The sequence below is a fragment of the Sander lucioperca genome, chromosome 8 (assembly GCF_008315115.2).
Source record: "Sander lucioperca isolate FBNREF2018 chromosome 8, SLUC_FBN_1.2, whole genome shotgun sequence".
Lineage (NCBI taxonomy): Eukaryota > Metazoa > Chordata > Actinopteri > Perciformes > Percidae > Sander > Sander lucioperca.
The window spans coordinates 5,691,254-5,833,279 of record NC_050180.1 but is presented as its reverse complement, the minus strand read 5'-3'; the positions used below and the strand labels follow the sequence as shown (position 1 = coordinate 5,833,279).

Below are 142,026 nucleotides of genomic sequence, written 5' to 3'. Positions count from 1 at the left end.
CACGAATGGACATTGTCAGCAGAATTCAGCAAGAAATGAAAAACAGAGATAGCTATGACAAGGTCTTCTCTCAGATCTGGAAAACTTCAGGTAACTGGACCTGTCTTGAAACCAAGTGTTTTGAAGTTGTACTTACTGTAATGGCGTTTTTCCATTACATGGTACCTGCTCGACTCTCCTCGACTCTACTCGCCTCGACTCGACACACTGTGCGTCCGTTTTCCATTGCATATTTTAGTACCGCCTCAGCGTGGCTGGTCGTCTTGCCGGCTCAACGCACACACCAGCGCACAAGTATACCATCAGGCCACTTGAGCTTGTTTTACAGTTCTGTGGAGGCTCCACGCAGAGCTTCACCGTAGCCTATGTAATATGTGGCCTGATGTATACATTTGTCAGCTGGTGTGTGCGTCGAGCCAGCATGTGTGTGTGTACGTAGGATGCGGCGAAAGCTCAGCCTGGAGCCTCCTCCGCAGAACTGTAAACAAGCGGCGCCGCAGTAAACTGCCGTGACCTAACGCGACACGAACGTTGAAGGTGTGTGTTGTTGCCAGAAGACACATTTTGTTTCTAAAGAAGCTGGAGGCAGCAAAAAAAAAAACAGCTGGCTAAACTGTTTAAAAATAGCGGGTTTGTTCAGGACACCCCCGTCTGTCGCTTTCACGTCACCTTTTCGGCTCGCCTCAGCTCACTTGGAACCTCGACTGAGGAGGTACTAAAAAAAGTACCTGTTAGCAGGTACCAGGTACTTTTTTTCGTAATGGAAAACCAAAAAAGGCGAGTAGAGTCGAGGCGAGTTGAGCAGGTACCATGTAATGGAAAAGCGCCATAAGTTGTAGAACTGGTCTGTGGACAACATTAAAGGCAAATCCATCAGGGAATCTACCAATGTTATTCTCTCTCTCTCCCTCTCTTCCTCAATCTTTTTTGCTCGTTCTTATAGGTGGATGGGCAGTGGTAACCTGTCCATGTGCCGTGGTGTACGCTGTAAAGTTCAATATCAAAGCTGAAAGTCCACAAGATTATACAGACATTCTGCTTTCCCTTAAACATTTTCCAAATGTCACACTCTACGATTTCACCCGTGGTTTGGCAACCCACGCCAACCACAGAGTGCCAGAAACTTTCCGGCCGCATGGTGGCAGGTTGCTTGAACCTACAGAGAGCAATATCTCACGGGCTAGCTCAGGTGAACTCAAAGTTACCTTGCCATGGCTACGTAACAAAAAGAAGGTGCCAGACAGTGATGGACACCCTCTCACTGGGTCATCAGATCGCTACGCTCTTTATGATCGTTTTCATGAAGATAACACAAAGGACGTGAGAGATGTCCTGCGAAAAGTAGAACTGGTTCCAGAGATCTGTGGCTGGGACAACAGCCAGTCTGCCGAACAGCTTTTCTCTGGGATGAGGCAGAATAACCATTTCCTGAACATGATGACCCCATCTTCACATGTTTTCTTAATGAGAAACATTTTGCACCATTATAACAACAACAAGAATGCTGTAACAATGGAAAACATTAAGAAGACACTTGGCCAGGGTGTAACTTTAAATTGTTATGGCCAAGCAGTGTTGGGTATGTATCACACAAATATTGACGTTAATATGTGAACAATATGGGGCATTCACCAAAAAGTCTAATATGCAATATCCTTGAGCATCAAAGCAGAAAGCTGAATAAGATGCTGGTTTTGGTGATTTTCTATTATTTTGTAATATAAAAGATCTATTTTTATCTTAAGGTCCATGTGACGGGGCGCATATCTGCCGTCACGGTAGTGATGAGCTACCTAGTTTAGCTCTCAAAGACGGACTGTAAATGTTGCCTGTTTATTGTGTTAGCGTGTCAATATGCTCTGTTTCAAATCGTCTGTTAAACTAGCCATTCATCAAATTCCCCATAGTAATCCCGTAGTGTTCTTGTGCACAAATTTAACATCTAATACTGCTGTGATTTATAGGCTATAGTCATATCCATCAATGCATCATTCTCTATTGTTTAAAACCATACCGTTTGTCACAAACATAACCATGTATAATAATCACACAACACTTAGGTCTTGGTTAACTGCATTGCTGTTTATTTAGTTTAAAAGGTAACAGTATAACATGTAGTCTTTGTGGCTTACCGGCGTCTGCTCTCTTTTGTTGATAAAGGAAAGTTTGCCGCGATCGGGGAGTTTAAATGACGTTGGTACATCCGGGGTAACAGGAAGTGACCGGAATTAGGAGTAATTATTTTATTGTCCGTCAAGTTATCTTGTGGCTTAATGCAATGTTTTTGTGAGTCAGGTAAATAATCTTAGTAAATAGTCTTAGTTTTGGTTGGTATGTTCCAATTCCAGGGGCGCGCTACAGGTCTTTATAGACTGGCAGTGTCAGGTGTTGAGGAAGCTAGAGGGGTGAGGACGTAAGTCTGTGGAAGGCTCAGGTGACTAGTTTGAAAAGTCAACTTAGATACAGCTGTATCTCTGAATCATTTATCAATTTTTGACTCTCATGTCAATTTATTTTATTTTTTGGTGAAAGTATTTTTTTTTTTCCTTTTTCTTTTTAATTTTGGTTTTGTTAATTGTTTGTTTTGCCTGTGGGCCTTAATTGGGACAATTATAATAAAAGCCCATCATTTAATTTTGAAGCAGTACATACTTCATACAGTTTTATGTATGAATCATTGGTGTTGTACCATGTTGTGTGTTGATAGCTGTCCAACTGTATAACATTGTGTTAATGTCTTTGTAAACTTATCTTAGGTACACAACCTCCAGACAACAGTAATGTGTCAACAGAGCATGGCCCAAGACCAGATGAAGAGTTGACCGATGTGGGTCCACAATCTACAGACTCCTCCACACTTGGGGACACCCTTGGAGCAGGTACATCTATGTGTTATTCTGGTTGAAGCAGTACATACTTGTTTCATGTATGAATCATTCATGTGTGTCGATAAATTAATAGCTGTCCAACTGTATAACATTGTACAGAAGCACTGGTTTTGTCCTTCATTAGTGTTCTCCCATTTTGTCTTTTGATATCACTTCAATGACAGGCCTGCCGTGTGGATCTCACTGTGCGCGTTTCACGAGTGCAGGCTCAATAGAGGCCAAGAGGTCGTGCTGGTCCTTCGATTTGCACCGTGATCAAGAACAAGTGGTACTGTGATTGTTCATGGTCATAAAAGAAGACTTAAGTGCTCCCTAAAGTTTTAACTAAAAAGTACTTTGTGTTTTACAGCTACGTTACGTCTTGGACCCCAAAAGACCGGGCCATGAACTTATAGTGCGCAACAACAATATCTGCCTGACCCGTTTAGACTTCTGCACACTTGGCCTGCATCAGCAGATAGAGTCAACCGTAAGTTGCTTGTGGCACATGGTGCTATGAAACTAATACCCAGGTGTCCGCATGTAATAATTAACTTTTTTTTTCATAGATTGGGAATGCCTGCTTTGACATGATCAAGAGGATTGCAGTATCCAAGGTGCCATATGCTCTGCATAACTGTTTGTATATCAAACTAAGTATCTGCTATGTGTTGAGTTACTTTGGCATTGTAGGTGTATACACTTGAAATTAAATTAAGATTGTGTTTCAATGCTTGATCAGGGAAAGAATGTCCACATTGTGGATCTTTATGTCGGCCCCACTTGGCTGCCACCTGTTAGCATGAACCCTATGGCAAGTATACCCGTAAGTATGGGCCTTATATGTTGGATATACGATACTACGCTGGAGTTGAGTATTGATATCAACATTGTCATTGTGATTCTCCTTTCTAAGAGCCAAGCCCATCAGATGGATGCGATTTTCATCCCTCTGTGGACACCTGGTCACTATCAGATCTGTGTGTGTATATTTCTTCAGTGTTTTTTGCCATGTCATTTGTAAATTATTCTCTGTTGTATTGAAGAAAGTGTGTCACAGAAATCATGTCTCTTATTTGCACATTGTCATTTCCTTCACAATTACTTGAAGTTGCAGCCAGGCTCCATGGGCACATGTACCTCCATGAGAAAACAGTTATTAGATGCATTTCACCATGATACTGGTACTTGCTTTACTAAAAACAAAGTCGCTCCTCTTTAGGTCATCAAGCCAGCTCTGAAACACATCCTCTTCCTGGACTCTCTTTATGCAAAGAGCAAGTCAGGATTTAGTGGGCAACAGTTCATTTCACTATTGAGGTTTTTTATATATATATATCTCTCTCAAAAAGTTGGACTTGGTCAAGTTCGAATGACCTTTTGTAAGTTTCATTTGGTCGTGTTGATATGACCGTTTAATTTTTATTTGGTCACGTTCCTTTGACCTTTTTAACCTTTTTATTATGTGGTCGCGTTCCTCCGACCCTTTTCATTTCAATTTAAGCAATTGTTTATTTGTTATTTTTTTGGTTTTCATCATTATCACAAATGTAATTGTCTCCCTCGGAAATCTGCAGGAATATTGCTCAAAACATTTATGCAGGTACTTGGGAGGAAATAACCGGCAAAGAGTTGCAGGTATTTCTATAGTTATTTGCATCACACTTAACGTGTGAGTGTGTTCAATTCATTAATGCTTGCCTGTCTTGATTCAGGGCTTCGCTAGCCAGCAATTCGGCATTGACTGTGGCATCTTCATCTTAATGGTGGGTCCTACTCTGTGATGCTAGTCAAAGCATGTTGATTATGTTAAATTTACATTTGCTGCATCAAGTTTTATTTCATACACCATGGATACCTCTGTCATACTGATACAGTATGCTGCACACATGCCTATATCAAACCTTGAAGCTGTAAACCTTGGAATATTTTTGGGTACAGGCCACCTTGTACATCGCCTTAGATGCTGAATTTGACTACTCTGTTGTAAGTATTTCTACTATGAAATTGTTATGGCCTGGTTCTGTCATTTTGCATTGTGTACTGAAGCAAACATTTTTTTTAATTTCAGCAAGACATGCCAGCCCTGTGGAGATGGTGGTGTCTGCTACTGCTGGAGAATTACTCCCTTGACAGGTATAACTAATTGTTGTAGATGACATGGCTCCATGACCGTTGGTAGGTTTTTTTCTCTATATTTGTCTAAATGAGTTCAATCAGTTTCACTGCTGCTTGCCTCTTACCCTATCAGGACACAGTGCAGATCAAATATGATAATTGCCCCTGATTCTGTAGGTAGTTGTAACTTTGTACAATGTAGGTCTTTGTTTTAATTGTACATTTTCATTTGAAGCCATGGTCAAGTCTTTGCACATTGGACAGCGGAGTGCCAGGAGCTGTTGAGTGGAAATTATTCCCCAGTGTTGAGGCTGAAGAGAAGGCGCGAGCAGGATCCTGAGGTTAGTTGTGAGGAAGAACCTTGATACACATAGTCTTGTCAAAACTCTTTTAAATTGTCCCCCTTTTGCACCTACCACCATCTCAGTCTCCATCTCACTGTCCCGCTTTTGCACCTGCCTCTATCTCACAGTGTCCACCCTCTGCACCTGCTACAATCTCACAGTCAAGACAGTGTCTTGCTGAACAAAAGGGCTTCTGTGTTTTCCAGTCATCAGCAAACTCTGGACAGAGGTGGGTTAAAAAGCAAAATGAATATTTTTTTTTTTTCAACTCTAACATCTGTTGTGTTTGTAGAGTCTTATACCCAAATGTTGAGCCAATGGAATGGCTGCAGTGTGAAACCTGCAATGAATGGCTACACAGACTGTGTGGGTCCAGTGCACCATCAGAGTTGGTCGTGCGGCTGTTCATGTAGCGCTGATGTCCAAAGGTGCTACTCCACTTATTACTGAAATATATGCTTATATCGTTTTGTATTTTTTTTTTTTTAAATAGTACAAAATGTGAACTTCTTAAGTAAAGGATAACATTCAACAAATGTTTCTCATCATGAATTGTCAGCCAAGTTGTCCTACTTACTGTTGTGTTGAGATTCTGACTCTTAAATGATTGGAGAATTAGTTTTGAGAGTCAGTATAGAAAACATTTTTTTTTTTACAGTTGTTGTTGTTGTTGGCGGTCCACTTTACAAAAAAATATATTTCCCTCTTGTCTACAGAATAATTGATACTGTTGAGAGAAGGGATTTTATCAATTTTCTTAAAGGTCCAAATAAAAGTAATTATTAAGACATATATTAGCCGTAACAAAATGAGAAGTGTTCTTATGTGTTCACACTTTCATTTCAGAGCTTATATGATGAGCTCATCTGTGGGAGCAGAAGGTCCAACAGGATGTTCCTATGGAATCATCCTGTATCCCTTTCTCTCAAACAGCACCTGAAGCAGAAGATGCTGCTTTTTAGTGAGAAGCGGGTAAGCAAAAATGTCAGTGATGTGTATGTGTGTACCCATGACTGCAATGCCTTACAGAGAGTGGTCAGAGTACCTCTCCCTAACCTGCAGGATACCTATAAGAAAAGAGTATGTTAAAGGGCCCAAAGTATTTTAACGGACTTTTCACATCCTGACCATGGACTTTTCAAACTACTGAGGTCAGACAGACGTCTCTGCTGCTACAAGACCAGGACAGAGAGACTGAGGAGGAGTTTCTTTCCTCAAACTTTACATTAGTATGTCTATGTATGTGACAAATAAAAGTCCTTGTATCCTTGTATTGCTTTGTCTCCATAGACCATTGAGATCTGGAAAATAACAGCGGAGGTGACTGGCTTGGGCTCATCCAGTAGGGAAATGGGAGCATATATGAGCGCTGACTTAGTGATGGATGTCATGTATCCAGAGGTAAGATGGTCACTTTTTCAAGGTAATGTTATGGTCCCCAAGACCCTCATGCTGCCTCCACTGTGCTTGACAGGTGGCATTAAGCATCAGTGTAACATCTTATGTGGTAAAATGGGAGATTTGTATAGAGTGAAAAGGGGTCTTGAAGAAAGAAGTCTTGCATACCCACGTTATGCAATACCCAGTGGACGGCACTTGATTGGGGGATGGGAAATGGAGGAAACTTGATATACGAACCCTGCACTCATCGCATGATATGATTGTTTGACTGTTTTCCAGATTCATCAAAATCCTGGAAGGCGACGGTCTGTCAAGACTTCAATCTGAGGTCCTGATGACCAGAGGAGGCATCGCATTTTAAATATCATTGACCTCACGTGCTCTGGTCGGTCAGCGTTTCCAGATCTTCTGCATCTGCACTCTCTGTCTCTGAATAAGCGTTTTTGGTCGTTGCTTATTGTCTGCATGACTTATTTCACCTGTATTTGTTTCACCTGTTAATAAAGCAAAATCGCCCCATTGTACATTTGGTTGTAATGGAGAATGAATTGTTATTGTTTCAAAATCGGAAATCAAATGAACGAAAAAGTACACAGGCCCAATTACAGTAAACTTCAGTAAACTTTACTGTTGTTGCATGAAATGTTGTTTGTGTTTAGCCTACATCATCAGTTTTATATCATCTAATGTGAAAACGAGGCTAATATCAGCTTTGCTACCAGGCTAGCTTCCAGGCTAGCTTCCGAGCATATGGGGAGGGCTAGCTTCCGAGCATATGGGGAGTGACGTAAGGTAAGCAAAAAAAAAATGGCTGACTTGGATGTGGGTGGGGCTAAAATGACTGACTTTGATGTGGGCGGGGTCAAAATGACTGACTTGGATGTGGGCGGGGCTTGATGTCAAGCCCCGCCTTCCCGCAGCCTGCAGCGAGATGTACTTGAAATATTTAGAAAATATTCAAATCCCCAAGGAAACCACGCCCACTGCAGTGGCTTCAAATCGCGCTGCACCGCAAGTTTCAGTCAACACCAGTAGCTAAATACTGACTACAGTGGAGCTGTTCGACTGTTACTGGATTAAAACACATTTTGGTCAGTATTTTGTATTATTGACTTATATCACAGAAATGTCTTAATATTTGTGTGTACTATAATGCCGTTGTTTTGTTTGACTCATATCTCCTTGTGTGTTTAACGTTAGTTTGACTCATCCTTCACAAACAATCTAGCTAGCTCACACACTGCAGCCGACATGTCATCTGAACAGGCCTCGCAGCACTAACTAGCTAAGTTAGCTAGGTCTCGCAATGCGAGACTGAACAGCAGTAGGCCTGTCACACTATAGCCACATGTAAGTAGTTTTCAATACTTTGGTGACATTACCGTATTTTATTAACCTAAATTATGTTGCTATATTAGCTTGCGAAGGAGCTATCCGTTGCTAACGCTAATTTATCTTAAAAAGCAGAAACGTTAGCTAACTACTGCCAAGATATGATTTCACTAGAGACCAGAGAGGTGTTGTAAGACTCATCAAGTGTTGTCATGTGTTTACACTGTCTTACAATGAAACCATATCTTGGCAGTAACATTAGTTAGCTACTGCTTTTTGACATAAATTAGCTAGCTAACGTTAGCGTTAGCAACGGATATCTACTTTGCAAGCCAATAAAATATAGCCTTGGCAAACAGAATAAAGGTTAATAAAACACGATAACTATGTAACCAATATTACAAACTTCTTACAAGTGGCTGGATTGTGACATTTTAGTTTTGTTCAGATGAATATGTTGGATGCATAGCTGGACTTTATCCATGCTGGGCTAATGTTAGATTGCTTGGGAAGGATGACGTTAGTCACACACGGAGATATGTAATTCAAACAACGGTATTGTGATTAACACAACTATTAAGACATGTCTGTAATACACCGGTCGGTCAATAATATAAAATACTGTAGATTAGTGCTTTCCAACCCTTCTGGTCTGAGTTTCCCCCCACAGCCCTGTCATATAAACTCACATTCCCCGCCCTATCAATTCCCAATGTGTTCACACTATGTATTTATCATATTAAAGTGAATATTCTTACATTTTCATGCAATTGAACTGTAAACATTTAGGTTGGTTTGGTCAGAAATTCTACTAACTAGACCTTTTACTTGAAGTGTGGTTAATGTTTCAAAAGTCACCCATTACTTTTAGCTAATCACTTCAACTGTTAGCTAAGTCAGTAGGCCACTTTTAGCTATTTTTTTCTACCATTCATTACTTCGCTATATGTTTTAACATATGTGTTGAGCTGTTTTAGCTGATATATTGTTTTAAATCAATCATAATTCAATTATTATTTTGATTAGTTAAGCTGCTCCACAATCTTTCCAAGCACCCACTGGCTACAGCAGAGATACCCCTTGCTGGGGCATCATGGCAGGTGTTGTGTCAAAGACTGTTTCCCTGTAGATGTGTTTCCTGCTACTTGCGATCTAATTGGAGACAAACAGCCAATCAGAATTGACCTTTTGTGCAGCGCGATTTGAAGCCACTGTAGTGGGCGTGGTTTCCTTGGGGATTTGAATATTTTCTAAATATTTAGCTTTACACTTGGCGACACATTTAGATTTAACATTTAACATTTAGATATATATTTAAGATTTAGATTTAGATATAATATTTAGATATATATTTAAGATTTAGATATAATATTTAGATATAAATGTAACATTTATATATATATATATATATATATATAAAAATATATAAATATATAAATATATATATATATATATATATATAAATGTTATTGTTGTTGTAAATGTTATTGTTGTTTGTTATAAAATATATATATATATATATATATATATATATAATGTGAGGAAAATGCGCTAAATGTGAGGAATGTGAGCTAAATGTTGAAAATTCACCAGCTAAAAAATTGTAACCGAACTTTTACATTCGGCACCCCATATTCTCCTCTCTGGTCGGGCATTTAATATGTTCCCTTTATTAAAGTCACCAAGGACAATAACTAAGTGGGAGGTTGGTCCGCTCCACGCACAGTATCTGGTCGGCGAGCATGCGCTGCGCGTCATGCACGTCGGCCTGCGGTGAGATGTAAACACCGAGCAGAATGAATGAATGGAACTCACGGGGTGAATAAAAAGGCTTACAGTTTATGATGAAATATTCCAGGTCAGGAAAACAGTGCTGGTGGATCACTGTCACGTCGTTGCAACAACCGCTGTTGATGGAGAAACAGATTCCTCCACCTATAGTTTTGCCGGAGAGGTCTGTGTCTCTGTCCGTTCTGAAAAGCTGGAAGCCTGCCAGCTGCAGCGCAGAGTCCGGTATTAATCCACAGCGCCACGTCTCCTTGAAGCACAAAACAGAAGATGAAGAAAGGTCGCTGTTTCTCACCAAAAGCAGTTGTAATTCCTACAGTTTGTTGGGCAGAGAGCGCACGTTAGAGAGGAATATTCCAGGTAACGGTGTGCGTAATCCTCGCTGGCGGAGACGCACAAGCGCACCGGCCCGTTTCCCTCTCCTCCGGCGTTTCGCTGCATTGACAAAGGTGAGCGCACCTTTGACCAGAATGTCCAACATTTCCAGTGAAGGGAGAAGAAAAGTGGGAAATAAGTCAGATGGTGTTGTTGGTCAGGGTACTAAAGTATAATCCGTTTTTCGTTTTAAACCAAAAATGAAAAAACGAAAAAACGGGTCGATGTTTCGTTTTTGGTTTCAAACCAAAATGGAAAAACCAAACTATGAGCTCCGTTTTCTCGTTTTTCCAATGTCCATACAAATTAAAAATTAACTGGAAAACTGCTCGTTTTTCAACTGTTGTTTTTTTGTTATTCATGTTTCCGTTTTAACCCAAGAGCGAGAATACGGGCTCATTTTTATAATGTGCATAATCATTGAAAATCTGATGGAACACAGGTCTCGTTTATAATGTTATTTTGGTCTTACGTGTTAAGTCAAAAGTTGACTAAAACCAATGCACTCTGGACAGGAAGTAACATTAACGTGTCAAAATAAAAGTATGAGAGCTGTAATAACTGCCAGAAGAACAATGTACTTTAGCTTTTGCCTGTAGCTTGTCAGATTAAGCTACAGTTAATTATTTAGGGTTATATAAAGTATTTAATTGAGCAACATTCATTAATAGCCACAAAGGGAGTAAGAATGGATATTGTTTTAAAATAGAAATAGGATTATAATAAGTTTTAAATCACATTTTAAATAAAATCTGTATTCCCCTACATTATGTGTGGCGTTATTGACTACTTTTACTCTAATCTACTCCAGCCAGTAAAAACAGACAGAAAATATAAGGGCTTTTTTAAATTGCTCTGCAGAATATTGTATGTGACATGGTTGACCACATTAGCTGCCAATGAACATGTCAATGTGATGAAGAACATAAATTAACAAGTTAAAGTGTACTGGAGAGTCTCTCATTCTGGTCTGGTCTCCTCAGGCCCTGCAGACTGGACCAGAGTTCATGGTGAGCATGGTAGACCTCCTCACTGCTGGGCCTGTGCCTGGATCACCCAGCTCATTAGATGTTCACTGCTCATACTAAGGCCTTGAAACAGTAGTTGGCCAATATTGGATAATAAAATATAATACATGATAGGTATTGTGGGGTTGAATTACAATAAGGACTGGTCAATGGTAAGCACTGTGGCCTCACAGCAAGAAGGTACTGGGTTGGAACCCTGGTAAGCAATATAAATATGTACTGCCATTGTATTGTTGGAGCAGCAGCAGATGGCACAGAATCATGCAAACGTTTAATGTTACAACCGAGATATCTCGCTCTCTCTCTCTCTCTCTCTCTCTCTCTCTCTCTCTCTCTCTCAGAACATACACTTTCACAAAGGCTGGTGCATGTTTATCATATATTGTATGGTGCTGTGGACTCAAGTGGCAAATCTGAATCAGAAAAGTGGCCTACTGTAATATTCTAGCAGTAAACCACAAGTGTGGTCCAGTCTGCAGGGCCTGAGGAGACCAGGATGAGAGAAGCTACATGGCAGCTTCCTCACTAATATGATGAGAGGTTTGCAATGTGGCCCAGTTGTATCTGCAGGAGTTCTTCATCACACTCAAAACTAATGGCAGTTAAGTTGGTCAACCATGTCACATGAATATTCTGCAGAGTTGCAATAAAAAGAAGCCTTTTCATTTAAGTGGTCAAGTGGTTTAGCCTTTGTGTTGTCTTATAAATGTTACTGGCATAACAAAATTGACCATTTCATAAAGCATGAAGTAATTTATCACTCAATTCTGGGTTACCCCTTTTATCCTGTAGTCCTATATTACTTCATTTCACTCATTAGTTTTACACTTATTTTTTGCATTCATGGTCAACAGACCTCATTTACATGAATTATATATAATAATTTCTAAGTAAAATGAGGATATACGATTAGTTGTTTTGGATTATAACAGACTGGTATATTCAAGTCAATTTTATTTATAGTATCAAATCATAACAAGAGTTATCTCAGGACACTTTACAGAGTAGGTCTAGACCACACTCTATAATTTACAAAGACCCAACAATTCCAGTGATTCCCCCAAGAGCAAGCATAAATGCGTAAATGTGACAGTGGTGAGGAAAAACTCCCTTTTTAGGAAGAAACCTCGGACAGATCCAGGCTCTTGGTAGGCGTGTGTGTGTGTGTGTGTGTGTGTGTGTGTGTGTGTGTGTGTGTGTGTGTGTCTGTCTGTCTATCTGTGTGTGTGTGTGTGTGTGTGTGTGTGTGTGTGTGTGTGTGTGTGTGTGTGTGTGTGTGTGTGTGCATGCACATACTTGTAAATATGCACGTGTGTCCTGTGTGTTTATCTTCTGTAAAGCTCAATAGTGCCCTGTTGCACTACCAGGTCAAAATTCGCCCAGAAAGACCATAACTGCTATAAAATTGAATAAAACACCCAAAATTTTATGAAAGTTGTGAATATTAATTTACTTGCGAAGAGCATGGAAGGGAACAATGCATGTTATTTTTGGTTAATTTGGTTGAAAGAAACCCATATTTTGGGCGCCTGGTTAGCTCACCTGGTAGAGCGGGCCCCCATGTATAGAGGTTTACTCCTCGACGCAGCGGCCGCGGGTTCGACTCCGACATGCGGCCCTTTGCTGCATGTCAGTCCCCCCTCTCTCTCTCCCCTTTCAAATCTAAGCTGTCCTATACAAATAAAGACCTAAAATGCCCCAAAAAAATCTTGCAACACATATTTCTTATAAGAAACTTTGAAAACACGACACATTTAACCCAAAGACAACACAAGTGTTAGATGCCTTTTTACTGGCTGGTGTAAGATTAGAGTAACTAGTCAATAACTGCCACACATAGGCTAATAATAGATGAATGTAGATTTCATGTGATTTTAAAATTATTATTAAATAATTAACTACTTTATATAACCCTATATAGCTAACTTTAGCCTAATCTGACAAGCTACAGGCAAACAATGTTTTCATAAAGTTCCTCGTTCTTCTGGCAGTTATTACAGCTCTCATACTTTTATTTTGACACGTTAATGTTACTTCCTGTCGAGAGCGCATTGGTTTTAGTCAACTTTTAACTTAACACGTAAGACCAAAATAACATTATAAACAGACCTGTGTTCCATCAGATTTTCAATGATTATGCACATTATAAAAATGAGCCCGTATTCTCGCTCTTGGGTTAAAACAGAAACATGAATAACAAAAAACAACAGTTGAAAAACGAGCAGTTTTCCAGTTAATTTTTTAATTTGTATGGACATTGGAAAAACGAGAAAACGGAGCTCATAGTTTTGTTTTTCCGTTTTTGGTTTGAAACCAAAAATGAAACATCGACCCGTTTTTTCGTTTTTGGTTTAAAACAAAAAACGGATTATACTTTAGTACCCTGACCGTTGTTCCCCTGAAGTTCACGAGCTCTTCACTGGTACTAAAGTATAATCCGTTTTTCGTTTTAAACCAAAAACGAAAAAAGGAAAAAACGGGTCGATGTTTCGTTTTTTGTTTCAAACCAAAAATGGAAAAACCAAACTATGAGCTCCGTTTTCTCGTTTTTCCAATGTCCATACAAATTAAAAATTAACTGGAAAACTGCTCGTTTTTCAACTGTTGTTTTTTTGTTATTCATGTTTCTGTTTTAACCCAAGAGCGAGAATACGGGCTCATTTTTATAATGTGCATAATCATTGAAAATCTGATGGAACACAGGTCTCGTTTATAATGTTATTTTGGTTTTACGTGTTAAGTCAAAAGTTGACTAAAACCAATGCGCTCTGGACAGGAAGTAACATTAACGTGTCAAAATAAAAGTATGAGCGCTGTAATAACTGCCAGAAGAACAATGTACTTTATGAAAACATTGTTTGCTTGTAGCTTGTCAGATTAGGCTAAAGTTAGCTATTTAGGGTTATATAAAGTATTTAATTATTTAATAATAATTTTAAAATCACATGGAATCTACATTAATCTATTATTAGCCTATGTGTGGCAGTTATTGACTAGTTACTCTAATCTTACATCAGCTAGTAAAAAGGCATCTAACACTCTTTCAACCAAATTAACCAAAAATAACATGCATTGTTCCCTTCCATGCTCTTCGCAAGTAAATTAATATTCACAACTTTCATAAAATTTTGGGTGTTTTATTCAATTTTATAGCAGTTATGGTCTTCCCGGGCAAATTTTGACCTGGTAGTGCAACAGGGCACTATTGAGTTTTACAGAAGATAAAAACACAGGACCTGTGCATATTTACAAGTATGTGCATGCACACACACACACACACACACACACACACACACACACACACACACACACACACACACACACACACACAGACAGACAGACAGACAGACAGAAAGACACACACACACACACACACACACACACACACACACATAAACACACACATACACAGACAGACAGACAGACACACACACACACACACACACACACACACACACACACACACACACACACACACACACACACACACACACACACACGCCTACCAAGAGCCTGGGTCTGTCCGAGGTTTCTTCCTAAAAGAAACTAAATGAAAAGGCTTATTTTTATTGCAACTCTGCAGAATATTCATGGTTGACCAACTTAACTGCCATTAATTTGAGCGTGATGAAAAACTCCTGCAGATACAACTGGGCCACATTGCAAATCTGTCATCATATTAGTGAGGAAGCTGCCATGTTGCTTCTCTCATCCTGGTCTCCTCAGGCTCTGCAGACTGGACCACACTTGTGGTTTACTGCTAGAATATTACAGTAGGCCACTTTTCTGATTCAGATTTGCCACTTGAGTCCACAGCACCATACAATATACAATAAACATGCACCAGCCTTTGTGGAAGTGTATGTTCTGAGAGAGAGAGAGAGAGAGAGAGAGAGAGAGAGAGAGAGAGAGAGAGAGAGATATCTCGGTTGTAACATTAAACATTTGCATGATTCTGTGCCATCTGCTGCTGCTCCAACAATACAATGGCAGTACATATTTATATTGCTTACCAGGGTTCCAACCCAGTACCTTCTTGCTGTGAAGCCACAGTGCTTACCATTGACCAGTCCTTATTGTAATTCAACCCCACAATACCTATCATGTATTATATTTTATTATCCAATATTGGCCAGCTACTGTTTCAAGGCCTTAGTATGAGCAGTGAACATCTAACGAGCTGGGAGATCCAGGCACAGGCCCAGCAGTGAGGAGGTCTACCATGCTCACCATGAACTCTGGTCCAGTCTGCAGGGCCTGAGGAGACCAGACCAGAATGAGAGACTCTCTAGTACACATTGACTTGTTAATTTATGTTCTTCATCACAGTGACATGTTCATTGGCAGGTAATGTGGTCTACCATGTCACATACAATATTCTGCAGAGCAATTTAAAAAAGCCCTTATATTTTCTGTCTGTTTTTACTGGCTGGAGTAGATTAGAGTAAAAGTAGTCAATAATGCCACACATAATGTAGGGGAATACAGATTTTATTTAAAATGTGATTTAAAACTTATTATAATCCTATTTCTATTTTAAAACAATATCCATTCTTACTCCCTTTGTGGCTATTAATGAATGTTGCTCAATTAAATACTTTATATAACCCTAAATAATTAACTGTAGCTTAATCTGACAAGCTACAGGCAAAAGCTAAAGTAGGCTACATTGTTCTTCTGGCAGTTATTACAGCTCTCATACTTTTATTTTGACACGTTAATGTTACTTCCTGTCCAGAGCGCATTGGTTTTAGTCAACTTTTGACTTAACACGTAAGACCAAAATAACATTATAAACGAGACCTGTGTTCCATCAGATTTTCAATGATTATGCACATTATAAAAATGAGCCCGTATTCTCGCTCTTGGGTTAAAACAGAAACATGAATAACAAAAAAACAACAGTTGAAAAACGAGCAGTTTTCCAGTTAATTTTTAATTTGTATGGACATTGGAAAAACGAGAAAACGGAGCTCATAGTTTGGTTTTTCCGTTTTTGGTTTGAAACCAAAAACGAAACATTGACCCGTTTTTTCCTTTTTTCATTTTTGGTTTAAAACAAAAAACGGATTATACTTTAGTACCCTGACCGAGATACGGGTACCATTGCAAGAAACAAAGTTAAAACACAAAACAAAACAAAACAGAGCGCACCAACACACCGTGTCGCCATTCTGCGGCGCCATCTTGAAGAAACTCACTTCCCTCAGTCCGCTTCTCCTAGTTCTGTCTTTCGATGGTCTGCAGAGTGACTCCCGTGTCTCTGTATCAGCACTGATAACGGGTAACACAATTCTGGGAAATAGTCTGCTATGTTAGGGAGAGAAGCCAAATCATAAAACAATGAGAAATACATATTGCTTTTTGCTTTTTTAAAAAAACAACTGATATCCTGAAATTCATATCAAAAGATTGCAATCAGGATCAAGGCAGTAGTATGCCACATACTGCAGAGCCTTAATGGGAAACAGCTGTTTAGATGCAGTTTTTATTACAATGTTCACTCACTTTGATTTGTATTTCTCTGGGACAACATGCATATGGAAATGCCTTGATTACAATTGTAACCTGTTTTAACACTCAAGAAAATCATGGGTGAAAATTAGGGGCTGACAATGTAAAAATGGAAAACATCACTTTAGCCATTCTCAACCCAGTCAAGCTAATGTACTCTTCCATTTGAAAGGGTCCCAGCAGGTCCCGGCCTATAATGACTTTAGATACCGTAGCTCTTTCCTCATAAAGGGTAAACCGACCAAAAGGAGCAACGCATACTCGGAAAGGTGTCCTACGGGAATCGGATTTGCTCACAAATGGAAGGCTTGAGCGTAGGTGTTTCCGCGATGGATGCTGTCCATCTCAGCCGTTGTGAGGATAATGGAACCTATGGGGGCCACAATCTGTTAATGTACTGGTGAAAGGAAATTAAGGCTCATCAGCGTAGTCTGTGGTGCTGTTAGAGTGTGCACTCAGTGAGCACAGGTGAGCCCATTTCCCATCCGACTGACAAAAGGACGAACCCAACTTCAAAATAACTTTCAAAACTTTGACTGCATTATCACCCGATTAAAAAAATCCTCTTGGAAAAAATACTGCTCATCAGAGCTGCTGCATTTGTTAAGCTAAGACTCAAATATAGTTAAAACAATTGACAGAAACATATGTCCTTCAAAATCAACGTCGCGCTGTCTTTCCAGTAAACAAACAGACTGAAAGCAGTTCCTCCTACCAAATGTCAAAGGGACTATTAACTTCACCACTAACTATTCACTTTGAAAACAGTTTATTTTTTAAAATATCTTAAACAAGACCAACTGCTGAGATTTCACACTGGACAGAAATCATTTTATGCATTACTGGGCCTCCACATACAAAGCCCTTCAACACAAAACTATAGAGAAATACATCCACTGTTTTACTAAACTGCTGTATATACTGTGAAATCAGTTTACAGGAGCTTAGCAAAAAAAGGAGGCACGCCCAGTCATAAAGAAGGTTTAAAAGTCTTATTTGAAATGTAAGAAGAAGGAAAAAAAAATAACAATTCCTACTTTGAAGTGGAATGTTACACCATTAAATAAAAAGATTTGTGCCATAATGTGTAATGTTGTAATTTATTTTTCTTTTATAAAATTGGTATATTGGTATATCGCTTAGGAACCAGTATCGAAGTCATGGTATTGGTAACAGTACCGGTACTGAATATTTTTTAACGTTACCCAGCCTTATGTACAATGCTGAAGTCAATTTAAAATGAGTATATTTATTTACTGACCACATGATGTGGTTCCCAGGGCTTGGGTGGAAGTCAAACTGTGTCTCATGTGCCAGGTAGGAGGTCTCTACGCTCAGGTGCTGACTGTGCTTGGCGTGTTTGGTGATCCAGCTCAGCAGCCAGTGGTAGCTCTTATCCCTGCTGGGGACTTCCAGAGTGATCATGTAGTTCCTGCGGAAGATCATTCCCACCTGGGCACCTTTCCTGGCCACGGCCAACGCTGTCCCAAGCCAGCCCCAAAGTATGGGTTGTCCTTCAGGCCGTCCAGAAAGTCTGACAGGGGCATGTTGCTGCTATCTGCACACTCACCAGTGGAATCAGACTATATAGTTGGAACACTTTGTAGGAGCAAAGACCTACAGACAAAGTGCAAACTCATTTGACCTGTGTGACAGTCCAGACTGTCCGATATACTGTTAGTATGATATCTGTCAGTAGCTGAAGACTTGCTGCCAAGCAGGGAATCTTAAAATGTAATTACAGTTAATGCTATTTTCTAATGATATATCCCGGACGGGGTAAATAATGAGCTAATATCCACCTGACTTGTCTTCAATGTCTCCATCTCATGCCGCTGTCTTGGAGGCTATCTGTTCCAGTGTACACCGTTGCTTTCTAAACAGCACTGTTCAACCAACTAAAATACTAATGCGTGCAATGTATGGATGTGTTGACGTGTGTGGCAGCGACCTCTACTACACTTCTTGTGTTTGACAAATATCATTCCGACTGTTCGCCTGCCCTCAAACATTCGTTCCTCTTCCCTGTTAGTGTTATCTTAGCATCATTTTTGCTCGCATGCAAAGATGACAAATAACTTAGATGAATATGTTGGTGGATAACATAGTTTGTGCATTTTACTGTAGACGGTGAAGGATGAGCTGTGTGAATAATATTTACTGGGTTTGTTGGTTGATACGTCAAACATCTGACAAATTTTAGTCAACAGATTGCTACTTTTTGGAACAATTTTATATCAAACACCATAAAAAATAATAAGAATCAACAAAACAAAAATAATGGAAGAAGATTAGCTACAGTAAGATCAGAATGAATAAAAATGCAATGAATTAACCATCATTTGTCTGTTATTTATCATTTTGAGTGAAAAACAAACCTCAGACCTCTAACTCAAATGCACAAACGCTTTCCTCAGGTCTCCCGTCCTGGTCGGCTACTGTGCACTAATACCATGGACCCTTTTTCAGGCTTTTTAAACTTTACACATTGTGATGTCACGAGAGGCTGTGTCCTGGAGGGACGTTACATTCCTGTGAAGTGGCTGCAATCACAAGCAGCTATGGCTCCATCTGCTGGTGCAGTCGGGAACTCCTCCACTCAAGACACTACATTCCCACACACAGCTGAGACTGATCAGATCCTGATGAGCAGAAGAGCTTTTTAAAGCCTAGAGACACACTCGTGTGGGTGTGTGAGTTTTGGAGAGACAACTACAAGCTGTGCTCGCTGCAGAGGAATAGGAAAGGTGGAGAATCATTACCAGACGTTGGAAGGACTTACAGCTCGGATTGAAGTAAGGCTGAAAAGATTGTTTTACCTGAGGGAAGGAAGATTATGATTTAACAACCAGAAGAGACATTATTTGAATGGATTAACTGGGTCCCACCTGTGAAGTTGGAGTGCTGTTTTTTTGTTAATTCCCTGGAACTGTAATAAAATCCTTATTTTGTTTGAACATTGTGTCCTCGCACTGCTTGAGCTGTCCCCCGGAGAGCGGTGTAGCCTCTCATGACGTCACATATGGTGGAGAATGTGGGTACTCAAGCATTAATAGTGCATGTCAGAGGAGGATACTGAAAGTTTGATCATCCAGTTTTCCAAGTTGGCCGTAGGCTCCCCGCCCGTTAAAATGGAGGAAGTTTTGAAAGCCCTCGTTGCTGGCCAGCAAGCCCAGCTGCAAGCCAACGCGGCTCTCTTGGAGGAGCAAAGGAGAGCCAACTTTCTGAAGGCAGAGGAATTACAGTTGCAGAGACGGATGGCTGACCAAAGTACCCGCCCAATAAAGGCAAGTGACTTTTTATCTAAGATGGGGGTCACCGATGACGTTGAGGCGTACCTACATGCCTTTGAAGCCACGGCCACTAGGGAAGCCTGGCCCAAGCAACAGTGGGTTGGCTTGTTAGCCCCCTTCCTAACCGGGGAGTCGCTGAACGCTGTCCGGGACCTGGGCCCCGACCAGGCAACCGATTATGATGCCCTGAAGTCTGAGATCCTCAGCAGGAATGGACTCACCAAATTTGGTATGGCCCAGCGCTTCCACAGCTGGACCTTCCAACCTGACCAGCCTCCTCGGGCGCAGATGCATGAACTTGTCTGGATCACGCAGAAATGGTTGGATCCGAAGAGGAATACGGCAGCGGCGGTGGTAGAGGCTATTGTGGTGGACCGTTACCTACGTGCCCTGCCCTATGACGCGAAACGATTCATCAGTCAACAGGCCTTGACCACGGCGGATCTGACTGTGGAAGCTGTGGAAAAGTACCAGGCCACGGCGGAGATGCTGTGTGCTTCCAGAAAAGACCCCAGGGGTGCGTCTCCACCACAGATGGGAGGGGCCCGTCCAAAGAACCCCAAGGTCTCGAGTCCAGCCATGTCAGGACCGAACCCGGCTCCAGGCGGAGTCAGAAACCAGGCAGGTCCAGGAAGAATACAGCGGGGGAGTGAAACCCGACAGTGTTACCGGTGTGGGGAGATGGGACATATCTCCTGGCAGTGTGGGAAGCCGGCGGATGAACCTATGCCCACTGCTGAGTCCTCCAGCCCACCACCCACACACCATTTTGCCTCGCTCCTGGGAGTCATAGATGGCGGCCCAGATCGACCCCCCACCTGCCCGGTGACTGTGAATCACCATGATGTGGAGGCCTTACTAGATTCAGGTAGCCTGGCCACCCTGGTGCGTAAGGATCTGGTGGGCCCATCGTGTCTGATCCCAGGGAAAGCCCTCCCGGTTTCCTGTGTCCATGGAGACACCAGAGACTACCCCGTCACTGAACTCACAATGACCACCACCCGGGGCACCATACTCACGACAGTGGGGGTGGTTGATTCCCTCCCCGTCCCTGTCCTAATTGGACGAGACTGCCCGGTCTTTTACCCACTCTGGAGAGAGACTCAGGAGAGGCGAACCCGAGTACCTCGGGAACAGAGAGGTAAGACTCACCCTGAGAAAGCTGAAGTGCAACCCTCTGCATCACTCACTCCCGTCTGTACTCTGACAGGGATGGCAGGTGCCCAGACAGACACAGAAGCTGGTCCAGATACAGGAGAAGAGAACGTGGCCCAGGACAGTGCTCCGATCTCCAGCGAGGAAGACGTCCAAGGCACCCCAGAGCTTCCCCCTCTCACAGGCCAGTATGGTACGGCTCAATTACAAGATCCTGGGAATAATCGAGGAGTCCCAAAGTGCCTGGGCAAGTCCCATTGTACTAGTTCCCAAACCAGACGGATCAGTACGATTTTGTAATGATTACCGGAAGTTGAATGAAGTGTCTGAATTTGATGCATACCCAATGCCTCGTGTCGATGATTTAATAGACTCCTTGGGGCATGCTCGCTTCCTAACCACTCTTGACCTCACAAAAGGCTATTGGCAGGTACCCCTGACCCCGGCGTCTAAGGAAAAGACAGCATTTGCCACCCCGGAGGGGCTCTACCAGTATACCCGGCTTCCGTTTGGTCTCCACGGGGCACCTGCCACGTTCCAACGCCTGATGGATCGTGTCCTGGCTCCCCACAAGAGGTACGCAGCGGCATATTTGGATGACGTGGTCATACAAAGTCCAGACTGGGCCAGCCACATACCTCGAGTACAAGCGGTGCTAGATTCGCTCAGGGAGGCAGGGCTCACAGCGAACCCAAAGAAGTGCAGGCTGGCCTTCAGTGAGACGAACTACCTGGGGTACACCATTGGGCGGGGGTTGGTCAAACCTCAGAAAGCCAAATTGCAGGCCATACAGGACTGGCCACGGCCCATCACCAAGAAGCAGGTGAGGTCATTTTTGGGCCTAGCCGGCTACTATAGACGTTTTATTACGGATTTTGCTACCAAAGCTAACCCTTTGACAGAGCTGACGACCAAACGCCACTCATGGATGGTGAAGTGGAACCCTGCAGCGGAGGCGGCCTTCGTCGAACTGAAGCAAGCACTCTGCTCCAGTCCGATCCTGGTGGCGCCGGACTTCAAGAGAGAATTCATCGTCCAGGCGGATGCTTCAGAGGTGGGTCTGGGTGCTGTCCTTGCCCAGGCACATGACGGTGAAGAACATCCAGTTCTCTACTTGAGTAGGAAGTTACTTCCGAGGGAGAGGAACTATTCGACGGTGGAAAAGGAGTGTCTCGCTGTAACCTGGGCCCTGGAGTCCCTGCGGTTCTATCTCCTGGGCCGACGTTTCACGGTGGTTTCTGATCATGCCCCTCTGCAGTGGATGGCCAAGAACAAAGAAACTAACAGTAGAGTTACCAGATGGTTTTTGAGCTTGCAAGCTTTTAACTTTTCTGTCGTCCATAGGGCTGGCAAGCGCCATGGCAACGCGGATGCCCTCTCCCGGCGTGATGCCTTCTTCTCGGCCTTTGCCCCGACGAGGACGTCGGTCTCGAGGGGGGGGATGTGTGATGTCACGAGAGGCTGTGTCCTGGAGGGACGTTACATTCCTGTGAAGTGGCTGCACTCACAAGCAGCTATGGCTCCATCTGCTGGTGCAGTCGGGAACTCCTCCACTCAAGACACTACATTCCCACACACAGCTGAGACTGATCAGATCCTGATGAGCAGAAGAGCTTTTTAAAGCCTAGAGACACACTCGTGTGGGTGTGTGAGTTTTGGAGAGACAACTACAAGCTGTGCTCGCTGCAGAGGAATAGGAAAGGTGGAGAATCATTACCAGACGTCGGAAGGACTTACAGCTCGGATTGAAGTAAGGCTGAAAAGATTGTTTTACCTGAGGGAATGAAGATTATGATTTAACAACCAGAAGAGACATTATTTGAAGTTTTGACCCTTGACGATTAACTGGGTCCCACCTGTGAAGTTGGAGTGCTGTTTTTTTGTTAATTCCCTGGAACTGTAATAAAATCCTTATTTTGTTTGAACAATGTGTCCTCGCACTGCTTGAGCTGTCCCCCGGAGAGCGGTGTAGCCTCTCATGACGTCACAACATACAGTATAGACTACAAACAATCAATCATACACACAATCACACACAATTGCTTTTGACTTATCGTTTTCAATTGGGCACTACTTTTATCAATTATCCTACTTTTACAGATTTAAATAGACTTACTTACGAGTTGAACGTTTACTCTGCAGTGTTTTGATAAAAACAGGTTTTCTGCTCACCTCTCAGTTGTCTGGGCCCATGTGAAATTTCAGCAAGTAACCATAACCCCGTCTTATGAATTTGTCTTTTCTCCTTTCGTCCTCCAAAAATCACGTCGGGGTCACCAATTGTTAAAAAAAATTTAAAAGACGACGACGTGATCGTTTGATTTCTGAGGAGGAAAGAGAAGGCTGGGTCCAATTGAAAATAAAGCAAAAGGTTTAATAAACAACATGGTGAAAACGACAAGACAAAAAGCAAATGTTATACTGCCAGCAGTGGACTGCAAGCATGCTTCCTTGTGGGGTCACAATTTTGCAGTCCAAACAATACAAAACAATACATCAATAAAACACTGTCAGCAGTGGACTGCAAAAACATGCCTCCCCTTCGGGAGACACATTCAAAACAGTCCTGAATCATTGTGAAGTTTCCAAATTTATCCTAAAGGATTTGAGGGTGGTTCCTCAAATGACATCTCTCCCAGGATTTAGGACACACCTCTGAATTCAGGTTTACTCTCAGGTCACAGACAAAGGTCATTTATCATGGTAGTGCCAATTCTATTCAAGTTTACAGAGATATGCATTTCCTTTGTTCTAATCAGTCTGGCCCAGCAGGGAGTGGCTCCCCAAAAGGCCCGAGGAGCAGTTACCTTTCCTGTGGGGACAATGAGTCTCTTCTAGTATGCAAATTGACAGTCATGACTTAATCAATCTTTAGAAGCTTGGGTTGGAATGAGGCATGTCAAATGTTGATTAAGGCTAGTCAGTTGATTCAATCTGGCTGTAGGGAACATTGTGTACATTTAAACCAAAAGAACATTGTTTTCATAACATTAAGCATGGTTTTAACTTTTTTTTTATCTTCACCATTAGCTAACGTTAATAACAGCGATGTTATTATCCCCTGCACTGAGCAAGGCTGCCAGTTCAGCAGCACAGACCGTCAGGCATATCAAACCCACTTGATGTCCACGCACTGTCTCACTCTCATTCCTTGCACCCTCCAGTCCTGCAGAGTGTCATTCCTCACACAGGGGGAGATGGAGAGACACTTGCAGGGCCACATGCCCTTCGGCTGCTTTCAATGTCAGTTTTTCACTCAAACTGTGAAAGACCAGAGTGTCCAACAGCCTCAGGTGTCCGGCAGGCCAAAAAGAAAACTGAAATCCAGCCCAGCTGATGCATCATCATTACCTGAAGACGGGAATGAGGAGCAGCCAGAGAGACAAAGGCACAATATTAAAAGAGTGAGAAAGGCAGTGGAAAGAGACAAACCTTCAGCAGTGGATGCTGCACCACTGTCATCCAAAGGTACGTACACCGTACCTCCGCTTGGTATGTTATATTGAGTAGTTGTCAAAGTTATGTAAAATAATAAAGCACAGAGAGGTGACAAAAACCTGAGTTGTTCCAGTGATATTAAAACAGACAAGTGATCCGCCTGGCTGCCAATTAGTAAAATGGGATTGATTGCTCCAGACACAAAGTCCAGTGGCAGTGTTCTTACGGTTCCATCCATCCATCCATCTTCGTCCGCTTATCCGGTCTCGGGTCACGGGGGTAGCAGCTCCAGCAGGGGACCCCAAACTTCCCTTTCCCGAGCCACATTAACCAGCTCCGACTGGGGGATCCCAAGGCGTTCCCAGGCCAGGTTGGAGATATAATCCCTCCACCTAGTCCTGGGTCTTCTCCGAGGCCTCCTCCCAGCTGGACGTGCCTGGAACACCTCCCTAGGGAGGCGCCCAGGGGGCATCCTTACCAGATGCCCGAACCACCTCAACTGGCTCCTTTCGACGCGAAGGAGCAGCGGCTCTACTCCGAGCTCCTCATGGATGACTGAGCTTCTCACCCTATTTCTAAGGGAGACACCAGCCACCCTCCTGAGGAAACGCATTTCGGCCACTTGTACCCTGGATCTCGTTCTTTCGGTCATGACCCAACCTTCATGACCATAGGTGAGGGTAGGAACAAAAACTGACCGGTAGATCGAGAGCTTTGCCTTCTGGCTCAGCTCTCTTTTCGTCACAACGGTGTGATAAATTGAATGTAATACCGCACCCGCTGCGCCGATTCTCCGACCAATCTCCCGCTCCATTGTTCCCTCACTCGCAAACAAGACTCCAAGGTACTTGAACTCCTTCACTTGGGGTAAGGACTCATTCCCTACCTGGAGAAGGCACTCCATCGGTTTCCTGCTGAGAACCATGGCCTCCGATTTAGAGGTGCTGATCCTCATCCCAGCCGCTTCACACTCGAACCGATCCAGTGAGTGCTGAAGGTCACAGGCCGATGATGCCATCAGGACCACATCATCTGCAAAAAGCAGCGATGAGATCCCCAGCCCACCAAACTGCAACCCCTCTCCACCCCGACTACGCTTCGATATCCTGTCCATAAATACTACAAACAGGATTGGTGACAAAGCGCAGCCCTGGCGGAGGCCAACTCTCACCTGAAACGAGTCCGACTTACTGCCGAGAACCCGGACACAGCTCTTGCTTTGGTTGTACAGAGATTGGATGGCCCTGAGAAGGGACCCCCTCACCCCATACTCCCGCAGCACCTCCCACAGTATCTCCCGGGGGACCCGGTCATAGGCCTTCTCCAGATCCACAAAGCACATGTAGACCGGTTGGGCATACTCCTAGGCTCCCTCCAGGATCCTTGCGAGAGTAAAGATCTGGTCCGTTGTTCCACGACCAGGACGGAATCTGCATTGTTCCTCTTCAACCTGAGGTTCGACTATCGACCGAACCCTCCTTTCCAGCACCTTGGAGAAGACTTTACCAGGGAGGCTGAGAAGTGTGATACCCCTATAATTGGCACACACCCTCTGGTCCCCCTTTTTGAAAAGGGGAACCACCACCCCGGTCTGCCACTCCTTAGGCACCGTCCCAGACTTCCACGCAATGTTGAAGAGGCATGTCAACCAAGACAACCCCTCCACACCCAGAGCTTTAAGCATTTCTGGACGGATCTCATCAATCCCTGGGGCTTTGCCACTGTGGAGTTGTTTAACTACCTCAGCAACTTCCACCAGGGAAATTGACGACAATCCCCCATCATCCTCCAGCTCTGCCTCTACCATAGAGGGCGTATTAGTCGGATTTAGGAGTTCCTCAAAGTGCTCCTTCCACCGCCCTATTACCTCCTCAGTTGAGGTCAACAGCGTCCCATCCTTACTGTACACAGCTTGGATGGTTCCCCGCTTCCCCCTCCTGAGGTGGCGAACGGTTTTCCAGAAGCACCTTGGTGCTTACGGTTGCAAGGGAAAATTTAGCAGGACAGAAATTAGATGAACTAATTGCCAATGGAGATTGCATGGCTCGATCTAATGCACCTTTTAGTAATGGATGTGGTTGAGGCAACTAAAGCCACTTTTATTAATTTAGAAGGAAATGTCCACATGCTTCTGGCCATATAGTATCTATTGCATATCTGCGTAAAACAGCTAAAATCGGTACATTTATCAATATATCAAATGACGATGTGAAAACAATGTGAAAGGGGTCATCCCCTCGTAGTGATGAAGCTACAGAGAATTATCACCTGAATCTGCAGCTTCCCTCGGTGTTACAGAGCTTTATAGTGAGTTTCAGCTCGTTGTTTAGCTGTCAGACCCACAACTTTACTGTTTGGTTCACTCTCACCATTCTCTTAGAATTGTTTCCGGCCGCAACAGGCAGCTGTTTTATGAGAAAAAGCCACTGTACACTACCTGCTCTGCGCCAAACAGCCAGACAGACTCAGTTCATAACTTGTTTCCGCGTCCCCGCAAGTGGCCCAAAAAATCCATTATTGCAGGTTTAAGTGAAAAAATATCAACATTATTGATTATTGCATAGATAAGCAACTATGAAAACATTTTTTTAAACAATACATTATGAAGATGATGCTCTTAAAAAAACTACAATAGAATGTAGTAAATACTTTATACACCAGCATAAATGGTAAAGTGCATTGAGACTAAAATAATCACAAAGTAAGGAGACAATGATGTTGCAGTAGAAAGTTAAATACCAAAATTGCCCTTGAGGAGAATGAAATGGGGTTGAGTATCTTGTCTTGGCAGATAGCAGTGTTAGCAGCTTAAAGGGGAACTACGCCCATTTTCAAAATTTGTACAAGTTATTCCTATGGCCAAAGACAGTCCAACAATATTACTCACCATGAAAAGCTCTCTCCCTAATCCAAAATCTAGAGTGCTAAAACTCCAATTTGTGATGTCATCAGGTATAAATGAACTGCTCCATAGACAATGAATTGGGAAAGATGTTATTAGATGACACTGATACAAGTTACATACAAGTTTGAGACTTACTTCTCTGGTTTCTGGCTTTGAGAGAGAGCGGCTCGTTCACAAATATTGATTGAACTTTCCTAGGCCATGGAAATAAGATGTTGGAATTCTTAATGTAGGTGGTAAAGGTCCCCTTTAAAATACTATTGTTAGGCCTGTCACGATAACAAATTTTGCTGGACGATAAATTGTCCCAGAAACGACTGCAATAAACGATAATATTGTCGTTCTGAGACCATTTTCATCTAATGGCATCATACTGATAATGGCATAATAATGCAGGAATTTTTTTCAAAGATCAATAAACTTTTATTTCTAAAGAATATTTAACACTGGAACTGGAAGACATTTGAAATATCCACAATAAATGAACAAAACAACCAAAAATAATAATAATAAATAAAAGTCTCTGTTAACAAAGATGCACTGGAATAAAAAACAAAAACAAACAAAAACAATAAATAAAATGGAAATTTTTCCGGCCGCGATAATTTCCATTTAAAAATTATCAAGCTAATTTTTATTTATCATGCGATTAATTGATTTATTGCATATTGTGACAGGCCTAACTATTGTTGGACTTGTGTAAAGAAACACCAGAGGAGAAAACAGTGTAACAAAGACAAAAGTATGATTTATCGTTGTTTTAAAGGAGAAATCCAGTGCAAAATGAACCTAGGGGTTAATAACACATTTGTACCGAGTCGACTGTTCTCTGGGATATGTTTTCATGCTAATCGAATGTGACCAGTTTTAGTGCAACCGGCTATTTAGCTCATAACGCTAGTCGTCGGGGCACTGGTAAAGTAAAAAGAAATCTCTATTTCTACACCACTAACAAGGCTCAAAATAGCACCACACTTCCACGGTAGCATAATGAGGGTCCCTACATGTAAACCAAAGCATTGAGAACTTTGTAAGTGTACAGACAGTTTATTAAAAAGACAGTTTAGAAAGACAGTACCATTCACGTATACAGGCGGGTGCCATCTTGGGAAAACAGTCATGACCAGTCGAACGACCAATGCCGTGCAACCAGTAACCAGTAACATAGCTCAAGCACGGAAATGTGTCACAGGAAAATATGCTTATTTTTATGACAAACATTGTCACTATGTTCAAAAGGAATTTCATATGTTCTACATTTCCCTGACCCGAGCCTCCAGTGTCCCACCTGCAAGCGTTACTTCACCAGCAAGCGCAAGCTGCGCATCCACAGACTCCGCGAGGCAGGGGAAAAGGTTCACCGCTGCCACCTGTGTGAATATTCCGCTGTGGAGCGGAACGCAATCCACCGCCACCTTGCCAGCGTGCATGCCGATGATATAAGAGCGTCTTCCTCCAGCACCAGCGGCACGGTCACCCAGGGAACGACAAGCTCCGCTGTGACTTTTGCTCCTTCATCACGTTTAACCCCGTGGAGTTTGAGCAGCACATTGGACATTTGCACGCCAACGAGAAGATCCATCGCTGCTCTCAGTGCAGCTACATGACCTCGCATAAACGGGGTTTGAAACGACACATGCTGATCCACAGTGGTGAGGAGGGAATGTATTTTTTTTTTTGTTATTAACAATTTTTTATATTTCATTTTCTTATTCATTTTCATTTCCCCCCCATCCCCACCCTCCATCATGACCACCCACCCAGACACAATAACTACAATATTCAAGACCATTCAACAAAATAGTAACAAAATAGACAATAAACCATAAACCAAATAAACATATATGTACACATGACAACACCATAAGCACATCATACATGTTTCTTCCCAACACAAAGCTTCTTAGGAGCCCTCTAGAAAGTTCAGGTACTTTCCCCATTTTCTAGTATAGACATCCAACCTGGCAATCTGGCCACCCTAGCCATCTCACAAGCCCCATACTGGATTGATGGCAGCCCTTCATTCTTCCATCCTTCCTGAATGGAACCTGGCTCCCCACAATCCCACATAGGTTATTATGTATCCCGGGAATGGATTTTTAATGTTGAACAAATGATTGAATGAATGAATGAATGAAGGCTTTATTTCGAACATGTTAAAAATAATACAATAAAAGCTAAAAGAACAGAAACAAAAACACAATATTAATTTAAAATGTCCGACAAGGAATAGGAAGAAGCAGAAGCTTATTTATGTCAGGGTCCCACCTTCACCAGCACTCACTCCTCCCATTCGTTCACATTCCCCATCACTCACTCCTCTCATCCGTTCACTATCTCCTCAATACTGATCACTCACACCAGGCCACTCATCAGTTCGCCACGTGCACCTCATTAGTCCACCATCTTTATATTCGGCACATGCTCATTCACTCTTTGTCTGGTCTCATCGCTACACATAGCTACAAGACACCTAGACTCTCTCCTGCTACTTACCTGTTGCCCTACCGAGAATCCTAACTGCTATCAACCTCCTGCCGTCTGCTGCTACCCAACTACCACAGCTAAGTTCTGCTTTATGTTTGGCCTGCTCACCATTCCTCCTGTTGGATTTTGTGAATAAAGCTTGTTTCACTTACCACCAGTCTGACTCCTGTGCTATCCGTGACAATTTAATCCTACCCTACTACTATATAATAATAAACATCATGAATGGCTTCATATTTATATCACATATCTTTAACACATCCTTTACAATTTCCTACATATGTATATACTTACACACTACAAAAAAGAACTCACATATTTACATACATATAAATATATTAATCATAGAAAATAAATAATGTGAGAACACCTTCCTTCTCCCTGTAACTTGTGAAAACCATATTTTTGTATTCCTTTTTGAACTGCGTCATGCTTGTGGAGCTTAATCCGTTCCACAGTTTCACTCAACATATACAAATACAAAAAGCTTTGAACGTTGTACGGACACCAAGATGTTTTCAAATGGACTCCCCCCTGAAATTATATCCCCCATCTCTATTTAAAAAAAACATTTTTAAATATTGCCAGGCAGTAGGCTGTTCAATGCTTTATACATTAATGGTTTCGTTTAAGAAAGTCTTTTGTATTTTGACCCAGAACTCAGAGACAGACACACTGACAACAGGGAAGCAGTTTAGATGTTTTATTTGAACCAACTTGGAATTATCAGAGAGGAATGGTGCAGGAGAAGCGGCTCCAGGCGGGGCGCAGCTGGAGGCAGGCGGGCAGGCAGGTGAGTGGCTAGACAGACTGAGCCTCGATGAAGGTAGCAGAGAGAGTCCGGTCTTGATTTATCCAAGTGTAGTACTGGGAACTGAGTGGCGAGGTAAACGGCGAGTAGAGCTGGTTGGAGAGGCGAGCAGGTGGCAGGAAAACAGGTGATGGCAGGCAAGCAGCAGGTCCAGAGACGGAATCTGAACAGAGAGTATACAAGTGAACCAAAGCACAAATAAATATAACACAGAGCTAAGCCGAGAAACTAGGAGTGGGATCACTAGTAAACTATTGGAGCCAAGTTACCACGTGAATGGTTGCAACGAACTGGCGCTGAAGAGGTGAACAGCCCGGGTTGATAACCGTATGGTAATTAGTGGAGATGTGCTGCAGCTGAGCTGGAAACAGAGCAGGAGAGAATGACCACGCCTCTTGACTTAGATTCACTAGGACCCTCCTCTCGCCAAAGCAGGTAGGACACGCCTCTCTCCACAGCAGGTGAAGAAAAAACACACAGACAACACACACAGGGAAAAAAGAGAGGAAAACAGGCAGGACAGGGAAAACTGACACCGACCCATGACACCAACTCAGTTTCAATTTCAATGTTTTTGATATTCTAATGGTTTTATCATCGGATTCTCACCTTACAGTTTCGTCAGTTTTTCACGTGTGCTGTTTGGGTAGCCCGTGTAAAGAGCTTCTACGTTTTGCACGACATCCCCTGATTTATTCCCCCCCCCCTCCCCCCCGTAATAGGTGAGAAGCCCCACAAGTGTAGCCTGTGTGACTTCAGGTGCCGAGATGAGTCCTACCTCTCCAAACATATGCTGACTCACTCCGACGACAAGAACTTTATGTGCGCTGAATGTGGATACGTCACTAAATGGAAACACTATATGAATGTCCATATGAGGAAACACGCTGGAGACCTCAGGTACATACTTTAGCCATTTCTCATACAACCATTGGTTATGTTTTCATCTTGGTACTGCACACGGCACACAATACCATCTTTTACTATACTTTCGCACACAGGGTTGCCAGTCTGCATATCTTATGTTCCTTTGGAGCGTATTGACGAGACGCACAAACAGTTAGTTAAGCCCACAAGCAGTAGGGGCAGCGGTATATATCCTGAACAAATGACTAAAACATTGGCGGACAGATTTGAAGAGAGGCAAATCCACTGTACGATGGAGCCACTGCCACTTTTCTTTCTATAATCTCAACTTTAGCAATATAGAAGCTTCCCTGAGTGTCACCGTGTTTAGTTATATTCATGTTGTACAATATTGGAAGTTCCGAAGGAAGATAATCCAGTTTTAGCAAGGGATAATTTTTTTTTTTTTTTTTTTTTTTTTTATTTGTAGAGTTTTTTATTGAGCATATATATATTATACAGTTTTCAGTCAACAATATAAGAGAGGCTCAAGTATTTTTGTATAAATGTACATATAAACCGAAACAAAACAGAGAGAAAGAAACAAAAACAGTGTGGGAGTAGAATACAATTTTGTAGCAAGAAGTAAAATAAGAGTTCATACAAATAGAATGAAAGAAGGTAAGTATTTATACAGATACTGATTGTAAGAAGTCTATGAAGGGTTGCCAAATATTATAAAAACCTGAGAGATTATCCTTCAACAAATATCAAATTTGTCCAAAAGTAAGGTATTGGACAGATCCCGGAGCCATATTTTGTCAGTGGGTATCGCCGGCCCTTTCCATAACTTCAGAAGTAACTTTTTTGCAGTAATAAGAGAGCAGGAGATGAACCGCTGCTGGGCTGAAGTCAATTTCTTAAATAACTGTGATGTGCCAAGGATAATCAACAATGGTTTCGGTGACAATATAGTCTTAAGAGTTCTTGACAGTACATCAAATACATCAGACCAATAATTGGCGACTTTAGGGCAAGAAAAAAAAGCATGAAAAAGTGTTGCATTGAGGGACTGACATTTATCACAGCTTGATAAAGCGTTCGGGAAAATGCTGTGGATCTTTAGTTTTGAAAAATGAAGCCTATGTATAATTTTGAACTGTATAAGACAATGTCTCGTATTACTGGAGCAGGAGTGTATGAATCCCAGAGATTCTTCCCAGATGTCATCAGGAATATGGATACCCATGTCCTTCTCCCAACTATCTTTATATTTATTGGACGAGGGGGAAGACATTGTTTGTAGTTTGTTATATATATTAAGAGATAAATTTATCTTTATATGGGGGTATAGTGAAACATTCATCTAGCATAGATTGCGGTAGTGTCTCGAAACTTGGCATGAGTTTTCGGATGTAGTCTCTGACCTGTAGATATCTAAAGAAATTATTGCTATGTAGTTTGAACTTTGTCTGTAGTTGTGCAAAGGAAGCAAATTTACCCTCCGTGTACAGGTCACGGATACAACATAATCCTAATTTCCTCCAATCAGAAGACGTCTGATCTAAATTAGAAGGGGCAAAGGATGGGTTTTTTGCAATTGGTAAAGAAAGGGGTAATGCTTTGTGGGTAAAGTGTGATTTAATTTGTTTCCATATACGAAATAAATTATGTATGATTGGGTATTGAACGTCCTTTGATTTGTCAAGCGGCGTTGGTGAAAGTACTAGTGCTGCAGGTAAATATGGATCACAGTCTTCCATTTCAATAGCTAACCAAGTGGGAAGTGTGTTATAAGTGATGTTGAAGGAGTTTATACTTTTAAAAGCGCACGCCCAATAATACATCATAAAATTTGGGAGGGATAGGACTCCGTTGGTTTTAGATTTGGTTAAATGTTTTTTGTTAATTCTTGGAGTCTTATAATCCCACAGAAAGGGTTGAATAATTGAATCAATTTTCTTGAAAAAGGATTTTGTTAAGAAAACAGGGATATTTTGAAACAAGTATAGTATTTGTGGTAGAAAGATCATCTTGATGGCATTTATCCTCCCAAGTAGTGATATTGGCAAGGTTTTCCAAAACTGAATTTTGTTTTTAAGTTGTTCCAGTAAGGGTGGAAAGTTAGATTGCATGAGAGAGGAAAGTTGCTTTGTAACCTCTATCCCTAAGTATGTAAATTTATCAGTGGTAACCTTAAAGGGGAATCTTGCCAACGTTGTTTGAGGGATGTCATGAACTGGCAAAACTCTTGGTCCAGTTTATCCGATATCCTGAAAATTTCCCAAACATTTCAATTTTTTTTAAGAATGGATGGTATAGAGAGGAGAGGTTTGGTCACATATAGTAAAATATCATCCGCATATAGCGAAATTTTATTTATTGTAGTCTTAGTCTGATAGCCATATATTTGGGGGTCTAGACGGATACTTTGCGCAAGTGGTTCAATAGCAAGAGCAAAAATTTGTGCTGACAGGGGACACCCTTGCCGTGTTCCTCTGAACAGATGAAATGAGGAAGATAAGTTGCGATTTGTATGAATTTGTGCCTTAGGATTTGTATATAAGAGTCTTATCCATTTTATGAACCTCTCACCTAGATTAAGTCGTTTAAGTACTTCAAACAGATATTCCCACTTTATCTGATCAAACACCTTTTCAGCGTTGAGCGTGAGTATGGCTAGATCGTTGTGAATTTTCCTGTCAGTGTATAGAATATCAAACAATCGTCGTAAATTAGAAATTGAGGATCTATTTGATATAAAGCCAGTTTGATCGTTGTGAACTATTGTATTCATTAGAGGAGTTAATCTGTTGGCCAGGATTTTTGCATATATTTTATAATCTATGTTTAATAGAGAAATTGGACGGTATGAGCCTACATTTAAATCGTCTTTACCTTTTTTATGAATAACAGTGATTGTGGCTTGAGTTAATGTTGATGGTAAGGTGCCATCTAGTTGGGCTTGGCTGTACATTCTGTGGAGAAATGGTGTAAGAATATTACTGAATTTTTTATAAAGTTCAACCGGTATGCCATCAGGGCCAGGTGATTTTCCGCTTTTAAGGGAGGCTATTGCCTTTTGTATTTCTGTGGAGTGAATATCTGTACCAAGCCTTTCCGAGTCTTCAGGTGAGATTCTTGATAAGTCACATTCGTCTAGAAATTTATTCATAGTATTGGGGTCAGCAAGGGATCATTTGACCCTGATTTTTATCTTCCAGGTACACACAAAGTACACAGGCAAGTATGTGAACAATGCCACTTATTAAAGTTAAATCAATTAACAAACATTAAAACAGGGACATGTATGAACTAACACAATTAAGATATAAAATAATATAGGCCTATACTAATTCACTCAGACTAAAAATAAGTCCGCACTTTAAGGCTATATTAGGCTATATTTAACTTTAAATTAACAGCTAACAAAGTATGCAGATTGCAGCTGTTTTCCTTTCATTTCTTTCAAAAGCAGACTTGTCAAGTCACCAATAGCTGGCAATTATTGCTAATGGGTTAGGGCTCAGGGTTTTCCGTTTTGATAGGTTTAAAAAGGTAATATGAAAATAAAGTTAATGTAATTGTTCTCTCATTTCTTTATGAGCTGGAAAAAAAGAATATGAACAAATTTTGCCCCACGCTTGCCCCTTCCTTAAGGCACGACTTATGACTGATGTACTTTTTGGTCTCTTTTTTTATTGCAAGACAAAACATTAACAGAGTACCAAAAACAGAACGAAACAAAAGCAGTGACTACATACTGTTACATGTAGGACAGAACAGACCCAAACAAAGAGCTCAGCAAAAGTTATTTTATTTAGGGGAAAAGGGGAAGCGAATGGGGAAGTGGGAAGGTGGATGCCAGGGACAGAAGCACGGGCGCGAGGACCGGAACAGGGAGCTCCGAGAGCACGGGGAGACCGGGGCTGGGAGAGCCGCACGGGAGGCACTGAAGCGCGGAGTGATGAGAGCTGAGGCAGGCTGGAGCAGGGAACCATGAGGGAGGGACTGGATGGAGGAGCCAGCTGACTGGAGACCGTGTTGCCGTTGGAGTTGGGCAATCCGGTGACGAAGTCCAGGGCGATGTGGGACCAGGGCCGACCGGGGACCGGGAGGGGCGGAGCAGACCGGCAGGCGGCTGATGGGATGCCTTGGCGCGGGCGCACACCTCGCAGGCTGCAACAAAGTCCCGGCAGTCTTTTTCCATGGAAGACCACCAAAACCTCTGTCGGAGCAGGAACAAGGTCCGGGCCATTCCTGGGTGGCAACTGAACTTGGAGTCGTGCGCCAACTGGAGGACCTGGGAGCGGACACTGGGGGGGACGTAGAGGCGATTGGGGGGACCGGTACCAGGATCTGGGTCCGAGGACTGGGCCCGGCCGACAGCGGACTCCACGTCCCAAACCAGGGACGCGACCAGGCAGGAACGGGGCAAGATGGTGTCAGGCTGGTTAACCGGGTCGTCAGTAGAATGAAGGCGGGACAAGGCGTCTGGCTTGGTGTTGCGGGATCCAGGGCGGTATGACAGGGTGAAGTTGAACCGGGTGAAGAACAGGGCCCACCTAGCCTGGCGGGAATTGAGTCTTTGGGCGTTCTGGATGTACGACAGGTTTTTGTGATCCGTCCAAACCAGGAAGGGGTGTTCAGAGACCTCTAGCCAATGCCTCCATTCTTCCAGGGCTAGCTTCACCGCTAGTAGTTCACGGTCTCCCACACTGTAGTTGCGCTCTGTAGGGGTCAGGCGGCAGGAGAAGAAAGCGCAGGGGTGGAGCTTGTTGTCAGCGGTGGAGCGCTGGGACAGGGTGGCGCCGACACCCACATCCGAGGCATCCACCTCCACCACGAACTGAAGAGAGGGGTCAGGATTGGTGAGGATGGGGGCGGAGGTGAACATGGTTTTCAGGAGGAAGAAGGCTGCAGCGGCCTCTGGAGACCAGACAAAGGGAGACAAATAAGAAATTGGCAAAGCCCAAAAAGCGCTGTAGCTGTTTGACAGACGTGGGAGTTGGCCAATCTACGACCGCCTGGATTTTGGCGGGGTCAGCGCGGAGCCGGCCGCTCTCAATGATAAATCCGAGAAACTGCACAGATGGAACGTGGAATTTGCATTTGTCGGCTTTCACAAAAAGGCAGTTCTCCAGAAGCCGCTGCAGAACTAGGCGGACGTGCTCTGTGTGTTGGACTGGGTCGGGGGAGAAAATCAGGATGTCATCTAAATAGACAAAAACGAACCGGTGCAAAAAGTCACGGAGGACATCATTAATGAGGGCTTGGAAAACGGCGGGGCCGTTGGGGAGGCCGAATGGCATTACCAAATACCCGTAGTGCCCTAGCGGAGTATTAAATGCCGTTTTCCATTCGTCCCCCTCCCGAATCCGCACAAGATGGTAAGCAAACAAAGAGCTCAGCAAAAGTTATTTTATTTAGGGAAAAAGGGGAAGCGAATGGGGAAGTGGGAAGGTGGATGCCAGGGACAGAAGCACGGGCGTGAGGACCGGAACAGGGAGCTCCGAGAGCACGGGGAGACCGGGGCTGGGAGAGCCGCAGGGGAGGCACTGAAGCGCGGAGTGATGAGAGCTGAGGCAGGCTGGAGCAGGGAACCGTGAGGGAGGGACTGGATGGAGGAGCCAGCTGACTGGAGGCAGAGTGACGGTGAAGGTGGTAACTGAAACGAGAAAAAGAAGACGGATTACAAAAAGTACAGGCAGGAAAACACACAGGATAATCTTCAGAAGCTTGAGTCATGTGTCACCGAGGAGACAGGAGCAACGATGAAGCGGAGATGGTGAGTCAATCCGGGGTTTAAATACTGAGCTTGATTGTAGTGATGACCGGCAGGTGTGTACGGCGGGAGGAGTGGTAGTGAGGAGGTGAGCAGGTGTGCGCAATCAGCTGGCTGTCACAGGCAGGAGGGGAGGGGGGAACACAGAGAGAGACAGAGAGGCAGAGCCAACACAAACTGACAGCAAAACATGAGAGAAAAAAAAAAAAAAGGAAAAACAAAAACTCACAGCCAGCCGGACTCCAACCATCACACATACCTGTCTGCAAACTATCTAAACTTTCTGCTTTCTAAGTAGATGTGGTAATACTTAGATTGAAAGCAAGATTGTATGAAAGATATTTTTATTGAAGTGTGCAGAAGTTAAAGCAACACTAGAGAACCTTTCCCACTTCTGTCCCCCTAGGTTGGAAGCGGAATTGTCCATTACATTATATTATGAAAGTTTGCCAGATCGGGTAGCGGATCTGTAGTTTGAATGAACTGGACAATGTAATGTAATGGACAATTCCGCTTCCAACCTGTAGGGGGACCGAAGCGGGAAAAGTTCTATAGTGTTGCTTTAAGTCTCTGCTCTGTATATGACGTGGTTAGTGGGTGCAGTGTTGTAAAGACGTTATTGTTGTTATGCCTGAACTTCCTGTCTCCTGTCCTAGGTATCAGTGTGACCAGTGCCCCTACCGCTGTCACCGCATGGACCAGCTAAATAGCCGCAAGTTACGACATCAGGCCAAATCACTCATGTGTGAGATCTGTGCGTATGCCTGCAAACACAAATACGAACTCCGCAATCACATGATGGCCAAACACTCTGGAGAGGAGAAGCCGCCGTCCGTCTATAAGTGCAAATACTGCACATACACTACCTGCTACAGACAAGCCCTTCAAAACCACGAGAACTGCAAACACACCCAGCTGAAAGAGTTCCGCTGTGCCCTCTGCTTCTATTCCTCTTTCAGTAGCATCAGCCTCTTCCTGCACAAGAGGAAAGCTCACGGCTACGTACCTGGGGATAAAGCATGGCTAGAGAACTACGCTGCCAAGGAGAAGGAGAGGAACTCATCTCAGTTCTTGCAGGAGTTTTACAATAAGCCCTCAACAGCTCATGAGCAGTCTGAACAATCCCCCTCTGAAGGACCTCCACCTTCTCAAAGAGAACAGTCTGATCTGCCTGAAAGTGAAGGATCTGTAGCTGGTTTACAAACTGTGGCTACTGTGGATGTTTTTGATATTGCTTCTCAAGAGGTTGTTAATGAAGGAGATTCAGACGACCCTCCATCTGCGAACAGTCCCGAGGAGTACTGTACTCTTGTTTTAACGGAACTATCGACCGCTGACTATCAGACCTCCTCGTTGCATAATCAGGAGGAGATTTGTGCAAACGATACTCCAAGCTCATCTAATTTAAATTGTATTGCCGCAGACATATCCCAAGAGAAGGCAGACTTCTCTACATCTCCATCAGAGGACGACAATGCGGCTGTGACAGAGGCAGAATGTGAACAAAGTGACGTAGATGATAACCAGTTGAACCTAGGGAGTGTCAGACTCAGACGCCTGCGGTGGAGAATGATGGTGCAACAATCAGTTCCACTTTTCCGTCTGAACAAAATCAGCTATTAGAATCTGACATCCGTCTGAAAGCTATGAAGAAGCACGACAAGGACCAAGCAGAAGCCATGGTGTTGGAGGGTCGGGTCAAGTTGCTCGTGGTGCCAACTAAAGACATTTATCGCTGCAACAAGTGCTCTTACGTAACCAGCAAGGAGACCACTCTGAAGTCCCACTGCCAGGCTTTGTGCCGTGGCAGGATAAAGGGACACAAGTGCCAGGCCTGTGGCGCGCAGTTCAAACAGAGGCGAGGCCTTGACAGCCACCTTTCTAAAGTGTCCAGCACTTCTGCGAAAAACAAGGACTTTTGTAGGCATTTCAAATACAGCAGAAGACTCTACTGTAGGTCGGGAAGGATCCAGACAACTGGATGAGGGAACAAATTCAATTCCAATCAGGCAGAGCTTCTTTCTTCACAAAATACGATTTCCACAGATTCAAACAATCAGGAATTCAATCGGCAAGAAGAGGGAGTATGTACATCTCATTTAACGAACTATAAAGGCTTTGTTCATAATGCTTTTACATCCAGTGAATCAGGACAGCAGCAAGGCAAAATTCAGGCAAAAACGCTTTTGAAAGTTAAACTTGCAAAAAAGCAATTGTTTCCTAGTAACAAACAAAGAAATGTACCACTGCAGAAGTCCCTTTATGTTAAAGAAGATGGTAAGTTCAAATGCAAGCTGTGCGATTTTTCATTAGTCAGACTTGCAACAGTTGAGCGGCACCTCTCAACCTGCAGAAGAATCTCAAGGAAAAGGGAGAACCCGATCACTCCAGAAGTGGAGGATGAGAGTGGTAGCTCAAAGGAAAAGAGGACTTGGTGGAAAAGTACAACGACAGAACTGGGAAAGTTCCTGAGAAACATCAGATCTTTTCTTGTCCAAGCTGTGCGTTTCAGTGCAATCAGAAAAGGGCGTTAGACAGCCATGAAAAGAGAGGCTGCTTGAAGCCAGATGAAGTCCAATGCACCATGTGTTCATTCGTAGCCAAATCCAAAATGTCTCTGACCCGTCACACCCTGTGTGCCCATACCAAAAAAAAGGTTGCCGTTGCTAACCGTTTGCATTGCCAGTGTGACAGCCCGCTGGGCTGCTTGTTTCATCTTGCCTGGTGCGGGTCATCCGGGGCTCGGTGTATGTTCCTGTGGTCAACGTGGGGATGACAGCTGTTCTTCTTTACCCACGGACCGGTCTGGGCAATCTCAGTACAGCGCAGGTTGTTAGTCTGCCGGCTGGTGTGACTGAGGATAGGATCACTCTGGCAACAGTTAACACTCAAACTGTTTCTTCCTCTGTGCCAGATAGGGTGCGGATCTGACTGCGTTGGTTGATCCAGATAAGGAAAAAGTAAGGTCCTTGTTGAAAAAGTATGATTCTGTCTTTGCCACTCATGAAAACGACTTGGGGTGTACTAATCTTCTTTCTCATGACATACCCTTGCTTGATGAGATCCCAGTCAGGCAGAGATATTGCCGCATTCCGCCTTCAGAGTATGAGGCAGTGAAGATGCATATCAATCAGCTGCTTGAGTCTCAGGTCATACGGGAGAGCTGTAGTCCTTACGCTTCACCAATTGTGTTAGTGCGGAAAAAGGATGGAAGTCTGCGCTTGTGTGTGGACTATCGCGTGCTAAACAGCAAGACTCGGAAGGATGCATTTCCTTTGCCGTGAATAGAGGAAAGCCTTGATGCGCTGTCAGGGGCCCGCTGGTTTTCAACTCTCGATCTTGCCAGTGGTTACAATTAGGTCCCTGTTACAGAGCAAGATAGGCCCAAAACAGCCTTTTGTACCCCCTTTGGCCTTTTTGAGTTCAATCGCATGCTGTTCGGCCTATGTAATGCGCCGGGCACCTTCCAGCAATTGATGCAGAGGATGTTTGGCGACCAGCAGGGTCAGTCTCTCTTGCTTTATCTTGATGACATCATCGTGTTTTCATCCTCTGTAGATCAACATCTGCAGCGTCTTGAGATGGTGCTCAGGCGCCTCCAGACCGAAGGCCCTGGTCTTTTATTTTGGTGTTCTGGCGACAGAAATCTACACCTACCGCAGTTGAACGGCGGCATCTTTCTAGACCAGCTTTGATGATGTTACGCCAGTGGGAGTGCCTGGTGGAGCGGGATGGGGTTTTGTTCCGCCGGGTCCTCCGCTCAGACGGTGGGGAAGAATTCCTCCAACTTTTGCTGCCTGCAGCTCTCAAGCGGGAAACCCTGAGTCTGCTTCATCAGCAACATGGCCATCAAGGTATCGAAAGGACCACAGAGTTGGTCCGGCAGCGTTGTTATTGGCCCGGGATGTCTGCTGACATCCGGAACTGGGTGCAGGAGTGCGAACGGTGCCAGGTCGCTAAGGACTCTGGACAGGTGCCACATAGTTTTATGGGCCATTTGCTTGCCTCTCGACCAAATGAGATATTGGCCATTGATTTTACACTGCTGGAGCCTTCTCGAAATGGGTTTGAAAATGTGTTGGTCATGACAGATGTGTTTAGCAAGTTCACAGTAGCTGTGCCTACACGTGATCAGACAGCCTCTACTGTGGCCCAGGTTCTTGTGGCTGAGTGGTTCTATAAGTTTGGTGTGCCAAGTCGCTTGCACTCCGATCAAGGGAGGAGTTTTGAAAGCACTTTGATCCAACAACTTTGCTTGATGTATGGGGTAACCAAATCTCGTACTACCCCTTACCATCCGGCCGGAAATGGGCAATGTGAGCACTTCAATCGTATGCTGCACAACCTTCTTCGAACATTGCCCTTGCCACAGAAGCGGGATTGGGCGTCTTGTCTACCTTATGTCCTCTTCTGTTATAATACAACACCTCAGGGTACTGGGGAGTCCCCCTGTTACTTGATGTTTGGTCAAGAACCAAGGCTTCTCATTGACTTCCTTTTGGGGCGTGCGGAAGAACCAAGGCCGGGTGAGGTGCAAGGATGGGTGGCGGAGCACCAGGAAAGGTTGAGGGTTGCCTTCGATTGTGCTCGTGAGCGGCTGCTCACAGCGGCAAGTCGGAAGGAAGGAGCGGCATGACAAACATGTAAGGGATGTGCCGCTGCTGGTGGGCCAGCCGATGTATGTGAGGGATCATGGCGCCAGGGGCCGTCATAAACTGCGGGACCTGTGGAGCTCGGAGGTTCATCAGGTGGTGAGCACTTCATCGGGAGGGGCAGTTTATGCGGTGGCACCGGTAAACGCACTGCACAAAGTAAGGAATGTCCATCGCGACATGCTGAAGGCTGTGGTACAGCCAGTTGAGGTTGACTCTCTTCCAACTAAATCCCCATCGCCATTGGGTGTGGCTCAGTTGGACGAGTCATCGACTCTTAGTGACTTGTGGCTATTGGTGTCCAGTACTACATCAAGTGCTCCAGCTCCTGATCTCTCGGAACCTTCCACAGCAACTAGGCCAGATCGGGGCCTGTTGCTTCCATCTTTTCAGTCGCAGTCGCAAGTGCCGTTGTCCTTGGCCTCGGAGCAGCCCAGTACGAGTGGGCAAGCTATGCGTCGGACCACTCGTCCCACTCGTCCCACTGCCGGTCATCATTCGAATGTTCATCGGCTTCCTCAGCCTGTGAGTAGTACGGCTAGTGGTCTGGTTGGGAGACCTCCAGACCCAACATTAAATCTTCAATATGTCCTTTTTCGGCCTTGGTCGTGACCTAAAAGGTTGTCTTTATCGTCGGGACGACGATACAAAAAAACGGCGGGTAGATGTGACAGGATGAGGTTTTCTGAAATATTCTGGATATAGCCTAGAGAGTGCTGGATGCAGAGCGTTCTGGACTGATTGGTGTTGGAGCGGATGTAGCTCTCCTGGAGTATAGGCTAAGGGTTGGAAAATTCAGATAACTGTACAAAAGGATTGTTTTAGATCAATGTTGTATATTAACTGTATCTCTTGCATGGTGTGATTTTGGTTCATTTTGTTTGGTTTTTCTTTCTTTTTCATTATGCATGGTGGTTTATTGGTTTGAATTGTTTTGTTTATTATTTTTCTAATATCATCACTTACCCTTTTAATAGAAAAGATATTGCTATTTCAAACATATTTAACTAAATAAAATTGTATATTTTTATAATTACTTTATTGTCTCTGACCCCTGATTTTGAGAACAAACCTGTGTGCTTTTAAAGGTCTTGGGCCTATCCCGAGTGGCGTTGTCGGACATTTTTTTTTAGCTTCTCGAGCGTCATAGGCCACTCGCGTACTGCCACACCAGCATTGCGCTTTCACCTGTAAACAAGAACGATGCATGGAGCAACACATTGCGCTCAAACACAAAGGTGCACGACCTCACCATTGTCGATATTGTCCTTTCAGCACCACAAGGCGCTATCGCCTCGAAGAGCACGAGTCTCTCCACACAGGAATCGGTCGCCACAGCTGAGATATGTGCGACAAGACCTTTGGTGCCGCGACCAAATTGCGTCAGCACAAGAAGCGCATCCACGACAGACGGCCCCCACACTTCTGCTCACTCTGCGACTTCAGCGGCTACACACTCGACGACGTAAGACGGCACAATCTCCGATGCCACACGGGGGAGTTGCACCACGCTTGCACTCGTGATGCTCAGTTTAGCTCCGAAGTTGCACTGAGAAACCACTGTGTGCACCAGCTCCAGGTCTGTTTCTCATGTAAGCAGTGTGACTACACATGTGGCAGCGAGGTCACTCTCAAGACCCACCAAGAGATCAAGCACCCTCAGGCACAGTGCAACACCTGCCAGGAGTCTTTTGAGACAAAGGAGAGCCTCGAGATTCATCGGAGAACCCACTCGGCACATCCGTGTCAGCTGTGCCCCTTTGCTTCCAAAACGCGGCAGACATTAGCGCAACACCTTCTGAACGAACACGAGGATGGACCTCCCAAGGACAAGCCTCTCAAGTGCAGCTCTTGTCAGTTTGCGTGTCGCCATCAGCTGGTGTTAGAGCAGCACCTGCGATCACACGGAGGCAAGCGTCTGTACAAATGCACAGACTGCGAGTTTTCAACCCGGAACAAGCAGAAGATCACGTGGCACATTCGCATACACACTGGAGAGAAGCCTTACAGCTGTGAGCAGTGCAGCTACACATGCATTGATCCGTCTAGGTTGAAGGTAAGCTCAAAGTTTATAGCATGTTGTTTGTAAGATAGAACCATAATCAAGGGATAATTATAAATTTTTTTAATTTATGTTGGTGTAAAAAGAAAAAAGAGATCTATACCACTATCCTATCTGTCCATTACATTATGCAGCCACAACCAGGAGATGGTTAGCTTAGCTTAGCATAAAGAATCTAAACGAGGAAACCGCTAACCTGGCTCTGTCCAATGGTAAAAGAATATCCACCTACCAACACATCTAAAGCTCGTTAATTAACACATTATGTTTGTTTAATCTGTAGAAAAACTGAAGGGTCATACCAACAAGTTATGGTTTTTAGTGGGTTGATGTGCCCAGCCAAGAAATTGTCTGGCACATTACCTCCCTAAAACCACAACATGCCGTTTGTACACATTAAACAAATGCAATGTAACGTGTTAAGTAGTGAGCTTTAGAGGTGCTGGTCATGGATGTATAATAAGAACTGGATACAGCGTTTGAGACAGAGCCCCGTTCATTCATTTGAGATTTGCTTAGTGGTGCATGAAGCCATCATGGAGCCAAAAAATGACCCGATGATGAGCACTGCTTTTGCACAGTACGTCCCATAGAGCAAGCACACTAGAGACTTCAGCTGACCGAGTTGGCTACTTCCGGTTTGACGCTCCATTAACTTGAATGGGGAAATTATTTAATTGTGCGGTTCTTCTAGACTTTCTAAATGTTTCGGACCGAATGGATTAAATCCTGATGGTGAAATCAGTCATTTCGCAGGGGGTTGAGACGCTCCAAAAATGTAGCCACTGATTTATAGACGTCTTTCTAAGTTTATGGGAAAAAGTCTTTTTAGGCCAGGGGGCATCATGTGACGGGCTGGGAATTGCAATTCCACCATTTGGCCACTTCGTTCAATTTGCTTCAAAGCCCGAGACCCTTCCTGAGGGCCTGGTGCTGGTAGGTGGACATTTTGTTACCTGTGGACAGAGCCAGGCTAGCTGTTTCCCCCTGTCTCCAGCCTTTATGCCAAGCTACGCTAACCAGCTGCTTGTGGTAGGGGACAGACAAGAGTGGTGTTGATCTTCTCATCAAATGTTCGGCAAGGGGTTTAATTTTATGTGTTATGTAAAATGTTCGAAATCAAAATGGAAATAGGATAAAGAGGTTTGGTCTTATTGTACAACTAAAATATTTTTTGTGATTTAGTGATTAAATGTTATTTTGTTATTGACAATTGTTCCGGACCTCAGACTTTGAATAAAACTCAGATGAAGACCATTGAGTAATAGGTTTGAGAACCCCTGTTATTTATAATCCCTATATTCTAATATGACATTAACTGTATTTCCTAAAATGAAAGCATATTGAAAATAATACCTTCTTTTTCTCTATGTTTTATAATAAATTGTGCCAAAGCTTCACATGAGGGTTCACCAAGAAGAGAAGAAGTACCTTTGTCCAGAGTGTGGCTACAAATGCAAGTGGGCGACTCAGCTGAAGTACCACATGACCAAGCACACAGGTATCAGCTGGACTAGTATAATACTTGGTCACTTTTAAAAGATTTGGGAACTACTTGAACAATGTGTTTTGCCTCATTGCCTCGGTCAGTTGTTAATCAATGTGAGGCAGGATTTTTCTGTAAATATTTATCAATGCTCAGCCAAACCTCCCAAAATTTCCAACACATCTTTTCAGGCAAACTTTTGTTGCATGATTTTCAAATGTAGGGCTGGGCAATATATCGATATTATATCGATATCGTGATGTGATACTAGATATCGTCTTAGATTTTGGATATTGTAATATCGTGATATGACATAAGTGTTGTCTTTTACTGGTTTTAAAAGCTGCATTACAGTAAAGTGATGTACTTTTCTGAACTTACCAGACTGTTCTAGCTGTTCTATTATTTGCCTTTACCCCACTTAGACATTATGTCCACATTACTGATGATTATTTATCTAAAATCTAAGTGTGAAGATATTTTGTTAAATACCAATTGTCAACCCTAGAATATCGCCGCAATATCGATATCGAGGTATTTGGTCAAGAATATCGTGATATCTGATTTTCTCCATATCGCCCAGCCCTATTCAAATGTCTGCAAGTTTTTCGAGCACTCATCTGAATTTTGTTTTGTAAGTATAGTTTACAGGTTCAGTGTTGAGTCATTCATACTGCTGGGAGACATAACATGTTATTTGTCCTCTGCAGGGGACAAGCCATATGCCTGTGAGGAGTGTGACTACCGCACTAACAGAGCCGACGCTCTGCGTTCCCACACTGCGACCTGTGCCCTTACGTCTGTGAGAAATGCGGCAAAGCCTTCAAGACTACTTTCATACTGAAGACCCACCAGCGGCAGCATAGTGACGATCGGCCATACATGTGCGGCTTATGCCACAAGGCCTTCCGGTGGCCGGCAGGTCTCAGACATCACTACCTCTCGCACACCAAGCAGCAACCCTTCTGCTGCCGCCACTGCTCCTACAAAGCCAAACAGAAGTTCCAGGTGGTCAAGCATTTGCGGAGGCACCATCCAGAGATGGCAGTGGACCAGGGGGTGGTGAGGGACTCTGGAGCCGTTAGCCTCACCCTGAAGGAAGCCCTGCTGGGGACACTGGATGGGACAGCAGCAGAAGTTGAGGAGGAGGAGGAAGAAGGAACGGCTAACGAGGCACAGGAAGTAGCTGAGGAGGTTGCGCAAAGAGAGGAAGACAACGAGACACAACGTTGAAGAGAGGGTGCAACAAATGCCGGGGTCAATTCAGATTGTAGATGGCTATCATTGCCAAAAGGAACAGTGGAGACTGTCCTCCCCCAATAATACGGCCACATAGTTCGTTGGTATAAGCAGCAATTACGACCTATGTTTACGTTTGTAGAGACGGCACCCTATAGCGGCCGTATTAGGTATGACAGGAGCAAAGCAGGAAGTAAAGTTACGAAGTTTAAGAGTGCCAAATGTCTGCGTAAGGGACGGTGGATGGGTCAAACAAATATAAGACTTTCACCCAGGAGATCGGGGTCTGTGTTTAAAAGTAAACTACAAGTTTTTTTTAACTTTATGGAACAAATGGTCAACCCATGGGACCACCACCTGTGGGAGGAACCGCTGGGGTCGGGTGCGCTGCCACATGGGTGGCAGTGAAGGTCAGGGGCCTCGACGGACCAGACCCGGGCAGCAGACGCTGGCTCTGGGGACGTGGAACGTCACCTCTCTGTGGGGGAAGGAGCCGGAACTTGTGCGGGAGGTGGAGCGCTACCAGTTGGATCTGGTGGGGCTTACCTCTACGCACAGTCTCGGTTCTGGAACCATACTCCTGGATAGGGGTTGGACTCTTTTCTTCTCCGGAGTTGCCCAGGGTGTGAGGCGCCGGGCGGGTGTGGGGATACTCACAAGCCCCCGGCTGAGCGCCGCTACGTTGGAGTTTACCCCGGTGGACGAGAGGGTCGCCTCCCTACGCCTGCGGGTTGTGGGGGGGAAAACTCTGACTGTTGTTTGTGCGTATGCACCAAACAAGAGCTCAGAGTATTCAGCCTTCTTGGAGACCTTGAATGGAGTCCTGTATGGGGCTCCAGTGGGGGACTCCATAGTTCTGCTGGGGGACTTCAACGCGCACGTGGGAAATGATGGAGACACATGGAGAGGCGTGATTGGGAGGAACGGCCTCCCTGATCTAAACCAGAGTGGTTGTTTGTTGTTGGACTTCTGTGCTAGCTTCTGTGCAGCCTCCCCGGTAAAGTCTACTCCAAGGTGCTGGAAAGGAGGGTTCGGTCGATAGTCGAACCTCAGGTTGAAGAGGAACAATGCGGATTCCGTCCTGGTCGTGGAACAACGGACCAGATCTTTACTCTCGCAAGGATCCTGGAGGGAGCCTGGGAGTATGCCCAACCGGTCTACATGTGCTTTGTGGATCTGGAGAAGGCGTATGACCAGGTCCCCTGGGAGATACTGTGGGAGGTGCTGCGGGAGTATGGGGTGAGGGGGTCCGTTATCAGGGCAATCCAATCTCTGTACGACCAAAGCGAGAGCTGTGTCCGGGTTCTCGGCAGTAAGTCGGACTCGTTTCCGGTGAGAGTTGGCCTCCGCCAGGGCTGCGCTTTGTCACCAATCCTGTTTGTAGTATTTATGGACAGGATATCGAGGCGTAGTCGGGGTGGAGAGGGGTTGCAGTTTGGTGAGCTGGGGATCTCATCGCTGCTTTTTGCGGATGATGTGGTCCTGATGGCATCGTCGGCCTGTGACCTTCAGCACTCACTGGATCGGTTCGCAGCCGTGTGTGAAGCGGCTGGGATGAGGATCAGCACCTCTAAATCTGAGGCCATGGTTCTCAGCAGGAAACCGATGGAGTGCCTTCTCCAGGTAGGGAATGAGTCTTTACCCCAAGTGAAGGAGTTCAAATACCTTGGGGTCTTGTTCGCGAGTGAGGGGACAATGGAGCGGGAGATTGGTCGGAGAATCGGCGCAGCGGGTGCGGTATTACACTCAATTTATCGCACCGTTGTGACGAAAAGAGAGCTGAGCCAGAAGGCAAAGCTCTCAATCTACCAGTCAGTTTTCGTTCCTACCCTCACCTATGGTCATGAAGGCTGGGTCATGACCGAAAGAACGAGATCCAGGGTACAAGCGGCCGAAATGGGTTTCCTCAGGAGGGTGGCTGGCGTCTCCCTTAGAGATAGGGTGAGAAGCTCAGTCATCCGTGAGGAGCTCGGAGTAGAGCCGCTGCTCCTTCGCGTCGAAAGGAGTCAGTTGAGGTGGTTCGGGCATCTGGTGAGGATGCCCCCTGGGCGCCTCCCTAGGGAGGTGTTCCAGGCACGTCCAGCTGGGAGGAGGCCTCGGGGAAGACCCAGGACTAGGTGGAGGGATTATATCTCCAACCTGGCCTGGGAACGCCTCGGGATCCCCCAGTCGGAGCTGGTTAATGTGGCTCGGGAAAGAGAAGTTTGGGGTCCCCTGCTGGAGCTGCTACCCCCGCGACCCGTTACCGGATAAGCGGAAGAAGATGGATGGATGGATGGATGGAACAAATGGTGCTACATCACGTTCCGCGTCATATGCGTAACCGGAAGTAAAGTAGCATTTGATTTTAACCTAAATCACAATCTTTTTTCTAAACTTAACTTGACTAGTGTTAGTGCCTAAACGCAACCAAGTACTTTTTGTGCCTATACCTAACCAAACGTTTCCCAAGTTAACGACATGTTTAAAACCGTTGTTATGACCCTGGGGTGTGTGGGGGGGGCGCACTTTATGTTGCGTCCGGTTTACCCCTAGACATCAGGTCGTAACACCGTGATCGTTACGTTCTCTGGGCCACGTTCAGTCCCAACAAAACATAGCAAACACTTTATTTAAACTGAAACGGGGGTGCGTTGAACACCCTGCTGTGTTCACAAGCGCTCTGCCTTTTTATTACGAGTTAACATACACGTCACTACTGATTGGGTATCACCTGTGACACAGCCTGAGGTAGGACCTGAACAAATCGGGTTACGTTACCATGCGTAAGCATGGACGCCTGGCCAATAGTAGTGTGTGAATGCTATTGAAGGGCGGGCCTTTCCTAGAAGTTGTGTGGGTTCCATAATAACGCGGCTAGAAAGGGATATACAGCGTTTAGCCGAGAAAAACAACAGTTAAGTTTAGGTACCAAAAAAACTAGTTTGGATAAAAACACTCCCAGAGAGTGAAAGTATTAAAATATATGATTTTGCAAAAATTTGCATAACTTCTAATCGTAGCTCTATCCTTTCTAGCCTCAACCTGGCCATTGCACACCATTCCGAGGAAACATGTCGTTCAACCCGGAAACCGTAGCAAAAACACTGCACACCGGGTTTAGATATAAGGTCATATTTTGTTTTGTGTCGTATAAGAGGGTAGGAATAAACGACCGATATCATCGTATGGATTGGAGAACTTGTTGGAACAGTGACATATTGACCACTTGGTTTGAATATATTGTAAAAGGCTAATAAAACACATGAGTACATGTTAAGTGAGAGAATGTGGATTGAAAGGAAGGTGTGCTCTGTGAAAAAGAAACCATGTTTTGTTTTATTTCAAGTCCTTTTTAATATTTGCTTGCGATAAAGAACTAAAGTATATAAAGTGAATTAACGAACTTGAACAATGAATGAGTCACGGATGTTGAACCATTCAGAAAATGTATTTACAGGCCTATATACAGTATACAAACATTTACGTTATACACAACATAACCTTGTGGAATTTGTACATTAAATAGACATAAGATTAGATGGTGATGGCGCAGTGGATGTAACACATGCCTTTGGCGTGGGAGACCGGGGTTCGATTCCCACTGTGATACATCAACCAATGTGTCCCTGAGCAAGACACTTAACCCCTAGTTGCTCCAGAGGTGTGCGATCTCTGACATATATATAGCAATTGTAAGTCGCTTTGGATAAAAGCGTCAGCTAAATGACATGTAATGTAATAATGTAACATGATGCAAAGTTCTGAGTCCTTTATGATATTAGGCAATGTTTGTTTTTTTTAACATTCTATTATTACACTTTCAGTTATTTTAGGTACTGCTGCTTCCGCATATACAGTACACTTAAAGGCAAACGGTATATTTAGACATTCTAGACATGCAGCAATCCTTCAAGTTCCTTCATTCTCAGTCAATGACAATTAAAAGTTTGCGGGCGATATTTACATACAAAGTTGAATTGATAATTGCACACAGACATAAGAACATAAATAAATACAGATATCTTTATTAAAAAAAATGCTTATGCTAATGCTACATGATATCTGTTGACCCTGTTTCTTAGTAGTTGTCTAATTTCTTGGTGAAGGAGATGCATCAACCCTATTTTAAAATGAGTCCCTTTATCTGATTCAATCTATTTGAATAGAGTACTCTACTGCAATCATCCAATATCTTGTTTTGAGTGAATAATGCTGAGAAACAAAGTCAGAGTTTTGATACGTTACCCAAGCATTGATATTTTAAAGGAGAATTCTGGCCAATTTTTACGTTAATCTTGATTGCTATAGCTACGCGAGTACTTTTGATAGAAAAAATCCTGACCCGAATCAGTGCAGGTAACACGGAGAAGCTGCAGCTACATGTACATGCGTTCCCTGAGCTAAAACGGCAGTGGTCGGGGCAAGTTTTAGAGTGCCTTTGTGCCTCTTAACAGACACAAAATGCAATTAATATGTCTGTGCCACATGAACAGGGCCCTTACATGTCAACAAGATGCGTTTTCAACTCAGACATTGTTTAAATTCACCTACCCTGGTCCTTGTATCGATCCTGCCGGTAGTTAGCTTGCCCTGCTAGCTGATAGCTGATAGCCGTTAGCTGCTAGCTGCCGTCCGGTGAGTGTATTCAGACAGGCTTCTGTGATAATCATCCCAATAACAATCCATGGAGCGGCGGTGGTGTGGCTATGTCCTCCAGAGGACAGGTCATGTCACGTCTTGAAGTTTATTCTCCCCTAAAAAAACAGTAGTGCGGTAGTAGCTGTTAGCTGCTAGCTGCCCTCCGGTGAGTGTGTACAGCCAGATAGCCGTTAGCCGTTAGCTGCTAGCTGCCATCCGGTGAGTGTATTCAGCCAGGCTTCTGTGATAATCATCCCATTAACAATCCACGGAGCGCCCGGTGGTCTAGTGGATGTCCTGGATAGGACAGATCATGCCTTCGCAGCGAAAGGTTTAGATTATTTCACTGCACTGTAGTGGTTATGACCACATCAGTGACTATGTAACTACATGGAAACAGATAAACGATGTCTGTGGCTTGCACAGTAATAGTGTTACTGAAGCTTAGCTGTAGCATTGCGCTGTCTCCTGGGAATTCAGTTGTAGCAGGAAAAGGTGAACAGTAGTGTGCAGATTGGAGCGTAGTGTGTGAAGAGCGGAGTTGTTTATAAGGGAAGAAGCTTGGAGTAACGTAACAATGGAGAATATAGCAGATATACAACACACGGGAGAGCCTTTTGAGTTTGATGGTCGTCCTTATTTATTCAAACCCGAGTATACAGACAAAGAACTTTTGTTGGAAAGAACAAGACAGACAGAGGGGAAACAGGCAGATGAACTTGCTGTTCCAAGCACAAACTAAAGCTAGCCTTCAGTAACTGGAGGACATAGCAACACCATCGCCGTTCTGTGGATTATTATTGGGATGATTATCACAAAAGCCTGGCTGAATACACTCTCCGGACGGCAGCTAACGGCTAACGGCTATCTGGCTGTACACACTCACCGGAGGGCAGCTAGCAGCTAAAAGCTACTACCGCACCACTGTTTATTTTAGGGGGGGATAAACTTCAAGACATGACATGACCTGTCCTCTGGAGGACATAGCCACACCACCGCCGCTCCGTGGATTGTTATTGGGATGATTATCACAGAAGCCTGTCTGAATACACTCACCGGACGGCAGCTAGCGGCTAACGGCTATCAGCTAGCAGGCCAAGCTAGCTATCGGCAGGATCGAGACAGGGACCAGGGTAGGTGAATTTAAACAATGTCTGAGTTGAAAACGCATCTTGTTGACACGTAAGGGCCCTGTTCATGTTGCACAGACATATTAATTGCATTTTGTGTCTGTTAAGAGGCACAAAGGCACTCTAAAACTTGCCCCGACCACTGCCATTTTAGCTCAGGGAACGCTTGTACATGTAGCTGCAGCTTCTCCGTGTTACCTGAACTGATTCGGGTCGGGGTTTTTTCTATCGAAAGTACTCACGTAGCTATAGCGATCAAGATTAACGTAAAAATTGGCCGGAATTCTCCTTTAAGTTGGCGGGAAAAAAAATTGTCTTTAGTCAGGCAAATGCCCAATATCTGATAAAAGTATTGGTGCATCATGTACGCATCCTTCATCAGCCCAATAAAGACACAGGAGCGCCTCTGGCTTCATATCCTCAGATATGACTTCTTCATGTGAGCTCTGAGATGCTGATGTTGACAAAGAGGGAGGCGGGAGGGATAGCTATTCCATCTTTGGAGAGGAGATGTATGTGACGATATCCTGAGAAGGGGAAAGGTGTTGAGAAGACTTTTTTATTCAGTTCTCCTGCATCTGGTATGTGATGCAACATATGATTGAATGTACATATTTAATAAATACTGCAGCGAGCTGTCTCTTTGCTCACCTGCTTGGATGCACGTAAACGGAAGAGTGAACTGTCCAATGAAGTCGTTCCTGGACGCCCTATCGTGGTCCTCCACCTCAAAGCGAACCAGGGCCAACTCGGGGGTGTGGATGTCAAAATGTAAAGTTTCATTCCACACTGGGTTAAAACCTGCAGGTAGAGGGCAGTAGAGCAGTGAGTACGACCAACTGGGATGGGACTTTTATTTGCACAATTATTTTTCAATTCATCTTGCAGGTTTCACACTTGCACTTTGTACTTTCATTTCAAGGACAAGGCATATTAACATTCAACACATTCACCATTTCTGTGAATGTGCCAGTGTTAGCCATCCGGCTGATTTTCAACTCCTTTGGCCAGATGTTTTGAGACCAGAGCAACAGGAAACGGCTAGACAATTTTATGGGTTAAAATGTACGGACAGACGACAACAAGACGCCATAAAGACAGCAACAGCAACAAAATAAGCCTCCTTGAGAAGACATGCAGAGCAACGGGAAGCAGCAAGACATTAGTACGTTAATACATCAACAGTATACACATGAGCAAGCAACAAAACAGCCAAGCAACACAGAATGATAGCCTCTTTTTTTTTTTTTTTTTTTTTTAAACATGCACATATGCAGAAGAGCAATAAGCAACAACAAGTACTTTTTACCTTATAACATCAAAACTATCTATATAAATGAAATACACATATCTGTACAGAGAAAACTCACCGTTGTTGTTAATGTAAGGGGTCTCTTTCACGCCCTGGTCCCCTGGCACTCCAAAGATCTGCACTCTGACCAGGGGGTCTACAATAGAGCCCTCTTTCTGATTCACCTTTGGTAGCTGCTGCCCACTTATCACCTGATGAACACACACACATATTTACCTATTAGATACAGACACCACTGTACTGTACTTGCACAGAAGAACAATTTGTGTCTTTTTTCTTTGTTATTCAGTGGTTTTCATGCTAGTTTTCTGCAACACCCTGCCTCAAATTCACACACTGACAAACAAACTACTGTTGTGCAGTTTTGAACCTGTATGGATAAGCGGAGGGGTTTGTAGCCTTGCCGCTCCTCGGGTTTGTCTGGACTGAACTGAGTGTTACTGTCTCTCATGAAGTCAGGCTTGAGGACGTAGCCGCAGCAGCCGTTCTGCCTGAACAGCCCATCATTCAGGTCCATTTCCAGACCAGCTGTCTGGAAGTTCAGAGCCACTTTGGGAAAGACGGAGAAGGAAAATAATGCAATTTACTGTGCTGTTTCTTGGCAGGCTGTATCCCATGATTTCCTAGACTCAGAGTATTCTATCTAGCTATCAAAGTTCATGTGACAAGTCCAGCCTTTCATCCAGAACAGACGGCATCGGTTTAGTCCTGATGACAGGAAACATCTGTCCTGTTAAACTGCTCCAGCTGCTCTGTGTCTGGCCCTTACAGAAGAGGATTAGGGCCACATGTCAAAAATTGTCACATGGTTATTTCCATGTTCAAATAGTGATATAAGCTACATACCATATTGCAATGTTCCTGGTTCAATTTTGGCTGGGGACCATGTTTGCTATCACTGTCTACTGTCAATTATGATTTATACATTATATTTATGCATTTCCCTGGAGTGTGTGCCTTTCTTTGGGTTAGGAAGATTCTGTGACAAGTTTGGCTTTTGAAACCAACAACCAAATCAAAAAGAGCCTTTATTTGTCCTTTCTTGATTTTGATTTTGCATTGGGAATATACAAGGTTTTCATCCAGCAGCGACAGCACTATCTTATGTTAAAGTTGTATGTTATGTTAAGTGCTACTCATATTTGGCAGATTAAACTGTAACCAAATGGCTCAGTTGACAGCACTGACCCTGTATACATCCATACCCTGAATCCTAAGTATCAAAAGCACAATTCAGTCTTTCTGATCCTGAAAGCACTTCAATACACGTGGCTGAAATAATACATGAAATTGCTTGTTTGTGGCCATCAGAACACTCATTAAGATTGGAAACAGGGGACATCGGGGATTTCAGAGGTAAGTAAGTTTATAAGTAAGTTTGGTGTAACCAGCAGAGGGGGACATCACCCTTCCCCTCACCTATCTGGCAGCCCACATTCCACATCTCCTGGGGGTTGTAGTTAGAAGAATTGGTCCTGAGGCCATCGGGGTAGATCCTGCTCAGCTGCCGAGTGTTGTACCGCACAAAATCTGTTCCTGAGGAGAGGTTTAAAGATAATAAAGCCACTCAATTTCTATAGCGTAAACACAGAGAAACGTGTTCCTCTACCCATTCTCAGGTACAGTTGTAAATAATATAATAATTTAACAAGAAAGAGCGCCGAAATCACTATAGCCAAACCCACCAGACTTGTTTAGTGTGTACAGATCTAGATCCAGCATATCTGCACATGGCTAGGGTGAATTAAGGGTTTATTTCAAACTAATTAGTGATTGTTGAAACTGTGGAAAGACAAACCAGTGCAACTTTTGATCGACTTTCTGTCGACTTTGAATGAAGTGTGTTTTATCATGATAAAATTATTATCATTATGTTTTTGTCCAAATGGAGTCTGGTGGGTTTGGCGATGTTGTACTGCACAAAATCTGTCCCTGAGGAGAGGTTTAAAGAGAATAAAGCCACTCTATTTCTATAGCACAGGGGTCTCCAACCGTACTTCATCTAAGGGCTACTGAAGTGGCCAAGAGCTACATGCATCACATCGCTCACATTTAATTACATAGCACACATAAGCTGAGTGAAGCTACTGTTTGTACACGTATGAAATTGCAATAACTAAAGCTTATGAAAAATCTTCACTTCACGTCAAGGTGCATGACTTATTTTACATTTCTTTTAGCCCACATAGTTAGCTACATCACTGAAAATATTCCCATCAGGGTCCAAGAAAACATTACCACATTTCACTTCTGTGGCCCACAAAGTTAGCTACCTCACTTTTAATATGATGGTCATTTTGTGTCTCAGTTTGTCAACCTATTGGCGAGCTACTGGAAAGCTACATGTTGGAGACCCCTGATACAGCATGAACACAGAGAAGCTACGTGTTCCTCTATCTATGACTCAGGGACAGTTATAAATAATATAAAAAATGTCAAAAGAAAGATACTACTTTGTAACACATGGATAACATTTTATAGTCATGAAACTGATATTATTTTATCTGAGGGATATGAAATGCACTTAAGATTTTAAAGTTGTCCACTGTTCCCTTCATGTTCATGTACCTTCGTCCTTAGCACGCGCCTGGGCCTTGTTCTCAGAGAACGAGGATATCTCATAGCATTTGGCGTTTGAACGAGCATGCTCAAAGTCACGGAAGTGCACACTCTTGCAGTAAACCACCAAGTCCGACAGCTCCTTGGACAGTTTGGACTTCTGCAAAATGGGCGAATAAAATGTAAAATTAATCAACAAAGAAATCCTATTGCCATCACTTTAAACATTAATAACATCTAGGGGTGAGCAGCTATGGGTCACCGTATCCCTGTAAATTAGAGGCTAGTGAGTCAATAATAATGACCTGGTAATTTATCCACAACCAACAAACTGCAACAAAAGTTCCGGAAAATACAGCAATAATTGCAAACTAATTTGTCCTTAATTTAAACAAAATAGCAAGTTACTAGACTAAAATAAGTTTGGTTTATTTATTTATTTTCCACAATATCAGAAATGTGGAACTTGTTTGGTGCAAAGTATTGCATCATTGTAAGGTAAGAGCTGCGTAATGAATGTCTGGGAATTTCCACGTAATTGCCAGGACATTATCATGATGTAACCACACCACAGAAACAACTACAGTAGTTATAAATGAGCATGCTTTTATTCAAATTAAAAACAGGAAAAAATGATGTTTCCTAACTATCTCATTCATAACTATCTGATGATGATATGAGTCTTGTATCAAGGGGTTTCCAATATCTTCTAATATTTGCATGAAAATTTGCAACTATTTTAAATAAGCAGCTTCCATCTGGTTTCATTCCTCTGATACGGACATATTCAAGTGTTGTCTTCACTCAATATCAGCAATTATTACACTATTATGTGGATATTATTATGCAGATATATATGCGGGTGGCAGTACCTCAGTCTGCAGGAAGTTGGGTTGAGAAGCGGAGGGTCACTGGTTCAAGTCCCCATACGGACCAAAGTACGGAGTATGGACTGTGTGTAATGTGTGTTCTAACAACAGAGTGAAACAATTCTAATAAAAGTATAAATTACTCGGCACTACATACTGTATCAGTTGTATATATTTGTATACAAATATTGAGCTAATTACTGAGTATTTATTAGTGATGTTAACATGCTTGTCGTTTATTTTCAAGGAAAATGTCCAATTTCTGTCAGCCACAGCTGTTTTATTTCAATTTGGGACACATTCCTAGGTACATATTACTTTATTGATGCATTTTTACATTTTATTTTAACAGTTTTTGTTTAGTTGTGGACTAAAAAACAGGTATCTGTTTTCTTACTTCCAACTTTTTTCACACTGTTACTTTGATTGTTTATGTGGATAAGTCATTTATTGGGGATTATTATTATTATTTAATAACTGGCCTATAAATTACAGCAATAACAACAAATCTTAAAGATGAATTTAGCTCAACCAAAGCTTTAATGCAGCTAATAAATCTCACCTCTGATTAAATTATTAAAGCCACAGATGCTTCCAGTTCATGTCTCGCTTCTCAGCAGCTGCACTGAGCATTTCACTTTTATAATTTAGATATTTTCTAATAGCTATTTCCTCAGAGGACACTGAGCTTTTTTCCCACAGCTAAGGCAACGGACATTGGATGCTGTTTTCTTTCTCCCATATCTGTCTTCTTTTAAATAAGTTTCCTGTTTCTTTTCACTATCTCCCTTCTTCTACTCCAGTCTTGCCTCGCTGTCTCTTATGTCCCAACCCAGCTTCCTGCCTCTCTCTACAATCAAGCTCCATACGCTTCTGTCTTGATTTACAATCACTTTTTATAGCATTCCCTGTCTTCTCTACTTCCACTATCTGTAAAGGAAAACATGTATATTTAAGAAGCATGGTCAAATCATGCTACAAGAAATAAAGTCGCTTTCTTGAATCCAACATTAAGGGAACTAAGATCTCATAAAGTATCAGGTTGATGTACCTTCCTAGCAGGTGGGTTCCCTGTAGACGGGCTCTCTGCATCTTCTGCTTCTTCGTCGCTTACTTCATCTGTCTGGGTTTCATCGAGACAGTCTTCTGGATTGTTAAGCTTCTTGGCTTTCAGCAAAATCTTGCCTTTCAATTCCTGGAATGAACACCAACACAGGCACAGATCGGTGAGAGCTGTTTGTCTGCATGCTGTACGTGATAATCAACTCTACTTTATTTGCAGTATTTGTCTGTTCATTTGAAAGTACAAATGAGTAGATTTACGAACTTCATTTAACCCAGTTAGATAAAGAAACCCATTCATTCATGTTAGTTCAATGGGCTGAGTACCCAGACTGCTCATGAAGGTGGTCCATCTTCCTGCACTTTGCTGTCTCCCAACTAAACGCAGCATTGCACCTATTTAATTGCCAAAATCCTCAATGGAATTCATCGCAGGATTGATCTGCCATTACTTCAAGTTAGCATTGATTGCCGTAAGTGCTCTAATGGAAGAGAGTTTGGAATTTATACTATGGTTATGCTTTCAGTGGTAGATGCAGAGCAGGCCACACACAAACCATTCATCTTTAAAATATCTATATTCTAAATTATACCTAAGTTTCATACAATACATTTAGTTGCTGCCCCTGTCCACAGCAGTATAATGCTTAGCTTGTGTCAGTACTCGTGCCTGCTTCTCTAAACTGGGGGTGTGCTGACCTCCATCTACTGTAGCTAACACACTGACTATGGAGAAGTAGCTCATACAACCCCACTTCAAAAAATCAGAACTATCCCTTTAATGCATGAATAAATGTAACATAACCATGAAACATGTAACTTAAAGTGCTCATATTATGCTCATTTTCTCTCATTCTCTCATTTCTTCAAATGTTCGTCCAGTTTCGTCACTTATTTACATGGAGTCTGGTGGGTTTGGCGATAGCGATTTCGGGGATGTTTCATGTTAAACAAAAAGGATCTTACCCTTTAACAAAACGGTCTATCTCTGTAGGGATCCTTTTCTGAATGTTGTCACTCAGACACAAAATTGAAGTTGCGCAATTGCCCATTAACGTAACATTATAGCTTGTTTTCGCCGCTGCCAACTGCAGTGGTCTTGCTTTATTCTTGACCAATTTCCCTTTGACACAAATACATTGGAAAGTAGGGTCCAGGGAGACCTCAAAATCACCAAAATGAGGTGTTCACATTAAAACTACAATATATAAACAGCATGTAAAAGCCACACTACACTATTTTAAGATGAAACAAGACTCTGTATGGCTCTTGTAGGAGCTACATATTGTATGTTGTTTATGGTCTCATTTATATTATTTATTGATTATTATATTGTGCACTTATATTGTAGGTGGTGGACGTTTTCATCGCGGTTTGAGCGGAAGTGATAATATATTTGTTTGATTCACCTGTTTTTTGGGCTTTGACAGAGAGGGGGTGAGCCTGGGAGCGAACACTTTCTGTCGACCGCCGCACTAACACACTTATTTCGACTCCCAAAGTAACTTTACATTTGGTAACTGCAGTGCTAGTTGTATTTCACGTGTGGAGGAATAAATCATTGCAATACAACCTGAGCGCGTCACAGTGTGTTTATGCATCTCCCAGAGTTTAGTCCCTCGCGGCAGCACTTTGTTGGACTGCTTACAGCCACAACAGCTCTACTTAGAAACAGCAGTGCTTTGAGCTAAATACTAACATAAGGCTTTCTTAGAATTTCACTGTTGTTAATGTGGTAATTTGCTTATTGTGATAAAAGTTCATTAATGGAACCACGTCTCCTGCCTATGCATTTGATGCATTTGAGTTGCTAGTCCTGGTAAACTGAGGTCTGAAGTAGACATTATTTCCTTGGGTGAAATTAGCAGGGTTGTGTTGTCAGCATCTTTGGGTAACACTGGTTAACAGGGCCCGCAACTTAACTGCCTGCCACAATTGGTTAAAAAAAATAAAAATGAATCCCTCGGTGCCTCGCCCTCTGAAGTGTATATATGAACAAAACCCAAACAGATTGTAACCTGTGGAGAAGGAAGCTGTTGAGGGACCTGCCCATCCAGAAGGGTGGTCAGTAGTGTGTCACCCAGGATTTTGCTAAGGTGCTGGGCCATGACTGTCTGCTGCTCCACACCACAGTGATTCTCAATAGACAGAATGACTGGGAAGTCCGATGCCTATCAAACAGGAAAGAAAAGACACAATACTGGCTTTTAAAGCTTATCTGTATTATTATTATTATTATTATTATTATTATTATGTCTTATAAGCATTCACAACCACAATGTTCTTCTACAATTCTCTTCATTTTTATACCTCAGTAGCCTTTTAACCCCTTCCACATTTCTCTATGTAGAAACCTCATTCAAACATTCAGCTAATTTAGGACATGTGTGCTATTACTTGTCATATTCATATCTTTCATACTTTCAGAAATATTCAATGTTTTCTAGGAAATTGTTCAAAATCTATACATTTGCACACTTTTTCATACTTTTTCATTGCATACCCATTCACAGAAATGGGAGTAAGTCACACATGGGCAAGTCACAAGTAAGTCTCAAGTCTTAACGTTCAAGTCTCAAGCAAGTCCAAGTCATTTTTGTGACAATCAAGCAAGTCAAGACATAGCTTTGGTCAAGCAAGTCAAGTCAAGTCAAGTCATACAAAAGTTTCCATTTTTAAACAAGCTAAAGACAGTGGTTATGAACTGCTGGAGTTTTATTTGCATTTTACCCTACTCAATATTCAAAAGGCATTGCCTCCAAGCCACATACATCTGAACAGTTTAAATTTATACAGATAAAAGCACAGCATACATATTTGTTCAATATGCCTCAAACATGACATCAAATCATGAAATTCATTCAAACAATTCAAGTATAATGGTTTCAAATAATATTCTTCAAACATGCCTCACTTTTATGGGACAGAAACACATCCTTTAACCTTTCCTTCTCTTAAAGAAAAAAACAACATTCTTTAAGAGTAGCTGAATCCCACCACCGTTGCGTAATTTGGAGAGAATGACTCAGTGTATGTATCACATGGAATGGATAGCATATGTTCATATTTGTCAGTGCATTTGTGAGTGAATGTGTGCGTGTGTGAGAGAGAGAGTGAGTGAAAGGTTATTAATATTGGTGAGTGAATGTGTGTATGTGCATGTGCGTGTGTGTGAGAGTGCAGTGATTAAATTTGACGTGGTGGTGGTTGACGTTGGAAATTGTTGTACTGCAGACAGTTTGGTTCTTCTTTGCCTGGTCAGATGTGTAATCCTTATAGCCAAACTTTATTATTTTCAGTGCAGAGGGATCCATGACGTTAAGTTACTAGCCGTAGCCAGTCTTGTTTAGTGCAGGTCTGCTGCCGCGTGCCGCGTCATCATATCAACGGGTTCCCGCGCATGCAATAGCACTAAAATCGTAAAGTTAACTCCTCCTCAATATCAGAGGGGAAAAAATATATATTTATTAAACAGAAAATCAATTCATTTCAAGTCATTTGACTCAAGTCTAAGTCAAGTCTTAAGTCATGAATACTGAGTCAAAGTCAAGTCGAGTCTTTTATGAATGTTTATCAAGCAAGTCTCAAGTCCTAAAATTTGCGTCATGTGACTCGAGTCCCCCATGTCTGCCCAAAAATGCTTTCAGCTAGAAACTCCATTCAAACTTTAAAATGTCTCACATCTTTTATACATTACGGGTATTATTCAACTTTCAAATCATATTAAAACTTAAAAAAATAATCCACCTTCTTTGAAGCTTAGTAAAAATGCCCTTCTCAAATTTTTTACATAAGTGTGTATTGGATGTAATGTTCAGAGCTAGAGAGGGCGATATCACAGCTAAAATGGAGAGGAGGAGAGGAGTTTTAAAAACTTCTACAAATAAGTCTTGCTCCTATTTCCACAATTTTCACTCTTCATACATACTTTTAAGTTAAAATGTAGGAACATTTGTGCAGGTCCCAGACATGTTACTATAGAAGCAATCAGACTTACACATTTGGCCATGTAAGCCTTGAGTGACAGGAACTCCAATCACCTGAGACCAGAAATTACTGGGAAAAAGTTTAATTTCTTTTAAAAATATTCTACTTTTTCTTTTCTTTTTTTTTTACATATGGCATTGGTATTATTCAACTTTTCAATGGCATTCATTCTAATTAAACCTATTAATTCCATAAATACCGTTAGGAGTAAGTGATGAAATATGTTTTCTTTGTTATTTGAGTAAGCCAACCCTTTATAAGCAAATAGTGCTAGTGCTGCTCACCTTGAAGGCGTATTCCTTCAGAGTTGAAATTACATCTCTAAAAAGAATCTTGGAAGTAAAAGTGTGACCATGGTACACAATGGGTTCACCATCACTGCCGTCCCAGCAGTCCACCTCTACACAACGGCAGCCTCTCTTCAGGGCCCTACACACACACACACACACACACACACACACACACACACACACACAGCTTTAATTTTAAGCTAAGTAAGTCAACCTTCTGTCAAGTTGGTCACTCAACTCTGATAAATACACTAAATTCACTTTACTGTGATTGCCTATCCTCTGTTTCAATTAAAAATCCCATATTGTAAAAAAAGTGAGATTGTCATGTCTTTTTCTAGTCTAAGCAGGTCGAGGTGCTATATAAATACTGTTAAAGTATCAAAATGCTCAATCCACAGACAAATGGACACATGCTGTATTTAGAAACTGTGCCTTTAGACAACCCGTCAGGACTTCTGCATGGTTGTGATGTCACAACTATACTATAAATATATAAATATATATATATAAAAAAAAATATATATATATATATATATATATATACATAGGTAGAAAGTGCTGCTACAGTGCTGTTACAGTCATTCCCCAGCTGCAATGACGGTGCAGAGACTCGGTAACACTGACCAATCACAGCAGACTGGGCTTTTTCGAGAGGGGGACTTAAAGAGACAGACGCTAAAACAGTGTTTCAGACAGATGATCAATACAGATTTATTTAGACAGACAGTATGAAAAAATATGTTTTTTGAACATTAAAGCATGTACGCATGTTCTAGTAGAAACCTAAAATACCTACCTAAAAGTATGAACCTTAAATTAGCATAAGATGGGACTTTAAAGCGCGTACTAAGAATAAAGGGTGTTGCATGCTGTGCGTGCAGCAGCCCTTACTTGATGTATGCCTCCAGGCTGCTCTGTCCTAGCAGCTGGTCCTCCAGGAGGTAGGTGTTGTGTGAGGAGGAGATGAAGTAGTGGCTAAGTGGCTGGCTCATGTCCTGGTGAAGATCCAGATGCTTAGGTTTAAATATGGAGCCCTCCTGTGAGCACAGGTAGCTCTGGAAGCCATCTAACGACATGATGTCTTGCCGCTTGGCTGCACAGAGGATATGATATGACTTTAGTAGTCACAGATCAAGAGGCAGCACAGGCAGAGGTGGAAGAGGTATTGAGATTCTTTACTTAAGTAAAAGTAATAATACCACACTGTAAAAATACTCTGTATCAAAGTAAAAGTCCTGCATTGAAAATGTTACTTACGTGAAAGTATGTAAGCATCATCAGGAAAATATACTTAAAGTATTGAAAGTAAAAGTACTCAATGCAAACAAACAAAAATCCTCACATTTTAGAAACTGGAAACGATCAAAACTGTTCTGTGCTTAATTGTCAAATCATTTCAGCTGGACTTAGACCGTTATATTGTTATTGAGTAGTTTAATTTATAATAAAACATCGTATTTTATACGTGGTGGTCACAACATTTACATCTTATAATGTATTTATTCCCTGTTATATATTGTTCTTATTCATAGCCAGTTAATATTTCATAGTCATAGTTAATATTTAATAATAATCTATTGCACTGTTCAATTTTGCACTACCACCATTGCACACACTCCATACCATAGCATCTTATCATGGTCATTGCATTTCTGTGAGTGTTTTTTTATTTTTATTTTTACTCTTGTTTATGTGTGATATATGTGTGTATGTGTTTGTTGTGTTATGGTTGTCTAAGCTACTGGATGCCTAAAATGTCCTTTGGGATAAATAAAGTATCTATCTATCTATCTATCTATCTATCTAAATGCACGTAGTTAAATTCCACCACTGAGCACAGGTCACATGGTATATATATTTGCTGAGTTGCTGGAGTTTAATAAATATATGTAGACTGGAAAGAAAGGAATCCACACACTCAGTGAATATTAAATATTTATGCACAATACATATTTAACATTAGCGCACGTTCCTATTATTGCATCAATCATGTGCGGCTGTATTTCAGGGCAGTAGTGCAACTGGGCAACTCCTAATGAGGTCCAGGCTTTCCACAGAAATCATGTGTGACATGAAGATGCACTGCTGTCAGTCACAGCCATCTCCAGTAGTGGAAGAAGTTTTAGTACTAATACCACACTGTAAAAACACTCTGTTACAAGTAAAAGTCCCGCATTGAAAATGTTACTTAAGTAAAAGTACTGTATGTAAGTATCATCAGGAAAATTTACTTAAAGTATTAAAAGTACTGTTCTGTCAATCAACTAAGTATTTAATCAGCTAATAATTTCAACTGTACTTGTAGGCCATTATATTGTTGGGTAGTTTAATTTATAATAAAACATCATATTTTATAAACTACATGTGTTTTGTGTGGAGAAATCTTAACTTAAAGTAAAGTAACTAGTAACTAAAGCTGTCAGATTAAAGTAGTGGAGTAAAAAGTACAATATTTCTCTCTGACATGTAGCGTAGGAGTAGAAGTAGAAAGTGGCATGAAAAGAAAAGACTCAAGTAAAGCACAAGTACCTCAAATTTGTTGTTAAGTACAGTACTTGAGTAAGTGAGTGCAGACATGTCAAAACACGAGCTACATTAGAGTTTGTGCAGACGGGGTGTATATTCAGGTTGGATATTTGCATGTAAATGAATGCTTTATAACCCAACTGACTATCTTTATGTTCGACTTGGGTTTAAAGCATCAATAATAGGCATGTTTCAGCTAGTTCACAAACCAGAGTATAGCCACTGGTGGAAGATGTATTCAGACCCTTTACTCAAGTAAAAGTACTAAAAGGCCTACCACACTGTAAAAATCGTCTATTGAAAATGTTACTTAACTAAAAGTATGTAAGTATCATCAGGAAAATGTATTTAAAGTATTAAATGTAAAAGAACTCAATGTCCTCACATTTTAATAAACTGGAAACGATGAAAACAGTTCTGTCAATCAACTAAGTGTTTAATGTAATAATCATTTCAGCAAGACTTGTAAGCCTATATATTGTTGGGAAGTTTAATTTGTAATAAAGAAATATTTTATAAACTACATGCACACTGTTTTGTGTGCAAAAATATTAACTTGTAACTAAAACTGTCAGATGAATGTTGTGGAGGAAAAAGTACAATATTTCTCTCTGAAAAACAACATCAATAATATCTGATGTGATAGGATGTCGAATTCCTACTGACCCGATTGTTTTGTTCCTTAATGACAACTCTAAATTACACCTGCTTGGGAGACAGAGTAAAATTTGGCTAGCCGGCTCAACTGCAACCAAGAAAATGATAGCTCAACGCTGGCTCCCCCCTTACTCGCTTTGTATAACAAAGCAGTGGTTGGCGTATTTTCTGGACATAGTTAAGCTTGAGCTCTCTACAGCAAGGATTAACAAAGCCAAATCATCAACTGTCAGCCTATGGGAAAGCGCAGCAGCACAAATGTCAGGCCTAATGATCTCAGCGCCACAAGAAATAGAGGAGAGTGACTAGGCAAGGTGTGATTTCTGTTTGTCTGTTTGTTTTGTTTTCCTCGAGACTGCAGAGGGTGGGGGGTGGGAGAGGGTTTTTGTTCTTGTTCAATTTGTGTTTATCTGTTCTGTGCACCATCTGCTATTACCTGTCACATGTTGTGAAATTTGTCTGAAGGTGCTAATAAAAAAAAAAGTATCACAAAAAATATTTCTCTCTGAAATGTAGTGGAGTAGAAGTAGAAAGTGGCATGAAAAGAAAAGTGCCTCAAATTTGTACTTAAATACATTACTTGAGTAAATGTACTTGGTTACATTCCACCACCGGCCATGTTTACCTGATTCAGATGGTTCGTAGCGGTCGATCAGCATCTTGGCGAGCTGGTAACTCTGCCCTCCCTCGTGCTGCTCCATGCTCAGGAAGGTCTCCAGCTCCTCCAACAGTAAATTCTCTCCATCTCCAGAGTAGTCCTGGAACACCTTCCACACTTCATCCCTCTGGGTCAGCATCTTATAGAAATGGACAAACTGCTCGATTTCCAAAGAGCCACTCTCAGACTTGTCAGCCCTCTGTGGAAATAAAGCATCAGCTTTCTTTGTTGCACTGTTTAAATATGTTTTTATTGTTTATTAAAAGGATCCCCATTAGCTGATGCCGTAGCAGTCAGCTACTTGTCCTGGGGTCCACACTAGACACACAATACATACCCATTATATAACAGACATCCAATTACAATAATATATGTAGAAATCACATCAATATGCAACACTTATCCACGCCCACATACATACACATGCATGTATACACCCACAAACATACACACACATACCCAAAAAAAACTAAAATAAATATAAATTTCTCACTCCACATCAATTTTATGAAAGATGTTTGAGAGAGAGATTAGGGCTGCATGATATGAGGAAAATATCTGATTGCAATTCTTTTGACTGACATTGCAATTGCGATACGATTTACGATACTGGAGGAAATGATCATTTTTGTATCATTATTCTCATTTTCCTTGAAAAATATTAAAATAAAAAAGATTATAGTGTGATTTTTGCCAGAATCTGTACCAAAAAAAGATTTTTAGGATGGGACATCTCTGCAGCATCACAATAATTAAATCAGAATGGTTTGACACATATTTTGCCTAACAAATATTGCAGCCCCATCCCTACAATTTGGATATCGCACTAGTCCATATCACGATTTCGATACAATTGCAATTCATTGTGCAGCCCTAAGACAGATGCACTGCAGCAACAAGTGAACTACCAATCTAAAGAGGTTCATAGCTCACCGTGAACAGATGCAAAGCATGGTCCTCATTCATTTCCACGTTCATCATCTTCAGCAGTGTCTGCACCTCTTTGAAATTCATCTTCCCATCTTTGTTTTTGTCAGCTTTCAGAAACCAGTCACGGACCCACCTGAGAGGATGCTGAGGGAAACGCCAGCTCAAGTGTTGTGGAACAACAATTCAAATAAAAATAAAAAACGTACAGTTACAATCAGCTGGAGAGTTCTATTAGAAAACCCCACGGATAAAATAATCTCATGGGTAGAGCAAAACTTTTTTTTCTTTTGTTGTTGTTGTTATCTGGTTAAGTAACATGAGCGAAAAAAAAGTTACCTAGCTTCCGCACCATACTGGACCAGGCTTGATTACACTCATTGACTGTTTTTCCAAGATCATCATATTCATTCATAAATAAAAAGGCATGGTCATCTCCATTCATGTTTTATTTCCATTACTTTCCATTTTTGTTTCATTGTTTATTAAAAGGATCCCCATTAGCTGATGCCGTAGCAGTCAGCAACTCTTCCTGGGGTCCACACTAGACACACAATACATACCCATTATATCACAGATATTCCATTACAATAATATATGTAAAATCACATCAATATGCAACACTTATCCATGCTCACATGGGCTACATATGCATGTGCAAACCTACACACACATCTACATTTCCCATAAACAAGAGATCAAACTAACAGTCACACTCAGTACGTCAAATTATAAATAACCACCAATCTAAAACCTGTTCGCACAGAACGATTTTTTTTCTATAGAAAAACAATGAACACAATTAAAGGAATATTTTTTAAAGTGTAAGAATCATACAGTGTATGTCACTCCAATTGTTTGGCTCTAGATCAAACTACATTTTTTGTAGGCTTATAAATAAACCTTCAATCCATTACCTGACATTTTTTCAGAATGATATGCACTTCACAAGACTTCTTGAAGCTTTGTGCAGAGAAAAGCCAGTGTTTGATATCAGCTAACAGCAGATTTAACACTTGTTTTTCATACCATGAACACAGTGCTACAGTAAAAGGATACTGGTCCTGCCTCTCCTTCTCATCCATCGTTTGAGCCTTGCGAATCAGCTTGCGCACTCCCTCGATCCAGGCTTTGGCTTCCTCGGGCGTCTTGGCCACAAGGTCCAGGTTGCCTTGGCGACCGTGAAAGACCAAGGTGAAGCAGAGCTCAGCGGGGAACTCCTCAGCGGTGCTCTGCAGGACCTCTGACTGGTGGCCCTCGCGCACAGCCTCCACGTCGCTAATTGAGACTGAGACATGATCAGTGGATGGTTAAAGTAAAGTTTAGAGCTAGCCTGGCTCTAGGACTGGGCAATATTTCCATATTGCAGTGCTCAGCATAAGTTAATACGCCCATGCTAAAGTTAACTAAAAAGTGGAATAAAAAAATCATCTTTTGGAAATTGATCTTAATGCCTTAATTTAAAAAAATGAGGAAAAATCCAACCTATAAGGACACCAATTTTCTTTGTGAATGAATAGTGTATTGTAAATAAATAAATGTTCTTCTTTAAAATACAGGGGGCATAAGTAAGTACACCCCTGTGCTAAATTCCCATAGAGGCAGGCAGATTTTTATTTTTAAAGGCCAGTTATTTCATGGATCCAGGATACTATGCATCCTGATAAAGTTCCCTTGGCTTTTGGAATTAAAATAGCCCCACATCATCACATACCCTTCACCATACCTAGAGATTGGCATGGGGTACTTTCCATAAAATCATCTCTCAATGCAAATTAAACTAGCTATTAGGCTAACTGAAATAAAACCATGCCAATCTCTAGGTCTGGAAGTCATGGAAGCATGACGTAGCAGGGCACTGCACGGTGTAGCAGGGCTAGTCCATACAGTCCATTTAAATTTATATTGTCTTAAATTATACAGTACAACGTGGTTTATTTATTCAGAGATTGACCAGGGAAGATCATTAGGAATAAAACAACAGTTTATATGTCATGCATGCAAACATGCGCACACGCTTTGGTACTCACAAGTGGAGTGGCCTTTCCCTGCCCATCTGGACTTGTACCAGATCGTCACGGCGTCCTCCAGAAGGCGGAAATGCCGCTGCTTCTTCCACGAACGGGACTTGACCTTTTTCAGAGTCGACCCTGCCATCATCACCTTGACATCTGGGTCATCTTCGATGTCTGCAGTCACATGTCAAAAGTCACGACATACCTGAGATACTACACCATCAGAACTGCAGGCCAGGGAGAGGATTGTTTTATTGGTTTTGCCATTACTGATTTAATTAGGATATATGGACTTAACGCTGAGCTTAACTTCCATTAAAGCGGAGATCTTCAGCAGGGGGTCCTTAGGGTTACTGCACGGGGCCCTAAGTTATGGTTTAAATGTTTAAATATATCTGAAAATATACATAAACACGAGTCCAACATAGTATTAGCTTAAATTTACACCGCATTAATGACATGCTACTGGCTTGTAGGAAAGGTAGACACTAAGGTAGCCATCCACAGATACAGAAGCTTCAAGGATTCACTGCTACATGTATGTTTAACATTAAAACATGATGTATACATATGAATGTCAATAATTATTTAAATAACTTAGTATTGTATGCACCACAAAAAGGTATGTGTAAAGGCTTTAGGCTGCCCTACACTTTATTGTCGGCCCAGCTTAATATGCAACTCAATTTTATACTAATATGTAGTGGGGGGGTCCCTGCGCCGTCTCTCTTTCAGCTAAGGGGTCCTTGGCCTAAAAAACGTTGAAACCCCCTGCATTAGATCATACATCTTCAAACAACTTGCAAAATCATCACAAATCTATATCATCAGTCGGAGGGAATAACATTTACTCACGTGAACCTCCAGGATCCATCGCTATTCTTGAATCATGCCAATGGAAATGCACCGATAAAAAGAAGCAGATGTCGGAAACTTGTTCCAGATGCTTTTGCCTGTTTCCAAACAAAATTTATTTAGTAAAAGCTTTTTTACAAAAAGTTTAAATCGATACAAAACCTCAGTACAGCTGCGTTAGTGCCTTATTGTAGGGAAGTTGTTGTTTAGGAAGGACATTACTAGTTCCATTTGCTTTGTCCATACAGTATACAGGACTTCTCTGCTGATCCATGTGAAACATTTTTCACCTCCAATAATCAGCTGTTCTGCTTTCCCTCACTAAATGACAATCAGCTGGGTAGTGGGATGTTGGCAAGTGACTGCTCTGCTGTAGTGTCTGCAAGGATGTAGTAGACTCAAGGCGCTAAATGCCAAGATATTTTCAGGGCGAGTCAGCATTTAAATCTTAATCCACTCATACCATCAGTCTTTACTCAACTCCTGTGCTGACTATGAAACATCACACACACCCAGCAGCCTGTGCTCGCCTCATCAGATAAAAATCAATACTAGACATACAGCAGTCACTCTAAGAATTTGATTTGGATCATTATGAAATGAAAACTCTACAAAATCTTGCAACAATTTGTTTTAGGCACGCTCATGCCTTGGCCCTTGGGATGGCAATCAGAGTTAAAAATTAGCACCATCCATACTAGCCAAATGCAGGTAAAATATACAAGTGGCTGGTAGATTGCTTCACTCACCAGCCAAAAAACCATGGTAATCTACCGAGTGGCTGGTAAAATTTGAACATTCAATGGCCGTTTGGCTGGTGGATGGAAAAGTTAATTTTGAACCCTGATGGCAATGTCTGTGTGTCGATCTGTCAGTGGGTCGGTCCTCTATTTTGGACCAGATTTATATATTTCCACATGAAATTTAATACAGACATTCATGGTTCCCATAGAGTCCTTTGGATGACCAAATACCTGCAAAACCATCAACATTCCCATCAGCCTCAGCTTGTGTTTAGTGCTAATTAGTAGAGGTGCAACGATGAATCGATTAGTTGTCAACTATTAAATTTATCGCCAACTATTTTGATAATCGATTAATCATTTGAGTCATTTTTTTATTAAAAAAAATAAGATTTCTCTGATTCCAGCTTCTTAAATGTGAATATCTTCTAGTTTCTTCTCTCCTCTGTGACAGTAAACTGAATATCTTTGAGTTTTGGACAAAACAAGACATTTGAGGACGTCATCTTAGGCTTTTTGGGGAACACTGATCCACATTTTTCACCATATTTTGACATTTTTATAGATCAAACAACTAATAAAAAAATAATCGTTAGTTGCAGCCCTACTAATTAGCAAATGTTAGCATGATAACACAGTACACTAACATGGTGAATATGATACCTGCTAAAGATCAGCATTGTCATTGTAAGAGGGGTAGGGCTGGCACCAGCCCCCCCCCCAAAATATGATTGTTTTTGATACTCTTCACAGTATTTGTGTAGCAATCTGACTGTTTCATAATTTAAAAAAAACTTTTTACAATATGGGGCCTTTAAAGTGTTGAAACGACTCTGTATCTACGGAGTTATACAAAACCATTGCTTTATAAAACATTTCAACTTTTTTTCTATAGCCCCAAATCATAAATCTGTCTCTTAAGTGTTTTGCAATCTTACCATCATACAACCCTTCTATCCTTGCACCCTCATAATGCGGCTCATTAAAAGTAGAGAGACCTAAATTAGCTTCAGACTTGCTGCTTATCAGTGAAAACAAATAGACTCCTGCTATCTCAACTGTTCACTGATAAATGTGGCTCAAACACTTCTGGAAGGGAAGGTTTTCTAAAGTCTGCATATCTGTATTCCTGCCTGACAGCTATCCTTTCCGTTCATTGTCTCCTGAAAAAATCCCATGTGCCATCCCCCTCTGGCAAGTTTAAGAAAAAAAAAAAAACTGAGTTCTCACCACAGTATGACTGACGTGATACAAGGAATGCATCCACAGTTGCTTCACAATTTAATATCACACTCCTACTGAAAAAAACAGACCGACCATGAAAGTGATGCTAATTTTCCACAGCTATTTGCTCCATAAACTGATGTGCGCTTTTATGTGTTGTGCTTTCACTGCAGAGCCATGTCAAAGACATTTTTATTTCCCATCCAAGTTTTTCAGATTCTCCACTATTCAAAGTTTAAACCCCTCTCCTTTATACTTAACATGCAGGTCTTTAAGCTGCAATTAGGTCACATTATGTTGTTTTATTTTTGGGCCAATGCTTCAGCGTTTTGGATTGGCGCCCTCCTTAGGCGAGATGAGTCACACAAGGCCACTTCTTTAGGGAGTTCACTGACCACACACACATATACATAAAGACATGACTAATGGGCATATCTAACAGGATAGACGTTGGGAATAAACAACTCAGACATAAAAACCAACAGCTTAAATCTATTTCATCTATCATAATGTACATTTCCCCTGTACAGTGAGATCTGTGTCCTGATATTTACTCCTGACTGCATTTTTCCTGCACACAAGTATGTGAAGAATTCAACAAACAAGTAAATAGGCCATGTCAGTCCAATGAAATCCATTTATAACTCCAAACTGTGGCAGGGAGGGAGGTGTGTGCACAGTAAATTAAAACCAGAGTCAGACATTTGAGACATCAAAGCATCACTTCAGCATAGCCTGCATGCAACAGCAGCTAAAGAAAGAAAGAGTGAGTCAGACAAACTATAAATTGCATTTTTCCTTGATAGGGAAAAAGAGTTATACTTACCAAAAGTACAGATCTCACCAGGGATATTATGAGTTCGACCTCCAGAGGTGCGTACTCTTAAGGAGACAGCTGGCCTCAGATATGGGTGGGTAGGACCCGGGATAAGGTTAAGGGAGCCGTGTATGTCACACTGGCCCTGTACGCTGAGATCCAGAAACAAGGAGAGTCCAGGGACTGTTAGCTAAGCTCAGGGCCTTTAAAGCCTGGGAGTGTCTGAAGGGAAATCTGGCTCAGCCTCCTCTCTCCTCCCCTCTCTCTCTCACTACTGTGTCTGAGAAACCTGATTCTCTGGTCACTGCTGCTGCACGCTGGTACGCTCTGCTCCCCCCTCCCCCCCCACCAAGCCTTCCTTCCTTCTCCTGCCACTCCCTCACTCCTCCATCCGCAGACCCCTCGCTGCATCTGGTGAGGCTCACTTCCCTCAGTCCGCTTCTCCTAGTTCTGTCTTTCGATGGTCTGCAGAGTGACTCCCGTGTCTCTGTATCAGCACTGATAATGGGTAACACAATTCTGGGAAATAGTCTGCTATGTTAGGGAGAGAAGCCAAATCATAAAACAATGAGAAATACATATTGCTTTTTGCTTTTTAAAAAAAACAACTGATATCCTGAAATTCATATCAAAAGATTGCAATCAGGATCAAGGCCGTAGTATGCCACATACTGCAGAGCCTTAATGGGAAACAGCTGTTTAGATGCAGTTTTTATTACAATGTTCACTCACTTTGATTTGTATTTCTCCGGGACAACATGCATATGGAAATGCCTTGATTACAATTGTAACCTGTTTTAACACTCAAGAAAATCATGGGTGAAAATTAGTGGCTGACAATGTAGACGTCCGAATCACAAATGGCAACATAAAAATGGAAAACATCACTTAAGCCATTCTCAACCCAGTCGAGCTAATGTACTCTTCCATTTGAAAGGGTCCCAGCAGGTCCCGGCCTATAATGACTTTAGATACCGTAGCTCTTTCCTCATAAAGGGTAAACCGACCAAAAGGAGCAACGCATACTCGGAAAGGTGTCCTACGGGAATCGGATTTGCTCACAAATGGAAGGCTTGAGCGTAGGTGTTTCCGCGATGGATGCTGTCCATCTCAGCCGTTGTGAAGATAATGGAACCTATGGGGGCCACAATCTGTTAATGTACTGGTGAAAGGAAATTAAGGCTCATCAGCGTAGTCTGTGGTGCTGTTAGAGTGTGCACTCAGTGAGCACAGGTGAGCCCATTTCCCATCCGACTGACAAAAGAACGAACCCAACTTCAAAATAACTTTCAAAACTTTGACTGCATTATCACCCGATTAAAAAAAAATCCTCTTGGAAAAAACTGCTTTTTTTCCCACAGCAACACTAATGACACCTTATCAAAATACTGCTCATCAGAGCTGCTGCATTTGTTAAGCTAAGACTCAAATATAGTTAAAACAGTTGACAGAAACATGTCCTTCAAAATCAACGTTGCGCTGTCTTTCCAGTAAACAAACAGACTGAAAGCAGTTCCTCCTACCAAATGTCAAAGGGACTATTAACTTCACTAACTATTCACTTTGAAAACAGTTTATTTTTTAAAATATCTTAAACAAGACCAACTGCTGAGATTTCACACTGGACAGAAATCATTTTATGCATTACTGGTCCTCCACATACAAAGCCCTTCAACACAAAACTATAGAGAAATACATCCACTGTTTTACTAAACTGCTGTATATACTGTGAAATCAATTTACAGGAGCTTAGCAAAAAAAGGAGGCACGCCCAGTCATAAAGAAGGTTTAAAAGTCTTATTTGAAATGTAAGGAGGAAAAAAAAATAACAATTCCTACTTTGAAGTGGAATGTTACAGGAAATTACAGTGAGAAACAGGAAAAGCTAGAGCTGACCGATATTTTGGAAGCACCGATATTAACAACCGTGACAGATATCCAGATAGACATTGCAGTGCTGTTAACTGCAGCAATACATGTTGTTGACCATTTTCTTATTTCAAGTTCATTGCATTTCTCTGTTCAAAAAGCACTTTTTTTGAATTGTTTTGATAGGGAAATATTTTGTTTCAAACTGTAAAATATCACACTGAAACAAACCTTTCATTTTGGATCTTGCCAAAAACATTAACGTCATAAACAAATACCAGCCAATATTTCATTATTGGATTAAATTATTGTCAAATATCAGTTATCAGTATCAGCTTTGAAAATCTTCGATCAGTCTGGCTCTTTAAAAAACAACTTTTTAGTTGTGAAGTCGGGACTTTGTTTGTGGAAGTGACATACTGGCAGTAAAACTGGTGTAAATGATGTATCCAAAAGCAAATCTTCCTCTATTATGTCCTCCACTTTGTAGACAGTCTCAGCACCGCATATGGCAAAATACAAAATCTAGGCGGTGATGAGAGAGTCTTTCTGCGTCAGCTGTAAACACACTCTGTCCTCATCACTGTGGAGCCAGTGGGATGCCTCTAGCATCGGTGACTTGGCCCTCCTGCAGGTTCTTGACCAACTGTGCCAGCCAGCGCTTGGTGGTGGTGTCGTCCTTTAGCACCTGGGCAAAGGTGCTGTCTTTCAGCTGGTCTGGCAGACACTGACGCAGGGCCTCTCTGGCTCTGAGGAAGGAAATACCACATGTCACAAACCAAATGTACTTTTGAGTCAACACAACAGCTTCTCGTGTTGGTGTCTCCAACTGTAAACCTGTAAAAGTCTGTACTTCTCTACCTACAGTATATCAAGATTACATACACGTGCTGCATGTGAAAGACTCATAAAGAGCTTATTCCTTAGATAAAGGCTGCTATTTATGGAAGGTTCTCCTGCTTATTATCATCAAAGACCAATCTATATTTCAAGTATTACTTCTTAACCTCTGCAATATGCTTTCTCGATATGCATTATTAATATTACTTAAAAGCATTGTCAGACCTATCTCTATCTCTTGTGAAACCTCTGCAGATTTCCCTGACTTTGACGGCTAATGAATAGGGGTGTAACGGTACGTGTATTCGTACCGGACCGTTTCAGTACAGGGCTTTCGGTACGGTGCACGTGTGGACCGAACGCAATCTTTTGTGTGCGCAACATAGGTCAATATTCGTGTTTCCACACAAACATATTAAGTGGCGGAAGTCTCCGCGTTCAGCGCAAATCCCGCCCTCCAGCTGATTCTAAAGTTTTCATTGGTCATGTCAATATGTCAATCACTGTACAGATTGCCTACACCAAACACTGATCTCTAAACCTACCCACCGTCACTGTAACCTAAACCAATGAAATCGACTGCAGGGCGGGATTTCCGCTGAAGTGGTTTGGGGAAAAAAATAAAAATCACACACCGGGTGCTGTACAACAACATACACGGCACGCTTTAGCCCAGCCTCTCGCTAGCTAGCGTCATGGCCAATGCAGACAAGCCCATTGACAGTACGGACAAACCGGAGCTTGAAGAGCCACCCATATCATTAAGGTCTCCTGTTTGGGAACGCTTCGGTTTCCCAGTGAAATACGTCAACGGACAAAGACTAGTCGATAAGACGAAAGCAGTGTGCCGACGTTGCTCAGGATTGCTCGGGTATGTTTCTGGCAACACTTCAAACTTGTTAACGCACTTGAAAAGTATATACTTTATAAAGTATTAAAAAAAAGTAACATGTTTCGCCTGTTAACTGGTGTTTTCTTAAAAGAATGGTACACATTTTACAAATTCTTTCAGGGTATACATGAGCACAACTGTAATCTTCAACAAAACATACATGGCTCCCCTACAGGAAATTGGTTAGCAGAGCCCTGTGCTGTGTCATACATGGTGGATTCATCCATAAGATGTTTTGGAGGAGCAGAGCTGCAGCTCTGTGCTCTTCTTCAAAATAACTTTTGATCAGAGGGTCATTGATTACAAACATTATAGACTTATAGCGCCCTACCATGTGCTAGTCTGACTATCTAAAAGGAAATGCATGATTGATTAGTTAGAGAGATCATGACACACCTCATCTTGTGATCAACTCAGTTACTAGATGACGGTCTAAACCAGGAGACAGCAACCTTAGGCATGCATGCCACCATTGGCATGCGGTAGCTCAAACAATAGCACACAAGCAATAAGTGTGCAAGAGTCATGCCAAATGACCTCTTCTACAGCCATTGGCAGGAGCATGGCTTGTTATTTACGGTAGTTTGATTGACTTTTTTCCCATCCGCATCAGCGAAGACCCGCCCTACTCTGCCTCGATTGGCTAGTACTTGTTGCCTTCTTCACAGAATACGCTGCAAAGGAAAAAACATAACACTGCCTGAGCGGGCTCGGTAGATTATTGCAGGCTTAATGCTGATATGGCACACTGATTAACAAGAACATTTTAATATGGCACTTAATTAAAAAGGTTGCCGACCCCTGGTCTAAAACATTCCCTCATTCATTAAATATGGGGGCTTTGCTTTGTGATAAGGGGTGGCTGCCGTTTTACCCTGAAGATTAATGTTAGATAATATAAAAAATGTAAATTTCTTTAGCAGGGATGGTCTTTATTTCAGTTAAAGTGGCATACTTCCACTAGTGGAAAATATCTGGTGCAATCTCTTAATGGAAAATAATAATGGAAAAGTTCAAAGAAATATTTAAAAATTGCTTCGAAAAGGAGAAAGAAAGCTCACTTTAGCATCTGTAAGGCTGTAACCACCAAACATTTAGAAATTCATTGGAAATCAATTATTATATTAAGCAGTAAATTAATTTTCGGATCATTACCTAACAAACAATTAGTGCAAGCATTCAGTTCTGACCACAGGCTGACAAGCCATTTAACTGACAGCCACCACAAACTGTTTTTGTGTAATGGCTCCTCCTAGTGGCAACTACTAATGATCAAATTCTTCAGTCATATTCTCTTCCCTGTTAAAAGTTGTACAGTCTCACACAAATCTAGCCTGGTCCTACCAGACTCGGGTCCATTTCATTTGTACAGAGAGTCTGGCCTCTCTCCATTGACAAGTGTTAACTTCCTTGAAGGCGGGTACTCTGTTGAAGTTTAAAACTATTGGATCTGCCCAGAGCCACTCTGGATCTGCCATAACCAATCGCTAACGTTTGGTCGGGACGTATGTTATGCGCGTGTGCAACAAGAGGGGAGACCGACAACTATCGGCTTATATTTAGCATTAGCATCGCTAGCGTTAGCCTTAGGCAACTCCTTCACCACTAACGGAGCGAGCTGGAAAATCAAACTTTTCCTGAACCCCGTGGGGAGGAGGGCCACAACATCATGGCCACCAACACAACTCAGCAAAGATTGTTCTTGCTCGGGCTTTAACTTCTGGATATTCGGCGGCGTTGTCACAACGGACCGAATGGCTTCGCTCGCATCTTTCTAGCGCACGTCCTCAACGTCATCGTTCTCAGCCACTCCCTCTGTTCGCTGATTGGACCGCCAAATATTTGGCCGGAGAAAACCCAAAAATGTACCGCGAACCCAGACGGAGTACTGAAGGGAAATGAAAATTGAGCGGAAGTACGTAGGAGGGCGGAGCCAGGCTAACCCAAATCACCACTCAATCAAGACCCAACGTTAAAAACGGGCTGCTCTACCTGAGATTGTCCGAGAGGCGAAGGTAGCAGCGAACAACATGCTTCAACAGGCGGGCTGATGGTTCTTTAGAGAGCTGGAGCACCATTTTGCCCTGCAAAGAAAAACATCAAAATTATATTGTGAAAGTCATTGCCGAGTGTCACACTGTGCAGATTCGGAAGGTGAACTCAATCAAATTCAAAGGTTTCTTAAGGAACACTTACAAGAATCATGGCCACATGGGAGAAACGTTCATACGTCTGACATATATAGGCCAGCCCTGTGTCATCCAGCAAGATCTTCTGCAGTATGAAAGTAGCAACCTTTCAAACAAAATGATGAGAATAGCGAGGTGTTAGCTGATGTTACAGTCATATTATGCACCAAAACTGCAAAAAAATAATATACAATGTATTTTTCTGTAACTTAAAAGTAAAACTACAGCAGTTTTACGGGCTCATAATTCTAAAAGACTAGCAGCAGCATGGGAGAAATTTTTTTTTTTTAAAAAGGAAACATTTTGGGCAGTTAAACAGTGTAGCTAAAAGGAGAAAATATAGTGGTTGGACACAGGTTCCAACCATCTATTACTGTATGCCAAAGGTCAAGTTAGGGAATCTGTATGTCAGTTAGAGGACTGTTTGAAAAGCAGCTGGAACAGTTCAGTACCGTCTTGGAGAGCTCACTCCCTGACTCCATGATGCGGAGACACAGCGGGATGATTTCAGTGGTGAGGAGGAAGTTAATCACTTCTTGTTCATCTGTTTTGACCAAGGCACCTGCAGTAAACACAGAATGACGCTTGAGGAGAGGGATGAAGACACAGTTTTGTGGACACAACCATCAATCTAGAAATAAAACAGGACTAAGCAGGAGTAAAGTTTACCTATGACTCCGAGGCTGGTAAGTCGCAGGTACTCAAACGGACGGGTTTTGCTCACAGTGTGCAGGAAAGGGTAAAGGAAAAGAGGGATGTGAGCAGCAAGAAAAGCTGACCTGGTAAGGAACAAAGACGTAAAAGCATTTTAATCACATGACCAGACATTCATACACAATCGGACGTAAGCTTCAAGGTCACCTTTATACCTTCATGGATCATACCGACAAGCCCCAGTTCTCCGATGCAAGACATATTCTTGCGTCAATACAAAAAGACAATTTTTTAAAAAGGAATCAGGTGTCATGTATGATAAAGATGTCAGTTCTGGGACATTACCGTTAAAGGGATAGTTCGGATATTTTAAAGTGGGGTTGTATGAGCTACTTCTCCATAGTCAGTGTGTTAGCTACAGTAGATGGAGGTCAGCACCCCCCCAGTTTGGAGAAGCAGGCAGGAGTACTGACACAAGCTAAGCATTGTAATGCTGTGGACGGGGGCAGCGGCAAAAATATATTTTAGCCACTTTAAAAAACACGATTATTGGTTTAGGTTAATGCTATATTTATAATCACCACTTCACCTTGCCGTCATACAGGCCTTTCTTTTCCACAAAAGTTTCCCCACTCTCTTTTCCCGCCTGCTCAGTCACACTGTGCAAAGGTTCTTCTGTATTCTTTGGCCTCTTTCGTCTCCAAAGTGATCGGCATTTCGTCGTTGCCGTCATAATCACTCATTTATATTTTCTTGTATTTGTTTATTCCATTAACCACTGAAAGACTGATCCAAACAGCTGATCTGCGGCGCAATACAGTGTGCAGCACAGTTGTGCTTATGCTTAGAAATACAGAAGTTCTACGGTTAGTGCCAAAGGAAAGGGCTGTCTGATAGCAAGATAAAGCAGCAAAAATATTCAGAATATAGCATACACTACCGGTCAAGAGTTTGGGGTCACTTTAGACATTTCCATTCCACTCCATTACAGACAGAATACCAGCTGAGATCAGTTGCATTGTTTTTTTAATCAGGGCAGCAGTTTTCAGATGACATTATGTGCTTACATAATTGCAAAAGGGTTCTCGACTGTTGTAGAAAGAAGTGGCTGATCTTTAATGCAATATCTACATTGCCCATGATCAGCAAACATTCATCCAATGTTCCAAAGGCACATTCTGTTTACTAATCTGATATCATTTTAAAAGGCCAACTGAGAAAACATTGGAGAACCCTTTTGCAATTATGTACATAATGTAATCTGTTAATTGTTCGCAATTTTATCGAAATCACAGGAATATTGAATATTTTTTAATGAAAATGAGAATAATGATACAAAAGTTATCATTCCGTCCAATATCGTTTATCATATCACAAATGCAATATCAATCAAACTAATCGCAATCAGATATTTTCCTCATATTGTGTAGCCCTAATTCAGAGAAAACTGGCAGATGTAGTGGAAAAATGCTTCTGCCGCCATCTATAAAGTACATTACGTAGTTGAAGTTTCGAAATACAGCCTGTCATCACAGGCTGAAAAAGAAAAAAATGGTTACAAAAACAACTGCAATCTTTTATTTAATGAACTCCCCATTACCGTGTCTCCGGGTGTGAGGCAACACACTGCAGAAGTGCCAGGGCATTGCACACTCTGTTAGATTGGTGAGCTGTAAGCGTAGGTGGATTTATAGATGGATAGATGTTCACTATTTCCTAATAAAGAGGAAGGAATGCAATAAGGAAAGAAATCAGTTAAACTTATAATCAAGGCCTTCCAACAACAGCAGATACATACATACATGCATATATGTACACGTGTGAGCAAATAGGTTCTATGTGCTACATCTAGGAGTGGGACATGGGTCATACCTGCAACAGGGCAGCAATAGTACCACAGGAGTGCCAGAGCATTGGTGCCAGGTCTGGCACAGACTCGCGTTTCTTGCTTAGCTCCAGCAAGGCATTTTCTCTGGTCTCTGGACTGGACAACTCATTGATCCATTGGTAGATCTTCTCCCGGTCTACCTGGGCCAGGGCTGTGACGTTAGTTACAGCCTGTAAAAGCAGGTGGCAAATAAACCTTGGATACAAACTGTAGCTATATCAATATGATGGAATGAGAAAAGTCATCAACAATTGTGCTTATCATAACAATGCAACATACATATCGTATGCATGTTACAACTAAACATCCACAATATGGTAGCCCATAGATATCAAGGTATTTCTGACTTTGTGGGAGCAAGTAGCTTTATTTTGGCATCACTGTAAATGAATTGGCAGTTTAACTGAAATCTCTTCAAATACTGTTATGTCTCTGACAAAATGTCAATTGTAAACTGTGCAGCCAAACATTGTTCAAAGCCACAAACCTTTATTTGAAGCTTCGTTGGAGATCCCTACGTTTCAAAAGATACCAAATATGTCAGGCTGAATTTGGGGAAATACGAATAAATTGATGCTGAAGACATCAACAAATATCCCCATTTGATGGAATGGTGTAACCATAAATTAACAGTGTTAAATGAGATGGTTTAATCGATGAAAGCAAATCAAAAATGGGAAATGTAGCTATGTTAAGACGGTTGATAACGTTACACTGATAGTAAAATACTCACTGCTCCCGTCGCCAGCATTCTCTGAAGCTCTTTGTGGTCCCAATGTGTTGTTAAAACTACTGTATCAGCTGAACTGGGGTGTAGTGGCAAACTTATGTGGCTGCAATAAAACAAACTTGGCGTAACTAACACACAGTGTGGGCAGCTAACGTTAGCCCAGCTAGCTGCTAGCGTTTTACGTATTGACAAATGGAATCCAGTAGTTACGCGCGAACGTTAACATTACAAGGAACGTAACTTCATTGCGATAACAAAACGTTAATATTTTCATTTATCTGTATCGACAACAGCCTCGAGAGCTTATAACTGAGCGCTATTGACCAGATAACATAGCTAATCCAGTGTCGAGTTTTTGTTGGTAATGGAGGCAACCTAAATACAGATGGCTAAAATATCGCGAGAGGAGGATCGGGCGCACTCTCGGTTATCATTTCCGTTGTAAATTTTCACATTCCCGCCATCATCGCGAAGCGTTGCGAGGCGTAGTGTGCGAGCCCACTGTCAACAACATACGCACCGGGGAGCAGGTGAATGCCGGCAAAACAAACTTTCTGCCCTCGGAGGACCTACGAAAACGATACTTTGGTTTAAAAGTTTCAAGACGAGCACATACCAACGACAGGTAAAGAACTGCGACGATGTAATCAAACCGTGACACTGTTTTCATCACCAAACTACAATCAGTCAAATTAGCCCGTTAGCTAGTTCCCGCTAGCCGACTTGCTAATGTCGGCCTTCCCCATCCATTCAGCGTCTGTAGATGAGGGGACGACATAATTATGGCAGACTTTCGGCTTTGCTGTTCTGTCACCCTAGCTGATTCTCTGTAACTTTGTAAGTTTTGCACATTTTTGTTTGTCTTGTCAGAATAACGTTGACCAAGCAAGACGTAATGAACGCTGGTCGTGTCGTGCATCTTCGCTGCCGCGATACAGATTGGCCATTGGGCTAGTTCGATGGCTAACGTTAATGCAAACCAGGCTAGCCAGCTAACATAAGTGGCGTTAGTTTCCCCACTTGACATTCACCACCGTCTTGTCAAGATTTAGCTGCGAGTGTATAGCTAGTCTATGTTAAATTAAGCCGTCAAACGTGTCTGTGCTGCTTAGCTGTTGTGCTACGTTGCTTGTGGTCGACTTCGAGTTTGTTGTGACTTTAAACAAGCGCTCGGTAGTTAAACGGCTAACGTTAGCTTAATTGCGTTATTAGTAGTTTTGTTTTAGCTGAGTAGCATTAAAACTTAGCAAATTACAAGGGGTTTTTTCAATTAGCCGTGTAATAGTATTGCTAATGATGTCTTTCAAGTTGGTTTATCGTTGAGCTCATTAGCTTATGCTTGTCATCTCTCTATAAAGCAATGGCAGTGAGAGCTGTAATTCAGTGGCACTGATATGGTTAAAGCATGTAATTTATAATCCACTCAGTACAGACTTGACATAGATGGTGGGTTATAAATGACACACTGGTTGTATTGACACAGTTGATTTAATTTCCCTCTTGTTTAGGATTTGTCTGAGCATAAGTCACAGCCTCCCAAGTGCACCAACTGGATGGTAAGCCATGTCAACCATAGTGCCCAAACTCTCCAGCGGTGGCGCTGTTAAGATTCGCATTACCAGCATCGACCTGGGTACCACCAGGTGGAAAGAGGGAACTTTTGAGATTCTGGAAAAGGACAACAAAGTTAACCTCTGTCTAAGATTCAACTGTGGCGGAGCTCCCAAAACTTTCCAGGTATTGTTCAGTTTGTTGTGTTTGTATTTATTCCATAATGGGTGCAACTGCTGAAATGATTTGGATTTGGAAGCAGTACCATTGTTACATTTCTCATTGTAATATTTTGAGATCTACCACATCATTTTGGAAAGCTCTGTCTCTTTGATGTTTCTCTATCATCATCATCATCATCATCATCTACATATCAGAAGCCTCAGGTAAAGCAGGTGATATGGTAGCTTGTTGATGCTTGTTCTTGCGCATACAATACAATTTCAATGGTTTCCGCAGCATTTGCAGCAGCAATACTGTGGAAAGTACAGAAATGGGAAGAAATAAGTTATGAACACACAACAGAGATGCTCCACATATTATAGCTACTTTCCACTAACATACACAATTTCTTTAGTCTTGACAGTTATGAAAGATGACCTGTGAATTTTACTGAATGGAGGACAGATGTTGTTAATAAAGTAAGCTCGAGTGATCAACGATGTGCAGTATTTGTTTTTTGCTGTCTTGACATTTATAAAGGAGTGCATATTTAACAACTGAGTAAAAACAAGTAGGTACCAAAACTTGACATAGCACCAAAATGGTTTGTCTGGCTACTTTATGCTGCAAACTGCAGAGAAAAACGTCATAATGTGTGTCCCCATCTTTAGTTTGAAGCAGTGCTCCACTTAAAAGGTATCAAACTACATTGTGGTGTTGAAAAGTGACTTTATAAAAAGTACTTCATTACCATTAATCTAAAAAGTCCTTATATCAAATATTGTAATATAGCAGGCGTGCTTTGTCGTTTTCCACATTGTCTGCAATGGCCTAATACAACAACAAAAAATAAAAGAACCCCCAAGAATTAGTCTTCTCTCACCTGCATGCACATACATGTGCTTCTACTAGCGCATGCTTGTAGAGCTTGAGAAACAAACTCAACAGAACACTAGGGGTTACAAAAAAACACAGGGCACTAGGGCTGTGCAATTAATTTGATTTTAATTGCGATTTTGATTTTGGCTTCTAACGATCACAATAAAAATGTAATCGAGAAACGATTATTTTGCACATTACGTTTGGCAAGTAAATTATTTTAAACTCTTCTGTTCTCAGTGAAAAGAAAAAAATGTTCAACGGGAAAAGTATTACGGGTAGTTTCACAGATCACTGTGTTTTCAATGTTGATTTGTTTAACTGTTTTTAAAATAACAAAAAAATGCAACATCTTTCCAAAAGTCAATGAGTAATTGTGTTAAATAATCGTGAATATTGACCAAAATAATCGTGATTATGATTTTTCCCATAATCGAGCAGCCCTACAGGGTACCTTTTTTAAAGGACCGCTTCCTTAGTGTAAACAGTTGTAGAATAATCTCACAGTAAACATTGGCATATCGCCCAAACCTAGTCCATAGCCATATAGTGGTTTACAATAGGTATTTTATTTCACGGTTTACATTTTAAGTCTCAGTAGGAAGAGTGAAGGTGTTAATAATCAAGTTAGTAGGTGTCGGGGGCGACCTCTACAATAGCTCACCCAGTAGAGTGTGCGCCCCATGTAGGCTGAGTCCTTTGCAGCGTCCCTGGTTTGATATTTTGGCAAAAATATAAGCATCTGGATTCTAAGCAAATGGGTGGACACTGGAGAGGTAGCTGCTGCTTGGAATATATCTTTGGGCATTCTGACGACTGCTGCCCTCCGGAAGGGACTGTAAACGTTGAAACCACCCTTAAGTCTGTAGAAACATGAATTATGTGGCAGCAGTGCATGATTTTAAAATAATAAACAATATGGGTGTGTATCAGAGGTGACTCATCAAATTGACTGTGATGACCTGGGTTTGAGTCTGGCACTAGGTTGATCAAGGATCCATTTCACAGGGGATTTCCCTCTATTCTTGTTCAAATTCACGAATGCGTCAAATGAAAAATATTATTCAATTAAGCAGAAATTGGTAAAAATGAGTGCATAATTTAAATTAGAGTAAGCTATTTTCAGCATAACACTTAAGGGCTACTAAAGTATGCAGTTGTAATTATTTATGGGAAAACAAATCTACAATCAATGAATTGATTTGATTACCTTGTATTGTCCTCAGTTGAACCAGAACTTGAAGAAAGTAAGTCCGACTGCGAGCCGAATCATGCTGACTTTAAAGGACAGCAGTGTCATCATCCTGGACAAGATACCCCAGACTTTGCATCAGAAGACTAAAGACTACCTTGAAAAGCTCAAGCTGGGAAAGCCAAGTAATTACACCGCTGCTCATTTTAAGAAATCTTTGTTGATGGTGATTCTTATTTGTGATGTTGACTATAATAATAGATTTTGCAAAATCATTATTTTTTGATTAAAGCTTTGCTTTAGTGGTATTTCTCAAGGTATTTTTTTGGTACTGAGGCGAGTATGTCCTGTTCCATCTGCTGCTGATAATGTGTAGTTACTTTGCATTTTGATACATAGTTTCTTGTGCACCGAGCCCCCCTCAGCAGATCTGGCACCAATTTCTCAGAACAGGCCTGAGGTTTCTTAATTTAAGTTGAGCAAATAATCATACATCACTATATCCCACACAGCATTTTTCATACATTGTTGGTTGACACAAACACAATGCTATGAACAACTTTTCAAGGTGAAATGATCACACAGTAAGTCAGGTCTAATGTCACTGGAGTAGCTACAGTTGTTCTAGCTTTAAACAAAATGAGTGTTTTAAGAGGGGAATTCACAACCAAGACTGAATTGTTTAAAGAATTGTGTCATTCCATTGTCCTGATTTCAAATTTTTGTTCTTAATTTAGCGGTTTTAAAATCCAATGGAAGTGCAAACTTCAGTGTGCTCGGGAACCGCTCTATGAAAAATGAGAGCAATCCATCAGGGGAGAGACAGGTGAGCGAGAACACAAACCCACATTTTTAACTTTGAATTTAGACAAGTGTACTCTTACATTTGACTTAAATATGCAGATTCCTAACCTCTTCCAGACAACACCCAGACGGCAGAGCGCAGAAGGCAGAGAGGACACAACACCACGAAAGCCTCTGGGCAGCCCGAGTAGAGCAGCCTCCACTCCCACTCGCACTGGACTCTCTGAGAATAGGTAGGATGGAAATTCATGTTGCAGTTGCTATGCTATTTGATCATTTTTAAACCTAAAAACAGCATTATTACAATAGAGCCCTCTGAAATTGGAAAACTGCTATAGTCAGTATTTGTTGTATGAAATATATCAAACAACAAATACTACTACTACTACTACTAATAATAATAAAAATAATGTATATAGTTTATATATATAATGTAAAATAATGTGTGTGTGTGTGTGTGTGTGTATGTATGTGTATATATATATGTATGTATATATATATATATATATATATATATATATATATATATATATATATATATATATATATATACACACACACACATTATTTTACATTATTATTACATAATTATATATATATATATTAATAATAATAATAATAATAATAATAATAATAATAATAATAATAATAAAAAAATTAAAAAAAAAAATCTAAATTCAACTAAAAAGAGAATTACTGTTAGTGTTCTTTCTCCCAATAACATGCCTGGCCTGTATCCCTTGTGATGATCTTCCTGAATGTGACTGGCATCCTAAAGGTTTTATGGTTTGGTCTGTCAAGGTCAGTTCAGGCTTGTGACATAAGTTGTTATGTGTTACTTTTTTTTCAGGAGCGAGAAGAGAAAGAGACTGCTTACCTCTGAAAGTGACCTGACTGAGGACTACCCCAAGGAAAATGACTCGTCTAGGTAAAAACAACGCGACTTACTGACCAGACTCGGTCTCTAGAGCCACTTTCACACATGCACTGCAAATCTGAAATCATTTAGACATTACCCGGCGTAGCTGGATGTGAGAACGCAAATGTCCGAATCAGTCAGATTGGACATGAAATGGCTAGTACGAAGTCCACGAGTCCAAAGTGTGAGAATTCACGTATGAGAGTTCACAGCAAGCAAGTTGGAATTGATGACGTTTCTTGCGGCTTGCGCAAAACTAGACAAACAAACACCCAAGGGTGAAGAATAAGAAGGGTGATTTGCACAAAGACGGCAACGAAAATTTCTAACTTGAGAGATTCGGGAACTTCTGTAGGTAAGGCCAGACAAACTAAGGAACGGCAAAAGACCAAATTACAAACAGCTTCGTGACTGATGTATTCCGCGTCAGGTCCTGCATCCTGCACGCTCTACCAGACGCCACCTCTCGTCTAAATCAGAGTATTTCCAGTAAGAACGCGTCTCACATGAACAATCTCCTGTTTGCTACATGTGTAAAAGGGCATCTCCAGACAGTAGCTATGTTTCCATCCACACGTTTTTATGCGAATTAAGTGATATAGAATAAAAATGGCTTATCGACTCAAAGTTTGTACGTTCGGTCTCATCGGATTTTCTCTTGATCGATATACAGCTTATGCGATAAACGCTGATGGAAACGCTATTTGCCGAATAAATAATGAATTGCGATAAAGTATTAGGTCATTTTATGGTTAAACAGACGCACCTGTACAGGTCAGAAGTGGTGAAGACTGCACGCCCAATGTGCACTACCGGGAGTGCCGACGCAAATGTGCCTTAAGACGCAACAACCGTCTACTACAGCCTGTAGTACCATTGATGGCCAGCCCTTTCTATTGACAAAATCCCTGCAGCCTTCAGCAGGGCGTCTAATCACGGTACGTGAGTCCTGTCTATTATGCCATACAATAGACATGCTGAGGCGTTGGATGGAAACACACTTCCACAAGCTTTATTCGCTTGAATTTTTTTAACCGAACTTCAGATAATTCGATTGACAAGTGGATGGAAACTAAGCTTATGTCAGGACCAAATTCCTCGGACATAGTCCGAGTTCATGAGGGATCGGCTTGTTTTTTCATATAATTTTTGTTTCCTCATCTGGTGGTCAGATGGATACCAAAATTTTAATATATACAGTAGTGAAAGTTGTTTTATATACATGTATAATGGCTGTCATTGTAAATGAAAACTTCTAGATTGTTATTCAAAGTGCATACAAGTGTTTTGGGTTTTCATAAATTCTGCCATAGTTTCCTCAGTGAGGTAAAAATCTATAAACATACATTTTCTTAGCAACAACAAGGCTACATTGGATCCATCCAGAAAGTTTCTACAGAGCTGCAAAGATAAGCTGAAGCAGGCAGAGGAGAACAGGAGCTCAGGTAAACTTCTGCATCCACAACTCAAACAGAACACTACCTATATACTGCTGCTTACTGCATGTCTTCAATTACTCTGTAAAAGTCATTTTGCATGTTAAATTTACCTTCATAACTTCTGTAGATTTCATAACTGTCCATTGCAATGTTTTGACTCAATAAGGGGATAGTATCGAACATTAACCTGTATATTCAGACTTAAAATTGACTTAGTTTTATCCCACTTTTTCCTTTACCCTCAGCGCCACTGGGTTCAACTCCCCTTCAGCCAACATCATTCTATGGCAGCCGATCTGGGACTAAAGACTACAGCCAGAGCCACTCTTTCCTGGACCGGTGAGTTTCTTTAGTTGTCAGCTAGCAGTGTTAAATACATTGGGTCAGCACACATCTACAAGTGATTTTTCAAAATTGAATTGAGAAATTTTAATCCCACTTAAATCTAATTGTCAAGTTGAAGCATCAAATCAATGTAAGGCATTATTATTTATTATTAAGATTAATTATCTTTACTAACCTCCCCCTGCCAGCCCATCCAGTACAGCACAGACCACTACAGCCAAGAGAAGCCTCATGTTGCCCAATCACTCAACTCCCTTCAAGAAGGTACGCCCCTCTATGGACTACAGTGGCTGGAACAAACAGAGGCCTTCCACTTTGACCCAGCCTCAGACCCCGCTGCAAGGGTAAGAATATGCCAGATGGGCTGTATCATGTCTCTGTAATTCCTGGCAAAGGCCCAGTGTTTTTTGTCATCCATTGTGTAAATTCTTTCATTCATGTTTTACAGATTCTCCAACCTGGGCAACACTTGCTACATGAATGCCATCCTGCAGTCCCTCTTCAGCCTCCCCTCTTTCTCCAATGACATGCTGAGGCAGAGCATCCCATGGAAGAAGGTGCCCATCAATGCATTGCTCAGGTACTACGTTAGGTGATGTCCTACAGATTGTCGAGCTACAGTTTGTAACAGACAGCTTCCTACTGTTGCTCCTAATGGCATAAAGAAAACAACTACTCCGAGCCAAGGAGTCTCTAATGCAATGTCAGTGATAATCTTTAGGCACGGTGGAAACTTGTGAATGCCAGAGGAACATGATTTTTTTTTTACACAGATTATCTGTCTTATGTACTACTGTCAGGATATAGTGACAGCTCAGCAAACATAACAAAGTTTTTTTTTTTTTTTTAAGTTACCAACTGAGCCCTTAAAGGAACTTCAACAAGTTTTTTTATTTTTAAAGGAACTTTTACCATCTGTGTAGAAAATCATTTGTTCATTCATGTGCTTTGCTAGCTGGCCTTAATAAAAATACTTAATTCTGTGTGATATCTTCACTGTCTGCAGGCGTTTTGCTCACCTTATGGTTAAGAAGGACGTGGGCTGTCCAGAAACAAAAAAGGACCTCTTGAGGAAAGTGAAAAGTGCCATCTCCTCAACAGCTGAGCGTTTCTCTGGCAACATGCAGAATGTAAGATTGTCCTCTAGAATCAACAGTTCAGAGCCGGTGTGTTTTACTGGTACTTGAAAGATTACCTGAATAGATACAATGTTGTGTAGCAGAAAAAAATATTTTGGATTGTAAGGCTTTTACCTTCTTGTCAAAAGTAATGGTAAATGGAAAACAAATATCTTAAAAATAATCTAAAGTGTATAAAAATATTTTAAAAAATCAACTGTATTCTATGTAGATATGTCTCTCAGCTTTTTGTATCAAAACACTGAAGTTGTACTGGGACATTTCATTGTTTTTTTCTTTTTAAGTTGTCACATACCTGTACATAACCTTCCTCTTAGGTTTATTCATTGTACTTAATTAAGTTCAAGCGTGTGACATTGTACTTAATTAAGTCCTATCGTGTGACATTGTTTACCAGGATGCTCATGAGTTTCTGAGCCAGTGCTTGGACCAGTTAAAGGACGATGTGGAGAAAATGAACAAGAGCTGGACAAATGAAGCTGCAGCACCCTCATCGTCCTCTGTGGTGTGTGAGAATGGCCAGGAGGCAGCGTCATCGGCATCCAAGGCAGAGCCTGGTGATGAGGCGGACACCTCCCGCATTTACACCTGCCCTGTGGCAGTCAACATGGAATTTGAGGTTCTGCACACCATCACCTGCAAAGGGTGAGGCCCCTCTCCTGCTCGATCATCTGGATTTATCCTTGCCGTGCATCTTTGTGATGTATTTGCCAAAACTGTTGTGACTCTGCAGAAAACAAATGGTGTGATAATACCTTTGTGTTCTTTTGCAGCTGTGGCGAAGTAGTGACCAAAAGAGAGCAGTTCAATGACATGTCCATCGACCTACCGCGGCGAAAGAAAACACTCCCACTTCGCTCTATCCAGGATTCTCTTGATCTCTTTTTTAGGGTGAGTCTTTTGCATAAACAGGTTATATAGCTCAATTGTATTTCTATGAAAGATTGACAGACATTCTTCAAGTCAAGCAGTGTTTTTGTTGTGTTTTTGTCAGTTGGTGTGCAGCTACTTCTAAGGATTCATTTTGGTCCCTAACTAACTATCCCCTAATGAAACAAACAGGCTTCAACTATATGCATTTGTGTGTGTAATGATAATATGTAATAACTTGTTTCTTCTGCAGATGGAGGAAATTGAGTACTCGTGTGAAAAGTGCAATGGGAAATCTGCTACTGTTGCGCATAAATTCAGCAAACTGCCCAGGTATCTACATACAGACTGTTGAGAGTGAAATGCACATGCACATTAAGAAGTTGTCAAACATATTGTTAAATGCTTGCAGTTGAACATATCTATCTATCTGTCTGTCTGTCGACTTCCTGAAAGCATCTGTTGATCACTAGTAGAATTAAAAAAAAAACAAACAAAAAAAACACTGGATAAACAAAGAAGCCAATAACTTTCTGATTTGTGATTGATCTATTCTCCCCACAGAGTGCTCATCCTACACCTGAAACGGTACAGCTTCAATGCTCAGCTGTCACTAAACAGCAAGCTTGGACAGCAGGTGGTGATTCCCCGATACCTGACCCTTCTGTCCCACTGCACTGAATCCACACGACCCCCTATTAGTCTCGGCTGGAGTTCCCAAGCCTCCATGTAAGACATGCTTAACACCCTCAAATAAAATGTATGAATAATAACGTTAAACCTTTTACTTTCTGGGTAATTACATCCTGAACAATTGAGTGATTCAGTAGGGTTTTAGGTAAAATCTTTGCCAATGACTTGCATATAATTCGGCTTCTTTGGCTGGGAGAAGATGGCAAATATTTAGGTTTCTAAACCTTTTCTTTGCTGTTCTCGAAGGTCCAGAACACTCAAAACGTCACAGTTGGTCAACTCCTCCACCGCACCTCTCCGGTAAGTACTGCTCGTTCTGCTAGACTTTCAAATAATGTTAAACGGAGAACCACAATGGCCACAACTTAAAGGTGAAGTCTGCGATTCTAATCCAATTCACTTTTTTTGTCAAATTCCGTGAATATCTCTTCATGGTCCACTAGCTGTCCGTTTTTGTGTGCGCTGAAGAAAAGAAAATTCATACACAGCATTGGGAGCAAAAGGGGCAATGATCAGAATGAGAGGGGTGTATTTGTTTGGGTGTCGAGTTCAAATATCAACAATCTTTCCCCAGAATCGCAGACTCCACCTTTGGTAAAGCTCTGAACTCCTAAGTGTGCTGCAACTTGTTTTGTACTTGGCCTCCTTGATAAAATGTGTGTATAGGAGTGCCTTGGTAGTAATAATGCCAATGAGATCATCTCAAAACAAAATGTGTGTGATCTGTCACATATTGCATGACTAGGAAAGGGACTTAAAGCTGTAGTGCATAGTTTCTGTCGCCCCCATAAGGAATTCTGAGTAATGACAGCAACACTGTCGTAGCCAAGGACACGAAAGGATTAAAAAAACATGATGGCCTCTTCAGAAGAGGTAATTATCTTCACTCAAGCTTCTGCACGGGAAAGTCACCGGAGGGCACAATCTTCTGCACATAGCCATACTGAGAAATACAGACAGAGTTGTGTGGAGCTGATTATAGACTGAGCTCATTGACGGTCTTAATTAGCTTTGTAGCAACTCATTTGGCAATGGCTTGAATGTAACGGACGTTCATTAATATGAAAAAGTTACACACTATAGCTTTAGGCTAAGTGTGCCAAGACTTGTTTCTACTTCTGCTTGTAAAACCAATCACTTAGCTTATGACTGTGTGTGTGTAGAAGGATTGGAGGGAAAGTGGTCAACTCTAGCTGCACATCTAACCTCTTGGACTCTGACTGTGAAGAAGAGCCTATCAGAAAGGGCACTGTGAGCCGCAAGCGACGCCTTAGCAGCTGTCTGCCTGATGATGATGACCGACCGGAAGAGGTAAGCATTTGCTGACTGACCATGCCAAATATTATTCAGCCTCTTTTTATTTCTGTTGCTGTTTTGACCCTGTTTTATGTGTCTTCAGCGAGGAGCATCAATAGAGTCAGCGGATTTCAGTGGCATAAATGACGATGAAATGCTGGCAGCTGTGCTGGAGATGAGTCGTCAAGAGGCCGGGCTCTCGGCTCCACCCCCCATGGAGGATGAGCCAACCAGCAGCCCAGACACAGGCTTTGGGGACACAGATGCCAATGACCTGGCCTATCATACAGATCTGCTGGAAACGGACAGCAAGCAGCCTGCAGGTAGTCCACCGACGTTCAGTAGATGGGGTTTATAAAAGGGGGCAGTACATTTTTGCTCTTGTCTTTTAAAATATAAACACAGTATAATAGAGGGATTGTAGAAATGTAGCATATTAAAATGTAATACAATGACTTGTCTTGATAGTTCACGCTGCTTGAAATCAGTGTGGCTTTCTGCATTTAAACAAAAACTCTGTTGGCTGAAATTAGGGCTTGGCGAAATGGAGAAAATTCAATATTGCAATATTTTTGTGGCTTTGGTGACTATCGGTGCTTTCACGAAAATATTACACAATAACATTTTGGATTAATAATAATCAGTAATGTGTAGGGCTGGGTACGGAACTCTGTACTTTTTTGTTGTTGTTGGGGATACCGAACGAATTACATCAGTACTACGGAGGACCGATTCATGTTAAATCAAACCGTGCCAAATTTCAGTACCTGAGAGCGTGTGAGCACAAGCTTATCGGTCCTCTCTGCATGTAGACAAAGAGCGGGGCTCCGACACACACACACACACGCGTGCCGAGGTGCGGACGGAGCAATTGAGCAAACTACGTCGGCTCTGCAGTTTTGTTGAAGTCACAGTGAGTCACGGCAATGCCGATAAAGTGGTTGCAAGTGTGGTTACAGTTTTTCAAAACTTGACGCAGACACGTTCGCTGCTACATGATTTTAATGGCGAAAGCTGTCCCCGTGCTGTTGACGTTACACTTCCTCTGAGACAAGCAGGCAAGCAACAGTGGTTTCTATGCCCTGGTGACTGACTGACTGACAGGCTGAGGTTGTAAGGCAAGGCAACTGCATTTCTATAGCACATTTAAGCAACAAGGCAATTCAAAGTGCTTTAAATAAATCATTATTCTAAAATAGAATAATATGCAAATACAAGAATAAAAGTTAGTGAGTAAGAAATGAATAATTATTTGATTTAATAGGTTGTATGGACAGGTTTGGGAGGGGAGAGGTGGAATTATTTTTACAACTGAAATTTATTTTTTTGTTATTACAAAGGGGAAAGTTCTGAAAAAGGTACCGATGGGTACCGGAAAAGAATTTCAGGTATCTGTACCGATTTAAAAATGTGAATGGTACCCAACCCTATTAATGTGGATATAATGACTAAGTTAGTAAAGGAAAATAATAGCTAGAACAGTCTGTTTAGAACAGTCCAGTAAGTTCAGAAAATGACACCACTGTACTGTAATGCGGCCTGTAAAACCAGAAAGAAGACCCAGAAAGAAAATATGACGCTTATGTCATGTCATTACGATATCCAAAATATAAGACGGTATCCAGTCTCATATCACAATATCAATATAATATCAATATATTGCCCAAGCCACAGATCAGTGTCACTTCTGCAATCATTTTACATTCATATCACCCAAATTATGTGTGCAATGTGCATCATATGGATGGGTGCACTGCATATGGTTAAAGCGTAACTCTCGCCAAAATGCAACCTCGGGTCTTTTTGTGAATGTACCAGAGTCAAACTTTCGTTTAAAAGCATATTTAGGACGGAAGCGTTTATGTTTATGCTAGCCGCCATTTTCCCAGTCCAAAATAGGCAATCTCCAAATGCGAATGAACGGACTCCATAGGAGGAAATGTCATTCTTATATGAGGCTCCTTTTTCAACTACAAGGTCAATATTGTGTTTCACTAATGACAAAACAACGAATTATCCGTGCATTTATATGGAACTAAGCTTTTGGAGCTTTCCATCTTTACTCTCCTCCCTCGACTATTTTTGACTGGCTCGATAGACGGCGACCGGAAGAACAACAGCTACAGTGAGTTGTTCAAAACCTTTTTTAGTAAACTCTGTGTACACAAACAAAGTTCTCAATGCTGAGTTCATGTGTAGAGCCCCTGGTGATACTTGGAGCAAAGTTTCATGTTGTGTCGAGCCTTCTTAGTGTTTTAAAAATAGCTTTTTATTTTGAGGCTAGCATAAAAGTGCCCCTAGCACTCCCATTCAAAAGGCCATTTGACCGAAAAACGAGAATACGGTAAATCTATAAAAGTGACGCTTCCGTCCTAAATATGCTTTTAAATGAAAGTTTGACTCGGGTACATTCACAAAAAGACCCTAGGTTGCATTTTGGCAAGAGTTACGCTTTAACCATATGCAGTGCACCCATCCATATGATGCACATTGCACACATAATTTGGGTGATATGAATGTAAAATGATTGCAGAAGTGACACTGATCTGTGTTTTTTGTTTTATTATTTTTTAAGAAATGGCAGACCAGATTCCGAAAACAAATCCAGTGTGGCAGGGTTTACATTTTTATGATGTAAGTTGAGGGAGCAAAAGCAGTATCGGCTCCAAGTATCAGCTCAAAAAAATCGGCAGCCCGTATCGGTCATTGGCTAAGGCTGATGAAAAAAAAAGTTGGTTTCGGCACTAAAAAAATCCATATTGGATCGATCCATAAAATTAATATGTCTTAGCAAAGTAACATTGTCATTATTAAACCTGAATATAAAGGTGTTTAAGTGGAGATAACGTCACTAGTATTTAAGTTAACTGACGTGTGTGTGTGTGTGTGTGTGTGTGTGTGTGTGTGTGTCGATGTCGTCGTGTAGATGTGCTGGATTCCCTGGACTTGACAATGGATGAGAACAAGGAGAACCAGACTCCAGAGAGTGTGCAGCAGCAGGGAGAGCTGGACTGGGTCCAGCAGTACAGTCTGGATCAGGAGAGGGAAGAACAGGAGCTACAACAGGCTCTGGCCCAGAGCCTTCAGGAGCATGTAAGATCAAAGGCCACATGGCCAAACCTTCAGGAATGGAACAATGGGGCTGCATCTTAATACTACTCTAGCACTATAATGCCATGAAACCATTACCTGTGTCAAATATGCAGACTTAAGATAGTTGTGGTGAGTGCCAAATAAAGAAACTAAAATAATAAAAAAATCATGTTGACTAGCCAGGCTGAGCTGGTGTTACTTACATTACAGTAGTGAAGAATGTACTTTATGAGCAAGCAGACATGACCAGAGTGAAAAAGCAATGTTCAAATTTCTTAGACTTAATGTCATTGTAATACCTTGTCTTTACCTCACCACCATATAGGAGGCCCAAGAGTTGAGAGAGGATGATGATCTGAAGAGGGCCACTGAGCTCAGTCTGCAAGGTATGAACCAAGACTTATTGAATGTTGAAATTACTCAGAGGCAAACACAGTTGGCAAAAGTAGTCCCAATTTAAGTGTTTTTTTTCTCATTTTTTTTCTGTTTGTCCTTTCCTTTTTACACAAACAAATAACCCTAGGCTGACATCAGTGCAAAACAACTGTAGCACTTATACTGTGTCGGTTACGGCATATGTGCTCAATTAAGTGCTCAGAGCACTTAATGACATTGTTTAATCAGACTCAGTGCTGTGAAAATGCCTGACCAGTATCAAATACCTCCTTTTCACCCAACAGAGTTTAACAACTCTCTTCCTGAGTTACTGTGCTCAGATGATGATTCTGGCAACGAGGACGTGCTGGACATGGAGTACTCTGAAGCAGAGACTGAGAACCTGAAGAGGAACGCTGAGGTACGTAACATCCTGCCGCCACACAACATCTGCCATAGGATTTTAAACAAGTAGATAGTCCAGATTAAGGATTTTTTATTTTTATTTTTTACTTACACAATGAACTACAAACAATGTAAAATCCTTCCCGCATAAAAGTAAAAGTAGTAGTCTGGCTATTTTTTCTAGCTGTACTAATAATATACAGTAAACATCAGATATACTGAGCTGCTTCCATTCATAGTAACCTGCTTCTAAACGTTCTAATCCACAGAGCGGAGACTTGGCCAACTCCTTTAGACTCATCAGTGTCGTCAGCCACATTGGAAGCAGCTCCTCCTCTGGTGAGCACTTGTGTGTATTTGTGCTTCTGTGTAGATACATTTTATATGAACATTTATGCAAATTACAGCAAAGGAGTTGTTTTACAGCTGCCGTTTTTCAAAAGAGATTTTAATGTTTGGTCTCAGTGATGTTTGCATATAGTGTAACAGAGTGACTTCCCTTGTTATGTCATATGTTGCATGATATTTACACCTTGGTACAACTTATCCTCAATAAGAAGCATTACCACAGTCTGTGACCTGATAGATTCAGGTGCCTGCACTCACCTGGTCAAGTCTTTGGTTGGAATGATGTCCTGCCTACCTTAAGCCGAGTTCAGAGCAAAGATTTGCAACAAGTTGAAGCGTGCAACTAGTGGTAGTTGCAATGTGCCGGTCTGCAACATTCTGAAACCTGCCTGTTTACACCAATTACGACTAGATGAGGTGGTGTATCATCTCCATAGCAGCGACTCTCTGTACTTAAAGGAACACGCCAACTTATTGGGACTTTGTCTTATTCACCATATCCCCCAGAGTTAGATAAGTCCATACATACCCTTCTCATCTCCGTGCGTGTTGTAACTCTGTCTGACGCCCCCACCGCTAGCCTAGCCTAGCTTAGCACAGATCCTGGAGGTAACCGACTCCATCTAGCCTACTGCTCCCAATAAGTGACAAAATAACACCACCTATATTCTCAGAAAGGCAAAGCACTGCTACTTGGGCAGAGTGATTTGCTCACAGAACTCCAGGTGAACTCTCTGCTCCTCACCACGGGGCTTCTCAGGTGCTGCAAGCAAATCACTCCGCCCAAGTAGCAGTGCTTCGCCTTTCTGAGAATATAGTTCCCAGTATGTGTATGGTTAGAAGATGGCTGTGTCTCATGTGATCTTGTTTTTTGTACACGCTGTGACTATACAAATCACAACATGTAAATAGGAAAATGTTGGTGTTATTTTGTCACTTATTGGGAGCAGTAGGCTAGTTGGAGCCGGTTACCTCCAGGATCTGGGCTAAACTGGGCTAGCGGTGGGTGTCAAAGCCCTGACACACCAACCTGATTATCGGCCGTCAGACAGTCTGGCGAGGTCAGTGACTCGAGTCTGTTGGTGTGTTCCGTGCCGTCATTTTTTGGGTGACAATAGAGATTAGCGCCGTCTGCTGTTATAGAGACGTATTACGTCTAGCGCACGCGCAGAACGTACGCTCAAGTCGGCGTCGCTTCAGTGTGTTCCAAGGCACTTTTTGGACCAACTTGGGGAGGCAGTCAGTCTGACTGCCTTTTCTGCCGAAGGTCGGCCGTCGGGTTGGTGTCAGAGCCTTCAGACAGAGTTACGACACGCACGGAGATGAGAAGGGTATGTTTGGACTTATCTAACTCTGGGGGATATGGTGAATAAGTCGGCGTGTTCCTTTAAGACTTTTCAGGCTATTTTTTAGCCGCATATAATTTGTAGCGTCTTCAAATATGATAGTGAGATACTTGCTATAGTTACATGTCTAGTAGTGATGAAATGGAAAAAAAGATCTCTCTCTCTCTCTCTCTCTCTCTCTCTCTCTCTCTCTCTCTCTCTCTCTCTCTCTCTCTCTCTCTCTCTCTCTCTCTCTCTCTCTCTCTCTAAACTTGTAGCTGACTTTGCTTCGCTAAGAGCTGATTGGCTCTTCTAACAGGTGACATGCCATGCGTTCTAAAAGCAACCACTGGCGACTTAACAAGTGGAGTCGCAGGGGACACGATCCGCTGGCTTGAGTCGAGCCAAAATGGGCCAGTTCAGACCCCAGAAACGTTGTATATTGGTTTTGTCTCATCACTAATCTTTGGTCTGAACTGGGCTTTGGGCATACCATGGCACGTCACTATTTGTTCTCACTTGAGTGTCCACAAATAAGCGTTCATTTTCCATCCTAGGCCATTACATCAGTGACGTGTATGACATGAAGAAGCAGTCGTGGCTGACCTACAACGACCTGGACGTGTCACGCACACAGGAAGCAGCTGTCCAGCGAGACCGGGACCGCAGCGGATACATCTTCTTCTACATGCACAAGTGGGGTGGCAGAGGGGTGTTTTGAAATGTTTAGTGTCTTATGTCAGCGTAGCATTTGTACTCGTAATGAAGCTGCTCCACCCTGACCAGCCTCTTTGACCCGTTTACGTACAGAAATAGTGCAGACTGCAGAGGCTTATGTTATAAATTGTGATTGCTTAAAATCTTTAGGCTGCATTGACCCCACAGGGGTAAATACTTTTGCAATGCAACAATATTTTGTAATTTCGGTGAGTCGCAGGTTTTACACCACAGCAGACACTAGTAAACACACACACACACACACACACACGCATACTGGACTATGTTTTGAGGTAGTACATGTTTGTGTGTTCCATTTCAAAGGGCATCGCATGACTTCGCTGTAAGGGGCTCTGACACGTTTTTATCTGGCGTTTCCTCAGGGACGTGTTTGAGCAGCTGTCTGAAATGGAGAGATCTGGAGCCAGCACGCCTTCAGAGGCTGGAAGGAATGTCCTGCAGCCCCTCTGAGCGCTACATCTCTGGACAGCCACACACACATCCACAGCTGAACCCTAGTAGATGGAGCTCTCCTCTGAACAGCCTGGAGTACTACTGATTGCAATCCTTCTTTGGTCGTCTTCAGACACTTCTTTCCCTCTACAAATCACTAAATGCTCTGCTAATTTTGCACCTGGAAATGCCAACACAGGTGCAAAACTGTCAAGACTCAAGAAATGCAGTTAGAAATGTTCAGTGGATCAAATTTTGCCTCCACTTTTTGGGGGCTGGAGTTTTTCTTTGCTATGATTTTTATCAAACTGTTTTGTAAAGGTTTTTTTCTTTGTTTGTTTCTTGATACACTTCTTTAACGCCGTTCATTCAGACTTTTCACTTAAAGCAACTATCAAACACCAGATGCCGCTGGTGCTCAATGGATTGTATGTTTTACAGACCCTTTATTTCCTATATTAACTAAATAAAGATGCTATTCTATGTTGGAGTATAAGCTATTTTAGAGTTAGGGGTGTTGTATTTAGCGGGTATATTTGGTGCAATATTTATGTTCTGGCACAAACTGGCCAATTTAAAATCGCTTTCTGTCAGAGTGTGTGGATGTTTTGTTACTTTTACTTTTTGTGCTCGACCTATGAACTAAACTGTGCGTGTCTGGTTGTCTCCATATTATAGATTTGGGAAAAAAAAACCAGTAAGCTCTAATAACAAAGCCTGTTTTTAACCAAGCTTTTCTTTCTAAAGCCTACTTTATTCTTTTGGGATTTTGACTTTGTGCCTCCCAAGAAAACTTTTTTATAAATGTGTATACAAGCTTTACTTTAAAGTTGCACAATCTTGTTTTTGAATTTGTTTGTCAAACATATGTCAGACAGATTTTCCTTTATAAAAAGCCAACAGATTTTCTATTTATTGCAACATAGGGTTGATTTATATTTAACCCATCCAGTTATGCCACGGCAAATAAGTCATTAATTCTAGACCCCCCCCAGGGAAGCTAGCTATAGTGTAATGTATTTAAATTCATCTTTAAGGCCAGTAAAGAGTACATGATGCCTAAGACCTCTGCTAACCCTGTTCATCTAGTTCTTATCAGGCGTGCTTGCTTATAGAATGGAACAAAAGTATTTTATTCCTGTACTGGTTTCAATACTAGACACTGGTTGTACAGCTTTTTCCACTGTAAAAATTAAAACACATTTCAGACCACACATTTCTTCACCTCCTCACAACAAAAGAAAATCTATAATATAGCATTGTAAAACATGGGTATGGACTAAATGATATTCTTAGTTATACCCAGGCATAGTACAGTATTCTGTTATACCATCAACGTATACCCGGTTATGAAAGCAGGCAAAAGTTACTCACAAATTGGTTCTGCTGTTTTTTTTTATGTCAGCCTTGGACTGACTTTCTTTACATTTCTGAAACCATTGTGCTTTCCTGAACATCCTGTCCCAGATGCAGTGTAAAGAGGGTGTAATGTATTTGTGAAGTACATATGAACAGCTTTTTCTACCCTTCATACACAACTCTTCCTAAAGCAGATTTTAATAAAATATTACAGTGAAAGTGCAAAGACTTTTTTTTTCATTTGATGTTTAAAACTGTAACAACACTCACATCCAGTGTTTGAAGATGATATCCACAATCAAACCGCTCTACGTCTGCCGGTTGATTAAAGTCCTTAAAAGCAGTAGTCGCAGATTGTGGAGAAGACAGTAAAAACAGTAGTCCACCTGGTCAAAAAGGTGGTGAAAAACAATAGCAAGCACCATAGTGAGAGTGTAAAGCTGGCAGGTTGGCAGTCATTGTCACCTGTCCTGACTGCATCTCTTCATCAGTGGCTCCAGATGTCTCCCTGTGAGTCTGTTGTACTCACTTAAAATGTAGTGTTCCCTCTGCAGCATCTGGAAACACATTTTTAAACTTAAATTTTGAACATATTACCCCCTCTATGGTGCTTTACAGTGTGAGAAAACACATTCTGACACATTGATTCCCATATTAACAAGGTTCCCAAATTCACTTTCAGTAGCGCCCAAAACAGCATAGAAACAAGCCATCAAATCATACAGATCTACAACAGTTATATGAGCAGAGTCCTATAAAAAGTGATAACAGTGTCTTCTGTGGATTAACAAGAGTAACAAGGAGAGCTTTCTGGTTAAGACGTTTCAGATAAATAGTTTAGATTACAATTTGCAGTGTTGAGTGCAAAAAGAAATCCCCTTCATCTCAACTGTATTGGAGGCAGAAATGTCACAAATACATTTGGACACAAAACCAAAACATAACATTGTAGATGTAGTTCGGTAGAACAGACTCTTTAAATGTGTTTTGCACTTAAACATTCTTTCACCAAGTAATCTCTACAAACCTCAGTCCACTCTTCCTCCGTCTCATGTCTGTAGCCCAACAGGTGACAGATACCATGTGCAGTGACAACCTAAAACATGAGGCAAAAGAGGAGCAGTTAATGTCAGCTAATGTCACTGCAAACACAGATAGGACGGTGGAAGTCATAGTTTAAAAGGTCCCATGACATGGTGCTCTTTGGCTGCTTTTATATAGGCCTTAGTGGTCCCCTAATACTGTATCTGAAGTCTCTTTTATATAGACCTTAGTGGTCCCCTAATACTGTATCTGAAGTCTCTTTTATATAGACCTTAGTGGTCCCCTAATACTGTATCTGAAGTCTCTTTTATATAGGCCTCAGTGGTCCCCTAATACTGTATCTGAAGTCTCTTTTATATAGACCTTAGTGGTCCCCTAATACTGTATCTGAAGTCTCTTTTATATAGGCCTCAGTGGTCCCCTAATACTGTATCTGAAGTCTCTTTTATATAGGCCTTAGTGGTCCCCTAATACTGTATCTGAAGTCTCTTTTATATAGACCTCAGTGGTCCCCTAATACTGTATCTGAAGTCTCTTTTATATAGACCTTAGTGGTCCCCTAATACTGTATCTGAAGTCTCTTTTATATAGACCTTAGTGGTCCCCTAATACTGTATCTGAAGTCTCTTTTATATAGACCTTAGTGGTCCCCTAATACTGTATCTGAAGTCTCTTTTATATAGGCCTCAGTGGTCCCCTAATACTGTATCTGAAGTCTCTTTTATATAGACCTTAGTGGTCCCCTAATACTGTATCTGAAGTCTCTTTTATATAGGCCTCAGTGGTCCCCTAATACTGTATCTGAAGTCTCTTTTATATAGGCCTTAGTGGTCCCCTAATACTGTATCTGAAGTCTCTTTTATATAGACCTCAGTGGTCCCCTAATACTGTATCTGAAGTCTCTTTTATATAGACCTTAGTGGTCCCCTAATACTGTATCTGAAGTCTCTTTCCTGAAATTCAGCCTTGGTGCAGAATTACAGCCACTAGAGCCAGTCCCACAATGAGCTTTCCTTAGGATGTGCCATTTCTGTGTCTGTAGCTATTGAGGAGGAGAGAGGGGGGCAAGGTGGAGGGGGGGGGTGTGGCCTTGACCAACTGCCACTTTGCTCATTTGAAAGCCATGATGTCTCTCTCTCTCTCATGGGTGGGTCAAATTCTCTGGGCGGGCAAAGCAGAGAAAGGGGAGGTAACCTTCCTCCTTATGACCTCATAAGGAGGAGATTCCAGATCAGCCCATCTGAGCTTTCATTTTCTCAAAGAGAGCAGGATACCCAGGGCTCGGTTTACACCTATCACCATTTCTAGCCACTGGGGGACCATAGGCAGGCTGGGGGAACTCACATTAATTTTAAAAAAGTGTAACACATGACAAAAGGTGGAATTCAACTAACACGGTTGAATATGAGACACAAGTTTGTGAAAACAATCAACAGCCTGCATTTCTAAGAGATTCCAGTTTATGGGTGCTACATGGTGTACAGTGTTGCAGTCTGTGCTGCAGCCAGCTACTTACAGTGAGGGTTCCATGCAGATCTAGGGCTTCCTCCTTACACTGCTTCATCACAAACTCCACACCCAAGAAAATGTCCCCAAGATTCAGCTCATCCCTGTGAAGGGGGGAAGGCAGTTTACCAGGCCTCAGGTCCTAAGAATAAGTTGAAGTACCATTACAAATGTGACTGTTTCAAGAAGTCCATACAATAACTAATAGACAATTCTTGGTCAACCATGGTGTCCACTTCCCACCACCACATTCTAGTCGGTTTCTCCTTCTTATTGAAGGGAAAGCATGTAGTACAGTTTACACTTTATCATGGGAGCTGGTGGCGGCACCAGGCTTACGGTCATATGTTGACATGTAGTCGTATTTACCTCGTAGAATGGAAATGAGAGGACATCAGTTGGCACATTTTTCTTTCTGTATATGTTATTAATTTGCTGAATCCTGTTGTTATCCACGCAAACGATGCCTAGGTCAAATTTGTGGATGCCCAGTATGTGCCTCAGTGTATCAACATCCTTGCGCAGTCTGGCGCGGCGAAGAGGCACCACCTTTTGGAGATTCCGCAGCACTACTCCCATTTTAAAATTCGGCGTAAAAAGAGAAAACGGTTATTTGACAATTCCTGAGACATAGGTAACGTTGAAACTGTCCTACTTCTGTGGCGGTACGAGAAGAGTGGGTCAGCTTTGCGTTAGCCAAAGAGCGGCAGGCAGAATTCAAGGTGACACGTCCCGGCGGCAGTAGCAACCAGGTAGCAACATGTAACGTTAGGTCCCCGAGACCGATTATGTACGCTTTCTCTGGGTTGTGTAGCTAGATAACAACATAGTAGAGAGACATTAAACATATCCTATCGTTTACGGGAAATGGTGCCTCGCCTGTTGAAAACCTATTCGACCAATGAATCGGTCACAATGTTGGCAGTAGCAGGGACATCCATAACGGGGACCTAAAAAATTGTCGGACCGGAACCGGATGTTGGAAAATATGTTTGAACTGAACAAAAAAAAATCAACATAGCAAACACAAACTGTGAAAGGTGAGAGTTTTTTTTCGTATCCAAAGTTGCATACTTTTTCTGCGTTTCCTCAGGACTTTTTGTTGTGTCAATATATATATATAACAACTTTTAAGGGCAACGGAACACATTTAGCTAAGCTAACTTACGGTAAACAATGTTTGTGGTGTTAGCTTATGCTAACGGCTTAACGTTATGTGTTGTTATTCCTTCGTGTCTTCATAGTGTTCTGTGGACTTTTACGTGATAGGGTGGTACATCGACAAACTTGAAAGACGGGAACAGTGTTCCAGATGTATACCGCTTAAATGCCTGGATGAGAAGCATTTATTTCAACAAATAACCAAGGATACTAAACCTCCGCTAATATTTGCGCCATGAATCCATCCAATCCGTTTGGCAGTCCACAAGGTGGAGCTTTCCAAGCCCCAAGCAACACTATGAAGACGGGTTTGTTCCAGTCATTTGGACAGCAAAATTCTAGCAATCAGCCCCAAACTATGGGTTTTTTTCAACCATCAGCGTTTGGACAACCATCTGTCTTAAATCAGCCCTCGCCTCATGGAAATAGCGTCTTCGGACAGACCCCTGCCTTTGGACAGTCGTCAGCACAGACCCCCTCGCTGCCAACAATAAGCCAAGCTCCAGCATTTGGACAGACATCAGTAGGAATGAGTAGCTCAGGCTTTGGTAATAGCACTGCACCAGCTTTTGGACAGACTAGTGGACCGAACCAGAGTTCAGTCTTTGGCCAGACCACTTCATTTGGGCAGACGTCTGCCTTTGGGCAGACTCCAGGATTTGGCCAGCAGGCCCCAGGGTTTGGCCAACAGCCCCCTGGGTTTGCAAGCACCCAGATGGATTCTGGCCCTACCACTGCCTTAGGGCAACCTCAGCCACTGGGTTTTGGACAGTCTGTGTTTGGACAGCCGTCATCTACCAGTGTCACCACTAATGTATTTGGCACACCCAAATACAGTTTCAAGCCGGCCAATGAGGCAATGTTCAAACCCATCTTCAGTGCTAGCCCTGAGCCTGCTAACCCTCAACCTACTGCAATGTCCAGCTCACCTTTTGGCAGCAGTGGGTCCCAGACAAGCTCCAGCACCATGGGCAGCAGCAGCAGCACCACCACCACCACTGGCTTCTCTCTGTCCACTGGGGCTCAGTCTGGCCAGCTGGGCTTCAGCTTCTCACAGCCGGCTGCAGCTCCCTCTGTCTCTGCTCAGGACAATCCACTAACAACCGGCAATAGGAGCACTTCTTCCAACACGCTGCAGTTCACCTTTTCTCAGCCAGCTGCTCCCTCCAGCTCCAGCCCTAAGGCACCAACCACCCAGCCCACCACCCCATCGACTTTTAGCTTTTCAGCCAAAGCCCTCCAACCCCAGGCAAAACCACTTTTTGGAGGAACCAGTTTTGGTCAGCCCTCAGTTGTAGTTGATATCAAAGCTAAAGCAGAGACTAGTACAGAGGAGAAAGGGAGCAACCTTGAGAGCCTAGGGGAAGCAAATATATTTTCGCGACTTGGCAAAGGCACCAAGCGCAAGGACGATCCAACAGTCGCCAGCACTGGCCCAGAGAAGCATGCCGTAGGAGAGGAGGAGGAGGATGTTCCAGCAGAAGCAGATTCACCAAGACACCCTTCAAAGAGGCCCCTAATGAGGTCCCGTGGCCCACCAGTAGGCTTATTCGGTAGGGCATTAAGTGGTATTCGTAGAGATGTCTCTAACCCAGTGAGGCGAGAGGCCGCAAAGGAGACTCAGCAACAAGCGCCAAAGTGGGAGGAGACAGAGAGGGAAGGCATCCAAGCCCAGGGTGACGACCTACCTACAACTACACCAGCCACAGTGCAAGTTCTGACCAGGGATGTGCTAGAAAAAGCTGAAGAGTCAGGTGAGATGTACAAATCATACATGCTGTGTATTACCTGCATTTTGTATCAAGTTGTGTTTACGCATTTCTAAAATCTGCACTAAAAAACACTCTTAAATGACTCTTGCATGTCTGAATAAATTGTCAAATGTACTTTTTTATTGACCAGGTTTTTATTTTAAATACTGGTGAGTTTTATCACCAAACAAATGTTCTCGTGTTGAAAGACTCCACACTGTAAAAGTAGTTGCAAGTCCTCCACATTAGTAAAGAAATCTTAGGATTTATAAATAGTAGGAGTAGATACATATTAGTGATATTTTTGAATTAAAGAAAAACTTAAAACTTGGGGGTGGGCAACATGAAATATGCATGGGTCCATTTTTTCCCCCTCAACCTCTGCTGTGAAATCACAAAACCCAGACAGAAATCTTCATCCTGCTGAAATTCAAGTACATGTCTTAAAAGAAATAAAAGAGTGGATTGCGTTGTTCGAATATACTCATCCTGTTGTCTACCTGTTACCCATCAACCCTCTCTAGACTCCGCAAAATCCCCCGACTCCAACCTCGGCATCACAACCCCTGCGAGATGTGGCGTACGCAGGGAGAGCTCGGAGAGCCTGAGCGGCATGTCTCCCACCGACTGCACCATCATCCGGTGCATGAATGTGCCTCCAGCCTACAACAGGAAGGACGTGATCGAGAAGCACTTTAGTCGTTTTGGCAAAGTCCGTAGAGTCTTCTGCCGGACCGGCAAGAACATGGTCATAGTACACTTTGATGATCATGTGAGTTAACTCTACGCTACTTACCCCATTAAAGCACGTTCACCTATACTGTAGCTATTTTGAGTTTTCTGGCTTTGATAACTGTTCTCCCACTCTGGTCCTCAACTATCTTAGTTTTTCAGCACACTTTTACCTGCTATTTCCCCATTTTACATGGCCAGAGTGGAGCACTGATTTTTACTGCTAGTTGTTGGACTTCTTTTTTTTTTTTCTTTTTTTTTTTTTTATTCCTTGCAGGTTTAGTCTTAGGCATCACTTCCCATTTCAACTGAGCTTGGTTTAACACTACGGATAACCCAAAAATGTAGCTAGCTAACCCACTAATCCTGCTCTGTGAGACAGGCCAAAGATGCTGATGTGTTTATTTGTTAATGAACTTTTTATTATTAAATTAGATAATTCATATATACCGTATTCTGCTGTATTTTATTTGTGTGTTCTTTTGCTTTCTGTCCCTTGACTCTCAGGCATCAGCGGCAAAGGCAAAGAAGAAAGGCAAACTCCTGCATAGACATGAACTCTCTCTCTTGTGGCAGAGAAAGAAGCAGAGTAAATGCAATATATTACTATGACATTTCAATTAATACAGAAATAAGTGCTAGCACCCAGCTGTATTGATATTACTGTCTAGAAGTACAAACAAAGTGACTATAAATCTGGACTTTGTTACGGATGTAAAGAGGCCTGAGCAGTTTATTTCATATTCCCTTTAATTCCTTGCAGTGAGTCACTACATTGCCTTTTTGTGCATTAGGTCCCGGGGACAAAGGGAGCAGACCTGCCGCAGCAAAGGAGGAGAGAGAAAGTCAGGAGGACACCGAGTCCAAGGCTGCTTCCTCGCCACTCAGAAAACCTGCACACAGAAGTTCTGCAGTCCCCAGCATGATGGCCTTCAGCCGCAGGTAACACTTGCACCTGTATATGAAAGGCAAGGCAAGTTTATTTGTGTTGCACAGTTCATACACAAGGCAACTCAAAGTGATTTACAGAAGCATAGAAACACATTGTAAACATAAGCAACAAAAGTACATTCAAGAGACATTTGCAAAAAGAGAAAAATAGTTAAAATTTGGAAACATAATAAAATAGATAGTAAAATCTATAAAAAATATGACATTAAAATCATTAAATTAAGCCAGTAGAAGAATTACAATAATGGATCGAATTTATGAGAAAGCTGCGGTAAACCGTAACGTTTTCAGCCCTGATTAAAATGAGCTAACAGTTTGAGCAGACCTCAGGTGTTCAGGTGTACACATGACTGTAGTGCTGTGACTGTCTTACACGCGTCTTTTCGTGTGCCAGTTCTCCGGCGAAGAAGTCGTCATCAGCCAAGTCTCTGCAGTTTGACGCTGAAGCCCAGAGAGAGAGCAGCACAGAGGCCCAGAGCTCTGAGTGCCCAGTCCCCTCCTCCCTCCTCCACCTCGTTGGCCAGGTGGCTGAGACCGCCGAGGACAAGTTCCGCCTCCTGGAGCAGAGAGACAAGATCCTGCGTCAAGGTGAAGCCACCTCTCTCACCAGTCTACCGCAGCCAATTAACGTGGCTTAAAAACATGAGAAGACATTCTCACTGTGTGCACGATATGTCCGCACAGGTCGGCCCAAGAGGACGGACCTGAACCTGTCGAAGGTGTTTGTGGGGACGTGTCCTGACATGTGTCCGGAGAAGGAGCGGTACATGAGGGAAACCCGGAAACAGCTGAGCGTATTCGAGATCCTCCCGGATACGGAGATGGTAACATCCTTAATGCTTATGTTCCGTATTCAGACTGAAGAATATAGCTGAGGCAGCACTGTGAGATGTTACATAATATGTGGTATTCTTTTTCGCCTTAGACACAAACTTTCTCTCTTGTGGCAGAGAAAGAAGCAGAGTAAATGCAATATATACTTGCTATACTCCCATTCCACGTAGGAATGCAAAGTAAAGAAGGATAAACATAAATGTTCTTTTTTTATTATTATCTAGTTCCATTTATTGGTTATTTTGGTCCATCTGCATATTAATACATTGATGGAATAAATATATGTTGTAGCTTAAAGGTGCTCTAAGCGATGTTGGGTGATGTCACTTCTCATTGACGTTCGAAGTATTGTCAAACAAAACGGAGGCTAGCTCGCCCCTCCCTCCTTCTCATCCCGTCCCCTCCCCCTCCCTTCCGCGCACTAACGGAACTTTGAAGACAGCGGGGACAAAAAAATGAAACCTCCTTTCCCTCTGACTAGGTGGACCACTCTGCAGCCATCAAGGAGTACAGCCGCTCATCAGCCGACCAGGAAGAGCCCCTGCCCCACGAGTTGCGCCCCCTGCCTGTGCTCAGCATGACCATGGACTATCTGGTGACTCAGATCATGGACCAGGGCCATGACAACTACCGGGACTGGTATGACTTTGTCTGGAACAGGACCCGCGGCATCCGCAAGGTAAAGGGTCTGCTTCAAATGTCAGCTGTATTCACGCGAAAACCTGGTGTTAAAAAACAACAAGTACTTTGTCAGCCCGCAGACAAATACATGCATGTGGATAATAAAACAAAACAGAGCCCAGCTGCCCTTAATACCCAGTTTAAAGGGGCCCTATGCAGTTTTGGCCATTTCTTCGCTGTTTTCTGGCTTTTTGCTGGCAGCTTTCTCTATAGACCTCCCCCTACAGCTTCAGAATAGATATTTGGCAGCTCCTATGTTTACTTGTGTCTGATTCCTCTCTCGGTCAGTCTGCAGTTTCCTCTTTCTCTGTTCCTCCGACGATGCTTTCCTAGCTTTCTGTTTCTTTTTTGCCGGCTCAGCCATGACGATAGTGTGAAAAACTCCATCGCTACCTTGTTAGCCGGTTCCTGGATGGGGGCGTGTATGTGTGCAGTGCCTAAAGCAATTTATTACATCGTGAGACCTAATATCACGGCATTCTTCCTGGAGCTGAGGCCGCGGCTCGCCGACCAGTGGTTTTTCCGCTCACAGGCGCTAGGGGGGAGCGAGACGACCACCATTCAACTCAAAAAAAGTCATATAACCATTCCACTGACTCCAAAGCTGTTCAGTTAAGGTTAATTAAGCTAACTGAACTAAAACTGCATAGTTCCCTTTAATAAAAGTGATTTGGTCACAATAGGTGTTCACCATAACAAGTGAAACCATCCTAGAGTTGTAACAATTCCAAATTGTGCTGTACAATTAATTGTCTCAGAAATAATTGCGGTTAACAATATAATTGTCTCTTTCTTTCTTTTTATGTATTACTTTTGAAAACAAATTCAGGTTTTGCATGAATTCCAGCGTACATATTTTGGTTATATATCACTGTCATGTGACCCAAATAATATAATGACACGAGTACACAGCCTATGAAGTAAACAACGGCTCTTTATTATCATAAAACATATTTTTCTAACTGTATCCCCCCCCTCGTCATTTCTGTTGCCATGAACGTGTATAGGGTCAAGTGCCGACAACTAACATTTGATATGATGATAAAAACTTATAGTCTGACCAATAATCGCTTAAATATTTACAATTTGGCATTTCTAAACAAAATCACCAATTACACTCATACGCCTTAAGACCTTAGCTGATGTTAGCAATTAATTGCGGTTAAACAAAGAAACTGGGATTATGTAAAAAATTGACAATCAAACAAACATGTAGTAATTGTTACAGGCCTAAACAATCTTTTACATTTACTCCCCACAGGACATTATCCAGCAGCACCTATGCTGCCCACACACGGTGTCGCTGATTGAGAAGTGCACACGCTTCCACGTACACTGCGCTCACCACCTCTGCGAGGAGCACATGTCGGCTTTTGACGCCAAGATCAACAACGAGAACATGACAAAGTGCCTGCAGAGTCTCAAAGAAATGTACCAGGACCTGGCCACGCGTCAGGTCTTCTGCCCCCTGGAGGCCGAGTTCCGCCAGTACAGCGTGCTGCTGAAGCTCAACGACGGCGACATCCTGCGGTCAGTCCATTGAAACACACGTACACAAATTAGGGGTGGGAATCCCCAGAGGCCATTACATTATCACCATACTTATGTCACAATACGATATGATTGCGATTTTAAACACATTGTGATATTCTGCAATATATATTGCAATTTATTATATTATTATATATTAATAAGCAATTGATTTTATTATTTTAGTACCAAAAAGAAAAATCCTTATGTGCAATTTAAATAATAAAAGATACTTGGCGTCCTTGTATCGATACAGTATTGACAGAGAAAATATCGCGATACTATGCTGTATCGACTTTTTCCCCCCACCCAAATGATGAAATATGTTGTTTGAAATGTCATTGAATGATGTGCAAAGCACCTGTTTTTGTTTCTGTCTTTGTCAAGAAATTAGCACATTGATATGACTTTATACATCTTCAGCTGTGACTTCACATCATTTTTAAGGATTTGTTTGTATGGATTCACTTCATTTTGTGCCTCGCTCTGTGCTGTAAAGAAGTACTTCCTCACACTCCATGTCCACACAGTGAAGTGCAGCAATTCCGCGACGAGGTGCGCAATTCCCCTGAGGTGAAGTTTGCCGTGCACGCGTTCACTGCAGTCAACAGCAACAACTTTGTGCGCTTCTTCAAGCTGGTGAAAGGAGCCTCCTACCTCGCCAGTTGCCTCCTACACAGATACTTCAATCAGGTCAGAAACGGTTTCCTTTTATTAATGAATCAGGCTTAGAAAACTGTGAACTTGTCTGAACCTTCCCAATAAGGCATGAGGAGAATCCAGGCAATAGCCAGTGTCCCGTTCCTATTTTCACATAACAAGACTATACCCGTTGTAGAGAAGGAGATACAAATAAATGAGTTAAGAGAAGGGGGACTGCTCTATTATATACAGTAAACTGCCATTTAATGCCTATTGCGTAATGCAGCATGGTGGCCCAAAGGTTAGCACTGTGGCCTCACAGCAAGAAGGTTCTGGGTTTGAATCCAGGTCGTTCCGGGCCTTTCTGTGTGGAGTTTGTATGTTCTCCCCATGTTTACGTGGTTCTCCAGTCAGTGTCCTTCATCAAGGCACTGGCTCAGATCTGGAGTTGGTCCCCGGGCGCTGTAAATGGCTGCCCACTGCTCCCCTTGAGAGATGTGCAGACAATGAATTTCGCTACATGTATGTGACAATAAAGTACTTTTACCTTTGCCTTAATTTTTATGTTCTTTCAAATTTGTGTGTGTGCGTGCATACAGGTCAGAGCTAAGGCCTTGAAGACCTTGAACTTGGCCCACACGGTGGGTCCACGGTCGACTGCGTTTCCAGTTGAGGACATAGTTCGGATGTTAATGTTCCGCAACGCTGATGAGGGAATTGACTTCATCCAGCAGTACGGCCTGACTGTCAACGATGGGTGAGTGTCTACTAGAAGTTAGAGAGGCTAAATCTGATAATAAAGCTTTGGAAAAAAAAAAAAAAAAGATTGCAGCCATAGAATTATATACCTATCCCAGAGAATGCTATACATCAGAGTTAAGTAGTTATGAGCAGAAATGTAAATGTGTCCATAGAGGGCCACATGACGGTGCTAGGGGCACTCTGTGCACGTTTCAATGATATATGTTTTTAGATACCCTGCTAACAAACAAATATTATAGCTCTAAAAATGTGCATTCATATATTTGATTAATATTGTTCACAGTGTGGTAGAGTTGAGTCGGGTAGCCTATCAGGAGCCAGAGCTGCCTCTGTCCCAGAAGAAGTCTGACGTCATCCTCGCAAAGAAAACGGTGTTGATTGGACAGGTGGTGCACGGAGGCCCCCTCCCCAGCCCTCTGCACCACACCCCCGTCTGCTGCTTCGACTCCCAGAACAGGTTCCGTGGAGAAGGCCCCCTGGCTGAGCCCGCTCCCAGCCAATTTAAAGGTATTCGCTCTTTTCCCCCTGATCTTATCCCTGGCAAATAGCTTTTAGTTCTCGATTAACAGTTCTCTCATTGGCTAAGGTAGCAATTTAAACTACCCTGAACAGCACTGTTTATATGCAGAGCTGGCAAATATGTTTTTTGTTATTTTCAGATCTTGAAGTTTCCCACACTACAATACATATCTGGTCCATGTAATGCTACATTTTACAGCTACTGGAATTTATTTTTGCGAGGAATAAAGCACTTCTGTAGCGACAGGGCCTGAATCATTTGAAAAGCATTCATCTTCAAATAAATTTAAAATAAGTAGGTGATCTTATCACATCTACTAGTACGCATAAGAATGTAAAGACTCGGTCTCATTGACAGCTGACATGTTTCTTAATTGTCTCAGGAATCGCTGCGAAGGTGGAGGTGAAGGCACCACCCAGCGTTGAGTTGCTGTCGCAGGGCGTTCCGGACATGCCCGCTGCGTTCAGGCTGCTTCCAGACGAGACGGGAGAGCCCAGTGAACCGTGTCCCAGCACGGCCCACCCAGCAGACGCCCAGCAGCTGTTCCAGCCCATATCTCAGCCTCAGCCTGTCAAACCGCTATCACCTCCACCCAAACCTCGGCCGGCGTACAGCAATGAGGTGGGCAAGATCTCTCGCCTCTTTATCTCCGACCAGGCTAGATGGGTCCCACTTGAAGCACTAATTTATCCTCACCACATTGTAGTTGTGATTTAAGCATTTTTCCAGTGCGTGGTTTTTTTTCGCAGCCACAGCCATGCAGTAACAGTACCTTTGCTCTGATCCTTGTAGTCCTTACTGATGGTGCCTTGTACATTTGGTTGTGTAGAAACATTTACTAGGTACATGAGGTACTTCAACTTGAGTATTTAATTTTTATGCTACTTTGTACTTCTACTCCTGTGCATTTCAGAGGAAAGTATGGCATTTTACTCCAGTACATTTTTCTGACAGCCGTAGTTACTTTGCAGAGCAGCGACAACACTAAAGTGCTTCTTACACAAATTAATCTGTATTAATAATCCAACAGTTTAACATAATATTACATAATATAAAAAAGCAGCCTTTCTAAAGAAATTTGCTGACTGGAATGCAGGGCTTTTACTAGTAATGGATTGGTTTTTACAGTGAGGTATTGTTACTTTTACTGAAGTACAAGATCCGAGTACTTCATCACCACTGTGTAGGGAGTTGTCTTTATTCTAAGCTGTTTTAAAGATAGTATTGGCTCTTAAAACATTAAAATCTGTTGCTTTCTTGAAAATTGGCGATCACAATATAATTAGAGTGGAAACAAATCTATTAGTATAGAATAGTATAATATACAGAATTATTTAGTCATATTGTATTACAAAAATGCCAAACATTCCCTGGTTCCAGCTTCTCAAATGTGAGGATTTGCTGCTCTTTTTTGTTTTATGTGATTGTAAAATAAATATTTGGGGGTTTTGAACAGTTGTATGGACAAAACCAGCAATCTGAAAACGGCACCTTGGACTGTAGTAGGAGTTGGCCATTTATAACAATTCTTTGACATTTCATAGACCAAAAAAGAATGCAATTAGTTGCAAAAGAAACAAACCAACAAAGAAAAAGGGCTGGGCCTGTATTAATTACAGCTCATTAAAGAAACCCTGAACTAGCTGTCCTTTTAGTTTTTCGTGTGTGCGTGACCGTAGCTGTGCTGTTTCTCTCCCCTCCTGCAGGACATCATGGCTGAACTGGACTGTGTGATTGAAGAGGTGTTGGAAGTAGCAGTGAGGCAGGTAGCAGACGCTGGCGCCAGCTATGCCACCGCAGCTCTTGCGTAAGTCCAAGTGATTTATCCATCCAGCTTTTCTTGTGCATGCTACATTCAAATCATGTGTTGCAGTTATCAATTCATTTCCTGTATGTTTTTTATTAAGATGACTAACTTGCTGTTCTATTGCCTTTGCTTCTGCAGGGAGAGCAGTGTGCAGGCAGAGTCTCTGGTGAGTGAGGTGCTGGGACAGATGCTGCAGGAGATGTCCTCCACCGAGATCAAGCTGGAGCAGGAGCGCATCGCTGAAGAGAAACGCAAGCTTGAAGAAGCCAGGTTGGTCTACTGATAACGTCACACTGTGTTTTATCACTAGACTTAAGGGTTAAGAAAGGGGACAGCATCCTCAACCTTGACCCAAAACACGGGACACAAAATAGTCTTTGTTAGCTGTTAGTATAATTTTATGCAGAGGTTAAAAAAAGTTGTATCCATTCCATTTATTCAAGCAGACATACAAACTGTTAAAACATTCTATGCAGATTGTGACATCCAGTGTCGGCCTTCACAATATTTTTATTTTACACAAAAAAAAAACAGTTCCCCCATGTGATCATCCCCATTTCCTTTTCCATGTCTGTCGGTGGCAGGAGGAGGCAGGAGCACGAGGCCTTCCTGGTTCAGTACAGCTTCTCTCTCTGCACAGAGCTCATGTACGAAGTTTTAAGCGAGACCATCAAGGAGACGGCAACCTCTGAGATCCAGTAAGGCTTTAAAACGCAACCATTTTCCAAAGTGGTTACATAATTAACAAAACAATTTAAAATGAGAATTAAGGTGATAGAATTAAAGAAAGGAGTGTCATGAAGTTTAATGTCTACGAGTGGCACACTTACTTTCGCAAATGAGTTTCACTGAATTTACTCTTTTCCCTTTTTCAGACAGGCAGAGAATGAGAAAGCAAACCGTGTAGCTAAATGCACAGAGCAGGTCTGTACCAGTCTAGTTGAGGAGACTTTGAATGCAGATATTGCTCTGTTGGTTGAAGAAATTCTTGAAGCTGAGCTGCAACGCATCCACAAATACATCAAAAGGTAAGAAACGATTTGAAAAAGACTTCAAAGACTTCTGCCTGGCTGAAATCAATCTGACGCACTGTCAGCATACCATTCAAACTCTGGCTGAATGTAGCTTTTAAACACCCTTTTACAATTTATTATCCGTTTCTTCTTTTTCTCCTCTCATGTGTTCAACCAGGTGGCGTGATGTGGTGGCAGTGCGTCGGCAGCTGAAGAGACAGATGAGAGGTTTCCCTGCAGCTCCCTGCTGCGTGGACCCTCGATTTAAACTGAAGGCACTGGCTCCCAGCGCACCTGCACAGCCCTGCATAGCAGATCTGGCCCGGGGTCTGGTCAACCTGGGAAACGCCGGCACACTGGCCCTCTCCAGCACCAGGTATGTTCATTGTTCATTTTCCAAGCGTGTTTTTGGAAAGCATCACCAATCCATTTTAACCGAATATGTTCTGGTCCAGCTCAGCTAAAAACACAACACAGAATCTGTCGGCACGTTAGCTTTGGCGTTCACTACCGAGCCTGTTTGTAACCGTTAGGCTACCGACAACTTCATCTTCACTTCACCTATTCAACTAACCCAAGCAGTTTCGATAACACACTCAACGTTCCTGCTGTTACAGACGTGAACTAACCACAGACCGTTGCCTCATTCATGGACTCACGGCGGTGCGTTGCTGCAGAATGAATATAGGAAAAACACTGGATTTTTGGCATAAAAAAAGTTTACACTGATTATTTTATAATTTACAATACATTATGTATGGTGTTTGTAGGGCTGGGCAATATATCGATATATGAGGCTAGATATCGTCTTACATTTTGGATATCATAATATCGTAATATGACTTCTCCTGGTTTTAAAGGCTACATTACAGTAAGGTGATGTACTTTTCTGGACTAACCAGACTGTTCTAGGCGTTTTATTATTGGCCTTTAAACATTTAAACAATATATCCACATTACTGATGATTATTCATCTAAAATCTCTAATTGAAAATATTTAGTAAAAGCACCAATTGTCAACCCTACAATATCGTCGCAATATCAACATTGAGATATTTGGTCAAGAATATCGTGATGTTTGATTTTCTCCATATCGCACAGCCCTAAGTGTTTGGATAGATTTTTTGCAGCATGGCTGAATCACTTTGTTATTAGTCTACTATCTTTGTCAACCTTGAAATAAATGTCACTTTGCTGCCCTATTGAGTATGAAACATGTTTTGTATTTTGTTCAGGTTGTTGAGAATGAGACAAGAAGCGATCCACCAGATGAGAGTTCACTACTACTATCAGCAGCTGCTGGAGTAAGTCCCGAGTCCCGTTTATTCAGTCAGTGGTGCATGTCACAAAGCAGCATCTTGACCTTTTTGGTGTTTCTCTCAGTGAGACAGTGTGGGCGCCACTCGACCTGCCAGCACTTGTGACAGAAAATATCCCCAACCCACCGGACCGAATCTTCTGGAAAGCTGTTCTCCTCCTACCAAGTGACCACGAGAGTGAAGCCAGCCTGGCAGACAGGTAAGCAGCTGCACTTCAATAAGACAAAAGGTCACCTGTTAAATTTCTTCTTATTCAAGGCACCCGGCATTGGTAGGGCTGTCCTGAAAACCATGGGAGTGTGTGTCACTTATATGGCTTATTTGTGTGACGTCATGCGTTGTTCTTTAACAATGTAGCACAAGTAGACTTTTCCCATCAGATCATTTATAGATCTTGATATTTGCGATCCCACTTGAAGGCAGCTTCATTTCACTTAGTTTTTTTAGTTTTTTTACCTTCATAGTGTTTTCAAACTTACTTGTGGCTGCGATGGAGGCAGTGATGTTTCCTGTTTACTGTACGGGACTCTCACACCGCCTCAAAGCAAACTGACTCTTCTGGTCACCGGTTACACGTTTGGACACTGCAGCGTGGTTGCAGTTCTCCAAAAGTTGAATCTGTCTCAACTATTAACTTTATTAACAGTACTGGAAAAAAAAAGAAGAAAAGAAAATTCAAATCCCAATATTGAAAATCGAATACCTACCCAACGAACGAATATCCGAATATTCGGATCCAGCCCTAGTGTTCACTGAGCCGTTCATTGAGTGTGTCCTCTCCTGTCTGTTTTCCTCAGGATCCTGTCAGACTGGCTGGAGGTGAAGCTTGGTGGCGGTAAGGACTCTGAGGTGAGGGAGGAGCAGCTAGATGGCACGCTGCAGACCCTCCATGTCACCAACACACTGCAGGATAATGGACAACGCACTCACAAAGTCCACATCAGCATCAAGGTAAGATCAGACTGCAGCTTATACAGATCACTGCAGTCTAATGCTGAGAAAAGAGATCAACAAGTGTGTACGTTTTTGAGGGCATGTGTAGTCAACATGGCTCTTTTAATCTGGGGTTATAAAATACAGTGTAGATACTGTAAGTGCTCATTCAAAGAACCCCTATTATACTCCTTTTCAGCATCATAGTTGTACTCTTGGGCTCTACTATCAGAATCAGAAAAGGTTTTATTGCCACACTAAGTACACTTATGTGGAATTTGCCTTGGTGAATGGTGCATACATAAACAAATATATTAAAAAATAATATAAAATAAACAAATACAGAAAAACAAATATGTACATACAGACATTTAAGTATTGTTTATTTGTCACGCCCCCGGTGTATAAAGGCCTTGAGGCTGAGCTAAAAGGCTTGTGTGTAATGAAGAGCAATAATTAGAATATGAGTATAAATAAGAATAAATAAAAAGAAGTAGGAAGGGAAGTGACACACTGTATTCACTATGCTTTGTTCACCTTGGACTGTGCTTTATGTCACGTACTGTGAAAATTAAAAATTTAAATAAAAAGAGTTGGAAAACAAGAAGTAGGTAAGGATAAAAAATACCACAGACTCAATATTAACTTTACAAAACATTATATATGCTTAACTATATATCAAGACTTATTAATAACCCACTTTGTTATCAACACATTAGTTTGTACTCTGTTTGTACTGTGCCCTAGTGTAACGTGTGTTTTCTGATCAGTCCTCTCGGTGGTGTCTCCTCAGGCGTCCCGAGGCCCTCTGACCGAAGACGGCCTGTCCAAAACCGAGAGGAGCGGTGAGCTCCAGGGGACGGGAGCCCTTATGATGTTGCTCCCCGCGATGCCCGTCATCATCGAGCCCGGGCACGACGAGCAGGATATACAACTGCTGTCCGCCCTGCTTCAGCTCAAACAGCTACAGCAAGCCAGCACCTGGCACCGCCCGCTGCCTCTGGCCATTCTGGTGCCAGGGCCCAAGTGTGGCACTGGGGATACACAGAAACTCCAAGAAGGTCATTAATAACAGTAATAAAGACATAATTACAAGATTAAAGTAATGGTCACTAGTATAAACACAATCTGGGATATTTAAATGAAGATAAAATGTAGGGGATTGCATTATATGCAATACTTTTATGAAGTTACATTGTAGGGATGTAACGATTACCGGTGTAACGGTAAACCACGATAAAAATGTTGACGATAACCATTACCGTTTTCATTTAAAATATCATAATCACGGTGGATTACCACAGCGTGGAAACCGTGTGTTTAATCCTTCCCAGCTTCATCCAAGGCTCCTGAAGTTGCCACGCAGGCGCACTGCGTAGCCTCCAACGTAGAGCTGAAGATCTTTGCCCGAACCCGACGGGACCCGACGGGTTCGGTCGGGTTCGGTCTTAATTTCTATCACGTTACACGGGCTCAGGCCGGGCTCGGGCTTGCGCTCCTGGTTGTGCAGTAAACGAGCGGTCAGGTGAAGCGTTTCGATTGGCGTGTAAATGGATGCTGAGGAGGTGAAACAGAGGCTGGCTTCTGGAGGACTTATTTTATTTCTTTGTTCCAACTTCCAACTGGCCGATAGCCTCCGTTAGTCATGAATAAATTATGTTAAAAAATGTATAAATTACTCATTCTTGACGGAAAACAGCTGTGTGCGTGCGGCGCAGTCTCTTTTTTCTTTCTCTCCCTTTTCCGCCGAGTGGTGCGTGTGCCCGCTTGCGGTGTGAAGAGCTATTTTCCGACATGCACTCTAATCACTGCTGATAGACGGCCTTTTGTACAGTCGGGCTGTAAACGGGTTCGGGCTTTTAAAAATCTGTCAATCAAAATGTACTGGTCGGGCTCGGGCCGAATTCTGTCGGGCTCGGGCCTTGTCGGGCCGAACTTTTAAGGCCCGATTATAGCTCTACTCCAACGTGCGTTTCTTGAAGTTGGAATCATGGTGGAAGGAGGAGATGACAGCGCTCAGGACATTTATCAGCCCTCTAAGAGGACTAAGTCTGAAGCATGGACATATTTTGGTTATTATAAGAATGCCAAAGGACAGTTGATTGAAGATAGTTATCCTGTCTGCAGAACGTGCGGGAAAAAAGTTGCTGCTAAAGGCAGCAATATGTCAAATCTCCTGAACCCTTGTTCCTTTTGATGTTAAAAGTTGCACTTTTGATAAGGTTTTGCTTATATTTTTGTAATATAATAAACACTGTTACACTTTTTTGAAACTATTTCAGCTTGTGCAGGCCTATCAGGACTTTCTGAACATATTGAACACACTTACCGCGATTATACCGAAAACGTGATAATTTTGGTCACTATAACCGTGAGGTTAAATTTTCATACCGTTGCATCCCTATTACATTGTACGTCGGGCAGTAGTTATGGAACAGTAGCTGAATTAATCTGGACAAAATGTGTAAACCCTGAACTTTTCCTCTCAGCCCTGATGCTGCACACACTGGTCCAGGAAGGCCTGATATCGGAGTTCACATTCCTCTTCATACCAGAGACCACAAGTGACATACAGGGATCCCAACAGGTATTACACATACACATGCATAGAAACTAACAAGCCTGATCTTTTATGTTTAATGGCTTTCACTTTCACAAGTCCAAATAAATGCTAATGTTACTCTTTAACTGCTGGATGTGTAAATAGGTTTGCTAACGAGTTTGCCATATTAACTTAAAAAGTGGTGATAGGTCCAAAAAAATCAAGTTATAACTTCTGTGAAAAGCTGTTGGCAACAGCAGGCTTTTTAACCTAAAGTTAACTTTTTTAACTTTTTAAAATGACTCTTTGGTGCTCACTGCTCACATTTTATGGTGCCATAAAGTTGTCATTGTGAGGTGTCCTTAGCCAAAAAAGTTTTGTTATCACTGATGTAGATTGATAGTTTTTAAACGTTTCTTCAAAGTCTTCTCCACCTTCTCTCCCGCCGTCCTGTTGTGTGTCTCTAGCTGTGCCAGGCTACACGTTGGCTGCTGGCCCGTGCTCCCCCACCCTTCCCACTCTCCTGTCAGACCCTGGTGCAGCTTGTAGAGGCCAGTTTGAGCCATGAGTTCAGTCCCAGAGTGTACGCCCATCGGCAGGAGCGGGCCGCGGCATGTCTTTCTCCCGAGGACCCTGGGCCCGTCATCAAGCTGTACAACGCTGTCCTGGCTCACATTGCTGACAAAGTGTCATCCCAGGATCTTAGTGGACTGTCGTGGCCGCCAGGCGAGTTCTGCCTGCCGGATACTCGTGACTTTGTCCCTCATTTGGGCTGGAACTGTCCCCAACACCTGGCCTGGTTACGCCAAGCCATCCTCAGCCTGCAGCTGCCACAGTGGGAGCAGCTCTCTGCTACAGGTCAGTGACTAACATGCCAATTTTGTGTGAAAGAAGGTTATTTATTACTGCAGAGTTTTTATTAATGGTTCCATCACTGTACAAAATCCTCTCAAGTACAAAGGAAACAGAAAGATGTGACCAATAATCCATGTGTTATACTTCCTTCTCTTTCCTCACTTTCCTTATTATGCCTCCCTCTCTCTTTCTCTCTCTAGACTCGTGGTCGGAGCTCTGCTCCTCTATCTTTCGCTACGCTGCTCAGATCCCCGTCTCCCGCCGCAGTCAGCCTCTCCTAATGTCACGGCTGGAAAACCTTCTGGAAAGGGTCAGGCTAAAGGGCCGGCGTACCCGAAACCCCAGATCCAAGGTAACCATGACTCACTGGGACGACGGAGACGAAATGGTGGGTCCAGCCTTCAGTCAGATTCCTTGGGACGACGTGTTGGTGATATGCATAGACCACAAGCTGAAAGACTGGCTGATCCCAGGACCACCTGTCTGTGAAGGTGAGGACATTCTTAGGCTATTCATTTTACTGTGATCTAGAATTAGAACCAATGCACATGTCCTATAGCCGTGTTTTTACCCAAAGGTCCATGGACTTTTTAGTTCTTGGAACTACTTCAGTGACTTTTCCGTAAAATCGATGATTTTCGTATCGTATGAATTGCATTACAGTATGTCATTATTTGTTTGTTTTGTTTGTTAAGATGCCGTTACCGATGATGGGGAGATCCTGGTCTACCTTCCCACAGAGTCATTAAAGGGTTTCCAGCCTCCGGAGGAATGGACCCAGACCATCAGACGAACCCACAGAGAGAAGCAGCACGAGAGGGAAGGGTAAGAATCGACGTTAACCTTAGAACTGCTGGATGCATGTCGTCCCCTCGAGGCAGTTCAGTGTATTGAAATCCTTTTTAAACCCAAAAGGGTTCAAGTTACTGATGCAACATGTATCATTTGAGGTTATCATAATGAGATTGAGTTGGCAGGTAACTGACCTCTGTAATTCCATTACATGTTACAAATGAATTCAAATTAAATATTGCTGTGACGATGGTTTAGCTTCCCGGGTCCTACTACTACTTCCTGTGGTTCCTGTAGTGGTCACTGCTGGTTAGGCAATTTATGACACAGAGTCGATGGTATAAAGGGCAATATACACCCATGTCTGCACATCCAGTATATGTGCAATGGGTGTCAAAATAAATCTATGCATTGTGGCTGGTGTGTCTCACCCAGAAGTCTCATGAAATGGTAGTTTTATTTATTTATTTCAAAAGTTGCATCTTGCATACCAACCTTGACTTAATTTCCCTGCCACTCAAGTTTTAAATAAGACATTACTGAAGGTGCTCATAGTTTTTAAAGAACATATCAGCAAGCACAAGTAACATTGTCACGTTCTTGCAGCTACACAATCACAGTTCTCCTTCTTTGCTCTCTGACTTTTTCCCTCCTTGACACTCTCTCCATCCTCTTCCATCCTCAGGGCGGGTGCGGCTGCTTGTGCCATGCCCAGCAGTCTGTCCCTCAGACAGAGGTTGTTCCACAGTGTGGCGGAGCCTCTCGAGGCCCCGACAGCCCCGCTGGACATCACGCACACTCCCACAGCACAAGAGCTACTGGCCCACACTGTCCTCCAGAGCTTGGAGAAGGAGAAGGCTGAAAGCAAACGGTACAGCTACAGCACTGCTCTTAAACCTTTTCGTTGCATTTAGAATTCCTGTTTATAGACTACGCTATTTTGAAAGAGATGTGTATGAATAAAAAATAAAAAACCTTATCAAAAATAGTTAAAAAGGCCTTTGGTTGTACTGTTTATTGATAAAGTATTTTTAAAAATACCTCAGATAAAGCTCACTGCCAATGTTTAGTTTATAGAGTAATTTTAAGCACATCTTCTTGTGACATTTGTAAGGTGGTGTTAATTAAATTTGACCAAATGAAAAAAGTTCTTGATACTCTATTGCAATTATTATTTGCCAAAAAGAATCTACAATATCTGTGCGTCATGTCTAACACACCCTTTCGTCTACAGGAGCATGGAGCAGCTTCAGCGTTGGCTGGATGGTGACCCCTTGGACCACTTGTCCACATCGCTTTTCATTCCATCGTCCACTCTGTTGTCCATGCCCAGCACAACCATAATGCATACACCCACAGCCCAGACTCGAGATGCCACTCTCACACAGGTATGACATGTCCCCTCCCCTCACTCACTTCTCTTAAGACAAGTTACTTCCAGCCATTCTTGGGGATAGAAATAATGTATGTGTCTTAGATAATGGCTGTAAATGATGAGAGATTCATCAGCAATGTTTTCTAAATGTTACAATCACGATTTGCAATAATCATGCATTTTCATTGTTTTGACTTTCCAGGAGCCAGAGCCCAATGATCTGTCGGACCAAGCAGACTGGCCAAAAACTCCTCCTGTGTCTATGGCGTTGCGATTGAAGGAACTCGAGCAACAGATCTTGGCAAGCCATGAGGACGAACTGGCCTGCAGACTGAGGCTGAGTAGTCTGCTGAGCATTGTTGATGATTGATGGACTATTGAAGGGAAATTAAAACAAAGGACTCTACGCCTATGCAAATATTTTAAAACTGAGAACTTCTGCCTGTAGCGAGAGACAACTTTGATTTTTTTTGTTTTGCTGAGCTCATGGCATTCTGTGGCACACTGAGTTCACTGTGTTGTGAATTTCTCATCTTTTCCTTTCATCTTTTGTCTGTTGAGGTCAGATTGCAAAATTGTGTGTGTGTGTGTCTGATCATTGTGTTGTTTTTTTGCGCAAACTCGATGATGTGCTTTTTCCTAAAGTGTGTTAAAATCTCTGGAAAAGCTGCTTTTCTTGTCTTTATTTAACACACATTGACTTACTTAGATTGCATCCAGCTACAATCCATTGAATGGCTTCTGTTGTTTAAACCAATTTTTGTATTGTTGAGTTATGAAATCGTCTAACAACTATATACTGAATAAAAGTGTTATTTTTTATGTAAACGTCCCATTTAGTCCAGTTGTCATTTATTAGTTTAACAGGCTGTGCTGGGGCACTGGGTCATCATAATCAATATGTGAGCACATGTGTAGTATTTGTCGTAGGAGCGCTCTGATTGGAGGACCTCGCAGCAGACCTGCCTATTTCTCCGCCCAACCGGTTTGTGATTGGACAGCTGAGTCTCTGCTCATGTCTCTCCATGTTGAGAACTCATCGGACGGCACCGCGATGTCCGCTGGGAAGTGTGAATTGCACTGAACGTTAACCTATACTTTCTCTAAAGCACTACAATTCCCATTAAAAGAGCAGAAGGGCCAGAGCTTTCAGAGCACCTGAAAAGAAATTCATATGTTCCAGCGGACGATTTAACTCAGTGTCTGTCACAAATATGACGGAGGGGACGTAAGTATTTATTTATTTTATTTAACGGATAATGTCGCCAAAACTAGTGGCTTTCAGCGTTTTTATCCGAAATGATGTGAAAGCGATAGGAGGTAATTACGTGGCTGTCAAAAGTTGGCTGACTAAATTGACAGTTCTGATAATTTGAGTCTTCTTGGGTGGGGAGTATGTATTCTAAATGGACTACTACAGTGTAACTGTGCTTTATAAAATAAGGTAGTTTGTTGGGTCATTGTGTCAAGTTAGCCGACTAACTATAAGTTTGACCGTTGAAGTGGAAACGCTAAGGGTACTCAGAGTGGACGACAAGTCGTATATGTCTTTTCTGTCAGTGCTATCATTCAATGCATATGCAAAAGTGGAAAATGGTACCTACATTTAGTGAGTGCTTCTAATTTATGCTACTTTAACCCCTTTCTTCACTCTATTTCAGAGGGATATATTTTTTATTAAAAACATGACAGCTGCAGTTGCTTTCAAAAAAGTAACTTTTTAAATTAAAATTCTACATAAAACCCATATGCTATGCATTTAATATAGATGATGCAATATGATCCATTGTTACAGGTGAAGCAGCCCAACGTATATCAAGTAGTAGCTCAACCAGCTAATGCATCAGTTATTATGATCAAATGTGCTATCAGGAGCCATTCTGCTAAATGAGTACTTTAACTTTACCATACATTTTGCTTTTACTGTAAATATTGTACTTTTTACATCATGGTATTGCTATTTTTACTTAAAAATTAAGATCCTGTTCCACCACTGTATACAGAGGCTTGCAAAATAACCCTTGAACTTTTCACCACAACCACAAACGTAAATGTATTTTATTGGGATTGTATGTGATAGACCAACACAAAGTGGCGCATAATTCAAGTGGAAGGAAAATGACACATGGTTTTAAAAAAACATTTTACAAATAAAAAACTGAAAAGTGTGGCGTGCAAAAGTATTCAGCCCCCTTTACTCTGATACCCTTAAATAAAATCCAGTACAACCAATTGCCTTCAGAAGTCACCTAATTAGTAAACAAAGTCCACCTGTGTGTAATCTAATCTCAGTATAATATATATATACTGTTCTGTGAAGGCCTCAGAGGTTTATTAGAGTTATTATTAGAGTGAACATTAGTGAACAAACAGCATCATGAAGCATTTTCCTTCCACTTCACAATCATGTGCTGCGTTGTGTTGGTCTATCACATAAAATCCCAACGAAATATACATTTACATTTGTGGTTTTAACGTGACAAAATGTGGAAAAGTTCAAGGGGTATGAATACTTTTGCAAGCTGTTTTGTAAGCTGTATGCTTACAATTAAGGCAATTATTGAACCAAGTTTAATAGCTTATTTTCCATTTGACAGAATCAAATTCCATAACTGTAGATATACCCCTATAACAGGTTTGACTATTGAAATGGTTTGTGGATGTCCCAATCAAATAATGCAAAACAAGATAACAAAAACACAAAATAATAATAAAAATGAATCAACACTTCAGACACAGCTAATACAGGTAGAACATACAAGGAACAATGTCAGTAGGTTTTAATTTATTGTATAGGTTTTCATGGTATTTCTGATCCCCTGTGAATGAACAGCCAAGTTCAAACTGATTTTGAAGGAGAGGAAAGTTACCTTTAAATATATATTTATATTCCCATATACACCTATAGACACTGTTTTGGATTGTGTATCAGGCATGAGTAGAGGGTTTTGAACACATAAAAATCACCTAACACCTGTATTCTCAACTGAATTATTGGTTTCACTGTTGTAAATAGTAAATATTTCTATTTGGTGAGACTCTATCACAGCTTGCATATGTACTACAAAATATATGTTAAGTTTAAGAATCCAGTAGTAAACTGGGTTCACATAAAAATACTTGCTGTTCTTGTAGGCAGCTGCGGAGGCGCGGGGGGCCTTACAAGACGGAGCCAGCCACAGACCTGAGCCGCTGGAGGCTGACTAATGTGGAGGGCAGGCAGACCTGGTGCTATGTGGAGGATCAGGACACCCCAGACAGAAAGCAGACAATGCTGGAAGCCCATTCTCTAGGCTTGGACACGGTAGGTTTAGAATCTTTTTTTATTTATTTATTCTTGTTTCAAATGACAAAACAAATGCTTGACTGTGTAATTCTCTCTGGACAGTTTGAACAACAGTATAAAACAGACAAAATAGCAGTATATAATGAGAATAAAGTATGTGAATAGTGAATGATATCAGATCTAGCCCCGTGGATGTCCTACATTATCAGGCTAGGAACTAATAGACTCCTTAGACTTACTTATTTTAATGTACGAAAATTAAAGAAAAATATGTTTTTAGCTGTTTCTGTTCGTGGTAACCAAAGTCCTGGCAGAGCCCTGAAATGTATGACATGTGTCTGGTGTTCATTTCTAATCACCCATTCTCTCCACAGAGTACGTTTGTGTCTGGCTCCCCAGCTGCCCACACAGCTGTAGATGCAGCTCTGAAGGGTATGCTCTTCTACAGCCACCTCCAGGCCGAGGACGGTCACTGGGCAGGGGACTACGGCGGACCTCTCTTCCTGCTCCCAGGTAAGCCAAATCCTCCTCCTCCATGTCCTTATATTTGACACCTGTAATGTGCAGCAGCTATGTTTTGTCCTTTGTGTAAAAGAAAAGTTTATTAAAGCCACTATGTGTAGAATTTGGCATTGTGATATTTTGTAAGACACCGTGGCAGACAGAAGTGCACACTGCTTTAATTACACCAGGGGACATGATTTCTAAAATGTACAGAGAACATTTTAACAAAATGACCTCTTTGTGGTATGTGATGAAAGATGATGGGGAAAAGAGGGAGTGCGGCACTAACCATTATTCAGCAGAAGATTTCATGACACCAGTGTTTGTGTGCATGGGCTTTTATGTCTGTCACTGTATGGGTGTCCATTTCTGTGCTTTAGGTCTCCTCATCACGTGCCATGTGGCTAAGATCCCTCTGGCTGAAGCCTGGAAGAAAGAGATGGTGAGGTATCTGCGCTCTGTGCAGCTGCCAGATGGAGGCTGGGGTCTGTAAGTCAACAGCACCATTTTTTTGTCTTATGATATGCTCACATGCCATATCACTAAAGTGCTTCTTCTGTAAGATGTGTAAGGTCACCGTAACAGCCAAGAGATGGTAGACGTATGCTTTACCCAGTATCGTTTATACCAAAGGTTAACTCAATAAAGTGAGAAAACGTCCATTCCAGAAATGATAGGGTCAGTGTTTATAGTGAGATGTAATGTTATGATGCAAGTAATTCCATATGACTGTTAAAGAATTGCTACAGGAAGACTGGTGTAGTACTTACTAAAAGTGTCCATTCATCCCCACCGTTACATAAGAATTACAGGACAAACGTCTAAAAACATACAGGCTCGGGCTGTCTGAAATATTGCTTATGGCAGCACGGTGGATGTGTTTGGTTTTTCTTCAGACATATTGAAGATAAGTCTACCGTCTTTGGCACAGCGCTGAGTTACATCTCATTAAGGATCCTGGGAGTAGAGCCCGATGATCCAGATATGGTTCGAGCCAGGAACAACCTGCACAGCAAAGGTGGGAAAGAAGAGGTTGAAATGTTCCCAAAAAATACAACAGAAGTTGTTGATTACTGATCACCTGTCTGTACTGATAACACACAGTTATAAAAACACACTGCCATCCCCAAAAATGTCCAGATGTGGGGAATATGTTACTGCTTTGTGATTAGTAAAGGCATATTATTTTAATGTGAGCTGTAGTCAATGCTGGGCTATAGTGTGAATGTAAATTATTTATGGTAGTAGCTTCAAACTGAAGCTGCCTGTTTTTTATTTTGTGTAGGTGGCGCTGTGGGGATTCCCTCATGGGGTAAATTCTGGTTGGCCATTTTAAATGTTTACAGTTGGGAGGGAATGAACACACTGCTACCAGAGATGTGGTAAGTTCTAACATCCCATATTATCAGCATCAGTCATGCTTTGAAGGTGCAATTGATGACATTAATAACATGGATAACATTCAGCCACTAGATGTCACACTCCCCCTTTCATTGCATTCACATCACAACAGGTGGTTACCTGGCAACTTCTAAGACCTACTAACACTTTTGGCTCACAAGCCTCGTCAGAAGCTGGAACCAAACTTCATCGAGATCTTACAGAGATTAACGAAACATTCATTTTGGACCCGCAATTTAAAAAAAAATGGTTATTTCACAATCATAATAACCACACCTTTCTAAAAGCTGATTTTCCAAAACAGTTTACTATTCACATAACAAAGGGCTGTAGCCAGTAAGTGATGTATATGTTTGCACACGTTTACAATTTGCAATCAATAGACGTTTTTAAATGAAAAACATGCGTCAAATATAAAATACTCATGAAAAGACACAATAACAAAAAGGTTGGTTGGATGTGCACACTATGATCCTTCTTAGCTTGTTCATGCTAAATGCCCAGTTTTTCTCTGTCTTCCTTTCAAGCTGCTGGTGGAAATGTAAATGCTATCATTGTCTTGTGCAACAGAGGATATTTCATAGCAAAGACCAGACAGTGTGTGTTCGATTAATACATTTAAAAAGAGAGAGAAAGAGAGAATTTTCTGAGTCCATGTCAAACATTTTTTTTTTCTGTATCAATTCCGGGATGACGGATGCATTTGATCTGTTCCAGGTTGTTCCCCACTTGGATGCCAGCACACCCCTCTACCCTGTGGTGTCACTGTCGCCAGGTCTACCTCCCCATGAGCTACTGTTACGCTGTCAGACTGTCTGCAGACGAAGACTCCCTGGTCCTCAGCCTCAGACAGGTGCTGGAACCATCTCATTCCACAAGGGGGGCGGGAAAACTCAGAATTTTAACACCGTTAGAAGAGAGGCTTTGTAGATGATATGTCCTAATAATATTACATAATTAAATATCAATATTAAAAGTCAGAGGTGCAACTTATTTTCATTATCAGTTAATATGTCATGTATTTCTTTGATCAGTTGATTAGCTGTTGATTCTTTGAAATGTCAGAGAAAAAGTAAAAATGCCCATCACAAGTTTATAGTCCAAAGTGAGCTTGCTTGTTTTGTCCAACAAGTAGCCCAATACCCAAAGATGCTTGACTGACAATTATATACCACAGAGAGGCAGCAAACTGTCATCCTTGAGAAGCTGGAAACAGAAAATGTTTGGCATTTTAGCACTATAGATGACTGAAATGTTTAAAACATTAGCAAAATTGTTGCCAATTTATTTCCTGTTGATTAAGTTATTCAATAATTTATTAACCAACTAATCGTTTCAGTGCAAATAACAGTGAATGTCAGCTTTTTGCTGTCGGATGCTTACAGTTACAGTGCAGGATTGATTATTGTCATAAGAGTTGAGTTAACATTTCAACTCTAAACATTTTTCTACTGGAAAAAAAACTTAGTTTGAAAGCAGCACATTTGGGTTTTTGAAAAGACATTATTGGCAAAAGTGGTAAAAAATGACAGTACTTTTGGAGAAAGTAGAAAACTATCAACATCACAGACTGATATTATACAGATGGATAACTAAAGAAAGGAAAAACAAACATAATGTGTCTTAGTAAGGTGCTGGGCCACCTCAAGCCTCCAGAACAGCTTTTATTCCTCATAGATTATTCAAGTCTGAGCTCTACTAGACATAGAGTTCCGGTTGCTCCAAAACCTCTCGTAGTTCTTCAACTTGGTTGAGATCTGGTGATTGTGAAGGTCAAGCATCTGCATTGGTTATATTCCCTTACTCATTTAGTTAGACCCCCCCTTACCTTTATATCAGTGTAGGAGTATGAAAGGGTAGAATCTTCCATTTCTGTGATCCACCTTTTAAACCACGCAGATGGAACAGCCCTATGCAGTTTATTTTTCTTTCTTTCTTTCTTTCTTTTATTTTTGGCAGTATTGAACTGAAATGATATATGAACCACTTCTTCTTTACATATAATATATAAACACACAGTATGTTTATACATATGCATAACCAATCCTGCTCTTTGTTTATTAGGAGCTTTATGTCCAGGACTATGCAACCATTAACTGGCCTGCTCAGAGGAACAATGTGGCAGCATGTGACATGTACACACCTCACAGCACACTGCTCACCGTCGCCTACAGTAAGCATGCACAGCACACTGGGCACCATGATAACAAACCACCTACAGAAGCATGTTGCTGCAAAACAGGCAGCACGCAATGATCGTTCACATGAAATTGATGAGGATGTAGTTAACACAGTTTGTGACTGTGATTTCCACACTTTCAAAGATAAAGGGGATGACACACAAATGGGTTGCACATTGCAGATTAGCAATGCACTCAATTGTGACAAACATATTAGGCGTATCCCTGGCAACAGGATGATTTTATCAATGATAAAGAAAAGTTGTTTTGCCTAAAAGTTTAACTCCCCTAACCTGGTGACTGTTCCTGTTGCCCTGCAGTGGTGTTGAATGTGTACGAAGCCCACCACAGCACCACGCTGAGAGGAAAGGCCGTCAAAGAACTGTATGAACACATCCAGGCTGACGACAGCTTCACTAAATGTATCAGCATTGGACCGGTAGTATATACACAGATAGAGAAAACACAGATATCAAAAAACAAAGGAAACTGATAAAAATAGAGTATTGGAAATATGTATGCTTGACACAAGATTAAAAAACTCACCCTATTTAAACTGACACTGTTAAAGAAATAGAGGGTGGGAACATGACGTATTGGACTTTCTCCTCAGATCTCCAAGACGATCAACATGCTGGTTCGCTGGTATGTGGATGGTCCCTCCTCTCCCGTCTTTCAGGAGCATGTGTCCAGGATCCCAGACTACCTCTGGTCAGTCAGCCGGTCTCTAACAACCTATTTTTGAAACAAAACAGACATCTGTTCTATCACTGACTATAACAAATTAGATGTTATATTCAATGTTCTTCGCTATATATAATGTGTAATGTTAAAAAAAAGTACATTCAGTTGTAATAGGTCCTTAACCAAAGATGTGCAAAAAAAATATATACAATTGATAAACTAACAATAAGTTCTCTGTGTTCCAGGTTGGGATTAGACGGCATGAAAATGCAGGTGAGAGTTTGTTGAGTGTGACAGTACACAGTTGTACAGATGATGTAGTAGTAGTAGTAGTAGTAGTAGTAGTAGTAGTTTTGTAGCTGTTAAATCATTATGGTGTCTCGCCCTTAAGGCTCACTTTTTTTTTCTCTCCTTTCCTTCTGGTGAGCCTCATCTAATCCAACATACTCAAAACCTACTCCCTCTCATATCTATATTTATAAGACAGTACCACGACTCACAACATTTCATACTATAATCACAAAAACACTCATCATACACACACGGACACGCCTATTCATGCACACACAAGCACCTCCCCCACCCCCATTGTGAACTGTCCCCTGTAGCATTTAGTCAAATACTGTCTTTATATGTTTTATGTTCTTTGTGTTCAAAAGCTCTGTTTATGTATGCCAAATAGTCTTTGTATACTGTATGTTACATGTCTCTTACACTCATTTGGGTTATGTAAGGTTTGTGGGTTTTTATAATAATTTGTATATCACCTATGGAAAAACTTAATAAAAGAAATAAAATAAAGGCTCACATTTAGGAGTGGTTAAGGAGCTCAGATATTCAGAAGGAGCTCTGAGTACAAATTTCTTTTGCAATGAAAGGAGTCAGTTATGTTGCAGATAAGCGGTGGAGAAATGGACACATGTTCTTAAAACTACCTTAAAACTAAATCAACTTTTCACCTTCCAATTACATTCTTTTAGCCAACTTGCTGGTTTCACACTTTGTCTTTTGTCCTGCAGTCAGAGTTTCAGCACTCTCAGTTAGTTCCATTTTAACTTAGTCGGAGTGTTTGACCACTTTGTCCTTTTTTGTTGTGCACAGGGGACCAATGGATCTCAACTCTGGGATACTTGTTTTGCTGTACAGGCTTTCCTTGAGGTAACGCAAAAAGAAAAAGAAAAAAAAAGGCTACTCAATGCAAGCGAGCAAGCAGGCATATATAATAAAGATCTAAGAGTAGAAGTATGCGTGTTGGCTTCAAATCTTGGTTAAATTGTATTATGTAGCGGTAGCTGATTATAATTAGTTGTTTGTTGGGGGCTTTCAGGCAGGAGCCCAAGATAATTCCAGACTAGCCGAGTGCCTCCGAGATGCCCATCAGTTTCTCACCATCACACAGGTACCACCAACATCTCAGTTACACACAGTTTTCATTACCCAGTAGGAATAAAATCTATATTTTGACATTCTACTGGTATAACGTGTTTGGCAGTGCTTCAGCTTCTGTTTTTTTTACTACCAAACGCATTCAGGTGTGCTAAAGATCAAACCTGTAATATGAACTGCTTTTAACAGTGATTTGTTTCTGCCTGATACTCTAACAGATACCTGAGAATCCTCCTAAGTATCAGAAGTACTACAGACAGATGAACAAGGTAAAACTAATATCACAAAAGAGCCACTTTTCAACACTTATTATAATAAAAAAAAAACTCAAATGCCTTTGAAAAGGAAGGCAAAAATAGCCTCTGAAAAAAACATTTCTTGGCCTGTTGACTTGTTTGTGTGTATGAATGCATTTTGTATCATTGCGTTCTTTTTTGTCAGGGAGGTTTCCCCTTCAGTACCCGCGACTGTGGTTGGATTGTGGCAGACTGCACGGCGGAGGGCCTGAAGTCAGTGATGCTGCTGCAGGAGCTGTGTCCCTCCATCGGCCAGCTGGTCCCCTCAGAGCGCCTGTATGATGCTGTCAATGTGGTGAGTCTGCACTCAATACATACCTGGAAGACTCCTCATACTACCATCAGTTAAAGTATTTTTTTGTTTTTGGTAAGCACATAAATATGCAACCATTGTCATGTTTCCCAAGTTCATCTTTTATGAAAAGCTCCAGAGGTTTTATTTTGATAACACTGGTTTAAAGGAATAGTGAAAAAAATGGACTGTAGTCTTTCAGTATTACAGCTCCTTCACTATGTGTCTGTTTTCTCCTTGTAGCTGCTGAGCATGAAGAACTCTGATGGAGGATTTGCCACATATGAAACTAAGAGAGGAGGGAGACTCCTGGAGCTACTCAACCCCTCTGAGGTGTTCGGTAGGTCTGTGGGGTGGGGGGGTGGGGGGGAGTCCATGGTCCTCAGTCCACGTAGAGTCTAAAGATACTATGTTACACAGGCTCTGTATTCTGCAGACCACTCTACCTCTGTCTCCTTTTAAAAACTCACTTGCCCCTCCCCTCCATGAAGTACAGCTGAGCTGACGGTGCGTACAAACTATATCCCATCATAGGGCCTACTGCACAACAAACTCCAAAAACCAGCTTTGAAAAAAGTAGGCCTATCTAAATATCTGTGTGAATGCGTGCATATAAACTAAAATGTTATTTACTGTATATAGTGCAACCAGTGTAAATTATATATTATTAGCAATACATGCATAATCAAAATGTCTGTTAAAACAAGGAGCGAGCTCCTTGTTTTAACAGACTTGTTAAACCGATCCTTGTTTGTTCCTCACCAGGATCAGTTTTCTAGATGACAATGTATGTTTATTTTAAAACAACCACAAGTAGATTAAGTGTTCATAAACTGCATATCGGCCAAAAAAAGGCCTAAGTGCCACAAAGTAACAGACTGTATGTGACAAATTCTGAAAAGTTACAGACTATTCCTTTCTTTATAATAGGCATACATAAATCACAATCATACTAGGGTAAATATAGGCTACCATTTGGGCCTGCACGGCAGCAGGAAAGAGACGCAGAGATGTAAGACACCGGATCTCTACCTTACGGTGGTTTCGGTACACCAAACGTAGATTCGCGCTCTGGAGTTTGGCTGATAAACTCTGCCATGAGACCCTGAATATCCAGTTCATCCAAAATGGCTTTGTGGAAGTGAAGCAGTGCCATGTGTGAAAGTCTACTCTGAGTGATAGTGCTACGGAGCCAGGTTTTCAGGCAGCGAAAAGCTGAGAAAGACCTTTTGTGAGCCAGCAGTAGACACTGGTAAACAGAGGCACAAGTGGATCAGCTTTTCCATCTCGGTGAAGAGCCCTCTTGTTTGTGGATGTAGAGCTGATACAAAGTGAGCAAGTTCTTTAAGAACACACTGAAGATAAATTAAATAATTTAAAAATTACTAAAAGTATCCTTGAATGAATGAATGAATGAATCCTTACCCCAAGTGAAGGAGTTCAAATACCTTGGTGTCGTGAGTGAGAGGACAATGGAGCGGGAGATTGGTCGGAGAATCGGCGCAGCGGGTGCGGTATTACATTCAATTTATCGCACCGTTGTGACGAAAAGAGAGCTGAGCCAGAAGGCAAAGCTCTCGATCTACCGGTCAATTTTCATTCCTACCCTCACCTATGGTCATGAAGGCTGGGTCATGACCGAAAGAACGAGATCCAGGGTACAAGCGGCCGAAATGGGTTTCCTCAGGAGAGTGGCTGGCGTCTCCCTTAGAGATAGGGTGAGAAGCTCAGTCATCCGTGAGGAGCTCGGAGTAGAGCCGCTGCTCCTTTGCGTCAAAAGGAGCCATTTGAGGTGGTTCGGGCATCTGGTAAGGATGCCCCCTGGGCGCCTCCCTAGTGAGTTGTTCCAGACACGTCCAGCTGGGAGGAGGCCTCGGGGAAGACCCAGGACTAGGTGGAGGGATTATATCTCCAACCTGGCCTGGGAAGGCCTCGGGATCCCCCAGTCGGAGCTGGTTAATGTGGCTCGGGAAAGGGAAGTTTGGGGTCCCCTGCTGGAGCTGCTGCCCCCGCAACCCGACCCCGGATAAGCGGACGAAGATGGATGGATGAAAAGTATCTCTCTCTTCATCCCACACCCCAAACATGACGTACAAAATGTTGTGGAACAGAAACAACAACCAGAGATATTTACAAGAAGAAATGTTATTGTCATCGCAGTTTTAAAGCTTTGCCACCAGGGGGTGCTGCAGGTGCACCCCCACTTTCCACACCTATGTTTAATGCACTTCACCGCCAGATATGTTTAGTCTTAAAACATTACTTTCAATCTACTGCATGTTATTACGCTTAATTGTGGAGATAGAAATTATAAATAAGTATAAGTCCATGGCTAAAGATTAACAAAAGGCCATGACATAAAAGGTCACTGAATTAATTTCTTGGAATCGTTGTCATAATGATAGCATGATACAAGTTGGTGCATGATTGGACTCAGAGCCACTCGGTTCACGCTGCCAGGACTGCCAGAGTTACTCAACCTGCAAATATGCAGATGGAAAAAAGGGAAACAAAGAGCCAAATATAAGCATGCCATTTCTGTCTCCTTTCAACTTTTTCAATTGGACTCTGGATATGTTGCAATATTATGGCCTTAAATATCAAAGGGCAAATATATTGTCATGTTCCCTGTTAAAAAGAGGATGCAGTGTGTGTTGTGAAATGTGATGTTTGTTAGTAACACTGTGTTCTCTCTCCCGCACACACACACACACACACACACACACACACACACACACACACACAGGGGACATCATTATAGATTATACCTATGTGGAGTGTACTTCAGCAGTAATGCAGGCTCTGAGGCACTTCCAGAAGGCCTATCCTGACCACCGTGCTCAGGAGATAAGGTATACTACACACATCTATTAGTTTTAATTACTGAATGGCACAGAAACTAATCTGATGAAACACGCATAAACCTTGACCAAGCTAATTCCAAACTAAGCTGGCTTTAAGCCACATGTGTTAAAATCATATTTTTTGCAATCTGGTATTTGTTTAAAAACTTGAAATTGTTTTAAAAAAAGAATAAATGGCAGAGAGAGCCATAAAAAAACACTGACACACACAGACACTTTTACCTAAATCATTTCTCAGTTCTTGATGATGTTCAGAAGAGAAGATGTGGAGGGTTTCTGTTAATGTTTGTTGGTCTCGTTTTAAGGTCCACTCTAAGAGAAGGACTGGAGTACTGCAGGAAGGTGCAGAGGCCTGACGGATCGTGGGAAGGGTGAGACTGCACTTTCTGTTGTACTACCGGATATGCTAATGCAGGTCATGTTTAATAGAAAATAATTATTTTGCTCTTGCTCAGGTCCTGGGGAGTGTGCTTCACATATGGAATATGGTTTGGCCTTGAAGCCTTTGCTTGTATGGGTCACATCTACCAGGAGGAGTAAGTGTTCCACTGATCACTGAAGCTTTATACTGAACCAAGCACACAGTGTAATCTTTAACTTGCCAAGCCACACAGGACACAGATAAACTCCTAGCTCACGTACCTAATTGCACTACTGTGCCTCTGTTAACAGGGATGTGTGCGTGGAGGTGCACAAAGCTTGTCAGTTCCTGCTGGACCGGCAGATGTCTGACGGAGGCTGGGGGGAGGACTTTGAGTCGTGCGAGCAGCGGCGCTACGTCCAGAGCAGCAGCGCTCAGATCCACAACACCTGCTGGGCTTTGTTAGGCCTCATGGCTGTCAGGTAAAGCTCAACTCAGAGGCTTGGTGTTTACACTGGATCACAATGCAACTGGATATGATGGGATCATCTGCAAAGATTGTGCTGTTGCCTTTAATTACATGCATGCTATACAGTTGATTCACCTGACTACCAAAGGGACTTGAAGTTGTTGATAGTCAATTAAATCCACTCAAATTATTTCAATCAAATCTCTTGTGTGCATAACCAGGCATCCTGACAGGCGGGCCATTGAGAGAGGGGTGAAGCTGCTGATTGACAACCAGCTGCCCAATGGAGACTGGCCACAGGTGAGTCTCTGAGGCCCATATATCTTATTAATTACAAGTCCTACACTGTAATTATATTTAGCTTACGCCGCAAGTAACTAAGAAACCAATGAATCTAATGATGGTATAAAATATAATGTGAGCTTTGATATGTGATGTCCTCTGCTTCCCCTCCTCAGGAGAATATTGCAGGTGTGTTTAACAAGAGCTGTGCCATCAGCTACACCTCCTACAGAAATGTCTTCACAGTCTGGACCCTCGGTCGCTTCTCAACGCTTTACCCCAGCAGTCCGTTGGCTGGGAAGGTCCAGCTGTGAAGACTTTTTAAAAAGGTGCATCAGACTTTGTGCCAGGATAACAAAACTGAATGTCAACAACAGCCACCAAGTTCAGACAATCAATGGAAAGTCTGTCTTTTTTGTTGGTGACATGAGCTGTCCTAATGGAGTCATGAGTCTTAATGAATCGCAGTCAGCCTACCAATGTCTACATGTAGCCCTTTATAGACATTTAAACACTTCAATTGTGTTTTCAGAGTTGAATCTATCAGATAAAGTAACACATTTAAAGGTGCTCTAAGCGATGTCACGTGTTTTTTAGGCTACAACATTTTTTGTCACATACAGCAAACATCTCCTCACCATCCGCAAACTGCCTGTCCCCTGAACACACTGTAAAAAAACGCAGTCTCTGTAGACAGCCCAGGCTCCACAACGGCAACAAAAACAAACTGCGCCAACCTGCACCACCAAACATAACAAACAGTATTCCAGCCAATAACCGACAAGAAGGATTTGGTTGAGCCATCACCGCAGCAGCGTTAGCACGTAGGCTACTTCCACAATGCACATTCATGAGGGGGAGAGGGAGAGGGAGGAGGAGGGGACGCGATGAGGAGGAGGGAGGGGCGAGCTTGTTTGACAATACTTCGAACGTCAACAAGAAGTAACGTCACCCAACATCGCTTAGAGCACATTTAATTCTCTGAATTACTTTCTGTGTTGACATTCCAGGACAGCTCATCCATCAGAGCTACTCCCTAAACACATGTGATAAAATGCTGCTTTCTGTGACGCCCAGTTAGTGTGCTCTGGTTCATAAAGTAAATTAAACACGTGTCCATGTTGCCTTATATCCCTGTCCCTCACTTCACTACCATTTTCCTTTAGAATAAATCATGGTTCTATGGTATTAACTTGACTGGATGTGTCTTCAGTGAATGTATTTGGCCATGAACTTTACCTGGCTTGCTTTATATTGGTTTCTGCTCAAATATTAAACACAGAGCACATACTGTATGGAAATATAAGTATGACATAAAAAGCAGTCTTTCTACCAAAACAGAGGCCTCACATATTGACTACATTTGAAACAGTGAACATGATGTTAAACATGATGTTTTAACCTTTTTTTAGAGCGGGAAGTTGGCAGAGCAGACACATTTTTCAGCAATGCCTTGCACCACCTCCTACTGCATCAGGATTAGTTTTCCTGTTAGCTTGAGTATTTCTTGAGTGTGCAGTCTGACAGTTGCTAGAGGGAAAGAAGCAGAGAGGATTCAAACCTGCAACCTTTAACCTGGCAAAAATATACAAACGTCATGGTTTGAAATCATGCATGGCACGGAAGGTTCCCCTGCTTAAACCAGCACATGTCAAGGCCCGTCTTAAGTTCGCCAATGACCATTTGGATGATCCAGAGGAGTCATGGGAGAAAGTCATGTGGTCAGATGAGACCAAAATAGAACTTTTTGGTCATAATTCCACTAACCGTGTTTGGAGGAAGAAGAATGATGAGTACCATCCCAAGAACACCATCCCTACTGTGAACAACAATATGAACAGCAGTCTTCATACAGCAATATAACAGTAACAATGACTGTCACATGAATAATTATAATTTAAAACTTTAAATAATAACAGTACTTAAATGAACAGCATTATGCACCTGTTGTATTTTAATCCAGGCTGATAACAATAGGGTAAAACCACTGCTGGGTGATCAGAAAAGGCTCCAGGATTAATAAATCCTGGCTGTTAGCCTGGTCGGGAGCAGGCTAGCTGCACAGAATAAATCTCCATGGTGATTTATGTGCCTCCACTTTCGTGAAACCGAGTCAAGGCTTAAATCATCCAGGATAACTGATAAATCCCGGCTTAATCCCTTATCTTGGTTTTGTGAAACAGGCCCCCGGTCATCCTCTCCTTAATACAGTGCAGTCGCCCTGTCCCATGTGCAGAAAAACACCCCCAAAGCATGATGCTACCACCCCCATGCTTCACAGTAGGGATGGTGTTCTTGGGATGGTACTCATCATTCTTCTTCCTCCAAACACGGTTAGTGGAATTATGACCAAAAAGTTCTATTTTGGTCTCATCTGACCACATGACTTTCTCCCATGACTCCTCTGGATCATCCAAATGGTCATTGGCAAACTTAAGACGGGCCTTGACATGTGCTGGTTTAAGCAGGGGAACCTTCCGTGCCATGCATGATTTCAAACCATGATGTCTTAGTGTATTACCAACAGTAACCTTGGAAACGGTGGTCCCAGCTCTTTTCAGGTCATTGACCAGCTCCTCCGTGTAGTTCTGGGCTGATTTCTCACCTTTCTTAGGATCATTGAGACCCCACGAGGTGAGATCTTGCATGGAGCCCCAGTCCGAGGGAGATTGACAGTCATGTTTAGCTTCTTCCATTTTCTAATGATTGCTCCAACAGTGGACCTTTTTTCACCAAGCTGCTTGGCAATTTCCCCGTAGCCCTTTCCAGCCTTGTGGAGGTGTACAATTTTGTCTCTAGTGTCTTTGGACAGCTCTTTGGTCTTGGCCATGTTAGTAGTTGGATTCTTACTGGTTGTATGGGGTGGACAGGTGTCTTTATGCAGCTAACGACCTCAAACAGGTGCATCTAATTGTCATCAATATTAACAAGGTTTAAAATGACCCATTTTTCAAATTTGGATATCGTTTCAAAATCGGAAATCAAATGAACGAAAAAGTACACAGGCTGTACAAAAGGCCGTCAATCAGGAGTGATTGTTGTGAGTACGTGTCGGAGAATAGCGCGGACACGCACCTCACACTGCGCGCACCACCCGGAGAAAAAAGTGAGAGAAAGAAAAAGGAGAGGTCGCAGTTCGGACGATGACTACCCGGTTGAGATTGTGTGTGTGTGTGTGTGTGTGTGTGTGTGTGTGTGTGTGTGTGTGTCCTCGAGATCTGACAACACACAAACACACGTAGCAGAGCTACCCACACCCATGTTTGTACTGTTGCTTAATTAAATAAAACATCAGAAGAGAGAAGTTGTCTCCGTCCGTGTTTTAAACAGACACACCTGGGGCGAAGTTGGAAACCAGAATCAGCTTTAAATACAGTCCTAATCTAGTCCTCACTAACACGGGCCCAATTATAGTAACTACATGAAAACTTCACTGTTGTTGCATGAAATGTGGTTTGTGTTTAGCCTACATCATCAGTTTCTATCATGTGAAATAAGAGGATAAGCCAGCCTGGTGGCCAAGCTGCAGACAGATGCTCCTCAACAGTGTGCTCCCCAGCAGTCAGCTCCCCCTGCTGTTCATAAGGGGCCTCTGCACCCCTTTCGTTTCAGACCCTCCCACCAGCCTTTGGGCCACGCCTCCTCATTTACATTGACATGTGTCA

The 142,026-nt window shown here is 42.1% G+C and overlaps 8 protein-coding genes and 1 pseudogene across 14 annotated transcripts in view; 6 read left to right on the top strand and 3 right to left on the bottom strand.

The window, feature by feature from the left end:
- LOC118495593 overlaps positions 1-1,685 on the top strand; it is a 2,483-nt gene extending 798 nt beyond the window's left edge. The window contains exons 3-4 of the mRNA XM_036004294.1: positions 1-90; positions 944-1,685. The exon at positions 1-90 is cut by the window's left edge and continues 52 nt beyond it. Of these exons, the coding sequence (XP_035860187.1) occupies positions 1-90; positions 944-1,614 (761 nt within the window). The 3' untranslated portion in view covers positions 1,615-1,685. The remainder of the gene's footprint in view (positions 91-943) is intronic.
- A 588-nt stretch (positions 1,686-2,273) lies between these two features.
- On the top strand, positions 2,274-7,215 carry LOC116036881. The gene is made up of 12 exons (XM_036004138.1): positions 2,274-2,295; positions 2,757-2,879; positions 3,053-3,156; positions 3,238-3,357; positions 3,437-3,484; positions 3,610-3,693; positions 3,784-3,849; positions 5,221-5,326; positions 5,458-5,757; positions 6,176-6,301; positions 6,620-6,730; positions 7,010-7,215. Exons 1-8 carry the CDS (start codon positions 2,274-2,276, stop codon positions 5,323-5,325), a joined length of 672 nt encoding a protein of 223 aa, XP_035860031.1. The 3' UTR covers position 5,326; positions 5,458-5,757; positions 6,176-6,301; positions 6,620-6,730; positions 7,010-7,215.
- Positions 7,216-24,412: 17,197 nt separating this feature from the next.
- On the top strand, positions 24,413-47,247 carry LOC116036880 (annotated as a pseudogene).
- A 5,740-nt stretch (positions 47,248-52,987) lies between these two features.
- Positions 52,988-74,748, bottom strand: LOC116053544 (1-phosphatidylinositol 4,5-bisphosphate phosphodiesterase delta-4-like). Its single transcript, XM_031304620.2, has 16 exons — positions 73,190-74,748; positions 70,397-70,494; positions 69,557-69,715; positions 68,586-68,814; positions 67,533-67,662; positions 66,567-66,798; positions 63,650-63,851; positions 62,750-62,894; positions 60,497-60,649; positions 58,468-58,611; positions 56,557-56,707; positions 55,408-55,524; positions 54,359-54,537; positions 54,047-54,179; positions 53,328-53,477; positions 52,988-53,203 (listed from the first exon to the last, which is right to left on the bottom strand). Exons 2-16 carry the CDS (start codon positions 70,413-70,415, stop codon positions 53,112-53,114), a joined length of 2,235 nt encoding a protein of 744 aa, XP_031160480.1. The 5' UTR covers positions 70,416-70,494; positions 73,190-74,748; the 3' UTR covers positions 52,988-53,111.
- Positions 74,749-74,963: 215 nt separating this feature from the next.
- cnot9 (CCR4-NOT transcription complex subunit 9) lies at positions 74,964-82,610 on the bottom strand. 2 transcript variants are annotated; one of them, XM_031304622.2, is made up of 9 exons: positions 82,246-82,610; positions 82,000-82,026; positions 81,497-81,682; positions 81,225-81,340; positions 79,640-79,749; positions 79,423-79,532; positions 78,978-79,076; positions 78,774-78,865; positions 74,964-75,798 (listed from the first exon to the last, which is right to left on the bottom strand). In XM_031304622.2, the coding sequence occupies exons 1-9, from the start codon at positions 82,261-82,263 to the stop codon at positions 75,630-75,632; spliced, it is 927 nt and encodes a 308-aa protein (XP_031160482.1). In that variant the 5' UTR covers positions 82,264-82,610; the 3' UTR covers positions 74,964-75,629. The 2 variants fall into 2 exon arrangements, with proteins under 2 accessions (XP_031160482.1, XP_031160483.1); XM_031304623.2 differs by lacking the exon at positions 82,000-82,026 and having other exon boundaries at positions 82,246-82,608.
- Positions 82,611-82,665: 55 nt separating this feature from the next.
- Positions 82,666-101,482, top strand: usp37 (ubiquitin specific peptidase 37). Of its 4 annotated transcripts, none has more exons than XM_036004290.1 (24): positions 82,666-82,867; positions 83,751-83,979; positions 86,061-86,211; positions 86,764-86,852; positions 86,930-87,063; positions 87,681-87,758; positions 89,106-89,194; positions 89,434-89,527; positions 89,722-89,877; positions 89,982-90,113; positions 90,540-90,663; positions 91,070-91,317; positions 91,446-91,563; positions 91,796-91,875; positions 92,107-92,271; positions 92,482-92,535; positions 93,402-93,546; positions 93,635-93,854; positions 96,458-96,624; positions 96,950-97,010; positions 97,305-97,420; positions 97,674-97,743; positions 99,635-99,773; positions 100,178-101,482. In XM_036004290.1, the coding sequence occupies exons 2-24, from the start codon at positions 83,806-83,808 to the stop codon at positions 100,263-100,265; spliced, it is 2,892 nt and encodes a 963-aa protein (XP_035860183.1). In that variant the 5' UTR covers positions 82,666-82,867; positions 83,751-83,805; the 3' UTR covers positions 100,266-101,482. The 4 variants fall into 4 exon arrangements, with proteins under 4 accessions (XP_035860183.1, XP_031160476.1, XP_031160479.1 ...); XM_031304616.2 differs by having other exon boundaries at positions 93,399-93,546; XM_031304619.2 differs by having other exon boundaries at positions 82,667-82,867; positions 86,948-87,063; positions 93,399-93,546.
- Positions 101,483-101,831: 349 nt separating this feature from the next.
- On the bottom strand, positions 101,832-104,798 carry ybey (ybeY metalloendoribonuclease). The gene is made up of 4 exons (XM_031304624.2): positions 104,526-104,798; positions 104,167-104,298; positions 102,634-102,702; positions 101,832-102,163 (listed from the first exon to the last, which is right to left on the bottom strand). Exons 1-4 carry the CDS (start codon positions 104,733-104,735, stop codon positions 102,068-102,070), a joined length of 507 nt encoding a protein of 168 aa, XP_031160484.1. The 5' UTR covers positions 104,736-104,798; the 3' UTR covers positions 101,832-102,067.
- A 261-nt stretch (positions 104,799-105,059) lies between these two features.
- Positions 105,060-124,794, top strand: LOC116053542 (minichromosome maintenance complex component 3 associated protein). Of its 3 annotated transcripts, XM_036004287.1 has the most exons (29): positions 105,060-105,196; positions 105,401-107,071; positions 107,593-107,840; positions 108,308-108,389; positions 108,595-108,742; positions 109,146-109,339; positions 109,436-109,575; positions 110,067-110,264; positions 111,528-111,796; positions 112,327-112,489; positions 113,038-113,195; positions 113,484-113,707; positions 114,097-114,341; positions 115,427-115,527; positions 115,666-115,797; positions 116,112-116,225; positions 116,403-116,555; positions 116,719-116,916; positions 117,776-117,844; positions 117,924-118,058; positions 118,657-118,810; positions 119,586-119,853; positions 121,282-121,379; positions 121,802-122,192; positions 122,390-122,680; positions 122,885-123,014; positions 123,667-123,852; positions 124,216-124,369; positions 124,559-124,794. In XM_036004287.1, exons 2-29 carry the CDS (start codon positions 105,553-105,555, stop codon positions 124,724-124,726), a joined length of 6,330 nt encoding a protein of 2,109 aa, XP_035860180.1. In that variant the 5' UTR covers positions 105,060-105,196; positions 105,401-105,552; the 3' UTR covers positions 124,727-124,794. The 3 variants fall into 3 exon arrangements, with proteins under 3 accessions (XP_035860180.1, XP_035860182.1, XP_035860181.1); XM_036004289.1 differs by having other exon boundaries at positions 105,128-107,071; positions 114,103-114,341; XM_036004288.1 differs by having other exon boundaries at positions 105,128-107,071; positions 124,559-124,792.
- Positions 124,795-125,280: 486 nt separating this feature from the next.
- On the top strand, positions 125,281-138,759 carry LOC116053545 (lanosterol synthase (2,3-oxidosqualene-lanosterol cyclase)). The gene is made up of 22 exons (XM_031304621.2): positions 125,281-125,584; positions 127,492-127,660; positions 128,017-128,155; positions 128,527-128,635; positions 129,043-129,164; positions 129,432-129,528; positions 130,265-130,400; positions 131,612-131,720; positions 132,048-132,166; positions 132,341-132,438; positions 132,657-132,684; positions 133,513-133,569; positions 133,739-133,810; positions 134,016-134,066; positions 134,239-134,388; positions 134,629-134,725; positions 137,132-137,237; positions 137,555-137,620; positions 137,705-137,785; positions 137,922-138,092; positions 138,301-138,379; positions 138,538-138,759. Exons 1-22 carry the CDS (start codon positions 125,571-125,573, stop codon positions 138,673-138,675), a joined length of 2,208 nt encoding a protein of 735 aa, XP_031160481.1. The 5' UTR covers positions 125,281-125,570; the 3' UTR covers positions 138,676-138,759.
- Positions 138,760-142,026: the final 3,267 nt, after the last annotated feature.

What these genes read in the sequence shown, in the direction of transcription:
- cnot9 (XM_031304622.2), bottom strand. An exon ending in CAACGAAGCTTCAAATAAAG is followed by an intron (nt 81,683 to 81,999) that starts GTTTGTGGCTTT and finishes CTGCTTTTACAG; the next exon opens with GCTGTAACTAACGTCACAGC. An exon ending in CGCCTCTCGGACAATCTCAG is followed by an intron (nt 75,799 to 78,773) that starts GTAGAGCAGCCC and finishes TTCCTTCCTCAG; the next exon opens with AGCCAGAGAGGCCCTGCGTC.
- LOC116053544 (XM_031304620.2), bottom strand. An exon ending in AACAGCTTCCTTCTCCACAG is followed by an intron (nt 58,612 to 60,496) that starts GTTACAATCTGT and finishes TGTTCATTCCAG; the next exon opens with GAATTGAAAGGCAAGATTTT. An exon ending in CCCTTACATTAACAACAACG is followed by an intron (nt 53,478 to 54,046) that starts GTGAGTTTTCTC and finishes CTCTACCTGCAG; the next exon opens with GTTTTAACCCAGTGTGGAAT.
- LOC116053545 (XM_031304621.2), top strand. An exon ending in AATGTATCAGCATTGGACCG is followed by an intron (nt 132,167 to 132,340) that starts GTAGTATATACA and finishes CTTTCTCCTCAG; the next exon opens with ATCTCCAAGACGATCAACAT. An exon ending in CTGTACAGGCTTTCCTTGAG is followed by an intron (nt 133,570 to 133,738) that starts GTAACGCAAAAA and finishes GGGGGCTTTCAG; the next exon opens with GCAGGAGCCCAAGATAATTC.
- ybey (XM_031304624.2), bottom strand. Translation starts at nt 104,735, where the DNA reads ATGGGAGTAGTGCTGCGGAATCTCCAAAAGGTGGTGCCTCTTCGCCGC. An exon ending in TCTCATTTCCATTCTACGAG is followed by an intron (nt 104,299 to 104,525) that starts GTAAATACGACT and finishes ACTTATTCTTAG; the next exon opens with GACCTGAGGCCTGGTAAACT. An exon ending in ATCTGCATGGAACCCTCACT is followed by an intron (nt 102,703 to 104,166) that starts GTAAGTAGCTGG and finishes CTCATGTTTTAG; the next exon opens with GTTGTCACTGCACATGGTAT.
- LOC116036881 (XM_036004138.1), top strand. Translation starts at nt 2,274, where the DNA reads ATGCAATGTTTTTGTGAGTCAG. An exon ending in ATCAGCAGATAGAGTCAACC is followed by an intron (nt 3,358 to 3,436) that starts GTAAGTTGCTTG and finishes TTTTTTTCATAG; the next exon opens with ATTGGGAATGCCTGCTTTGA. An exon ending in AGAGGATTGCAGTATCCAAG is followed by an intron (nt 3,485 to 3,609) that starts GTGCCATATGCT and finishes ATGCTTGATCAG; the next exon opens with GGAAAGAATGTCCACATTGT.
- usp37 (XM_031304616.2), top strand. Translation starts at nt 83,806, where the DNA reads ATGTCAACCATAGTGCCCAAACTCTCCAGCGGTGGCGCTGTTAAGATT. An exon ending in ATCCATCAGGGGAGAGACAG is followed by an intron (nt 86,853 to 86,929) that starts GTGAGCGAGAAC and finishes TTAAATATGCAG; the next exon opens with ATTCCTAACCTCTTCCAGAC. An exon ending in ACTGGACTCTCTGAGAATAG is followed by an intron (nt 87,064 to 87,680) that starts GTAGGATGGAAA and finishes CTTTTTTTTCAG; the next exon opens with GAGCGAGAAGAGAAAGAGAC.
- LOC116053542 (XM_036004287.1), top strand. Translation starts at nt 105,553, where the DNA reads ATGAATCCATCCAATCCGTTTGGCAGTCCACAAGGTGGAGCTTTCCAA. An exon ending in CGCTCCCAGCCAATTTAAAG is followed by an intron (nt 113,708 to 114,096) that starts GTATTCGCTCTT and finishes GTTTCTTAATTG; the next exon opens with TCTCAGGAATCGCTGCGAAG. An exon ending in GGCCGGCGTACAGCAATGAG is followed by an intron (nt 114,342 to 115,426) that starts GTGGGCAAGATC and finishes CCCCTCCTGCAG; the next exon opens with GACATCATGGCTGAACTGGA.